The sequence below is a fragment of the Ahaetulla prasina genome, chromosome 13 (genome assembly GCF_028640845.1).
Source record: "Ahaetulla prasina isolate Xishuangbanna chromosome 13, ASM2864084v1, whole genome shotgun sequence".
Taxonomy (NCBI): domain Eukaryota; kingdom Metazoa; phylum Chordata; class Lepidosauria; order Squamata; family Colubridae; genus Ahaetulla; species Ahaetulla prasina.
In genome coordinates this window covers 16308378-16428812 of record NC_080551.1, presented here as the reverse complement: position 1 = coordinate 16428812, position 120435 = coordinate 16308378, and the positions used below count along the sequence as shown (strand labels likewise).

The 120435-nt window shown below is 44.1% G+C and overlaps 4 protein-coding genes across 6 annotated transcripts; 1 reads left to right on the top strand and 3 right to left on the bottom strand.

Moving 5' to 3' along the window:
- Positions 1-13215: 13215 nt before the first annotated feature.
- C13H15orf40 (chromosome 13 C15orf40 homolog) lies at positions 13216-18628 on the bottom strand. The gene is made up of 4 exons (XM_058156243.1): positions 18471-18628; positions 15873-15999; positions 14940-15067; positions 13216-13804 (listed from the first exon to the last, which is right to left on the bottom strand). The coding sequence occupies exons 1-4, from the start codon at positions 18558-18560 to the stop codon at positions 13712-13714; spliced, it is 438 nt and encodes a 145-aa protein (XP_058012226.1). The 5' UTR covers positions 18561-18628; the 3' UTR covers positions 13216-13711.
- A 1906-nt stretch (positions 18629-20534) lies between these two features.
- On the bottom strand, positions 20535-33566 carry BTBD1 (BTB domain containing 1). Its single transcript, XM_058156241.1, has 8 exons — positions 33116-33566; positions 28639-28795; positions 28019-28124; positions 27220-27417; positions 25383-25575; positions 24678-24765; positions 21873-22019; positions 20535-21231 (listed from the first exon to the last, which is right to left on the bottom strand). The coding sequence occupies exons 1-8, from the start codon at positions 33511-33513 to the stop codon at positions 21073-21075; spliced, it is 1446 nt and encodes a 481-aa protein (XP_058012224.1). The 5' UTR covers positions 33514-33566; the 3' UTR covers positions 20535-21072.
- A 7426-nt stretch (positions 33567-40992) lies between these two features.
- Positions 40993-66820, top strand: TM6SF1 (transmembrane 6 superfamily member 1). Of its 2 annotated transcripts, XM_058156442.1 has the most exons (10): positions 40993-41511; positions 47094-47197; positions 48353-48450; positions 51910-52013; positions 53248-53330; positions 54648-54769; positions 57661-57765; positions 59475-59567; positions 60432-60551; positions 66538-66820. In XM_058156442.1, exons 1-10 carry the CDS (start codon positions 41420-41422, stop codon positions 66727-66729), a joined length of 1113 nt encoding a protein of 370 aa, XP_058012425.1. In that variant the 5' UTR covers positions 40993-41419; the 3' UTR covers positions 66730-66820. The 2 variants fall into 2 exon arrangements, with proteins under 2 accessions (XP_058012425.1, XP_058012426.1); XM_058156443.1 differs by lacking the exons at positions 47094-47197; positions 48353-48450 and having other exon boundaries at positions 40994-41511.
- A 2763-nt stretch (positions 66821-69583) lies between these two features.
- Positions 69584-109161, bottom strand: HDGFL3 (HDGF like 3). 2 transcript variants are annotated; one of them, XM_058155950.1, is made up of 6 exons: positions 108925-109161; positions 84269-84345; positions 77537-77675; positions 75714-75872; positions 74165-74311; positions 69584-72073 (listed from the first exon to the last, which is right to left on the bottom strand). In XM_058155950.1, exons 1-6 carry the CDS (start codon positions 109006-109008, stop codon positions 72017-72019), a joined length of 663 nt encoding a protein of 220 aa, XP_058011933.1. In that variant the 5' UTR covers positions 109009-109161; the 3' UTR covers positions 69584-72016. The 2 variants fall into 2 exon arrangements, with proteins under 2 accessions (XP_058011933.1, XP_058011934.1); XM_058155951.1 differs by having other exon boundaries at positions 69585-71394.
- Positions 109162-120435: the final 11274 nt, after the last annotated feature.

Sequence of the window (120435 nt, the reverse complement as noted above, 5' to 3'; positions counted from 1 at the left end):
GTGGCACGCAGAGCCATGTCGCCTAGCACGCGTGGCGTCGCCCGTTCCTCTTCCAGGTGTCTGGCACGCATGCGAACATGACAATCAACTGGACTTCGTGCGTGTGGCAGTGCCAGAAACTGGAAGAGCTGGTCTTCCGTTTTCCTGCCTGATCATCCGTGCCGGCGCGTGCATGTTCACCAGAAACCCGGAAGGCTAGCTGGCCAGTGCACATGAATGCAGCAGTAATCAGAAGTTCATTTTCAGGTGCACACATGCGCGCTGGGCAGCTCCTCTTCCGGGTTGCGGCCCATACGAGCACGCACGTGCGCGCTGTCTCTTTGGCACTCAGTGGTATACCATCACTGGTACAGGGTCTCCTGCTTGAGCAGAGGGTTGGATTAGAACCATGATGGCGAACCTATGACACGCCTCTGGAGCCTGGGGAGGGTGAAAAACAGGGCCCACCAGAAGTTGGGAAACAGGGTGTTTCCAGCCTCCAGCGGGCCTCCAGGGGGGTGGTGGCCGTTTTCACTCTCCCCAGGTTCCAAGAAAATCTCTTGAGCCTGAGGACGCTGAAAAACGGGCCTACCAGGCCCACCGGTAACCCGTTTGCCATTGCGTGCCAAAAGTGGGGGTAGCGCGAGGGGGGTAGGGCGCATGTGTGACCCACCCACCTCCGCACGACCCCCACTTTTGGCACGCGATGGCAAAAAATTTAGCCATCACTGGATTAGAAGACCTCCAAGGTCCCTTCCATTATCTGGTTAGGATAGAAAGAATATGGGCATTTTTGACGCTGGAGGAGACTTTGGAGACGACCATGGATTGCCAAGAAAACAAGCCAATGGGCCATCAAGCAAATCAGAACAGAGTTCTCACTTGAGGCCTATATTACCAGGCTCAAATTATCCCACTACGGACAAAGACTGAACTCTTTGGAGAAAGCTCTAATGCTGAGAAAGACAGGGGGAAAGAGAACAGACGACCAATAGCAAAGTTTAAATGGTGACGAATGGATCTTTGGAAGATCCAGAAGGAGCAAACTGGGACACAACCTCTTAGAGGACTTAATGACACATTATCAAATCAAATCATATTTAATCCTCTTGCCATGGTTGCAGGGGTGGGCTGCTGGGGGTTCACAGGGGTTCGGGAGAACCTCTAGCTAAGATTCTGTGCAGTTCGGAGAACTCCCAAATCCCATTCCTGGCTGGCCCCGCCCCACCCCTCTCCTCCCAGGAGTCCCCACGTGGCCCGTTTTGGGTGCAGATAAGTATAGAGTGTGCACAGAGGAGAGGGCAAAATACAGGCCTACTAGAAGAGCCTGGGGAGGTCGTTTTCACCCTCCCGGAGGTTCAAAGAAAGCCTCTGGAGCCCGGGGAGGGCATGCAGGAGGCCGATTAGGCCACGCCCACCATGGCCATGCCCACCCAGCACTCGGGCAGAGAACCGCTTGCTGAAATTTTTGAAGCCCACCCGTGCATGGTTGTGTATCCTGCACCCTCAACCATTACACAGACCAACAAACTCCCAGAAAATCACTCAAAAGCGCAAAGGACACAATCAAAGGTTTTTTCCACATTCCTCCCAGTTTGGATCCTGAATTGATGGTGTTTTGTTTTTTTTCCCTAGCTTCTGGTATTTTAGCCGTCAAAAGGAGAAAGGAAAATTCGGGAGGATTTTCTTCTGTCAGCTGAGCTGACGAGCAACCAGTGGAGAAGGACCCCCGAGAAGGATAAAGACAGGAGGCCTGGCCCATCTGGCATTTTAAATGGGCACTAGAATAAATCATTAATGCCCTGTTTTATTTTTATCCTCATCCTTTGTTTGTTTGCTTCGTTCCTTGGATAGATTGGCTACCGAAAGGCGGCTTATAAATATTTCACTAGCACAGCGTAGAGTAAGCCTCTTCTACCTTCTGAATAGGTGAGCAAGGGAAGGTCACCTTCAAAGCCACAGGCTACAAGACAAGAAAAATGACAGCAAGGGCGAGCAGAACAACATGTAGGGGAGTTGTAAAACAACGGTGGCTTTTAAATAACCCTTTTTAAAAAACGACAACCACCACTCTCAGCATTTATGTGCAGAGAATAAAGTAAACAAAGATTAGACATTTGAAACAAAGAAAAGAAAACCCTGAAATTGTCAGGATGCCAAGTTGTGTGTCGCAGTGGTGGGTTCCTAGCGGTTCACCCCGGTTTGGGCGAACCGGTAGTGGCAGCAGCAGGAAGCTCCACCCACCTACCCGGACGTCATCATGGATGCTCTGCGCGTGCGGAGAAGCACTGCGCACAAGCGAAGTGAGCGCACGTGTGGGCACGCTCACAGTTCCGAACCAGTAGCGAAGGTAAGTGGAACCCACTACCACCACGATTGAGCCCGGAATGTCGTTGTTAAGGGAGACGTTGGTTAAGTGAGCTTCGCCCCTTTTACGACCTTTCTTGCCAAAGTTGTTAAGTGAATCGCTGCAGTGGATAAGTGAGTAGCCAGGTTGTTAAATGAATCTGGCTTCCCCACGGACTTTGCTTGTCCGAAGGTCAACGGTCATAAATATGAACCAGTTGACCAGCCTCTGAATTTTGATCACGTGACCGCCGGGATGCTGCAATGGTCATAACTGTGAAAAACAGTCGTAAGTCACATTTTTCAGGACCCTTGTAACTATGAATTACTGAGGTGGCTCAGTGGCTAAGACACTGAGCTTGTCGATCGAAAGGTTGGCAGTTCAGCGGTTCGAATCCCCAGTGCCGCGTAACGGGATGAGCTCCCGTTACTTGTCCCAGCTTCTGCCAACTGAGCAGTAAAAAGCACATAAAAAAATGCAAGTAGGAAAATAGGGACCACCTTTGGTGGGAAGGGAACAGCGTTCCGTGCGCCTTTGGTGTTGAGTCATGCCAGCCACATGACCACGGAGACGTCTTCGGACAGCGCTGGCTCTTCGGCTTTGAAACGGAAATAAGCACCACCCCCTAGAGTCGGGAACGACTAGCACATATGTGCAAGGGGAACCTTTACCTTTACTTAACTTTGACTGCCCACTAAATGAACTGTTATAAGTCGAGGACTACCTGCATTTCCCAAACGTGCCTCCCTCTTCAAAAGCTTTACAGCAAGAAATTTAAAATTTCAAAGAAGCAGACTTCCTATTTATAAAGATCTAAAGGGGGGGGGAAATGGTTTTAGGAAGACGCAGGTGGCAAACTCCAAATCTGTTGATGTAATCACCTGCCAATGTTAAGTTGATTTTTTCCTAATAAAAACCTCCAGAGAGAGCAGCTAGTGAGGTAGAAAAATGGTGCGCTATGTAATAAAAGCACAATCCACCTTTGGGGCATAGCAGTACGATATCAAGTGGTCATCTATGTATAGTTGCTGCCATTTGCAGCAGGGGAGCGATTCTTAAATTAGGAGCAAAACAAGGAGAAATCAGCCTAGGGGAATAACATCAAGAATTTCAGAGGTACCACAAATGACAGGCCAAGAGAATGATTTGGAAAAGGATACTTGATTGGACGTATAAAAGAAACTAACTAAAGCTTTAAAAATGAAAAGAGAAATACAAATGACAAACCAGGAGAATGGAACTGGAAAATGTTTTCTTATTGGATCTGCAAGGGGCTTGTTAAACCTCTGGAGATAAAAAAACAAATTCAACCCTGTGACAATATTTGATGGAGTTAAAGATTAAGACCAGGGGTGAAATGCTCCCAGTTCGGACCGGATCGCGTGATCCGGTAGCGATGGCGGTGGGTGGTTCGGAGAACCGGTAGCAAAAATCCCTGCCCCCACCCCACCCCAGCTGAGCCGCGCGATCATCAGAGGGTTTTTTTAAAAAACTTTTAAAAGCATTTTTCCTTTGCCCGAAAGGCTTGGATTGTATTTGTTTTTATATATATATGAGACTTCGTCGAAACGTCACCAAGACACTTCCAATTTTACGTGGGAGAAAACCCGAATAACCAAAGACCTACATACAAACACCCGCGAAAACCTCAGAAAACATATATATATATATATAAAGGGCCTAGTGGCCACCATGGCCTAGTGGCTAAGACGCTGAGCTTATTGATCGAAAGGTCGGCAGTTCAGTGGTTCGAATCCCTAGCGCCGCGTAACAGGGTGAGCTCCCGTTACTTGTCCCAGCTTCTGCCAACCTAGCAGTTCAAAAGCATGTAAAAAATTCAAGTAGGAAAATACGGACTACCTTTGCTGGGAAGGTAACAGCGTTCCGTGCGCCTTTGGCATTGAGTCATGCCAGCCACATAACCACATGAGACATCTTCGGACAGCGCTGGTTCTTCGGCTTTGAAATGGAGATGAGCACCGCCCCCTAGAGTCGGGAACGACTAGCACATATGTATATATATTCCACATATATATATATGGAATTTGGGAAGTGTTTTTTTTTTTAATGAAAATCTTTTGCTCAGAACGACAAGCAGGGTATTTTTAATGAGCTTCTCCTTCCACCAAGGAAGTAGCTGGTGGCTCAGACTGCTAAGACAGTCTGTTATTAACAGCAGCTGCTTGCAATTACTGCAGGTTCAAGTCCCACCAGGCCCAAGGTTGACTCAGCCTTCCATCTTTTATAAGGTAGGTAAAATGAGGACCCAGATTGTTGGGGGCAATAAAAGTTGACTTTGTATATAATATACAAATGGATGAAGACTATTTCTTGACATAGTGTAAGCCGTCCTGAGTCTTCGGAGAAGGGCGGGATATAAATGCAAATAAAAAAAAACAATAAGGGAAATAAAAGGGAGGGTGGGAATCGAATGAAATCCCATTTCAAAGCCAAAACAGTGGACGAGAGCTTCAAATAAGAGGCTTGGAGTCAATTTTCCCTTGGCAAGGGAAACCCCAGCACAGATTGCCTGCATTTGTCACGAGAATCTGCTTCTACTTGTTACCCTTCGAAGTATATTCCCACTATCAGAGATCATCATCATCATCATTATCTTGTGTTTTGTTTTGCTTTCACTGGGCAGCCTTTTTTTTTGACCTGCACCCCCCACCCCCACCCTAATTCTCCAAAACATCTCAGCCAGTAAATTTGTGCATAACCCCCAAATGATTTTCTGGCTTTTAAGTCTGAGAAGGCTAAGACAATTTCTAACGTTAAAACAGATCTGGAGCTTGGCTGTGTAAATCCACTGGGGGAAAAAAAAGAAGAAATCTGTTTGAATTTCTCCTGGAAATAGAGACAGCCGGGAGCATCTTCTGAAGCAGCCATGCGTGTTTGGAAAAAGAATAACCAGATTTGGAAGGGACCTTGGAGGTCTTCTAGTCCAACCCCCTGCTCAGGCAGGAAACCCTGCACTATTTCAGACCGATGGTTGTCCAATCTCTTCTTAAAAACTTCCAGTGAAGCACCCACAACTTCTGGAGGCAAGTCGTTTCACTGATTAATTGTTCCATCAGGAAATTTCTCTTTAGTTGTAGGTTGCTTCTCCCCTTGATTAGTTTCCATCCGAGGTGTTTCCAAGATGTGGCTGGTTCCATGATTGAGAAAGAGGTCTTTGTATGCGTCCTTGTGGATTCTTCTTTCAAGAGCTTTGCACAGTCTAAGGTCAGGGGTGGGACTGCTGGGGGTTCATGGGGGTTCGGGAGAACCTCTAGCTAAGATTCTGTGCAGTTTGGATAACCCCCCACAAAATCCCACTCCTGATCAAGGAGAGATTCAACCTAGAAATAAGGAAAAATTTTCTGACAGTGAGAGCAATCAACCCATGGAACAGAAGTTGTGGGAGCTTCATCGCTGGAAGCTTTCAAGAAGAGACTAGATTGCCATTTGTCAGAAATGATGTGGGCTCTCCTGCTTGGGCTGGAGGTTGGACAAGGTCCCTTCCAGCTCTGTTAATCTGTTAAAGCACAATTACCGGGCACAAAACTGTTCTTCAACTATTCTTCTTGCATTATGAAGTTCCTAAAAGGTAAAGGTTCCCCGTTCCCGACTCTAGGGAACTCTTGTCAGACAGTCTTCGCTTGTCAGACGGTCGCAAAAAGGGATCTTATGACCCCGGGGACACTGCAACCATCATAAATATGAACCTGTTGCCAAGCGTGTGAATTTCGATCACGTGACCATGGTGATGCTGCAACAGTCGTACATGTGAAAAAACGGCCATAAGTCCCTTTTTTCACTTGTGTTCTAACTTAAGAGTGGCCACTAAACGGAATGCTGTAAGTCGCAGACTATCCATATCATCCAAATCTCTTCTTGAGAAAGGGCCTACAGATGCAACCCTGACCCTTAGAAGCTCTAGTATAGTGTTGGTGAACCTTGTGGCACCGAGTGCCGGAAACCAGAAGAGCAGCCGCCCGGTGTGCATACGCGAGCCGGGAAGACGATCTTCCGGTTTCCAGCACGTGCATGTGCACTGGCCACCTCTCTTCTGGTTTCTGGTGCTCGCGTGCACATGAAAACCAGCTGGCCGGTGTGCCGAAACCCGGAAGAGCAATGGGTGACAGGTTGCATGCCTGGAGAGATGGCTCTGCGTGCCACTTCCGGCACGTGTGCCATAGGTTCGCCATCACGGCTCTAATAAAATTCGACCACCTCGGCCCGGCTCGGCCGAGGCGGTAGGGACGATTTGAATCAGTTCGCCGAACCGATTCAAATCTCCCTCCTTGCAAGCTGGAAGGCTTCGCGGCTGGGTTTCACCAGCACGTTGGCTTGAGGGACTTCGGCAGCAAAGTGAGTAACCGGCCGCACTCGCCCTCTTGACGCCCAAAGAAAGAGCCAAAGCCACCGGAGCAACTGCGCTACAGCAAAGGCTGCTCACGGCTCAACCCGCTTGAAGAGAGGATGTGCCAATGCTTCCCTGGCGCTGCCGCTGTCCTGCTCAGCTCCCCACCCAGACGTCATCACATCCTGTCTGCTGACTCTCTGCGCATGTGCAAAAGAGGCGCACACAAACGTAGCGCATGCATGCACGCGCAAGCGCCCATCTCCGAGCCGGTAGCGAAGGTAAGTGCATTTTACCCCTGATTCCACTACACGGCAGTGCCTAGAAACCAACCTCAGATGAGGTTCAGGTATCCATGGCTGAACGTGTTCCCAGAGCGAAAGGCTTCGTGCACTCTCCGAACGGAGTTAGCAATTTAGCACCATGGGAATCGTGGGAAGTTTCACAATCCTTGGCATCCGCCTTTGCGAAGAGCCTTTCCTCTCCCCTCCCCTTTGCGCTCTCCTCAGCTTGCTTGGCTGGAAGAGCAGAGGGACTCCACCAGCTTCTCGCAGTAATTACAGGGTGTTAGTTTTGCCTCGCTGCAGAAGATAACAACTCCCCCACACATCGGGGAACATGATTAGGGTTTGCAAATACCAAAAGCATCGGATGAATCAAGTAGGTGGTACTAGATTTGGGGCCACGGGGGTGGAAATGACAGAAGAAGGGTGGAATTCTGGAGAAAGGGCCACCTTTAACTGAGTAAGCTACACCCTTTACTTCTGGGTCTAGATATGGAATCTAGAGTAGATGATAATAAAATACAAGTATTTAACATCATTTGGGTAGAAGAAGAAGAGGAAGAGGAAGAGGAAGAGTTGGAAGGGACCTTGGAGGTCTTCTAGTCCAACCCTCTGCTTAGACAGGAAACCCTATACAACGTCAGAAAAATGGCTATCCAAACTCTTCTTAAAAATTTCCAGTGTTGGAGCATTCACAACTTCTAAAGGCAAGTTGTTCCACTGATTAATTGTTCTCACTGTCAGGAAATTTCTCCTTAGTTCTAAGTTGCTTCTCTTCTTGATTAGTTTCCACCCATTGCTTCTTGTCCTGCCTTCAGGTTCTTTGGAGAATAGTTTGACTCTCTCTTCTTTGTGGCAGCCTCTGAGATATTGGAAGACTTTTTATCCTGTCTCCCTTAGTCCTTCTTTTCATTAAACTAGACATACCCAATTCCAGCAACTCTTCTTCATATGTTTTAGCCTCCAGTCCCCTAATCATCTTTGTTGCTCTTCTCCGCATTCTTTCGAGAGTCCACATCTTTTCTATATCATGGCGACCAAAACTGGATGCAGTATGCCATGTGTGGCCTTACCAAGGCATTATAAAGTGGTATTATAAAATAGGGAAGCCATGGAAAATGTTTTGGTGACAGTCCACGGACCAGGGGTTTGTGAAACTCTGAACTAGACAAGAGTGAGATGCCGTAAAGTCTGTGAAATTTCTCCCAAAGAGCTAACCGTAATTGTAAAAGGCTCAATGCACTGAGAGCTGTAGAAGGTTCTGTGCAGTCTAATTTAAGCTCAGCAGGGTTTCTATCTCTTTACTTCTAAGGGTGCAGATAAATCTACTTATTTGCTGCTCCAGATCTTTCTTTCACAACAGGGGATGCGAAGCAGTGACATCAACTTCACAGCCTCTCATCAAGCTTAAGAACTTTTAACCAAGAAAGAGATACGTTTCATCACTATTTAATAACTTAGGTGATACAAGTAGGAGTTCTTGACTCAACAACCATTCATTTAGAGAGCAAAGCTAAAACAGCCTGGAAAAAAAAGAGAGACTTATGCCTGTTTTTCACAATTAAAAGAACGGTGGTGGTGCAGTGGTTAGCATTGCAGCATTGCAGGCAAATTCTGCCCACTGCCAGCAGTTCGATTCTGACCAGCTCAAGGCTGACTCAGCCTTCCATCCTTCCGAGGTCTCCAAGTCAAGCTAAATGCTTAATACAGAGTATTAAGTATCTGGAAAGTGGAGTTACTGCCTCTTCAACCTGTCAGTTCCTGTTGAAAGAGTAATTTAGTATTTATTGCTACATCTACCCACAGATTCACGAGCAACTTTTATTGAATCAGATAATCTCCTTCTGTCTTCATTCATGAGGATGCCCAAGCATTTACCCTCCCTGCCTGTCAAGAGGCCTCTAAGGAGGGTCTAGGTAGGACTTTTCACCTCGAACTCTTGGTGCTGCCTGTTTCTCCACCAGGGTTTTGCCTCCGTGTTATTCTGCCTCAGCACTTTGGGCCACGGCCTCTCTGTCCCAGTCTCTTCACCATGGCCCATTCGTCACAGTACAGTTTGCGTCAGGCTTTTGGGCGCACAGGACAGTTCGAAGCCAGTGCCCAAAATGCTGAGGCATAATAACATGGAGGCGAAACCCTGGTGGAGAAACAGGCAGTGCCAAGTGTTCAAGGTGAAAAGTCCCATTCCGCTCTAAGGAGACTGGTGATCTGCAAAGATTAGCGCAGAAAGGTGTTATTCGCGAGGCAAGTCCAAGCAGGCTGGGGAACAGAAAGGTCCCATGTGATTCTGACTTTGCTGTGCCACCCATTCGAGCATGCCCTAACATCTTCAGATGGCTGTGACATCAGGGTGGGAGATGTTCTCAAAGGAAATAGCTAGCAGGAATCCTTTGCCCTGGGAAAAGAGATTCAACCGTCAGTCCTGCCAGATGACACCATCCGTGGGTATTCTGTAAACTCTTGCTAGATTCTTTGCTCAATCTGTATCGGGCGTGAAGAATCAAGACTGCACGTTAAGCTTTTGGGGCTTAATTGTGGCTATAGGTTGAGGATTACCTGTATTTCTGACCAACTCTAATATGGATCGATTTGGTTCTAGAAAATTGATTGGTTCCAAAGCACCAGAAAGCAAGAAAAAGGAACAATGGATGGGAGGAGACAAGCAATCTGGAATTAAGGAGAAACTTCTTAAGAGTGAGAACAATTAAAAAATGGGACAGCTTGCCTTCAGAAGTTGTGGGTGCTTCATCACTGGAAGTTTTTAAGAAAAGACTGGACAGTCATTTATCTGAAACGGTATAGGGTCTCCTGCTTGGGCAGGGGGCTGGACTAGAAGACCTCCAAAATCCCTTCCAGCTCTATTTTAATTGATATCCCAAACTGGAATTAAGAAGAAACTTAATTAAACGATGAGTGTATTTGAAGCTGCATCTCCTCCCTTCCAATCCCACATATTCACTGCTCTACCCACATCGAGAGCTGTCACTTACCAAAAAGCAGCAGCCCCTCTGAACTGTGATAGCCTTCTGCAGTCTTGGTGGCTCCAGGAGGCTTCCTCACCATAATGTCCTCCAAGACTGCAGCTTATCTGGGTTTCAAACCTAATTTGGATGTCCCCTTGCTCTTAAGTAAGAGCATACGGTTAGATCAGAGGTGCCAAACTCAAGGCCCGGGGGCCGGATCTGGCCCGCAGGGTGTTTATATCTGGCCCATAGGGCCGCCCTGGAAACAGCTAAGGACCGGCCCGCAGTGCCTCTGCCAATGAAAACGTAGCTCAGGAGGGCCGCATGCAGCCGCTGCCAGAAGGCTGCAGGAAGCCGTCGTTGTCAGGGTTTCAACGGATGCCGTAATTAAATCACGAGCCTCAAGCCAAGCTTCAAAAGAAATCCCGTTATTTATTAGGAGCTTCATGTCTGCAGGTTCCCAAATGAAGCCAACTCTGACCCCACGGCCCCAATCATGACCCTGTTTCCCCCCTCCCCCCAGGGTGTGTCATCAATCACATTCGCCAACAGAGCAATTTCCCAGGTTGTAGAGATCATTCCCCTCCAGGGTGCTGTGGGTAACCCTAGGAGACAGCCTTGAGAAAGATATGTCTGGAATGTGCTCCTGTCTTTGGCTGCCATACTGCTTGGTTGGTTTCCTGTCCCCCTTGCCTATGGCAACTCGAGAACAAGCCAGGGATGCTTTGCGAGTTGACAGTCGTAGCCGAAAACAGAGTTCAGGAACCCGTTTTCACTGGCAGAGCGCTCGGGCCACCACAGGCGCCCCAGACACGAGTGATGTTGAGCCGGCCACACCCATTGTGGCCCTCCAAGGTCAAACACAACCCTGATGCAGCCCTCAATGAAATTGAGTTTGACAACCCTGGGTTAGATCAACAGCCTGTTGATTGAGCAATGCATCATCTTACGTACGGAAGGGGGGAAAAAACCCGTTAACCTATGAGAACAAGAAGCCGGAACAAGGCAAGAGCTCATGGACACAAAGTGAGAATAATGAGGTGGAAGGAAGAACCATAGGCAAAGCTTTTTGTTATTGTTTTGTGCTGATGTTGTTGCTGGCGCCCCGGGAAATTATGGCTGCGTTCTTGAAAAGGCTTTTATCTCTTGGAGTGATTTGAATTTATGGCGCTGAGCATGGAGGGCTCATGGGTATGTTCTGGAGAAGCAAGACCGAGAGGAAGAGGGACAAAATGAACGATTTCTTTTAATTTGCCAACAACTGAAATGCAAATCTAGGGCCCTTAAGATAAATGGGGGGGGGGGGGGAAGAAGAAGCACAATGAGGAGGAATGAACAGAGTTTACCGTATTTTTCAGAGTATAAGACGCATCTCAGTTTTGGGAGAGGAAAATAAGAAAAAAGCTGATTGGCAGGTGGATGGGCCTCCCGGAATACCCCCGATCAGCTGTTCGCAGAGGTGAATTTTAGCAACAGGTTCCTTGGTTGTGAGCTCTGTGCCTTCCTTGCTTTTTTTTTTTTTTTTGCTTTTCTTTCTGCCTCTGAAACCTCTGAAACTTGGTTTCAGAAAAAACTTTTTTTTCTGCCTCTGAAAGCCTCCGAAACAGAAGCTCTGTTTGGGGGCTTTTTTTCTGAAGCTCTGTTTGAGGCTTTTTTTCTGAAGCTCTGTTTGGGGGCTTTTTTTCTGAAGCTCTGTTTGGGGGCTTCTTTTTTGAAGCTCTGTTTGGAGGCTTCTTTTCTGAAACTCTGTTTGGAGGCTTCTTTTCTGAAGCTCTGTTTGGGGGCTTCTTTTCTGAGAAGCTTCATTTCTGATGCTTTTTTCAGCCTCTGAAACTTCCATTTGAGAAGCTGGGCAGGGCTACATTTGGAGTATAAAACGTACTCAGATTTTCATTCTCTTTTTTGGGGGAAAAAGGTGTGTCTTATACTCTGAAAACTACGGTAAGTCAAAACAACATCGAAGGTTCCCTGGGTTAAAACAGAACAATTTTTCTCCCTTCCACTAATACCATAACTGGCAATGAAACCAATGGGCTTCCAGTGATACAAATGGGAGTCTTGCAACCACAAGTCATTCATCGCTTTGCCAGACCGGCAGCTATATCAATGGAATAAAATAAACGCAATAAAATCCAACTGACAAAATATCGGTCAGTTTTAATTTAAAAGGAGCGAGGCATTTTGTCTAGCATCAGGATAAAACAACAACAACAACATGGTGAGGAGGAGAGATTTAAGGGACTCCAAATGTCTCCATTTTGAGACCCGAGCTCCAAGTTTAGGGGTAAGCTCTCCTTCTCACTCCAGCTCCTGTCAACCTAGCAGTTCGAAAGCATGCAAATGCGAGTAGATAAATAGGTACCACTTCAGTGCTCCATGACATCATGTTGGTCACATGACTGCGGAAATGTCTTTGGATAGTGCTGGTTCAATGGCCTTGAAACAGAGATAAGACTGCCTCTACAGTGGCAACCATTAGCAGAGTAAAATCTGCAAGGACTCCTCTATCTCTAAACGTTTAAGTCAACATTCCTCCTGTGGAACAAAGGGGAGATGCTGGGGCAGGATGTTGCAAAACCAGAATTCAGACTGCCTTAAAAAGCCCTTTTCTAATTCAAGGGGGAAGCACATTATTGTTTCTTCCATGTGATGGAAACCAATTAAGGGGCCGATAGCTTAACACATGCAAATATAAAGCTGAAGACACATTTTCTGCATCAAATAATACAAAACTCAGATCTTGGTATAGGAGCAATGTTGTGGGGGGGGGGGAACCCACTGTACCTAACAAAGTCAAAACAGAATTTTCAAGTATTGTCCAAGCATTGTGACTGATAAAAATATCTGAACATGAAAAATGGTGCCCTGAATTTTTTTTATTAATTCATAATGATCTCTGGTTAAAGAGGTGGGCAATAACCCACCAATCCTGTTTACCAAAGGTTCAAATATAGTAGTGGCCAAAATTGTGGAAACCTTTTGGGAAAAGTGTATTTTTGAGGTTTGATGGCTAATAACACCTTTTTTTTTTTTTGGAGTTTCAAGATGATCATATTCCACTGCTGGAATGGCCTGGGAATAGCCCAGACCTTAACCCAATGGAAAATCTATGAAGCCGATTAAAGAAACTTGTTAGTCAGAAGTGACCCAGCAATAAAACCTAGTTAATAGAAGCCATCATTCAATCTTGGTTTCACATTAGAACAGCTGCAGAACTAAAGACTTGGTTCACTCCATGGGAAGACATTGTAAGGCCCTAATTCATGCTAAAGGTTACCCAACTAAGTATTAACGGAAATGGTGATAATTTTTGTATATCTCATTTTTTCTATGGTGATAATTTTTGCATACCTCATTTTTTCTACGTGTTTCACTTTTCTTCTTTATACTGTAACTGCTATTCTAATAGCAAATCCTTCATAAAAGTTATTGCATTACATTCTTGATTAAATTATCTTTCCATGGATATGTATCACCTTTGATGCAATGAAAATGACTATTTGCCTTCCCGACCAGCTAAACAAAACTAAGCTACTTGGAAAAAAATGTCGAGATGGACTGAGAAAGGTTATCTTCAGGGCCCAGTGAGGTTCTTTCAAATAACTCTGCACCTTGTTATTATGACACTAAAATAACCGGACCCTTTTTTATATCTTAAATTAAGCTTTACAGCTGTCTACAGATCTCTTGCTGGGTTCTCCACCACTTGTATCTGTGAGCTCTCATACACCAAAACGAAGTCATTCTTTGCGTCTGGAGAAACAACTGATGAAGGCTTTGGTTAGGCATCGCTTCAGCTGGAACTCTCTTTCCTCAGCTTCTCCAAAACATCCTCTGGAGTCAGCGGGGCCAAAATTTTCACAATTTTTTCTCGAGATTTACTCCCCTGTTTTAAAAACACAAGCAAGAGACGTTTTTTAGGGATTCCGAAATGGATTCTTTTCCCCATTTGACGTGCAGAGGAAGGCTCAAGAACCCAAGCTGATGGGGGAGAAATTTTGGTCATGGGATAGATTTAGAGACCTGGCAGTAATTGTGGATGCATAATTATAAAATGACGATGTCAAAGAGAATTTGTATAAGATGTTTTACAGGTGGCATTTACCCCTGACAAGAATTGCCAGAATGTTTAAGGACAAATCTGAAAAATGCTGGAAATGTCATCAGACACCTGGATCATACTACCACATGTGGTGGATATGCGTCGAAGCGAAAAGATATTGGATTAAAATACACACGTGGTTGGAAAAAATGATCAAAAAGCATATTGACTTTTAAGCCAGAAGTCTTTCTGTTGGGAATTATACTTGAGATATATACTAGAGATATTAAAGATTTGATTGTGAATATTATTACAGCAGCCAGGATTGTATTTGCAAAAAATTGGAAAAATGAAAAGTTACCTTCGCAAGATGAAATAATTAGAAAAATGTTGGAATGTGCAGAGATGAGTAAGTTAACATTTGAAATTAGAGAGCAAGAAGATAAGCAGTATAATAAAATGTGGGACTTATTCTATAATTGGTTAGATGGAAAGATATGTTAGAAAAGATAAGTAGGGGCCTCTGATGGCTCAGACTGCTAAGACAGTCTGTTATTAACACAGCTGCTTGCAATTACTGCAGGTTCAAGTCCCACCAGGCCCAAGGTTGACTCAGCCTTCCATCCTTTATAAGGTAGGTAAAATGAGGACCCAGATTGTTGGGGGCAATAAGTTGACTTTGTATAATATACAAATGGATGAAGACTATTGCTAACATAGTGTAAGCTGCCCTGAGTCTTCGGAGAAGGGCGGGATATAAATGCAAATAAAAATAAAATAAAATTTAAAAAAGTATAAAATATACGTATGAAAGAGATGTTTATTTTGTGAATGCACAGGAAGATATGTTAGCACCCATGCAGCATGTTGTAATGAAATTGATTTGATGTTTTCTTTTTTTATGTTTAAAAATAAATTAAAAAAAATTCAAAAAAAAGAAAAGAAAGAAAAGAACCCAAGCTCACAAAGGCAAGTGTACCTTCTCCAACACCACATCGTTCTTCTTGACTTCAAGGATTTTAGAGAGGTAGCGACAGAGCTCTGCGTTGGCTTCCCCTTCGGAGGGAGGGGCTGCGATGGCCACGCTTACCGCATCGGTGGTCAGATCTGCAACAAGTATTTTAGATGGTAGCCATCACTGCTATTAAAACTCGTGCCCTATAATGCACCTTTAGACTCTCTCACCTGTATCTAATGTCAACATTAGCTTAGAGATTTATAGACATAGCTGTGGAGTAGCCTAGCTGAGGGGGACGTGGTGGCTCAGTGGCTAAGATGCTGAGTTTGTCGATCGAAAGGTCGGCAGTTCAGCGGTTCGAATCCTGAGTGCCGCATAATGGGGTGAGCTCCCATGACTTGTCCCAGCTTCTGCCAACCTAGCAGTTCGAAAGCACGTAAAAAATGCAAGTGGAAAAATAGGGACCACCAAAGGTGGGAAGGTAACAGCGTTCCGTGCGCCTTTGGCGTTTAGTCTTGCCTTCCACATGACCACGGAGATGTCTTCGGACAGCGCTGGCTCTTCGGCTTTGAAAGGGAGATGAGCACCGCCCCCTAGAGTAGCACGTATGCACATATGTGCGAGGGGAACCTTTACCTTTTTTAGCCGAAGAAAATATGCTTTTAAAAGTAAAAAAAAAAAACCTCTGATGATTGCGGTGGCTCAGCTGGGCATGTGGGGGCAGGCAGGGACTTTTGCTCCAAATCACCCGCCGCCATCGCTATCAGATCGGGCGATCCGGTCTGAACCGCGAGCATTTCACCCCTGGCCTTGACACTTTTCCAAACAGTTCGGATTCATTCAGACAACCCCCATCCTCAAATCACTTCTCTGAGGAAATCTTGCTGGGGGGCAAGGCAAGACCTCTACTCAAAACCCTGTCAATGTTGCATATGTACAAATGCTTTAACTTACCTGTTACAGCATTTTGTTTAGATCCTGGTTTGGCATGAATAGAAATGACAACAGAACCATTTTTATCAGTTGTCACTGGAACGGGAGGAACAGAAGGCTTTACGAAGTCCTTAGTCTGTGCTTTCCCCTTACATTAAAAAAAAGAAAATACAAAATGAGTCCTTGACAGTGAGACGGGCAGCATATAATTTATTTTTTTTTGAGTTGGAGTTTACTTTATTGATTAGTCCTTGGGCCATATCAAAGTGCAGAGTTCCAGACACAAATTATTACTAAAATCTAATAAAACAATTTAAAATGGAATTGGAATAAACTAAGATTTAAAATGAAATTGGAATAAAACACAGTTTAAAAGGATAGCTTAGATTAGCCTATAGGACATATCAAAGCACAAGGTGCAAACACATATCGCTGAGAAAATCTTATACAATTTAAAATAAGAGTAGGGTAAAATAGAGAAGCTAAGATATAATTTAATACATAAATATTAAAATAGAATAAAATGACATAAAATTATATTTCAGTTGTCACCCTTATAATCTACCCCAATCAGTCCCACGTATGCAGATCTCAACCAAACCATTTTGTTCAAGTACTGTCAGTAGTGGGTTTCAAATTTTTTTACTATTGGTTCTGTGGACGTGGCTTGATGGGCGTAGAATGGCTTGGTGGGCGTGGCAGGGGAAGGATACTGCAAAATCCCCATTTCCTCCTGATCAGCTGGGACTCAGAAGGCAGAAAATAGATGGGGGCACGGCCAGTCAGAATTTTTACTACCAGTTCTCCGAACTACTCAAAATTTCCGCTACCGGTTTTCCAGAACTGGTCAGAACCGGCTGAAACCCACCCCTGAGTATTGTGCTGTGTTAAATGTTATTTTCAGGTTCTGGCCGCACATAAAGTAAATTGTTCTGATATGGGGATCCCAATGGGTCATCCGTTTGGTATAAGGACCAAGGTACTTGTCTCTCACCCTCTTCTACAAGTGACAGTCAAATAGGATGTGAGCCAGGTCTTCTACCTCTGCTGCTTTGCAAATGCAGAGACGCTCATTGTAGGGTATAGAATGGAATCTTCCCATATCTGACCATTATGTTAAGCTGCTCGAATCTAGCTTGCGTAAAAGCTGAGAGCATATGCACCAAGACAAATTCCTTGTGTGTCCAATCACACTTGGCCAATAAAATTCTATTCTATTCTATTCTATTCTAAAATGAATAAACAACCATCTTCTCCACCCAACATCCCTCCCTCTCTCTCATTCATTTGCTGCCTTGACTGTTCGATCATGGAGAAAATCAACATATGGGGTGACTTGAGAGTTTAAAATGATGTGATGAGGGCCCTTAACTACGGTGACCATATTTTCTTGGAAAAAGGTATTTGGACAAACCTGAAAGGGAAAACCTCAAAGAGGAGCAAATCTCAAAGATTAAAAAAAAACAAAAACAAAACCTGCTTTCCTTTACAAAGGAAAATTCAAGAGCAAAACCAAGAAAGTTATTAAATTAAATAAATCTAAAGGACAATAAAGGGCTTTCCTTTATAAGGGTGTATGGCCATTGTACATATAATAATCCTTGTTGTTTGAGTTGACTCAGCCTTCCCTCCTTCCGAGGTGGGTAAAATGAGGACCCAGATTGTTGGGGGTTAATATGCTGACTCTGTAAACCGCTTAGAGGGGGCTGTAAAAGCACTGTGAAGCGGTATATAAGTCTAAGTGCTATTGCTCTCATTCTTAATTCACTGTCAAGACTCTCGTCTACATAGGGTCCACCTTTTTTAAAATATTCTCATGTAAAGTTTGGAATGTTACTTTTTTGGAGTGAACCTTTACTTAAACTAGTAAACCACCAAAAGAAAGGAAGGGAGGCAACTAACGGTTGGGTGACAGATATGGAGAAGAGTTGTATATTATTAGGATTTGCTTTGAATACTCGACTCTTTTTAATGCTAAGAAAACAAATATAAACAACTTTTTGAGCCCCAGACCAGCGTAAATTAATTTTAGATTTTACTCTAATGAGTCACGGTGGGGCAGTGGTTTAGAGTGCAGGCTCCTTCTGCTGACTGCCGGCTGCCTGCAGTTTGCCAGTTCGAATCTCACCAGGCCCAAGGTTGACTCAGCCTTCCAAGATGGGTAAAATGAGGACCTAGATTATTGAGGCTGACTCTGTAAACCGCTTAGAGAGGGTTGTAAAACTCTATAAAGCGGTATATAAGTCTAACTGCTATTGCGCAGAGAAGCATCAAGTCCCTTTTTCAGTTCCCATGGAAAACGGGGCGCCTCTGCAGACCCCCCCCAACCCTGGGCAGAAGCAAAGGCTGCCTCCCCCCCACATTGCACCGGGGCCCTCAATTATCTCAAGGGACCCCCACCCCTCCCCTCCCCAAAGGGAAATTCTGCCCCTTTGCGCTTCATCCTGCCTATGGGTCTCTCTCCCAACCCGGAAGAGCAGCGTCTCCAGGAGTGCCAGACTACAACTCCCATCATCCCTCCAAAGGGGAAGCAAAGTAGGAGAGGAAGGGGCTTGTAGTTCAAACGGGGGCACGGGGCCTGCAAGCCTTTTCAGCGGCCGTCCGCTTCCCGGGCCTGACCTTCCGGGGCATGGCATGTCTCCGTCCCGCGGCAGCCCAAACCGGAGACCCCGAACGGAGACAGAAAGCCGGAAAAGCCCAATTCAGCATCAGGTGGGGTGGTCTGCGTCACTTCCGCCTGCTCCTTCCGGTCGGTCCTGCTCCTAGAGATAGAAAAAATGTCTAGAGGCGCGCATCCCGAACGCTTTCAACTGCGGGATGGCTTTTAGCAAAAGCTAAAGAGAAGCTAAGAGCATCACTAAAGACCAAGCTGTGATGGGTAACCAAGTTTGACCATAAAAGAGAGATTCCTACGACTAGGGGAATTAAATTAATTAATTTGTAAATTAATTAAGTTTAAATCTTTTGAGCACTGAATGCAATGAATTTTCATTTTTTTATGTATCCCGATTAGTGTATATTTGAAGTGATAATAACGTGCTTATTCTATTCTATAATAATGATCTATCACTATTGTATGTACACTGAGAGCTTATGCACTGGAGACAAATTCCTCGTGTGTCTAATCACACTTGGCTGATAAAGAATTCTAATTCTATTATAAAGCAGGTCCAGATTTTCAGTGTTTGGGCATCTTCATACCACACCTCTTAATAGGGTCATTTGAAAATCTAGCAGAAAATTCACACAGCTATTTCAGCAGTGCGAACTTAGAGAGTGGAGGTGGGATTGGTTTAGGATGGTGTAGTGGCAGTGCCCATTGGCTTAACCTTAGTTCAATGTTTCTCAAACTTGAAAACCTTTTTAAGGAGGCGTAAATTTCAGCTCCCAGAATTCCCCAGCCAACCTGCCTGGGGAATTCTGCCAGTTGAAGCAGTGTTGGTATGCAGCCGGTTCTATCTGGTTTGGCGGCTTTGGGAGGCTCCGCCCACCTTCCCGGACATCGTGTCCCATTTTTGGTGCTCTGTGCATGCGCAGATGCTCTGCACGTGCACACTCACATTTGCGAACCAGTAGCGAAGGTACGTGAAAACCACCCAAGTTGAAGTTCACACATCTTAAAAGTTATCAAGTATGACAAAACACTGGATTAGTTGATGGCTCAATGTGTACAAACTGAAAAAAGTTTTGGTCTCACGTGTGTTGGGTGAGGGTATCCTAGCCATTCACTCTCAAATACAGAGGGAATCCTTCATTAATAGCTGACTGGTTCCACTGAAGATTTGCCCATTCCACTATCCAGAGTGTTTAAGTAGCCTTCCGCAAGAATGCCCTTTGTGTTAAGACCACAATGTCCATCATTCCTAGCCAATGGAAGATTTAATTCAATGCACATTGTGTTTTCTTGCCTTACATGCTTTATTCAGGGAAGTCTGCAGCTGGAATTTCAATACATCCCTAGGTATCCTGGGGCCTGTATATATTGGTTGTAACTTATTTTGTTTCTTCAGTCATGTATTTTTGTGCTTCTGAACCTAGTTACATTTTGAATACTTGTGACCTGCCACGTAAACGGATCTAGAATCAGAAACCAAGGTTATATTACTGCAGGCGGGATTAAGATCATTGTAATCATAGCCAAAAGCTTCTACAGGATGGTTAAAATCCAAACTGATAAATTAGCATTAGGGATGAGGGTTCGCAACTGAATAATTTGACTCCAAGCATCATCTATAATGGCAAATGTGCTTTTTGGTTTTACCTCTTCAAATATTTTTCAAGATTTTCAAGTAACTTTACATGCCAGTTAGCAGAAAACCCTCAGCAAAATTAACTTTATCGGCAGAAACTGAGACTTATTTTTAAGGGTTTAAGACTGCATGAACTGGTAAGAGATTTTAAAGCAAAATCGGAGCCATAATTATCCCAATCATCAGGAAATAATCCTCTAGTACCCCAAAAGCTCTTATTTAGATTTCCTTCTGAGCAACCATGCATAATTGCATTATCATCCATCTCCTCCAACTATTTGCCATTTGAGAAAACCAGGGCTTCAGTACCCATTAATAGTTCTCTGAAATTTGCCCAATTTCCTTAAAACCTGCGTATTTTCTGGACTAAGAACTGCTTCCTTACAAACCAAAAATATTCAAGATCTCTGCAAGTATTCAAAAAGATGCTTCATTTCATCCACACTTCACTTTATAGTTAAAGAATAGCTTCATACAACTGACTTCTGAATAACGGCTTTTTCCAATACACAACAAAACCAGTTAAGTTTATATACAGGTATTGAGTACTATTACGGATGAATTTGTATCATCCTTAATTCTAATTCATGGTTAGTTTTAAGAATGACAATTCAGTTTAACGTGTTGCACTGTATAGGAGCACAATCACAATATCCAGAGATATGTAATCTGCCGCAAGTATATTTCAGGAGAAAAAGTGCTCTTTCCTGCTTCCAGAGTATGGTTAGCACATTTTAAATGACCATGTTAAGTATTTATGTACAGAGAAGTATATTTTAGATCAAGAAAGTTTGCCTGTGTATCATCATTGTAGGTGAAGAATACTAGTGCTTGGTACCCTCTGTGTACAATACTTCAGTTTTATAACACATCTGAGATTATGTATTTACAAAAATTCACAGTATTTCATGTTTCCCTTCTGTTCGTGTTCAAAGCAAATATTTCTTTTGCTCCATCTCTGTTTTCTGAAGTTACGTATAAAATATAATTTCCGGTATTTGTCCGTCTTCTATTGATGTTCCGTTGTTGTTACCCGGTGAGCTAAAAAAGAAAAAGCAAGTTTTGCTTGAAGTTGGAGATTCGTGGATCACTTTCTTCAAACCCTTGGTGCCGTAATGAGAATCAGGGCCCTGAACAAAAACAGAAATTCATTATCGTGGCACTCTTCACAGTTGGGATAAGTAAACTTGGAATGCACATGAGGTTATGAGAAATTCTAAGCGGAGCATGATGATTTTACAGGAGACATGCTACAGTAAACAGAACTTAAAGAAGCATTTCCTGGATTATTATTATTATTATTAGAAGTATATAGGTAATTCTTGACTTACGACCACATTTCGGCCCAAATTTTCTGTTGCTAAGGGAGACAGTTGTTAAGTGAGCTTTGCCCCATTTGATGATCTTTCTAGCCACAGTTGTTAAGTGAATCACTGCAGTTATGTTAGGAACATGGTCGTTAAGTGAATCTGGCTCCCTCATTGTCAGAAGTTGGCAAAAGATGATCACATGACCTCCGGACACTGCAACCGTCATAAATATGAGTCAGTTGCCAAGCCTCTGAATTTTGATCATGTGAGCATGGGGATGCTGCAACGGTCATAGGTGTGAAAAATGGTCAAATGACCCCAATGCCAATTCAGTGCCACTATAACTTTGAACGGTCACTAAATGAACTGTTGTAAGTCAAAGACTACCGTACCTATATCTTCACATTATTTGTTCATTGCTTTATAGTTACTGTTTCCACAATTTCAGAAAAGTGTCTTACTTTCAAAGTTGCGCAAGCCGTGTAACATACGGTTGGCAAAATCTCTATTGGTTCTTTGAACATAACTCGGAAGGTGCTGGCCGTCCCATCGCAGCTAAATCCAGTGTCATTTTGTCCCAGAGTCTGGTTTTTCTCATATTCAATTATCTGTAGGAAGAAAGTGATGAAAGATTTTTTTTTCTTGTAAGAACGTCTTATCCAGTTCCTGACCCAAATGAGGCTCTAACAAACAAAACTTTCAGAAATCAACGTGGTAAAATTGGACCTTCAACTGGAATTTGCAAATAATGTCCTTGTTTACAAAGCAGGCACCCCTAATTCTTGAGAACCAATGGGCACATCTGAACTGCCTCTGGGGCCTGGTGGATTCACATTAACATTCTAGGTCAGAGGTCTCCAACCTTGGCAACTTTAAGACTTGTGGACTTCAAGTTCCAGCAAAGCTGGCTGATTAATTCTGGGACTTGAAGTCCACAAGTCTTAAAGTTGTCAAAGTTGGAGACCTCTTTTCTAGGAAGTAAATATTATCAGTTGAAGCTAATGATTTGTAACATATAAGTTTCACTTTTACCAATAATATTTAATAAAGGCAGGGCGCTAAGCAAGCATCAAGGAATGAATTGGTGGGGACATCTGCTCCTAACCAATATTGGAAGAATGATTATCAGCTCTTGCTATGGCAACGCCTTGGCCTGATCTCAAGTAATACCACACCAGTTTTGTACTGTTGTCAAAAAAAGAAAAGAAAAGAAAAATGCAGATATACAGCTCATAAAGAAGGAATATTAACCTCCCACTCCTGCCTTTATGCCAGCTATTTACTATTTCTGGGCACAGCTCATAATGTTTACTAATCACTTTAGAAAATTCTCTAGCTATCTCCATCCCCAAATGGCAACCAAGGAGATACGATATACATAACAGAACACACCACTTCTCTTTATTCTGATCACTGACATGCTGTTTGACTGCTTCTAATGGCAGCTGCTGATTCAGTTCTTTGCATGTTATCTCATACATGGTGATAGATTAAAACAACTCAAGTGTGTATCATGTTATTTGCATCATCCTGAGTGACATGTTCTCAAGTGAATGTGAGGTGTGATTTAATTAAAACAGAATGGCATATTGCTTCTAAGAAGAGGTTTAAAAACCTGTTAACTTCCTTGTAATCAGGATAGATAAAAATAGATGATAAAAAAAAAATCCTAATTGGATTTTTAAAAATTTTGTCAAATTTATTTTAATAACATGCTTTTGGAGTAAAAATCTATCTAAAGATAGTTTTCTATTTAAGATACATTAATAATTTAGTTTATTCAGCATGAAATGGAGCTTAGTTATGTAGCATGAGGCTGTATATTCTGCAATATTGGGACTGTTGGTGAGTCAACAGCAGCCGCTGCGGGATAGAGAGGACAGTTGCTCTTTAAAAATCATGATTTAAATCGACTTGATTTAAATCAAATCCACCCTGCCTGTAATTATGGGCATAATGCATTTCTAATTAATTCAAGCAAACCACCCACTTTATTTCCATAGTAGACCAAAACGACTGTTGTAATCCAGACCCAAGTAGGTAGTATTACACGCAATCAGTTCAAAAACAGATTTTATTAGAATAGCTGAGAATAACTCATTCTCAGTGTACTCCAAACTAAATCAAAACAAATTATTCATAACACAAGCCTTTAGTCTTATCACCAACCTTGGTCTAATTAGGCAAACCACCAAAGGCTTTTTCTTGGCAAAAGTTCAAAAGCAGAAGACGCTGACAAGAAACAAATGCAGCAAAACAAGGAGCAAGTCTATCAATGTTGTTTTCCGACAAAGAGCCCAAGAGCCGTTGCTGGTCTTTTAAGCCTTATGGGAAGGGCCAATCATCTCTTGGCTCTACTCCCGAGTCGTCCTCTTTGCTTGAGCTGCTTGCCTTCCAGCAGCTCTTCTCATGCATGCATTAGGAACAGGCTCCTCCTGTTCCTCTGCCTCACTACTGTCAGCCTCTGGAGGCTCCAGAGTCTGCACATCACTCCGATGGCCCTGGCCCCATCTCTGCCTCCAACACAGAGCCCTCATCCGGGCCTTCCCCAGCCTCCAGGACTGGCCCATGTTCTCCCTCAGCCTCATCACTGTCCGACTCCACAGGCTGCTGGCGGATCACAACGAAAACAACCAAAATATTCAACCCTTATTCCTCGGCTGAAAAGCACCTATAAGCTGATCAATTTATATTTAAAGAAGCTATGGTTTTGAAAGAAGTTCCTCTCCAAATGCACAGTTGTATTTTAAATCATCTATGAATTTAAATGTACTCAGTTAGGTTGTAAAGCATTGTATATGAATTCGATTAAAGCATGGTAAACGTCAAAATGAATTTGTTTCAAAGTCAGATTCTTCCAATACTGAATACTGAATGGCTCATTCAGGGATAGAAAATTGACGATGAAGCATTTGTATACCTCCATGCTTACAAAACACATCTTTCTCTTTAGAACACCCATCTACTTGTTAATAGTAATATTAGTATTGTCATTACTTAAATATTTATCTCCTGTTAAAATAATTGTGTAACAACAGTTGAAACTGAGATATTTTCCCAGTTTCCTCTTAACCTAACATGAGCCATCCTAAGTGATACAACATTAATAGAATATTAATGCACTGATCATGCTACATAGTTAGGTAATGAAATGCCTGCAAACAAACAACCAAGCTTGGAGAGCACCCAGGATTTCGCAATAGTAGAATATCCCTGATTTCAGTTCAACAAAAGTCACTCATTATAAACTTGAAAAACAATTGTACCTGTATATTAACTTGATAATCTGTGGGGCCATGAATAGAACCATATAGTCCAAATCCCACAATTGAAATTCTTCTATTAACTGTGAACCTTAAAAAAAAGAAGAGAAAAACATCTGAATCTGCTATTTCACCAACTAGAAGCTTTTTTTTTTAATTGCCAATAGCTCATTTCAATTGCAAATGTATGGACCCATTTATCAACTTAACTATTTTTCAGGGAAAGTTTTGCCAATCTTACTACAAGTCATAAGAACATCCCTCTATTTCACAGCCCAACATATGGCAGCTAAAAACTAATCCAATGCCGGTTCTTTAGATAAACCCGCCTACCCTTCATTCTCAAGACTTCTGATCTCTGCAAAAAAAGCTTTCTGACATGCTTCTTCCTTTGGTGCATCATGGTTGAAGGGTAATAACTTTTCTGCTAAATTCAAAGCTTCATCAGTTTGCATACTCACCTTATATTCATGGTCCTCTGCTGTTTGATACCTATGTAGCCTTTTAAGTGCTACTCTGAGTGATATTTTATTGCTTTTATTATAGGGTATTTATAATGGGCCATCACGGGATCCATCAGTTGTAAGAGGGAAAATTAATATATTTGCTTTCCGAGTAGTCACTACATTTCTTGCTGTGTGGTACTTTGGAAACCTCTCCATTCAAGTCACTATGATTGTTGTATTACTGAAAAAACAGGACCCATACCTGATCCGGTCGCTTGTTCCACTGTAACCCCAGCGACTTTCCACTTGTTGGAATCTGTTTATGCTGCACTCCTTCCCTCTAAGACAGCATCTTGGTCGGTCAATATAGTCAACTCTAGGTTTAGGGTTGACAGTAAAATGTAAGAAAAGATTGACTACTTCCCGATCGGACAAAATTCCAGACTGAGCAGGACCTGGGAGAAAAATGGAAAAAGTGCAACTGAGCGGAACATATTTTGTACTAGGACAACTGAATTTTTTTTTATAGAGATAAGTCTATTTATACATTTATTCCACTCCTAGATTATAGCTGTTAACAGCAATATCTGGCCCTGTAAGAGGGGAAAATTTGAATACAATCTTTCTAAGAAATCTGACAAGAAAAAAAAATAAATTGGCATTCAGACAGACTTTGTGGTTTATACTGGCTGTCAACATAAGCTCTGAAGTTTTCTAAAACTGTAAGGATATGTACATATTAATTGTATTTATTTATTGAATTTATATTGCCGTCTATTTGCCCATGGCGACTCAAGGAGGCTTACAGAATATAAGACCACATTTAAAACAATAAAAACTAAAAAAAAGAATCAAATAAATTAATATAGTACAATATAACAAAATCACCCCCCACCTCAGCAACAGCCGATCACATGAGCCATTTAATGGGCTCCACCCCGCTCTGGGTTCCCCAGGCCCGCTGGCCGAACCAGGTCTTCAGCGCCTTCTGGAAGAGTATTAGAATGGGGGCCATTCTAATCTCTGGGGGACAATGATGTTCCAGAGAGAGGGAGCCACCACAGAAAAGGCCCTTCTTCTGGGTCCCACCAGGTGTCTCTCCCTTGGGGATGGGACCTGCAACATTCCCTGCCTCCCCACTCTGATGAGTCAGGTAGATGTGACTGGCAAGAGATGGTCCCTCCGATATACATAGTTGTGCCTTTCCTAAGTAATAGGATGATTATCCTCAAAAAGCTAACCTAACAAAAATCATACACAAGGGTAAAAGCAATTAATCAAGAATTAATTCTTCTCCATTGTCCATTAATTAAATGTACATGTTGCCAAGCTTTCCAACCAGCAACCGAATTAAAAGTTTTTTTTAAAAAAACCGCTTAGCTGTTTTGTATGGTGCAGTCTTTTTCAACATGTACAACAAGCACCATTCTGTGGGCTATCAAGGAAATTAAATGGGCTCAAATATAGAAATTCAGATGTATATGATTTAAAACAAAGTATATCACATTAGAGTGTAAAACACAAAGCAGAATCTTATGTGGCCACAAAGTTCAACAGAGGCACAATTAAATGTTGATTTTATAAAACCTCACGTGATCAAATAAGCATACATGCTCATACCCAAATCCCTGTTCTTAGCGGTGCAAATGTTTCAAACGAACATTTTAGGTGAAATCATTTGGTTTATTTTCAGCAGGTGGCCAACATTTCCCATGCAGCATCACTAAATGCTCCAAGTGAAATCCTACTGAAAGGATGCTGAATCTGTGAATATAGGTCCCATGCTTGTTTTGAAGCAAGACTATCTGGGATTTTACTGCAGGGTTATCACAAAATTGCTAGACCCGCTGAACAGTTTGAGGAGGAGTCAAAACATGATGCACTTTCGCCTTGCTTTTTAAACACATCAGTGAATACAGTGCCCGAGAAAAAGCGATAAAGTAGGTCCTTTCTAGTAAGAATGCGTAAGATAGAAGCGTTAACAGGTTTTTCTATTAAACGTGCTCGCTTCGGCACGGCTAAAATTGGAAATGATACAGGTTTTTCTATTTAACTTTGGTGTAACTTTCACTACGACAAAAGCCAGTCAGAAAAGTTACCTGCTGCAAACTCTTCAATTGTCATGAGTGGAAAACGGATCAAAGAGAGAGCTTTGCCAAGTACTTTCTGCTTATTTGCAGAGGTGACTGGTAGCTGCTGCCTCTGACATTCCGCTTCGGCCCAACGCACAACGGCCCCAAAGAGCCGGCTCTCTCGAATACTGAGCGTGTCTCTTTCCAGGACAGCACACAATGTGTCTGAAGGAGAAGATTGGGGTTTATTGCACACTTTTGCATAGATCAAATAAGATCGCAGTACATGCAAGTCTGACTTCAGGCCGATTTCCAGCTAAACTGGTTTCGGACAGCTGTCCCTTCTGTGATGAAAACAAGACATGAATCATCTTCTAATGGTAAACCACTTCTGCATACTGAAGAATGAATCAGAACTGCCGTTGTTGCATAAAACGACTTCTAGCTAATAAAAGTAATCGCCCTGCACAAAAATAGTTTGATACTGCCGTAATCCTATTCACACCTTAATGAAAAATTCATCCAGTAGCAATTCAGCCAGAATCTTGAAGCATAAAAGTCAAATAATTATACTGTAAAATCGGCATAGGATAATGCTGCAAAAACCTGCTAACCAAAAAGACAACATCTTAGCAAATCTCTTATTAATGGAAGGTATATATGAAAACTGTTTTTTTAAAGGAAGAGGGAATCTAGTGCTCTTTGGATGCTGTGGGATTCCGATTCCAATCAGTGATCAGGACTGATGGGAACTGAACACCAACATCATCTGGATTGTCAGATTGCCAATGTAATGCAAACACATTCATGTTTAGGAGCTACTTACCTATATCGATATCTGTAAAGCCTTCTGCACTTATTGCATCCATAGTACTTTTGTCTATTGTGTCAAGGCAGAGACTGGCCAATTGAGGTTCATCAAATAAACGAGCCTGTCCAAAAATATTTGTCCAAAATTATGCTATTTTAGCTTACAGCTAACAGAAATGGTTTTTTTAATGTTTACTTTTTTATTTATCAAATTGAGAAACTGCCCATCTCACTCCCACAGCAAGTGATAATATTTCAACATTCAATAATAAAAGTCATGGTTATTTTAATTGAAGAAACTCAAGGAAGTTTTGCTGCTTTTAAGGAATTTTTAATTCAACACTCCTTTCCCAAACCTTCCCAGATTTAGTTCTTACTACAAGAAAGAAGAATTGCATAGTAAGAAATAAAAGACCAACAATGTAACTTATTTTACAGTATTTACAGTAACTACATTTAAAGACAACTCTGCAATGTATAAGTCTAATGGATACAAGTTGCAATCTTTTTCAATTTTGTTTCAGAAAGTATTTGATAATCAGTCTCTGAGCCTGGTTGAAAGTCTAGCTTTGGAGCCTTGAATTCAGTAAAAAAGTTATAAAACACACAACTTCAACAAAACAGTTGGATGATTACCTGAGTAAGCAGCATAAAAGCATTATCTGCCCGAAGGTGCTTAGTGAGAAATTCTACACAATGAGCTTCCAGGGCAGGGACAGCATACTTCTTAGCTGTATAGAGAGTGGTCATAACAGTTTCAGGACCAATCTGAACTTCATCTGAATATAAAAATCTAAAAAAAAAAAAAGAAGAAAAATTTAAGAAAACTACTCAATACGTGCTTATTCATGCCACTTTGTCTTAGTAGCTCTTCATTTGACGACACAAAGCTACAAATAGAATGAGACTATTGCCTTACACAATGTAAGCTGCCCTGAATCTTCGGAGAAGGGCGGGATATAAATTCAAATTTTTAAAAAAGCTGATTTTGCAATATGTATATAAACCAAACCTTCCACTAATATCTGCAAAAAGGCAATCAATCACTTTCCAAACTCGAAAAGCAGGAGATTGCCTCTGGGCCTAACACAACAAGAGATGCTGCATTCCTAGAAGTCCAGTTCAAAATCCCCTCATCTACCTTATCAACTTCAAATATTTTGACTTGCATCTCTCACTCCCAAGTCTCTAGTTCAAAATCTCCAATAATCCACATTATTCAGCAATGAATGAGCAGCCAAACCTACTTTCTGGGGGGCCACAATTTCACCAAGGGACACAACCTCTTTCTTCTACAATACGCAATGTGATAGCATTTTGCACAACAAATGGAAATGTTGTTTTGTATACCTTTAAGAGGACCTTTTAAACACATCTTGACAACAGGCATAATCCACATTATCATCATGGCAAATACCTTTTAAAAAATAAGCAAAGATGATTTTTTGGTTTTGTTTTTTTGGAGAAAGGTGATGGCCAAATTCACTGTACCATCCTGGCTTAACCAGGATTCATATCTTTGTGCCAATGCAGCCATCCTGATTTAACCACCACTATGAATGGCTTAGTGGTTTTTAATTATTTCATCCAATTACCCCTTTTGTGTTCTTGGTGCTGTGTTTGATTGTTTGCTTCATACGTTTCATTACCCAAATAGGTAATCAGCACTGATGATGTTACCTAGCTAGGTAATAAAACAGTTGCAACAGACATCCAATCACAGAGAACCCCAAGAACATCATAATTCAATTCTGAGCTACATATATTCTCTTCTATTGAAATTGCCCCTTTTCCTGGCCACAGATTATTTTTTATACATAACTCAAAGCAGCAAACACTTAATTCACTTTCCTCCTGTTTTCTCCACCACGAAAATCCTGTGAGTTGGGTTGGGCTGAGAGAGACTAACTAGCCCGAAGTCATCCAGAAAGTTTCCACGCTTAAGGCAGGATTAAAACTCCCTGTCCTTGGTCTTTAGGCCAGCATCTTCACCAGTTTTCATGCCTCCATCTCTCTTATTACAGTCATGGACCAGCATATATCTCTGTATAAATCATGTCATTACTTCCACCTCCCCCCAGACAAAAGAGCCAAGTACAATATTTATTACTAATAAAAGAGAATATCTGTAGCTGAGGGGTTTTTTTTGTTTACATTTATATCCCGCCCTTCTCCGAAGACTCAGGGCGGCTTACAGTGTATAAGGCAATAGTCTCATTCTATTTGTATATTTTTACAAAGTCAACTTATTGCCCCCCCAACAATCTGGGTCCTCATGAGGGTTGACATGAGGGATGCTTGGTGCTTTCTGGGCTTGCTTGTTATGGTAATGAAACATCTGCAAGAAAACAAGCAAGTTCAGAGAGCACCAAGGACCTTTCAAATATTTATCATGGTCATAAACTAGCACATTTCTCTATATAAACCATGGTCATAACCCCTCCCCTAGATAAAACAATCAAATCAAAACTTTATTAGTCATAATCAATTTAAATATTAATTCCAACACTACCATAAAAGCAAAAGCAAATATTTATTACAACCACAGACAAGCATATCTATTTAAATCATGTCATTCATTCTCCCACCCAAAAAAGCCAAATCAAATTTTACTAGCTCTAGACCAGCATATATCTTTATATAAAAACTATGCCATTATTCCCCTCCCAAACAAATCCAATCTTTAAGAGCCTCTGGTGGCTCAACAGACTAATGCAGTCTGTTATTAACACAGCTGCTTGCAATTACTGCAAGTTCAAGTCCCACCAGGCCCAAGGTTGACTCAGCCTTCCATCCTTTATAAGGTAGGTAAAATGAGGACCCAGATTGTTGGGGGCAATGTTGACTTTGTATATAATATACAAATGGATGAGACTATTGCCTTACACAATGTAAGCCACCCTGAGTCTTCGGAGAAGGGCGGGGTATAAATTCAAATTTAAAAAAAAAAGGTCATAGACCAACACACAGGTAGACCTCGGACTTACAACAGTTCGCTTAGTGACTGTTTGAAGTTACAACAGTACTGAAAAAAAATGACTTATGACCGTTGCAACATCCCTGTGGTCACATGATTTACATTCAGATGCTTGACAACTGGCTCATATTTATGACAATTGCACTGTCCTGGGGTCATGTGATCCCTTTTTTCGAACTTCTGACCAGCAAAGTCAATGGGGAAGCCAGATTCACTTAACTACCATGTTACTAATTTAACAACTGCCATGATTCACTTAACAAATATGGCGAGAAAAGTCTCGTAAAATGGGAAAAAACAAATTTCTCACTTAGCAACATTAATTTTGGGCTCAATTGTGGTCGCTAAGTCAAGGACTACCTGTATTACTTTATATAACCCATGTCATTATCCCACCCACCAAACAAAGCCCAATCAAGTCTTTACTAAGGCCACAGACTAGCATGTATCTTTATATAAACCATGCCATTATTCTCCCCCAAAGGAAGCCAAATCAAGTCTTTAAGATCATAGACCAGCGTGTATCTTTATATAAAAACCATGCCATTATCGCCCCACAAACAAAGCCCAAATCAAAAATGTACTAGTCCTAGACCAGCATATATATATTTAATATAAAGCAGTGGTCACCAACCGGTGGTCTGTGAGAAAATTTTGGTGGTCCGCAGAAAAATTATTTGCATTTTTTATATTGCACTAAATACTATTTACCTTTTTTTTTGAAAAAAAAAATCATATTAGTGGTCTGGGGGATTTAAAATTATGGATTTTGTGGTCCCTTGAGGTCCGAAAGGTTGGTGACCCTTGATATAAAAGCATGTCATTATCCCCATCACCACCCACCAAAACAAAAGCCAAATCAAAATCTTATATTACCTCCCACCGACCCAAATCTCCCTCCCTTCCTGCCATTGCCTTCCCCCACCCCACACACACCTTTCAAAAGCAGAGCTGGGGGGTTTTATCCTCACCAGCCACACCAAAGTGGATCCTGGACTCTCCCAAAACTCAGGAATCACCCCTCTACCCCCACCCCCACCTCCAAGTGATGCCCTAAAGCAGGGGTCTCCAACCTTGGTGACTTTAAGACTTTATCTAATATACTTTAGTCCAGGGGTCACCAACCTTTTGGACTTCAGGGACCACTAAATTCCCAATTTTAAATCCCATGGACCACTAACATGAATTTTTTAAAAAAAAGATAAATAGTATTTAGTGCGATATAAAAAATGCAAATAATTTTTCTGCGGACCACCAAAATTTTCTCACGGACCACTGGTTGGTTGAGTCACTGCCTCCTTTGATTCAGTAAGTGCTTTTGAGGCCAATTGAGGTCTGCTGCCACCGACTGCCTCCCACCGACCCGTGCGCTCTCACAGGGACTCCTTAGGGTGCCGTCCGCCAGGCAGTGCCACTGGCGACACCCAGGGGAAGGCCCTTCTCTGTGGGGGCTCCCACCTCTGGAATTAACTTCCCCCAGGACTCCGTCAACTTCCTGACCTTCGAACCTTCTGCCGCGAGCTTAAAACACATCTATTTATTTGTGCAGGACTGGACTAGAATTTTAATTTTAAATTTAATTTTAATGGGGTTTTATCATTTTAATTGTAATTTTAAATTTTGGCCTATTTAAATAAGTTTTTTAATTAGTGTTTTATCTTGTATTATATTTGTATTTTTATCGGGCTGTAAACCGCCCTGAGTCCTTCAGGAGATAGGGCGGTATAAACATTTGATTATATAAATAAATAAATAAATAAATTCTCAATTGGCATCCTAAACATTATTTTTTTAAAAAAAAATAACCCCTGCAAAAATTGAAAGGCTGAGGGAAGTTCACCTTAACTCCTTTCGAAAAGTCCAAAGCAGCTTTAAAAGCAGGGGGTCCCCAACCTTGGCAATTTTAAGCCTGGCGGACTTCAACTCCCAGAATTCCCTAGCCATCTTTCCCCCAGCTTTGCTGGCTGGGGAATTCTGGGAGTTGAAGTCCGCCAGGCTTAAAGTCGTCAAGGATGGAGACCCCTGTCCTAAAGACCCCTCCCTTCCCTCGCTGGTTTAACCCCGCCCACCACCACCCCCGACGTGTGGACGACAGACGCCCCCCACCCCCCCCTCAGGCCTCCATCCCCCTCAGACCTGAGCAGGGCCAGGAAGGCGGCGGGCTCCACGTCGGGCAGCTCGATCTCGGCCGAGGTGGTGGCCATGCCGCCGTTGAACATGGCGTCGAAGACGGCGCTGCCCGCCGCCAGGACGAAGCGGTGAGCGGGGATGCGCTGCTGACCAGGCCCGGGCGCCCCTCCGCCGGCCCGTGAGCCGCCTTTGCCAACCACGAAGCGCACGTCGCTCAGCAGCTCGTTGGCGAAGAGGAAGGCGAAGCGCTCCCTCAGCGACCGCTTCGTGGCCTGCCAGTTGTAAGCCGGCTCGCGCTGCACCATCACCGGGGGCGCGGGCGCCGGCACCCCCGCCACGCCGGCCGGGCCTTCGTTGCCCGCGGCGGTTGCCAAAGCCGCCTCAAGGCCGCCCGCGGCCGCCATTGCCAGCCCTCCTCCTCCTCCGGCCCGCGCAGGCGCTCTCTCGTCCTCGCCTCGCTTTCTTTCGCCTCACAATCCGCCCGGCGACTCCCGGGAGGGCGTCTGCGCAGGCGCGACGTCGCGCGGACGCACGCCAACGTGCGGCCCCAGAGAGTTGCTTTGCGTCTTCTCCGCCCACGCCGGCGGCTAGCCGATCGTGGCTTGCGCGCGCATATCTGCGCCGGGCTCGCAGAGATACTAATGAAAGAGGAGACTCGAACAAGTCTTCTGAGCTCGCATTATATGTCATTGTCAACCAAAAATGCTCCCCCCATCCCCCCCCTTTTTTTCTTCCATCGGTGGAGAAAATCGCGAGAGGGGGGCGCGGGAGAGGCCCCAAGACCCCAAGTCAAAATTGCAGGGGGAAAAAAAATGGGGCTTATTGCTTCTTCTGGTTTAAATGCAGAATATGTGTAGGTTTTTTGGGGGGGACGACGACAATTCAATTTATTTTATTTATTTATTTATTTTTGTCACAACAGTATACACAAACATCGTCATAAATAAAAACAAGATATCATGAAAGAAATATATGTATATATAAGTAAAAACGTGCAACAACTATGTTAATTTGTTATAATGAAGGGATTCAAATTCAAATTCAAATCTTTATTGGCAGTGCACAACGCATCTACAATGAGATTGGTTGAGCTCCTTCAGTGCACACATCCCCACAACACAACACAATACAACTCACAGTGAAGACAGAAAATCCCTAACCCAATAAATCATATTAACAAAACACCCAGTCCTATTGCACCAGTGTGAACATGTTACACGTTGCGCTGGCCCTGCAGTCCATCATACTACATAGTTATGATGTTATTTCTCATTCAGGAATCTGACAGCCCACAAATACATAAGATAAATAAGTAAATAAAAGGATATAAAAGGGAGCAAAAATCTTGAAAAATTCTTTTCGGAAAAATCTCCAAAGGGAGCAAATTCTGAAAGAGGCTCTTAAACAGGTTTGTTTGGTTTTTTTTAAAAAAAACAACCTCTTATGCTTATGACTTTGCTTTACAAAGGAACATTCAAGAGTTAAAGCAAGAAAATAAATAAATGGAAAGGGCTGCTTTCTGAAATCAAGGATTGTGCTTTATATAGCAAAGGGTGTGTGGTCGCTGTAGATTTGTGATGTCCTCTGAACGAAATCACGATTCATTTTAATACTGTGTACAGTATGATTTGAAAGAAATGTAAATGTGGGAACTTAAAACGAATGTTGATTTCCAACTCTAAGGTCTTTAACTGAACAGCTTTTGCTCATCAATACGAGGAGCAAAGTTGCCATGTGAAGAATGTTTGTGAATTCCAAGGGGATGATACAATGATGCTAGACAGTGATTCAATATAATATTTCCAAGTCTATTAAGTCTTTCATTAACAAATGAAACAAGGAAACAATGTTTATCTTCCTTCTTTGGAGGGAGTTCACTGCAGCAGTTAAAATATGGCAGCTGCTGAAATGAGGGCACAAGAGGTCCTAGCAGGTCCTTTGAAAGATGCATTGCGCTGTAATCGAAAATATAAATGAAAATGTGTATTGCTAGAGCAGGCAAAAAATTTCCCGTCATAACTCCCACGAATAAGCAAATAAAAAGACTTTTATTTCTTATTTCAGATGCACTTTTCCTCTCTTCAGGGTTTCATTCAGTGTAATGAAAGAAAATGATGTTAATTCAGTTCTTTGTGTGTGTATTGAGTCATAGCCAAGGATGTGTGGATGAATGTCTAATCTTTCCTTACATAAATGTCCTTCAAAAGGTCTGCAGCTTTAAAGCAGGGAAAATCCCTCTGGAAGGGGAAATAATTAGAAAAAAATTAGATTGTGCAGAGATGAACCGATTAACTTTGATGATTAAAGAGAGAGAGCATACGGAATATTTTAAGATACGGGGAAATTTTTATGATTGGTTAGAAAAGAGATATAGATAAAGATTTTGATAATCAAACAGGAGAATGTTATATGAAATGTATTGTATTTTGGGAGGAATACTGTAAATAGAGAAATGGGAACTACCAAGAAAGAAATGAAGATGGGAGGAGCAATAAAAAGAAGAAGTCACGGAAGAAACATCGAGATGGCTCACGGAAGGATTGATGCATTATGTGTTTGTTTGTTTAAAAATTTAAAAAAAACTTTTTACAAAAAAAAAAAGTCTGCAGCTTTGCTGGCTTCCCATGTGTTGTGACCCAGGCCCCAGTAGGTAGTAGGAAACTCAGTCAGTGTAAAACAAACAAACTTTATTCGAACAGCTGAGAATTAACTTCATTCTCAGCGTAGTTCAACTCAAATTAAAGCAAATTCCTCACAACACAAATTCCTCAGTCTTATCACCAACCTTGGTCCAATTAGGCAAACTGCCAAAGGCCTTTCTTGGCAAAAGTTCAGAAGACACTGATACAAAATAAATGCAACAAGACGAAGCTATCAACGTTATTTTCCGGCAAAGCCCAAACACTGTTGCTGGTCTTTTAAGCCTTATGGGAGGGGCCAATCATCTCTTGGCACTACTCCAGAGTCGTCTTCTTTGCTTGAGCTGCTCTTGCCTTCTGGCAGCTCTTCTCATGCGTGCATTAGGAACAGGCTCCTCCTGTTCCTCTGCCTCACTACTGTCAGCCTCTGGAGGCTCTGGAGTCCGCACCTCACTCCCCGATGGCCCTGGCCCCATCTCTGCCTCCGACGCAGAGCCCTCATCTGGGCCTTCCCCAGCCTCCAGGACTGGCCCATGCTCTTCCTCAGCCTTATCACTGTCTGACTCCATTGCCAGCTCCACAGGCTGCTGGTGGACCACAACACCATGCTTCAAATAAATCCCAAGGGAGGTGTGGGGGAAGGGTTGTCCTTTGAGGACAGTCAAGGGTCTGTAATTAGAATAATGTGCAGGTATCTTTGGGGAGGTAGTTTCAAAAGTCAAAATGACAGTCGTGGCTGTGTAATAGAAACCCTGCCTCTTCTATTGCATTCCCCACCATCCAGTCAGAGCTGAAGAAGCTTCTTGGATGAGAAAGGAAACAACTTCAAAGAAAAACCAGAAAGTCCAGTTGCCTCCTGTAAAAGCACCTTTGGGACAACCATGACCTGGATGACTGAGAATCTCCATAAACATCCTGCCTCTTCTAAACCTGTGTTATGCTTGCTGGGGAATTCTGAGCAATTGATAACTTGCTGAAACAGACTGCAATGTACAAACGTATTTAGTGTCACAGAGGAGTCTACGAGAGAGACCTGCAAGGATGCCTAACAACATACATGAATTCTTTGTTGAGCAATTCATGCTGGAGAACCTCATATGCAAACACATGTGTCATAGCAGCAGGTGACTCTATGCAAACACATCAGGGAATCTTAGTCTGTTGCATTTGCATGTATAAAACCATGCTATAAAAACAGCTATATCTGGATTGGTTTAGCTCTTCGATCCCAGCATGATTTTATCTATATAAAAATACCTCCCACACAAATTTTTAGCTAAGTTTGACCTCAGCCTGACCCAAACAGTGCAAATTCCACGCCTTACATATCCACTATTGCAGACAACTCAAGAGAGAGCTTTCTAGCACCATGAAAATACCGCAGAATTGCTGCATGCCCATGTTTACTGAGAAAGAAATCGCAGGATGTTAAATCCAGCTTCAAATCTTTGCCTGCTGTCTCTGGGGCAGAAGGCTGTAAAAGAAACAAATAGAATAGAATTTAGACAAATAGAATAGAATGGAAGGGACCTTGGAGGTCTTCTAGTCCAACCCCCTGTTTAGGCAGGAAACCCTACACCACTTCAAACAAATGGTTATCCAACATCTTCTTAAAAATTTCCAGTGTTGGAGCATTCACAACTTCGGCAGGAAAGTTGTTCCACTGATTAATTGTTCTGTCAGGAAGTTTCTCCTTAGTTCTAAGTTGCTTCTCTCCTTGATTAGTTTCCACCCATTGCTTCTTGTCCTACCCTCAGGGGCTTTGGAGAATAGTTTGACTCCCAAAGCTTGACTCCCCCCTCCCATAAAAACAGGTCTGGCAGGTTCTGGAATCAAGATTTCAGGCCCACCTACCGGGCAGATTGCCCATTGGTCTGGAGAAAGAAGGAGGAAGTCCTCATGAGATGTATGGCAAAACCTACAATGATGTTGGGCATCTCATGATGCAATCATTAAAAGACACAGAGTCTATAATTGGTACAATGATGTCATATGAGCCATACAGGAGAGTTTAATACGGTAGATGAAGGTTTTCCCTTGGGGACACGGTGGCTCAGTGGGCTAAGACACTGAGCTTGTCGATCGAAAGGTCGGCAGCTCAGCGGCTCGAATCCATAGTGCTGCGTAACGGGGTGCACTCCCGTTACTTGTCCCAGCTTCTGCCAACATAGCAGTTCAAAAGCACGAAAAAATGCAAGTAGAAAAATAGGGAGCACCTTTGGTGAGAAGGGAACAGCGTTCCGTGTGCCTTTGGTGTTGAGTCATGCTAGCTACATGACCATGGAGACGTCTTTGGACAGCACTGGCTCTTTGGCTTTGAAACGGAGATAAGCACCACCCCCTAGAGTCGGGAATGACTAGCACATATGTGCAAGGGAAATCTTTACCTTTACCTTATGAAGGTTTTCCAAGGTGAAATTACAATAAAATAGAAACAAACAAACTTTTAAGTGACCTCGGTGATGTGTAAGGCTCCGATCTTGATCTTGCAGAGTTTATGCCTAAATTGGTTTTTGAAAAAAGAGAAAATTGGAAGAACATGTAAATGGAATCGCCATTGCTGATCCCTGTCCTGCCTCTATTGCCACTGTTCTCAACTACCAGTTCCCTACAAAATGAACAAAAGCTCCATTTGGAGGCTAACCTTGGATGGCATCAAATGGTTTTTGAGACACAGCCTGGATAAGGATCACTTATGAGACCTATCACGGGCAGGGAAGAGAAACTGACAACCAGATTGGGGAGAGGATAGAAATAATAGGTCACCAGGAAGTGTTTATGACATTGTTAAGTGCAAATAGACTGGGGTGGGATAAGATTTATTCATTTATTTGCAAATCAGATCATCCTTTATTGTACTCATTAAACAGCAGATTGTATTTATATTCCATCTCCCTCCCAAAACTCCAGTTTATTTGCAATAGAAGCAGCCTATAAACCCAAGTAAGGAAGTAAAGAAAAACAAATAGTGGCTGCTTAAGTGAGGTGTCCAGAAAGCTTCACAGAAAATCAAACCTTTAGGAACCGTGCTAGTCTTTTTTTCCCCTGAAGATGACATCTATAGAAAACCTATTACAAGTAAGATTTCCTTAACTTATGACCGCAATTGAGCCCAAAATTTCTGTTCCTAAGTGAGACAGTTGTTAAGTGAGTCACCCCCCCATTTTCCAACCTTATGATTAGGTTTATTATGATTAGGTTATTTATTAGAGGATAATTAGAACTGCAGAAAAAATAATTGCTACCAACCTGCCTTCCATTGAGGACCTGTATACTGCACTCAAGAAGAGGGCCGTGAAAATATTTGCAGACCCCTCGCATCCTGGACATAAACTGTTTCAACTCCTACCCTCAAAACGACGCTATAGAGCACTGCACACCAGAACAACTAGACACAAGAACAGTTTTTTCCCCAAAGGCCATCACTCTGCTAAACAAATAATTCCCTCAACACTGTCAGACTATTTACTGAATCTGCACTACTATTAATCGTCTCATAGTTCCCATCACCAATCTCTTTCCACTTATGACTGTATGACTATAACTTGTTGCTGGCAATCCTTATGATTTATATTGATATATTGACCATCAATTGTGTTGTAAATGTTGTACCTTGATGAACGTATCTTTTCTTTAATGTACACTGAGAGCATATGCACCAAGACAAATTCCTTGTGTGTCCAATCACACTTGGCCAATAAAAAAAATTCTATTTATCTAGGAAAAAATAATGGAACATCTCCATTGGCTTGAACATCTCCTGGTGACTTGATGGACATTGTTTCTGAAGCAGCCATTCTGAAGTGATTTGCCACTGCTATCTTCTCGGATGGTTTTGGATCTTCCACTCTAGGCTAGAGTCTCTGGGGTTTCTAAGTGGCCCACCACGAGCTAACCAGCATAGCTTCTGAGATCAACCTGGGTTGTCCCAGGGCTCCTAAAGGAGAGTATGAGTGAACCCAACATAGATTGGTTTTCATCCCCTGCTCCACCTTGCTATTGTCTTTCTCCTGGACAAGGAACACTGGTAGCTTCCATCTCTGGGCAACAGAATAGAATAGAATTTTTTTATTGGCCAAGTGTGATTGGACACACAAGGAATTTGTCTTGATGCATACGCTCTCAGTATACATAAAAGAAAAGATACCTTCATCAAGGTACAACACTTACAACACTTAATGATAGTCATAGGGTACAAATTTAACACTTAATGATACAAGACAATGATAGTCATAGGCTACAAATAAACAATCAGGAAACAATATCAGTATAAATCGTAAGGATACAAGCAACAAAGTTACAGTCATCAGTGGAAGGAGATGGATGATGGGAACGATGGGAAGATTAATAGTAGTGCAGGTTTAGTAAATAGTTTGACAGTGTTGAGGGAATTATTTGTTTAGCAGAGTGATGGCGTTCAGGAAGAAACTGTTCTTGTGTCTAGTTGTTCTGATGTGCAGTGCTCTATAGTGTCGTTTTGAGGGTAGGATTGGACTTGATTGGACCTGAGCTCGATTGGACCTGAGCAACAAACCAGTGGCCAGTGATGAGAGGGGCAGGTAAGGGCTTTGCTCAAGATCCAATCCAATCAGAGTTGGAAGGGACCTTGGAGGTCTTTTAGTCCATCCCCCTGCTCAAGCAGGAGACCCTGTACCATTTCAGACCGGTGGCTGTCCAATCTCTTCTTAAAAGCCTCCAGCGGAGCACCCACAACTTCTGGGTGGAGCACCCACAACTTCTGGGTGGCAAGCTGTTCCATTGGTTAATTGTTTCTCACTGTTAGGAAATTTCTCTTCAGTTTCAGGTTGTTTCTCTCTTTGATTAGTTTCCATCCGTTGCTTCTTGTCCTGCCTTCAGGTGCTTTGGAGAATAGGTGGGCCCCCTCTTCTTTGGGGCAGCCCCTCAAACATTGGAAGCCTGCTATCATGTCCTCCCCTAGTCCTTCCTTTCTCTAATCCCAAGGAGGCAGCAAAAGCGACTTTTGTGGGGTTCGGATCCTGGGGTTTGCTGCAGGTACAAAGGAGCCACCCCCAGCCCTTACTTACTGGGTCTGGAGCCCAGCATTTGGGGGCTCTTGTCTGAATCCTGGGCAGCCCCGTGCAAAGCTGGCTGCGCAATGGCCAGGCTCAGCACTCCGATGGCTTAGATTGCCCCTCCGGGGTTGCCTATAGGTGGGTATTCCTGCCCAGAGACGCGCTGGGGGAGGAGGAGGAGGTGGGACCCCAAGAAACCCGCCCGCTTTTGCCTGATCTGATCGGGGCGGCGGCGTCTCTCTGGCCATGGGAGCCTTTGGGCGCCCGCTCCGCTCCAGCAGCGGCACCAGGAGCGCACAAGGGCGCACTAGCTTGGCGAGAGGGCTGGAGAGCGAGGCGGGGGCCCTCCCCACGCATCGGTCGGCCGGGCTGGGACGAGCCGCGACGCCCGGTAGTAGCCTGCAGTGTTGGCCAGCGCGGAACGCATGGAGCAACTGGCCAGCCAACCCAGCGTCGGAGCCGGGAGCGGAATCCGGCGGTCTAGCTCCGCCGAGCCCGTCGCCTAGCCCAGAGGAGGAGGAGGAAGAGGAAGAGGAAGAGGAGTAGGAGGAAGAAGAAGAGAAAGAAGAAGAGGAGGAGGAAGAGGAAGAAGAGGAGAAGGAGGAGGAAGAAGAAGAAGAAACGGGCCAACCGCTGGGATGAGCGCCTCGGCCGCCACCGGGGTCTTCGTGTTATCCCTCTGCGCCATCCCCGTCACCTACCTCTTCAATGCTTCGGCTGCCACCGGCAGGTGAGCCGGGGAGGGGGGCAGGTGAGGTGACGTTTCCTCACGTGCGCGCTGCCAAGCGAGGCTGGCGTCCTGTGGGAAAGGGGCGAAGGAGAGGAGAAAGGGGGCGCAGAAACGGCAAGAGGATTGGAAGAGAGGCGCGCGCAAAAAGCGGAGCTTCGTCCCGGCTGGAAAAAGCTCTCAGGGTACCTGGAGGCAGCAGCCCCGTTTTTCTGCCCGCCCTGCCCGCCCGGAGCAGGGATGCACCCCAAAGACCAGGAGGGGAACGCTGTGCAAGAGTGGGGAGAATTCAAAGGGGGGAGGAGAAGTTGGTGCATAAGCGCATAAGGCACCAACTGTCCCCATTTATCCCTGTCTATTTCCTGTTTTCATAATCTTATTTATACTTATATCTGTTATTTTATACATGCTTGACAATATAAATAAATAAATAAATTTAAAAAAAAAAAGATTTGCAGGAAGCTGCATTGGCACCCCACTGGGCATTGCTTGTGAGTCAACACGGACCCAGCTGTGTGGCTGCTGTCGTCTGCATGATGCCTTAAGAATAAACTCCCTTGGATTCGACTAGCTCTGCATAGGGATGAGTGGTTGTTGCTGAAGTATGTATTGGGTTGGGGGAGGAGGGAAAGGGGCTTGAATAAATTGAGCAGCACCAGGGGCCATGGCTTCTCTTCCCTAACTTCAGCCTGGTTAGGGGGCTAAGATGCTGAGCCTGTCGATCAGAAAGGTCAGCGGTTTGAATCCCTAGTATAGGTCTCCTGCCTGAGCAGGGGGTTGGACTAGATGACCTCCGAGGTCCCTTGCAGCTCTGTTACGGTTACTGCTTGCCTTCCGGCAACTTTCCCCAAGGGAGAATATTAAATCCTATGGGTTTTTCAAATTGCATAGAAGGCATTATTTTGTTCATTCATCGTGTTTGGTTAGCCACAGCATGCTGAATTCAAATCCAACCACCCACTTTAGCTAGAAATGGATAGAAATGGCAGTCTAATTTGGGAACAAGATCAATTTATACATTCTCACCAGGAACGCTTAAATAAGCCCAAAATAGCCATCTTCGCACATAACTGTCACAGATCAGGTGTGCAAAGCAGAGTTGCGGCGTTGCTTGCATTCCATGCCGCCTCGCCCAGTCAAATTGCCTGGGAACAGCAGGTTTGCTCAGGGCTAACTAATCCTTAATTAAAAGAATCAGATCTCTGCATTTGCAAAAAAAAAAAAAAAAGCATCACTTAAGTCATAAATAAACTGCCCTAACAAGATTGACAGGACCATAGACCCAGCATGAGGGGGTCAGAGGAAGGCATGGAGGTCATTCTGTAGAATCCCTGCTAAAGAGGGAAGCATTCACCCGGCCCACCAGGACTAAAAGACAGGGTCTATTGCAGGAATATACATGTGATGGGACCACAAAAAGGACTTTTCAGTGGTGGCCCCTTTCTTTATGGAACATCCTCCTCCTCAGTGTATGATTAGCCCCCAGCTTGTTGCTTTTCCAAAAGGCCCTAAAAATGTGGTTTTATCAGTAGGTCTGGGATCCCCCAAATGGAGCCAATTATCAAGGGGTTAATTTGATTGTTTTGCTTGCTGCCGTTGGGTGGAGTGCATGTTATTATCAGATCAAACTGATTTTGATATCCTTGACCACAGCCAAGTGCTGTTCTATAATTGGCAAAGTAGTATTAACTCTTAACCTCTTTTAGATATTTTAGGAATAGCAGTAGCACTTAGACTTATCTGCCGCTTCACAGTGCTTTTACAGCCCTCTCTAAGCGGTTTACAGAGTCAGCCTATGGCCCCACAACAATCTGGGGTCCTCATTTTACCGACCTCAGAAGGATGGAAGGCTGAGTCAACCGTGAGCCGGTTGGGATCGAACTCCAGACTGTGGGCAGTATCAGCTTGCAATATTGCATTCTTAACCACTGCGCCACCACGGCTCCAGGAGTGGGTTCTACTTACCTTTACTACCTGTTCACAGTGGGATCACTTGTGCTTGTTGCACTCACACGTGTGCCCTTGCTTCTGTGCATGCACAGAAGCTTCCTGATGACATTGGGGTCAGTGGGCAGAGCCTCCCCCCGGTTTTACTACCGGTTGACAAGAACTGGTCCAAATCAGGGGCAATCTACCACTGCATGGCTCATATATATATATATATATATATATATAAAACCGGTGGTGGGTTGCCCCCGGTTCGGTCCGGTTCTTGCGAACCAGTAGTAAAACCGGGGGGAGGCTCCATCCACCCACCTGGATGTCACTATAGATGATCTGCGCATGTACACGCGCAGTCCTGTTGCAAACCGGTAGTAAAGATAAGTAGAACCCACCCCTATATATAACTACATTTTTTCCCCTTTTGTCTTAAAGCGAATTGTGATTCCTGTTGTTTATTTGATGGTCTGTAACCAAATAAAATTTTGATTTGATAATGTCGCTGCTGTTGCTGCCGCCACGGGGTGAGGTTTTTACGTTGTGGGTTTTTAATGTTGTAAGCCACCCCGAATCACCTGTGTGTGTGTGAGTTGGGCAACCGTGTAAGTTTGTTCCATAATAATAAAACTTGCACAGAAAACACTCTCCCCCTCCCTCTTCCAGTCGTGGCCTTCCCCAGTTTGGCAGTCAGAAAGGCACTGACATGGGGGAGGCATCTCGGCCACCCTCCCTGTTCATTTTGTGTGCCCCGGGTTGGCTGTCTTGCGGCTGGATGTCCTTTGCCCCTGGAACAATACCTGGAGTTTGCACAGATTGTGTTTCAGGTTATATAAAAGGGGACATACTGAACAGGCTGTTGTTGATATATTGGCTTAGAAGGTACCCTAGGGAGGGCCAGGCCGGGCCAGGAACAAGAGTAGGAAAGCCGGGGCCCTTTGGTCACTTGCATAAGCTGGGCTGGTATTTTTAGAAGCTGCCCTGCCCTCGGCTGCCTGCGCTGACATGTTCTGGAAAGGGGCACAACAATAGCCAGCAGCTGCTTTCTCCAGAAGAAATGCCAGAGGTTCATTTGTCAAGAGAGAAGCGGCAGGCAAACGCTTTTCTTCCTGTAGTAGCCCATGTCCCCCTAGTTCAGCAAAGAGAGAGCGCGACTCGCAATCCGAATTAGCATCCCTGGACATCTGCTCATAGTTCCTTGGCGTACTTCTTTGCTTGATGTAAATGCCACGTTTATTGATTTTTATTTATTCAGTTTGTCAAACATGTATAAGATGACAGATATAAGTATAAACATGGTTATGAACACAGGAAATGGATACAAATAAATGGGGACAGTAGGACAGGGAGGGTAGGCACGTTGGTGTGCTTATGCATGCCCCTTACAGACCTCTTAAGAATGGGGTGAGGTCAACAGTAGACAATCTAAGGTTAGTTATGGTGGTTTGGGGATGCAACCACAGAGTCAGGTAGTGCATTCCAGGCATTGACCACTCTGTTGCTGAAGTCGTATTTTCTGCAATTGAGTTTGCAGCGGTTTACCTGAAGTAGTCATTGGCAGGTAGGATGTTGTAGCAGATAATTTTGTGTACTACGCTTAGGTCAGGCCAAAGGTGGCATAGTTCTAAGTTGTCTAAGCCCAAAATTTCAAGTCTGGTGGCATAAGGTATTTTGTTGTGAGCAGAGGAGTGGAGGACTCTTCTTGTGAAGTATCTCTGGACTCGCTCGATTGTATTAATGTCCCGATATGCAGTGCGGGTTCCAGACAGATGAGCTGTATTCGAGAATTGGTCTAGCAAAGGTTTTGTGTGCCTAGTTAAGCAGTGCAATATTACCAAAAGAAGAAGCTTCGCAAGATTAGGTTAACAACTCTTAGTGCCTTTTTGGCAATGCTGTTACAGTGAGCTCTGGCGCGTAGATCGTTTGAGATGACAGCAGTGGCCTCCAACCTTTTAGGCAGGTTGAGAAAGGTTTTTCCGCTGACCGGAGGAGGCGTGGTTTCGCGTGCTGCCTGCCTCCCACAGATGGGGCTTTGCTTGTTTACAGGGCCCGGTTTCTCGCATGCTGTGGCCCGGTGCTGGTCCACAGACCGTGGGTTGTGGACCCCTGATTTAAAGTAATGGTGTTGTGTCTCGCCCGCTTTCACCGCAGCCAGGGCCTTCTTATCTGCTTCCGAACGCTGAGGAATGTCCTAGTATGCCTCCTGGCCCCAGCCCTGGCTCCATGCCCAGACAGGCTGAGGAGGAAGAAGTGCCTCCAGCCCCCAGCCCTGGCTCCATGCCCAGGCAAACGGAGCAACTAGACTCCTCCCCCTCCCCCACAGCATGTGAGCCTGAGGAAGGTCAATTACCAACAGCTGCAGACTGGAGTGACCCTCGCTTCAGGAGAATTGATAAGCAGCGGCGTCAGAAGGAAGGGAGGGGCAGGCCTGGATAAGTGCTGAGTCATGGAGCCACACCCCATGGCCTATATAAAGGATCTGTTTTCTGGCATTCTCTGAGTCAGGCAAAGTCTAACATACCTTGCTGAAGTCACTTTCTGGTCTCCTGCCTGCCTTGAGAACTTTGCTAGGACTTTGGCAGAGCTGCAGAGGCACGCCTGATTCGGATTTCCCTGACCCGGTCGTCAGCGGAGGAGTGGGACACGACAAATGGAGAGAAAGAGACTATTTTCACCTTGCATGAATAGCAGAGTCTAAAATCTGGATCTCCGTTCTCTCTCCCTCCCTCTCTCCCTCCCTCTCTCTCTCTCTCTCTGTGTGTGTGTGTGTATTCATATTAATTTTTGACTCTTGGTGACTCCCTGGATAAGACCCTGCAGTTCTCTTGGCAAGATTTCAGAAGTGGTTTCCATTAATTCCTTCCTAGGGCTGAAGAGAGTGACTGGCCCAAGGTCACCCACCTGGCTTTGCGCCTAAGGCAGGACTAGAACTCACAGTCTCCTGGTTTCTAGACTAAATAGGTTAAATAGGGTTTATGGCAAACTCAGCGTTCTTAGCTTGGAGTATCCTGCAAGCCAGGTCTTTGGCTGAGTTGGAGCACATCAGAAACCCAACTGGGGTTGTCAGAAGAAGGACAGCTTATCTGTTGAGCATTTCACAAAACTGCAGCTGTCTTCTCAAACCTGCCTCCCCTCCCCCCCCCACTTCACGAAGCCAGTGAAATATGACAACAAATCCAACAGTGCCGTGTTTTGTGGCTTGTGAGGAGGGAAAAGGAAGTGATTTGCAAGTGTTTTCCCCACCGAAGTTTCACAGTTCCTTTAACCATTGACTCGCAGAAGACTAAGCTGCCTTGGCCAAAGAAAAAGACCCTTCTCCTTTTTTGTTGTGGGTCCCGTTATAAATATCTGAGGCGGCTTACGGTCCGATTCTGCGCTGCTAAAAATCAGCAAAAATTTCTCCCGCGGGGAAAATTATCCACCGTTCCAGATTTTTTCCGCCACGGAGCTATCAGTAATGATTTGCCATGTGTGTTGGGATGCTCTGAACGACATAATTGGAAGGGAAGAAAAGCACTGGGTGAAATCAGCATTTCTCTTTTTCTTCGGTTTTATTTGAGGAACTGAAGGGAAAAAATATGTTAAAGTTGATTCCCCTCCCCCCTCCCCAGTTTGGTTTCTCACTTTTTTGTTTTTATTTCCTGCAGCGCTTGGGTCATTGTAGTAGCTGGGTTGTTGATTCTGGTCTTGGTGGGCTTGGCAGCTCGATGTCTGGTGAAAAGGAGACCACCAAGCGACCCACTTTTCTATGGTATGTACAATTCATTGTAGTAGCTGCAGCTGGCTGAATTTGCATGAATGCTAGCTAATAATGTTAAGTCAAAATCCAACACTATGCTTTAGTGGCTTGTTAGTATTAATTCTATAATACATATGGCTGAATTCATTCCTTTTCTGAATTTGCATAATATAATGAATGAATTTTTTTTTTAATATCTCCCCCAGATCTGGTTTAGTATATTGTGCAAAGACAATTGTTGTGTATTATTAATTATTGATTTGAGAAATTAAGGTTTCCTGATAAAAGAAAAAGTTTTGGTGACAGTGGCCGCATTCAAATGCTGCACTAAACCATAATAAGATAAAAGGTAAAGGTTCCCCTCGCACATACGTGCTAGTCGTTGCCGACTCTAGGGGGCGGTGCTCATCTCCGTTTCAAAGCCGAAGAGCCAGCGCTGTCCGAAGACGTCTCCATGGTCATGTAGCTGGCATGACTCAACGCCAAAGGCGCACGGAACGCTGTTACCTTCCCACCAAAGGCGGTCCCTATTTTTTCTACTTGCATTTTTACGTGCTTTCGAAACTGCTAGGTTGGCAGAAGCTGGGACAAGTAACGGGAGCTCACCCCGTTACACGGCAGCACTAGGGATTCGAACCGCTGAGCTGCCGACCTTTCGATCGGCAAGCTCAATGTCCTAGCCCCTGAGCCACCACGTCCATAATACATAATACATCCATAATACAGCATTTTATTTTTGACTTGGTGCAGCTTGCCATCCCACCCATGATTTAGCATGAAGCACCAGCTAAGCCCTTGTAGCTAATTCAAAACAATTATAGTAAAAATAATTCTGGCTTAATGTAATAGGTAAAAGCAGCCAGTGGGTTGCTCTTCACAGCTCAGTCAGTTGGTAGCAAAAGCTTTATTCCGTATTTCCATTTGTAATTCCACTCCCAATCCCCTCCAGCAAGGAAAGGATAGGTGAAAATAAGAGGGCTGCAGATAGAGAACGGCGTTGATGACATCTGAACATCAGTGAAAGACAAAAGTCTGTGAACGAGGCCAGACAGTTGCAGAAAAACAACTTGTGCAATAATAAATTTGAAAGCCTTGAAAAGACGAGGGGTTTCACTTGTAATTAGAAAATGCCTTTTTTTCTCCCCCCCCTTCCCTCATTTGCTGTAGTTTACGCTGTGTTCGCTTTCACCAGCATCGTGAATCTAATCATTGGGCTGGAACATGATGGGATAATTGATGGATTCATGACTTATTACTTGAAAGAGGTAAATAATTATGGATCATTAGGACTGGAGAAAGTGGGTAGACAGCTGAGAGCCATGGTGACGCAGTGGTTAGAATGCAGTATTTGCAGGCTGACTCTGCCCACTGCCAGGAGTTCGATACGGATGGAGCTCAAGGTTGACTCAGCCTTCCATCCTTCCGAGGTGGGTAAAATGAGGACTCAGATTGTTGGGGGCAAGATGCTGACTCTGTCCAACCGCTTAGAGAAGGCTGTTGAAGCACTGTGAAGTGGTACATAAATCTAAGTGCTATTGCTATGAGATTCATGAGTCAGGAGATCTGGTGGCGCAGTGGTTAGAATGCAGTATTACAGTCTGACTCTGCCTACTGCCAGGAGTTCGATCTGGATGGAGCTCAAGGTTGACTCAGCCTATCATCCTTCTGTGGCCGGTCAAATGAGGAGCCAGATTGTTGGGGGCAAGATGCTGACTCTGTCAACCGCTTAGAGGGGGCTGTAAAACACCATGAAGCGGTATATAAGTCTAAATGCTATGGCTATTGCTATTTTCTCCTGAAATACTCGAATGGAAAGCAGTGAGGTCCGGTACAGATCTTGCAAAAGATTGTTCACGTCTGCATCCTTCATGCTGGTGTGTTGGAGGCTCGCCAACTGATGCTGAGAATTTTATGATCGGGATGCAAACCGCAATCTTCGCTAGCTGCAGATTCTCAGAACTGCAGGCTTAGGATATTGGGGTAAGATTGCTGGGAAGAACAACTGACTTCTATGATTTCATCTTTCAATTGAAGAGACCAGAACGTGCACAACTCTTTTTTTTTTTTTTTGGGTGTGTGTGTGTGTGTGTGTGGTATATGTATGTGTGCGATCCTAAATCCATTAAAGCGATGATCGGGATCACGTACAGTTTGCACGTTCCTCTGATTTTACGATCTCCTTCCTGCTTGCAACTTTGAGGCTTTCAAGCTGGACGTGTGTAATGCTGCAGGCAAGCTATGACTCACGGAAGGTCAAAAATACATCAGCAGCAGAGATATTTCCTCCCTTTGCGCAGACTTTATCCAAAGGTGCCAGTCCATGAATTGAACAACAACCTTCTTCTGTCTCATTCGGAGCAATGCACAGCCTCCAGATACAGTTCGTTGAGGGCTAGCAGCATGCTTCATTTCATTTGCAGTCATTTCTATTCTTAACCTCTTTTCCACCAAGTTGATCCCAAACACAGAAGATCTTTTTTCCTTACCATCAGCGGGAAATTAGATTCAACAATGAGAAAGTACAGTAGCTGGATTCTTACGAGGATAAAAAGGGAGCTAGTTTGAGACATAAGCTATGTCAGGGGTCAGCAACCTTAAACACTCAAAGAGCCATTTGAGTGAAAAAAAACACCGGGAGCCACAAAACCCTTCCGGTGCCTGACTATTTCTTGAGCGGCCACAAAATTAGCAGATGTAGTTGAATTAAACCTTCTGTTTTCTTCTGAAACTTTTCTTATCCATGGTTGGCCTACCGGGGTTTGAAAAGCTCAATAAATTGTGTGCCGGCAGGTGTCGCACATCGGCAGTTGTGACGCATATTTTGAGTGACAGGGAGCCGCGGCAGAGGGGCGAAAGAGCCACATGCGGCTCCAGAGCCCCAGGTTGCAGACCCCTGAACTAGAGCATTATGTGAGTCCAATGTTTACCATGGAGCCTTTTAGCAACCCTGATTTATTGGGTTGTTAACCACAGTTGAGCACGTGGATAGCATATTTATCAGGCCCTGGTGGCTTTGAACAAGCTTTACATGGAGATTTAAAATTGAGCGGTGTGGCTCAGGCTGTAAGAAGCCTGTTATTAAAACACAGCTGCCTACAATTACTGCAGGTTCTAGTCCCACCAGGTCCAAGGTTGACTCAGCCTTCCATCCTTTATAAGGTAGGTAAAATGAGGACCCAGATTGTTGGGGGCAATAAGTTGACTTTGTATATAAATATACAAATAGGATGAAGACTATTGCTAACATAGTGTAAGCCGCCCTGAGTCTTCAGAGAAGGGCGGGATATAAATGTAAACAAAAACAAAACAAAACAAAAAAAATGGAATTAGTGGGGTTTTTAAAAAAAATCTGTATCACAGGTGATGCATTGAATGCTAATCTTGCCAAACCACTTTTTAGTCTACCAGATTAAACCAAGCTGGATTTGCATATTACTCCAGGTGTTGTACAGATTCAGGGAAGCTACACTTCATGAGAATTGAAGAAAGGTGATAAATGGAGAATGACTTGAGAGTAGAAGTGCTAGAAGGGAATGAGGTTGACTCTCTGTTTGTATATTAATGCATTGAGTCTCAGCCTGGCTCTGCAGATTTCCCCCCAGGCAGGAGTGCTATTCAGCAGGTTCTGACAGGTTCTGGAGAACCGGTAGCGGAAATTTTGAGTAGTTTGGCGAACCGGCAAATACCACCTCTGGCTGCCCCCAGAGTAGGGTAGGGATGGAGATTTTGCAATATCCTTTCCCCAGGAGTGGGGAGGGAATGGGGATTTTACAGTATCCTTCCCCCAGGAGTGGGGTGGGAATGGGGATTTTGCAGTATCCTTCCCCCAGGCGTGGGGAGGGAATAGGGATTTTGCAGTATCCTTCTCCCAGGTGTGGGGAGGGAATGGGGATTTTGCAGTATCCTTCCCCCAGGCATGGGGAGGGAATAGGGATTTTGCAGTATCCTTCTCCCAGGTGTGGGGAGGGAATGGGGATTTTGCAGTATCCTTCCCCCAGGCGTGGGGAGGGAATAGGGATTTTGCAGTATCCTTCTCCCAGGTGTGGGGAGAGAATGGGGATTTTGCAGTATCCTTCCCCCAGGAGTGGGGAGGGAATAGGGATTTTGCAGTATCCTTCTCATAGGTGTGGGGAGGGAATGGGGATTTTGCAGTATCCTTCCCCTGCCACCCCCACCAAGCCACCCCCACAGAACCGGTAGTAAAAAAATTTGAATTCTGCCACTCGCCCCCAGCGGTCCATGTACCACAGGTTGACAAACACTGCACTAATATATAGTATATACTAGTACAGGTAGTCCTTGACTCTCAGAGCTGAAGAAGCTTCTTGGATGAGAAGCGAAACCTCTTCAAAGAAAAAGTCCAGTTGCCTCCTGAAAAAAGCACCTTTGGGACAACCACGACTTGGGTTACTGAGAATCTCCATAGGTATTTGAATTTCTGTGAGCAAACCACCAAGCTCTGAGGTCACCAAGCCCCCTACGGTTCAACCCCAAGCTGCAAATATTCCCTTCGGTTGGGGAAAGATCCGTCAACCTCTGCAGGATAATTAAATGCATTGAATTTAAAGACAACCAATAAATTATCATTATGCCACATTTTATCCCCGGGGGGGGGGGGGTTAAACTCAGACAGGGTTTTTTGTTTGTTTGTTTGTTTGAGCTGAAACTGTTATGTGGCCTTATTTTCTTTGTTGTTCAGTTACTCTTAACGCTTATTTCCGTAGGGCGAGCCTTATCTGAACACGGCTTACGGGCACATGATTTGCTACTGGGATGGTTCCATTCATTATCTGATGTATCTTTTGATGGTGGCAGCCATTGCCTGGGAGTACGTAAGCATGATCTTTGGGGAGCTAAGTGTACCATTTGGGCGGGGGTGGTTAATGCTGGGAAAGATTGAGGGCAAAAGAAGAAGGGGACGGCAGAGAACGAGGTGGCTGGATGGAGTCACTGAAGCAGTCGGCATGAGCTTAAATGGACTCCAGAGGATGGTAGAGGACAGGAGGACCAGGAAGAATGTTGTCCATGGGGTCGCGATGGGTCGGACACGACTTCGTGACTAACAACAAAGCATGATAAGAGCCCTGGTGGCGCAGTGGTTAGAATACAGTACTGCAGGCTACTTCTGCTGACTGCTGGCTGCCAGCAGTTTGGCAGTTCGATTCTCACCAGCTCAAGGTTGATTTAGCCTTCCATCCAGGGGTGAAATCCAGCAGGTTCTGACAGGTTCAGTAGAACCGGTAGCGGAAATTTTGAGTAGTTCGGAGAACTGGCAAATACCACCTCTGGCTGGCCCCACCCCTGTCTCTTCTCTGCCTCCCGAGTCCCAGCTGATTGGGAGGAAATGGGGATTTTGCACTAACGTTCCTCTAGAGTGGGGTGGGAATGGAGATTTTGCAGTATCCTTCCCCTGGAGTGGGATGGGAATGGAGATTTTGCAGTATCCTTCCCCTGGAGTGGAGAGGGAATGGAGATTTTGCAGTATCCTTCCCCTGCCACGCCCACCAAGCCACACCACACCCACCAAGCCACGCCAACAGAACTGGGAGTAAAAAAATTTGGATTTCATCAATGCTTCCATCCTTCCGAGGTCAGTAAAATGAGGACCCAGATTGGATCCTTAATATATACAGCCTTTTTTTCTTCCAATGTGATCTGCACAAAAACATCCCTGCGATGTATTGGGGGCATAGAGGTCTTCCAACGATGTGGCTGAAGATAAATATGAACCCAAGTCTTCTTGGTCATGCTCCACTACCTTAACCCAACAAACTACATTGATGTTGTGTGATTTCAGCCGCAGTGATGCTATTCCCATTTAAAGGGGATATTTTCTTTTCTTCACCTTGTAAATACTTCTTACTTTTTTGCTGCCTCCACCCTATAGGTCTGAATATTTTAAAAACGGTCCATTTATGTTTTAAACCAAAGTAATGATTTAATGCAAGTAATACATTCAGTGACTATAAATATATAGGCACCTATAGTTTGACTGTACCTCCAGTAAGAGGACATGCATCACAATAGTATCTGAAAGCAAGGTTTTCTATTTTCTCTGGCAGGGAAAATTATCGGATGATTGGCTTGTACTGGCTGGGATCCATTACAATGAGCATAATTGTCTTTATCCCTGGAAATATTGTAGGTAAGGAAATATTAAGAATGCACTTTGCTCTGGGGCTTTAATAATTGACCTCTTTTCCAAAGTCTTGCATAATTGGCCTCTTTTCAGACTCTTGTGTTTTCAAGGCAATGAGATCAGTGGTTACCAATGAAATGCATATTTTATAGTATCGTACAGCGAGTTGGGAGCATCTAGCTAACTTTGGCCGATCTCAAAAGCCAAGCAGCATGGGACATGTTAAGTGTTGCACACTAGCAAGAAAGTCAAAAATGCATCCTATGACAGATCTATGACAACTTACCACGGTCAACTCGCCACAGCCAGTTCACGGCAGCCAACTCACCGTGGCCAACTTGCCATGACAATTCGCTGCGGGAGAAGAGTTACACTAATATTGAAGAAATAGTGGACTAGAATCATTAAAGAATGGATGCCCAGGGAGGGACAAAATGAAATGTGAATGACAAGAATTAAAATTATTTTTAATGATTTTAAATAATTAAATTGAATTGTTGAATTGTCTTGCAGTGAGTTGTCCCCATGGCGAGTTCTCCCAGGGTGAGTTGACCATGACAAGTTGGCTGTGGTCAATTGGCTTCCATCAGTTGTCAGTTGTCCCATTTTGTCCTGCAGTGCAAAGCAGTGATTCTTTTGTTGTGTTTCAAGAAAACCGTATGAAATCACCAGGAATTGAACCCCTACTGGAAGGAGACTCAACTCCTGCAGTTGAACTAAAAAAACAAACAACTCACAATTTAGTAAAACTGAAAGTAAATTGCATCATAGCATTTTATCTTGTATCCGAAATGTACTCAGATTTATATTTGGCACCTCCTGGAGGAAAGTACAAAGTAGAACATTTGCAATCCCTTTCCTCTCTTTGTCTCCATTTCTTGGACTAAATGTCAGGATGGGGTTAGTTATGTGGGTTGCGAATGTTGAGAGTTGTAACCTAACACATCTGGAGATCATCATCCCTAGCTCCCTCCAGATGTGCTTGAATATAACTGCTACTTGCCGGACAGAATATCTGGAGATGAAACACATTTACATGATATTGGCTGTGTCTTCACGATTAGAGAATATTATTGTAAGATAGTCTGATATGTGAGCCCAGCCAAGGAGCTTATCTCATATCTGAATGATTGTATGAAATTTGGAAGTGGGATACCTGAATAAACCAGGATTCAAATAACCCAGCTAAACTTGGCATGCGAACAAGATCAGTAAACTGCGCTGGATTCGTTGTAATTTTCATCTGAATAGGCATGCAAAAGATTGCGCTGTTCAACCTGCCATTAACAATCCTTAATTCATGTTTTCCCTGTTGCCAAACAGGAAAATACGGAACAAGAGTGTGTCCTGTATCTTTGTTAAGTGTGCCGTATATTTGTCTCCCAATATGGGCTGGTTTCAAAATCTATAATCAACCTCCAGCAGCTGCCAATTTTCCAACAAAGGTATTCTTCTTGTTACTACTGTCATTATGAAAAGGAGAAGGGGAAAAAAAGGCTTGAATTTCAAAAGAATGGAGTAGACTAGAATCCCGTTTCCTGATTTTACTGAACGTGTCGTGCCTGCCCAGGATCCTTCTTAAACTGTGGCAGCCAGTTTGCAAGACACTGTGGTTGGGTTCACCTCACGCTCAGCCCGAAACGAATTAATCACATTGCTACTCCGAAGGCCTGAAACATGTCATCTTACCCAGGGCGGAGGTGGGTTTCAGCAGGTTCTGACCAGTTCTGGAGAACCGGTAGCGGATATTTTGAGTAGTTCGGAGAACCTTTGGCCCTGCCCCCACCTATTCTCTGCCTCCCAAGTCTCAGCTCTTCCTTCCTCATCGGGAGGAAATGGGGATTTTGCAGTATCCTTCCCCTGCTACGCCCATCAAGCCATGCCAGACCCACCAAGCCACACCCACAGAACTGGTAGTAAAATTTTTAAAAACCCACCACTGATCCAGAGTTAGCAAGGGGTTCTCTGCCCGGTTGCTGGATGGGTATGGCTGTCGTGTCCCACTCCTCCGCTGACGGCTGGGTCAGGGAAATCCGAATCAGGCTTGCCTCTGCAGCTCTGCCCAAAGTCCTAGCAAAGTCCTCAGAGCAGGCAGGAGACCAGTAAGTGACTTCAGCAAGATAAGTTCGACTTTGCCTGACTCAGAGACTGCCAGAAAGCAGATCCTTTATATAGGCCATGGGGTGTGGCTCCATGACTCAGCACTCATTAAGGCCTGCCCCTCCCTTCCTTCTGTTGCCTCCGCCTATCCAATCTTCTGATGCGAGGGTCACTCCAATCAGCTGTTGGAAGTAAACTTTCCTCAGGCTCACATGCTGTGGAGGAGGGGGAGGGGTCTAGCTGCTCCGTTTGCCTGGGCATGGAGCCAGGGCTGGGGCCAGGGGATGCTCCCTCCTCTGCAGCCTGCTTGGGCATGGAGCCAGGGCTGGGACCGGGAGGTGCCCCCTCCTCTGCAGCTTGTCTGGGCATGGAGCCAGGACTGGGGCCGGGAGGCATACATTCCTCCGTGTTCGAGAGCAGATAAGCAGACCCCGGCTGCGGTGAGAGCGGACAAGACACAACAATGGCCATGGTGAGCGTGGCCTAGTCTGGCTCCTGTGCTACAGCAGAGGGGGAATTTTTGCCCTCTCTGGGCTCTAGAGGCTTTCCTCGAGCCTCCAAGAGGGCAAAAACAGCCTCCCCAGGCTTCGGAGATGCTCTGGAGGCCCAAAATGAGCCCTTTTTGCAGCCTTCCCAACTTTCCGGTATGCCCATTTTTTGCTCTCCCTGAGGCTCCGCGTGCACCTGCATCCAAAACGGACTGTTTGGGGACTCCTGAGAGGGATGGGCGGGACCAGCCAGGGGTAGGATTTGGGGGTTCTCCGAACTGCACAGAATCTTAGCTAGAGGTTCTCCCGAACCCCGGCGAACCCCCAGCACCCGTCCCTCATTTTATCCTAGGTGAAGACATTTTTCTGCTTACTCTCCCTAGGATCAGTGTGAATAGAATCACAGTCTTCCCATATACAGGTAGCCCTTAGACCAGACTGTCGAACTCGATTTCATTGAGGGCCGCATCAGGCTCGTGATTGACCTGGAGGGGGGGGAAAGGATGGGGGTGGCCAGCTTGACATCACTCATTTCAGGGGCGCCTGTGATGGCCCGAGTGCTCTGCCAGAGAAAACGGGCTCCCAATCTCCATGTTTGGTTGGGACGGCATCCTGCAACCCTCTGCCAGCTAAAACGGAGCTCGGGAGGGCCGTGTGCGTAAGAGCTACAGTAAATGGCAATGCAATTACTTAAGTTGGCTCGACTCCAAACACTTTGTACTCCAGACGCAGTCAGGAAACGGTTTTCTGTTTCTTGAGAAACATTTTCTTCTAGGGTTTTAGAATAAGAATAAGAATCGAATCGAATCAAATCGAATCGAATAGAATAGAGACTATGGAATAGAATAGAATATGGAATAGAATAGAATAGAGTAGAGTAGAGTAGAATAGAATAGAATAGAATAGAGACTATGGAATAGAATAGAATATGGAATGGAATGGAATGGAATGGAATAGAATAGAATAGAATAGAATAGAATAGAATAGAATAGAATAGAATAGAAAATAGAATACAATAAAGAATACAAAATAGAATAGAACAGAACAGAATAGAATAAAAAATAGAATACAATAAGAATACAAAATAGAACAGAACAGAACAGAACAGAACAGAACAGAACAGAATAGAATAGAATAGAATAGAATAGAATAGAATAGAATAGAATAGAATAGAGTTGGAAGGGACCTTGAACATCTTCCAGTTCAACCCCCTGCTCAGGCAGGAAACCCTACACCACTTCAGACAAATGGCTGTCCAGTCTCTTCTTAAAAACTTCCAGTGTTGGAGCAGTGTTCATTTTATTTTGTTTTGGTGGGAAGAGGAGAAAAAGACTTTTGGGTGTCACGCTCTGTAACATGCTAAGCCGCGGTTTGTTTCACTTTGAATTAGGTACAATTGGATAAGTTTGCACCATTGTTAAATTATAACAGTAACATTTGGCTGGGTGGATAAGCCGTAAATCATGGATTGGAAGGCAAAGGGCTGAGGCCTCCTAGGACTCTCGGCCCAAACTCAACCGACCACATGATTTTGGCAGGCGGCATGAAGGAAGTCTGTGCATCGTTTTTTCCAAACGGTTTTGACACTTTGGGCCTGCTCGAAAAGTTCCTGCTAAAGTGCAGAAGCAAGGCGCCTCCTAAAAAAGCATCTGGCACATGGTACAAAGTATATTGTTTTGCAGAGATGCTGCAAAGTTCTTTGCTGCTTTTGGCGCAAACTTCTAACAGGGCCTCGATCCCCGTTGCAGGTCATTAAAGAAGTTCAGAAGCAGAATCTTCTGAGAAGACCAACTGACTTTCTCTTGGCTTCATATTTCATTTTTGCCACAGGATTTTGTCTCTTCAGGGGCCTGGTAAGTTGCCTTTTTGAAGGATAGAGACAGGAGTCTTACAACACGAGGTGTGTGCCGTACGCGCGTTGTGGAAAAGTGCTACATTTGAACTGTAATGCATTTAAGTTTGCTGCTATGTTTATACTTCAACACGGGGCAGGAAAGGGGAAGGTCTAGGCATAGAAATCGCGTGTGTGTGTGTGTGAATTGGTGTGCAATGCGGCATTGCAAAACCAGAAGGGCGGAGTCTATCATATAATGTCATAATGCACGTTTTGTAACTTTGCACACTGTAGGTGATGACCAGGCTAAGCCTGACGGGGGGGAGGGGGGCAAATGCATCGTAAGTCTCGAATCCTTGTGCACCTCCAAGAGATCTAAGTCCAGCCCATTGTGAATGCGGTCTTATTCCCTCTCATTTCCCTTGACCGTTAGTAGCTCAGATTTTTGTAGAGAGATTAAGCTTTTTATACTCATTTGAACTGCCTGAATCTCCTGATTTTCCTGGCGCTTGACATTTATCCATCCATCCATCATCCATCCATCCATCTATCTAGATGTTTGCGAAGGTAGCACAACATTGGTTAAGAGTCTGGGAAAAGGGTATTGCAGGTAATCCTTGACAAACAACCCCAGTTGAGCCCAATGTTTCTGTTGATAAGCAGGACTGTTGTTAGGTGAGTTTTGCCCCATTTTATAACCTTTCTTGACACCGTTGTTAAGTGAGTCACTGTAGCTGCTAAGTTAGTAACACGGTTGTTGAGTGAATCTGGCTTCCCCCTTGACTTTGCTTGCAACCGTCACTGCAACCGTCATAAATACAAGCCAGTTGCCAAGCATCCAAATTTTAATCATGTGACCATGGGGATGCTACAAGAGATGTAAGTGTGAAAAATGGTCTGTCTGTCTGTCTGTCTATCTTTCTTTCTTTCTTTTTCTTTCTTTCTTTCTTTCTTTCTTTCTTTCTTTCTTTCTTTCTTTCTTTCTTTCTTTCTTTCTTTCTTTCTTTCTTTCTTTCTATCTATCTTCTGTCCATTGTCTGTCTGTCTGTCTGTCTGTCTGTCTGTCTGTCTGTCTGTCTATCTATCTATCTATCTATCTATCTATCTATCTATCTATCTACCTACCTACCTACCTATCATCTATCTTCTGTCCATTGTCTGTCTGTTTAGGTCTATCTTCTGTCTATGTCTGTCTGTCTGTCTGTCTGTCTGTCTGTCTGTCTGTCTGTCTGTCTGTCTGTCTATCTATCTATCTATCTATCTATCTATCTATCTATCTATCTATCTATCTATCTATCTATCATCCACCCATCCACTGTAAGAGATGACCTGGCTGAACCTAAGGAAGGAGGAGGTCAAACACATCCTAAGCTGTGAGTCTCTAAGCACCCACAAACGATCTAAGGCCAGCCCACCTTGAATGTCTCTCTTATCTCCCGCTCACTTCCCTTGACTGCTAGTTGGCCAGATTCTTGTAGAGAGCTTAAGCTGGCAATAAATCTTTATACTCATTTGAACTGCCCGAATCTCCCGATGTCCCCGTGCTTTGTCATCACATCAATGTGGTTAAGAACAGACACTTACAGCTCCAAATTGTTTTTCTCTTCCTCCTTTACATACCTATTGAGATGGTAGTTGGAACAAAATCTACACCAGGGATTTCCTAACCTGTAGTTTATTGCACTGAAATTATGCTCCAAAGATTATGATCCATTTTTTTTCCTTTAGATTGTTTTGGACTGTCCAGGTGAACTATGTCGACTTTACAGCCAACTTCATGAGCCATACCTCAAGGATCCTGCTGCCTATTCAAAGCTTCAGGTGCCCCAACTGAGACACTTGCCTTGTGATTCACACATAACATTTGGTAGCTATGCGTACCCGTTTCAAGAAGCCAGAATGATTACTTTAATTCATGAGGCTAAGCAGAAATTGAACAGATATGGTTATGGTTTAGTTCCCCAACGTTTCCGGCTTTGTGGATCAGCGGGGTGGGGGTGGAGAAATGGTTCTGCATGAGTGGCTGGCAAGTGCATGCATGTGCAACTCCATTTGCACGAGCACTGTGCATCCATGCATGCCTTTTGCTCACTTAAATGGAGCCCATGCGCATGCACACCCCAGCCATTTCCATGGCCCAATTGCAAGCCTCTCAGGTTGGGGACTCTCTGTGAATCTAAATATTGGGATTGGAAACTGGCGATTACTGGCATATGAATCCAGCAGAGTTTCTGCAGCAATCATGGTTTAGTCTGAGGTGTGATGCCTGACTGGGGACAAATCATGCTAATTATCAACATTTTTTAGACTAAGACCTCATTGGTTGGTTTTGTAGAACAACCAGGTCACAATTTTCAAGCCTTAACAGAGTAGCAGGGGTTCATATTTTGCATGAATTTTTTAAAAAAAATCAACTATGGCTTGATAAGATGTGTACCAAACTATTATGGTTCACAAACCACGATTTATGGCTTAGATTACAGTAGTCTATCCCCCCCCCGCCTCATGTTACAAAACCGTACAGGGAGACTTCCCACATAAACCATGATTTATGGCTTAGATTACAGTAGTCTATCCCCCCCCCGCCTCATTTTACAAAATCGTACAGGGAGACTTCCCACATAAACTAATGGCTCCTGTTTTGAAGGTGCGAGGTACCAATTCTCTTCCTTTCTAACATTGCAGATGTTGGTCTACATGTTCTACTCAGTGCCATACTACATAATTTCACTCTATGGTCTGCTTGTACCTGGGTGCACCTGGATGCCCGATTTAACTCTTATTCATGCTGGAGGACTAGCTCAGGTAAGACCAGAACATTTTTAATGATCTCATATGGAAGGCAGAGTCTTCCTCTGTCCCATTTCCACATTCAAAAGGGGACAAAGCAGCTACAGGATGAACGAAAACATAAATGGTCTGCAGACTACAGAATAACAGAATTGGAAGGGACCTTGGTTGGACCTCTAGTCCAACCCCCTGCTCAAGCAGGAGACCTTATGCCATTTCAGACAAGTGTCCAGTTTTTTTCTTAAAAGCTTCCAGTGATGGGGCACCTGCTACTTCTAGAGGCAAGCTGGTTCTCATCGCCAGGAAATTTCTCCTTAGTTCCAGGTTGCTTCTCTCCTTGGTTAGTTTCCATCCATTGCTTCCTGTCCTGCCTTCTGGTACTTTGCAGAATAGGTTAAACTTGACCCCCTTTTCTTCATGGCAGCCCCTCAAATATTGGAACAGTGCTATCGTGTCCCCACCCCTTCAGGTCCTTCTTTTCACTAGACTAGCCATACCCAATTCCTGCAACCGTTCTTCATAACCGTTCATCCTAAACCAGCGGTCACCAACTGGTGGTCCATGGACCACTGGTGGTCTGCAAGGAAATTTTGGTGGTCCCCAGAAAAATTATCTGCATTTTTTTATATTGCACTAAATCAGGGGTCCTCAAACTACAGCCCCTGGGCCAGATATGTGCAATGAACATTTGTGTTGCTGCAGAGAATCTACCCCTTTGGGGTCTTTTTTTGTGGGTCAGAAATTCTGACTTGGGGTCTGCTTCGGCTTCCTGGTGCCGGGGTTGGGCGAAGGCTGGAGGGAAGTGCTGCTGGTGGTGAAGAGTTAGAGGGCCTTGTTCCAGTGGGACTGCCTCATGGCCTGGAACTGGCTGACCATCTCAGCCCGCTGAGCCTTCAGGCGCCGGTACCTGGCCTTGCACTCCTGCAGGTCTTCCCTCTGCTTGGAAAGCCTATGCTTGTAGTCCTCAGTGAGATGCTTCTGCTGAGCCTCCTTCTCAGTCAGATCCAATTTGAACTGAGCCAGCTGCTTTGCCAACTTTTTCTTGTGGTGGCTGCTTAGCTACAACAACTGCTTCCTGTTGGGGCCCTAAGGAGCCCGGGTGGGCAGGCGAAGAGTGGCTGGGTGGGGAGGGATGAGTAGAGGCCGGCGAGGCACCCCTCGATGTGAGTGACATTGAGTTGGCCATGCCCACCCGGTCACATGACCACCTAGCCACGCCCACGCAGCCGGGCATTAGGCAGATCATATTAGTGGTCCGCGGGATTTAAAATTATGAATTTAGTGGTCCCTGAGGTCCGAAAGGTTAGGAACCCCTGTCCTAAACTATAGTTTACTGAATAAAGCAGAATTTGGTGTCATGGAGAAGGTGCTGGCCTAGAAACCGGAGAGGATGAGTTCTCGGTCCCCTTAGCCATAAAAGCCAAGTGGATGACTTTGGACTTCCTCTCTTTCAGCCAACCCACTCCAAAGCTTTTGTGGGGAAAAGAGGAGGAAAAGAAAGGAACATTAGGCACATTTGCTGTTTTGCGTTGGCCAAAATATATAAGCAATGGAATAAAGTCATCAACGCCATCTGAGTTCACACACCACCCAAGCCATTCAAAATGGTTTGCCACCTCCCAAAAGCTAGCTTCACGCACTTAAGCCAAAACTAAGTTAACCACACAGGCTGGATTTGATCAACCTACGATCCTAAAATGAGCAGTTAGCTAATTTGTGGCTTGCAGACATGTTCAGACTCAGCCAATGTTCTTTATTTCTGGTTAAATATGTTGGATAAACTCAGGCAACTGTATTAATCAAATGAAGATGCTTCAGTTAGCATGCTGTATGAACTCAACAGGCCTCACAGCTTAGCATAACAAACTCAACAGTTCAATCGCTGCTCAGAAGGGAAAAAGCTACCTATTCCATTTCTTTTGCTGTTGTTTGCGCATGGGGAAATCTGGATGTCATTACTACCCGGGCAGAGCTACTGTTGCCACTGGAGATATTATCCTGCTTAGAGCCCCACCCAGTAGGTATTCAGCACGGATGAAGCGCTTGCAAAGAGACTAAAGACAGCAAGATTAAAGAAAGCAGACAGACGGGTCAGTAATGGAACTAGCTGGCTGGTAGGTTTTTTTTTTGGGGGGGGGGGGGTTTGCATCCTTGAGATCAAGGTTCTGAATTCAGCAGAGGTGACGTCTCCAAAAACTCATCCCAGAAACAGCTGGAAGAACACACCCAAAACAATTTCAGGATATTCATCCACCAGCCGCACCCTTCAGCTGAGATACAATTAATCCAGATTACTAAGTGTGCTACTCACACTGCAGGAGTAGCAGGAGAGCTGCTATTGCTAAATAAATAAGCATACCATACCAGGTTAGTTTTCTGGGCTTGTATACTTTAATATCTAGAACTCTGGCCCGCTATGTTTATCAGAGTGGAAGGATTCTCATATCTGATTCTACCTCAAAAGAAGAGTTATTTGATTATTTCCTTCTTTAGCTCATCAAATACTAAAAAAAAAAAAATGCCCAAGGTGATCAATGGCAGGGAAAAAAGCTCATATTTCAAACCCAACAATATCAACAACAATATTATTTTAAAAAAAACAACTGGACACAAGGAATTTTTCCCCGAATGCCATCACTCTGCTAAACAACTAATTCCTACAACACTGTCAAATAATTTACTAAGACTGTATTACTATTCTTCTTCTCTTCCTTCCTAGTATCTATCGCTTCCCACTTATTACTATAACCATGTTGCTTGTATCTTTCAATTATATTGTTTTTATTTGTTTCCTAGTATGATTTGATAGCTTATTAGTAACCTTGACTATCACTAAGTGTTGTATCTTTTTATTCTTGATGAATGTATTTTATCCTCCTTATGCACACTGAGAGCATACGCACCAGACAAATTCCTTGTGTATCCAATCACACTTGGCCAATAAAGAATCCTATTCTATTCTATTCTATTCTATTCTATTCTATTCTATTCTATTCTATTCTATTCTATTCTATTCTATTCTATTCTATTCTATTCTATTCTACTCTTTCTCTACTCTACTCTACTCTACTCTACTCTACTCTATTCTATTCTATTCTATCCCTATCCGTATCCCATCCTTTTCTATTCTAAAAAACACCGGAGCCTTCTTTATTTGATTAATACAGTTTTAAAAAGAACGAACCAACCTGTCTAGTTTTCAGTGTCTGCTTAAATTGGAGAAACAGGAAAGCTGACAGATTTTCTTCCACAATTGTGGAGCCACTACTAAGAAGTTCCTGAGCTACTTTTTCCCAATAGCAGGAAATCCCCACGGCCATTCAGCGTAAACATGGAAATATACCTTTCTTGCCATAGAGATCTCAAGAGGCCGTTATTCCATAGACAGAACTATTGTTGCCCCTGGAGATACTTCCTCATCCTGCCATCCTCCTCTGTCCTCTTGTCACAGGATGCAGACTAAGAGTTGGACCTCCCCAAGGATCAGCCCTATTCCCATAAAAGCTCGAGCCATCTAGAGCAGGGGTCTCCAACCTTGGCAAGTTTAAGACTGGAGGACTTCAACTCATTATCTCATGAATTCATTATCCCTGACTCTGGTCTGCAGAGGCCAGCAAAGCTGGCTGGGGAATTCTGGGAGTTGAAGTCCTCCAGACTTAAAGATACCAAGGTTGCAGACCCCTGCTCTAGAGCATGACCTGATCAGCCCTTCCGCTGCAGACCAGAGTCAGGGATAATGAATTCAGGTCAGTCATCAACATTGCTGATACACAAATGAAACATTGCTTGAAACAGAGGATAAGAGATGAAAGACAAAGGACAAAACACAATCCTAAACTGTCTTAGCTGCCGCTTCTATCTTTACGAGTTTGTTTATGCTAAAAATATTCTTTCGCTTGGCATGACTTCTGCTCTTGCACATAACCTTAGATGTTAAGTTTACAGTATGTTCCAGAAACTCCCAATCAGCAACACCTTCTCTATAAAGACAACGTGAATTGAAACTAAAAGAAAAGACTGGCTCTTAACAAAGGAAACAGCAAATTGCTCTATTTTTTTCGCAACCTTGACTTTTTATTGAGCAGCAGATCAGGTCCCCGAGTGCTTGGGAAAGGCTACATACCGTTGTGTCAAAGTTCAAAGCAGGAAAACTCTTGTGTCCCGATTCTGTGCCAAGAGCTGACAGAGAGACATGGATCCTCTCCAGAACATTCCAATTTCTCAAAACAGAATAACAGGATACTCTATTATGTGCCAACTTTGATTGATGCCGTGCTTAAAATAACAAGCAAGTTAATGGAAAGGGGATGCATGTTGAATTAGCCATAATAACGGGTGGCTTCCCTCTGGTTTAGTGTGGTGGTTTAGCCCAATCAGCTTTGGTTCAAAATTAAACGGTTTGCTTAATTGGGTTAGCTCAGCGGTTCTCAACCTGTGGGGCGGGACCCCATTGGGGGTCGAATGACGATTTGCCAGGGGTCGCCTAAGACCATCAGAAATATGGGAAGTATACTTGCGAGTCGAAGAATTGCACTCCAATGGTTGACTCCACAAGCCAGCTGCAGGCTCTTCAAATCGCTAGCCGAATTCGGCTTCAGGCGCGATGAATTAAAAAAGAGAGAAATCTTTGCTCTGATGTCTCCCTCTCAAGCCAGCTGCAATCACTCCCAATCGCTAGCCTAATCTGGCTTCAGGCGCGATAAACTTAATAGGGGAGGAGTCTCGGCTTTAATGCCTCCGTCCTCAAGGCAATCGCAAGCAGTTCAGATTGCTAGCCAATATGGCTTCAGGCGCGATCAATTCAAAATGAAAATAATTTTACAGTTGGGGGTCGCCACATCGTGGGGAATTGTATTAAAGAGGTCGCAGCACTATAAAGGTTGAGAACCACTGGGTTAGCTGGTTGACTAAGCCAGGGGTCTCCAACTTTGGCAACTTTAAGAGTTATGGACTTCAACCAGTGGTGAAATCCTCCATGGATTGCCACCGGTTCACTGCCTGCGCATGTGTCATGTGCGCCAAACGTGTGCTGTGAACGCACATGCGCAGTGCGTGCCAAAAGTATGCTGCGTGTGCATGCAGAGTACATTCCAAATGCACACTGTGTGCAGAAAATGGAGGCTTAACAAGGTAAGTAGAACAGTGAGGGGGGGGAATAGCTGTGGATTTCCTGCTTTCTAGCGAATATAAATCACACGGCACAGCTGATTGTCAGAAATAGAAGTTCCGACGAACTGGTAGCTTGTTTTTTACTACCGCTTTGCCAGAACCGGTAGCTTTTATCACTACCGGTTTGCCCGAACCAGTGTGAACCAGTAGCATTTCACCCCTGACTTCAACTCCCAGAAGTTTCGCTGGCTGAGGAATTCTGGGAGTTGAATTCCACAAGTCTTAAAGTTGCCAAGGTTGGAGACCCCTGGAGTAAGCCACTGCTGGTCAATCTTTCCACGAAATCAACTCATTGTTTTTCGAATGAAGATTTTGCTGATTTCCCGGTGGGGACAAATGAAGCCAAAAATTATATCTGTAATCTAAACATACGTTTATATTTTTATTTTATATTTCATATTTTTATCTCATTTTTTTAATTGAAATGTGGTGTGGATGTGCCATATGATAAATAAATGTTTTACGAGCTGGGTTTGCTCAAGATGCAAAGCTACAAACCAACGAAGGGGATTGTATCTTGGAGATGGCAGACATAATGATTTTGAGATAAGAGGATGCATTTGAATTTGGGACGGTTTGTTGGAGGGTTGACATAGACCCCAGTTCCACCCAAATACGTGAGTCCAGAACAAAGAAGTGGGTGGTGGAATCTCATGTAAAAAAAACCAAACCATTAAAAACCCATAGCACAGGGTCTCTGGGACCTTCAGGAGCAATGGTTAATGGTTCTCTGGTTGAAGGAAACGTCTCAATGCATCCAGTGATTATGGGGATTGTTAATAGAGATTCCTACACAAATGACAACTCGAAATCCATTCCTTCTGCTTTCCAGGCTCAGTTCTCACACATTGGTGCTTCCATACACGCCAGAACTCCCTACATCTACAGAGTCCCCGATGAAGGGAAGGTCTGGTTTCTTGTTCTCAACGTGATCCATGGAGTCCTCCCACAGTTGTTCATGTTTCGCTGTGTCCGTAACCCTGAGTTTTTCATGAAAGCCCAGCTGGAAGAGAAGGTGGACTAGAGAAGACGGCTTCAAAACTGTGGGGTGTTGCAAAGAAGGGGTTCCGCCAGTTGGAACAAAATTACTGAAAATAAAAGACTTCTGTCTTTCATAGTATTTCTCAAGAGCTTACTTCCAGATTCTATGGGAATCTCTTTCTCCGAATGGAATTGGTTTTGTTGGGGACTCACCCCAAGAGTGTTCGTGGGGTAGTGATGGGAGTGAGGTCTAAACCAGCGGTCACCAATTGGTGGTCCATGGACCACTGGTGGTCTGCAAGGAAATTTTGGTGGTCCCCAGAAAAATTATCTGCATTTTTTTATATTGCACTAAATCAGGGGTCCTCAAACTACAGCCCCTGGGCCAGATATGTGCAATGAACATTTGTGTTGCTGCGGAGAGTCTACTCCTTTGGGGTCTTTTTTTGTGGGTCAGAAATTCTGACTTGGGGTCTGCTTCGGCTTCCTGGTGCCGGGGTTGGGTGAAGGCTGGAGGGAAGCGCCACTGGTGGCGAAGAGCCAGAGGGCCTTGTTCCAGTGGGACTGCCTCATGGCCTGGAACTGGCTGACCATCTCAGCCCGCTGAGCCTTCAGGCACCGGTACCTGGCCTTGCACTCCTGCAGGTCTTCCCTCTGCTTGAAAAGCCTATGCTTGTAGTCCTCAGTGAGATGCTTCTGCTGAGCCTCCTTCTCAGTTAGATCCAATTTGAACTGAGCCAGCTGTTTTGCCAACTTTTTCTTGTGGTGGCTGCTTAGCTCCAACAACTGCTTCCTGTTGGGGTCCTAAGGAGCCCGGGCGGGCAGGCGAAGAGTGGCTGGGTGGGGAGGGATGAGTAGAGGCCGGTGAGGCACCCCTCGATGTGAGTGACATTGAGTTGGCCATGACCACCTAGCCATGCCCACGCAACCGGGCATTAGGCAGATCATATTAGTGTTCCGCGGGATTTAAAATTATGAATTTAGTGGTTCTTGAGGTCCGAAAGGTTGATGACCTCTGGTTTAAACCATTCAAGAAGGCAGATCCTTCACTCACCCAGGCAACTAATGCTTCTCATGTTGTCCAAACTCTTGTTAATAAACTCCCTCATCCACTGTCTCTCTCTAATTATTCTCCCACCATACCAATTTCATTTTAACCACACAGGTGAATTAACTGGTTTCAGGAATGAGTGGTGGATTGGATATTTTTCCTCAGGTGGGGTCAGTCTTGACCAAACCACTGGATTTTTCTTTTTAACAACTCTGAGGGGACGAATTAAAGACAAAACATGAGAAAAGTAGGGGCTTTCAATCTTGGCTGCCAAATGGTGATCAAAGACCAATACAACCATCCTAGAAATTCTTGCCACATCTTGCTGACAATGAATATGCTGTTTTGTTATTATTGAGAACCACCGGGAAACTACGCCTGCATGGGATGCTAACTGTGGTTTCTTAACCTACGTTTATTGACTGAATCCAATCATCTTGGCTTGTACGATACTGAGTCACAAGTAAGCCTACCGAGTTTCCCACTCTTAACGAATGCAGCAGCAACATTGTTCTTAAGGGTTGTCTTCTTCAGCTCTGCACACCTTTCTCAGTGCTTCCTACGAGCCAAATCAATGGGGGAAGCTGCATTTGCTTTGACAAACAATTGTGGTGATTGGCTTTAACAACCGTGTCCCCCAAGATCATAAAATTGGGCACAGCTTACTTAACAAGCCCCCTGCTTTAGATCAATGGAAATTCCAGTCCCTCATTGTAAATTGAGGCAATGTTGGCTGCAATTATATACTAGTAGTAAAGACCGTTTAGTTTTGGGGCCCAAATAAGTCGTGATTTGCTATTGCTTTTGTTTCTCCAGGATTTTGTTTTTAACTTCTTTAACCCACTCTTCTTATTTCCTAGAAGTCTCCCATCTAAATATCAACCATGCCTGACCCTGCTTAGCCAAAGTTGGCTGGGCGCCACCTAGTGGACAGTGGTTAAGGACCCCTATCGACGCTCATGTGATGTGAAAGCAATAGTACTTATATACCGCTTCATCATGGTGCTTTACAGCCCCTCCAGGGGCTGTAAAGGTTCAGACCGGATCGCCTGATCCGGTAGCGATGGCGATGGCGGCAGGTGGTTTGGAGAACCGGTAGCAAAAATCCCTGCCCCACCCCCCATGCCCAGCTGAGCCACGTGATCATCAGAGTGGGTTTTTTTTACTTTTAAAAGCATTTTTTTCTTCAGCCAAAAAATGCTTTTAAAAGTAAAAAAAAAGTCTCTGATGATTGCGCGGCTCAGCTGGGATCGCCAGAACTCTTTAAAAGCATTTTTTCTACAGCCTCTTTGTCTGAAGAGGTTGTAAAAAAATGCTTTTAAAGGGTTCTGGCAATCAGGCAACTCAGCTGGGATCGCCGGAGAAGCCCTTTAAAAGCATTTTTTACAACCTCTTTGGCCGAAGAGGTGGTAGAAAAAATGCTTTTAAAAGTGTAAAAAAAAAAAAAAGTTGCCCACGCCCACCCAGTCACATTACCACCACCACCAAACTACACCCACAGAACCAGTAATAACAAATTTTACATTTCACCCCTGAGCCCCTCGCTAAATGGTTTACACAGTCAGTGTATTATTCCCCAACAACCTGGGTCCTCGTTTTACCGACCTCGGAAGGATGGAAGGCCGAGTCAACCTTGATCCCTGTCAGCATTGAGGGAATAGAACTCCTGGCAACGTCAGCCTGCAGTACCGTATTTTAACCACTGCGCCATCACACGGCTTGTGCGCCATTTGTAGGCAGCCATGGATTGGTCTGGTCCTTGATATTTCAGATTCAGCAAAACCGCCACAGATCAAAGCCGTGGGAGAGGCACAAGGGAGCTTCCCCCTGCATTGGTGTTCTATTATAACCAACTCAAGTGTTAACAGAATGCGTTGCTTTAATACTCGAGTTACATGAATACCTCACATTACACGTTATGAAGCCAAATATGACGCTAACTCAGCTGCTTACAACCTCAAACCCTTACTCCCGGATACACATTCCAATAAATTTATTCTGTAAAAACAATAGTTTTTTTGTTTTTTTGATTTTTTTTCCTTTTTTTTTTTTTGTACAGTAAACTTTTCAACTACAAACCTCGAGTACGCAGAAAGATGGTTCAAGGACAAGCATAACAAGGGTTGATAAAACCGGACTAAACCCATATGATCTTCACAATAAAAGCTGGCCTTAAAAAATAAATAAAATTCTCTATTCTCACAATAGCAACAATAATGTACACAGAATAATGGAATCTGGAATGCTTACCTACTAGTCTAGATCTAGTTTTGAGAGTAGAAAACAAAAAGAAAAAAAAAAACTGAAAAATGACAGGGTTTATTTTCCCCCTTTTTGTGTGTGTGTGTGTTTTTTTTAAGCTTTTCAGTATAACTATTATTCTTATATTTTAATCGGATGTTTTGGCTTTGTTTCCCATTGGCCTTTCAGTATCACAATTAAGCTTAAAAATGGAAGGTGTCCCCAAAACACAGTAAGCTCCGATTTGTATTGGGGCTCGAAAAAAAGTTCCTTGTTATTCATCTAGAGAAACACAAAAGACTTTTTACTAACTCCACATATAGGAACTAAGTTAGAGAAATTTACGTTACGTCATGATCTTGAAAAGGATTAAGGGTATAGCTAAGCTAGAGCGTTCTAATAAGGAAAGGTACTTTCTTACAATTATTGACTTTTTCTTTTTATATAATGATAATAAATCAAGTACATTTTGTGAGGTTTTAAAAACAGAGATGGCCAACTTCTGTACTCAGGGTGGGATGGGAAATGATTGAATTTCCAGACAGAAGTTAAAAAGTAGGACCGCAGGAATATTATTATTATTTTTTTGCCACGGTGAATTCAATGATCTAGAAATGTGATGGAATCTTGATTCGGGGGTTCAGAATTTGAAGTTTCACATTGCTTTACATACAAAATATGTACATTTACATAATGCATACAAAATCCAAGGAGAGATGGCGGATCTTTTCTTCTTACAAGCTGAAAATACGGGGGTGTTTTTTTTCCCTCCCCTTTCCCCTAAAAAATGAAAATGCAAGCAAATCTGCTAAAAAACACAGCCGGATGTCAGCCAGGAGAAAATTACTCAAGACAAACCAGTGATCCTAAGTTGCTAGTTGGCCATGTTTGTTTTTAAACCCCCTTTTTTTAAAAAAAAAATGCAGAACAAAAAATGGATAAAGGGTTAATTTAAAACTTCATGATTTGTTAAGCAGAATAGAGATCCTTATGACTTGTTAGGAAGAGGGCATTTATTTCTAAGCGTTTAATTTGTACTCTCTAAAAGGCCGTTTTTAAAAGATTTCGGTTTAAAATTTAGAGATGTTGCCCTTCTTTTTCTGTAAATAAAAAAAGAAGTAGTAGTTATCTAAAAATGGCCGTTGTCAGTTGTGGGTCTTGTTTGAAAAAGAGCCTTTTTGTGCAGTTAAATCAAAGGACATTTAGAAAAGGACCTGGTTGGGGCAGGGGGATGATGTTGAAAGTTGCTGCTGAGAACAGAATGGGTAGGAATGTGGCTAAATGTGCATACAAACATATATGCTGCTGATGGAGAGATGTGCTGACTTCAATCAAATCCAAGAATATTAAACAACCAAACATGTCACTTTCTTGTGTCTTCCCCTTAATATGCAGCAGTCAATATGTTGGTTAAGTCTAAGGAGAGAGAAGAAGACAAACAGGGATCACCTTTTCAGACTGAAATGAGTCCATCAATGCTGGAAGGCATTTCATACAAAAGAAAACTGAACTCGTCCCAAAGGTGTTTCTCCCCCCCCCCCCAAGGGATAACTGGACTTTCTTTGTTCTTCCTTGAAGAATGTTTTGCTTCTCATCCAAGAAGCTTTCTTCAGTTCTGACTGAACAGAAGGGGAATGGAAGGATTTGTATTCATTACAGTCATCTGGTCGTTAGTACTCTCTCTGAGAATCCGTGTGAGGCCACTTGGAGGTTTATTTGTGCCCTCAGGGTCACCTGAAGAGTGCAAATGGGTGTGGAAACCGTCCTGGAACTGTTGAAAGGATTGCGTTGTGTAAACAGGAGAGGGTGGAGTCATATCCCTCCCCCCCCCTCTGTTGAGAGAGGGCCATTCAATTTTTATAACATTAGAACTGAAGAAGCTTCTTGGAGGATCAACGAAATGTCTTCGAGGAAAAACAAAGGAAGTCCAGTTGCCTCTTGAAAAAGCCCCTTCGGGAGAACCATGATCTGGATGACTTGAGAATCTCGACAGACATTTAGGAACAAGCCAGAACCCATATCGTGGACAGCAAACGAACTATGGCTTGTCTGACTGAAATCCAGGCTTGTTTTTCCCCTTTCCTTCTGACGGCACCTAGCAGAGATGGGGAGAATACAAAACAATCCAGTCTAAGACCGTTCAAATATAAAGAGCCACAATACAAGCCATGATTTGTAAAAACAACAACAACAACAACAACCACTAGCCAGGTTTAAGTAGATTAATTAAAGTGAGCAACTAAGAAAAACACCAAGCGTTACCAGGGAAATATCTAGAATTTAGTTTTTAAGAAGTAGGGAGAAGCTACCGAGAGAAGGACTCTCAACTGTCCATGCACAGAGTTTCAAGAACAGCCAATGCAACTGTGTGCAATGGCATGCTCAGAAACTACTCTGGACCCCTGGACACTCCTCTTAATGGGTTAAAACAATGGACCTCTTGACCAGTTCACCCAGAGATCATGTTCGAGAGGTTGAAAACATTCTTCAGCTTGGGAAATGGCTTCTGAAACAGCAGTCATCAACGGGTGGTCCATGGACCACTGGTGATCCGCGAGAAAAATTTGGTGGTCTGCAGAAAAATTATTTGCATTTTTTATATTGCACTAAATCAGGGTTCTTCAAACTATGGCCCATGAACGGGATACGGGCCATGAATGTTTGTGTTGTTACAAAGAGTCTCACCCTTTGGGGCCTTTTTGTGTGGGTTGGAGGGGGGCAGAAATTCCAACTCGGGGTCTGCTTCAGCCTCCTGGTGCAGGGCTTTGAGCGAAGGCTGGAGGGAAGCGCTGCTGGTGGCGAAGAGCCAGAGGGCCTCATTCCAGTGGGACTGCATCATGGCCTGGAACTGGCTGACCATCACAGCCCACTGAGCCTCGAGGCACTGGCACCTGGCCTTGCACTCCCACAGGTCTTCCCTCTGCTTGGAAAGCCTATGCTCATAGTCCTCAGTGAGGTGTTTCTGCTGAGCCTCCTTCTTGGCCAGATCCAATTTGAACTGGACCAGCTGTTTTGCCAACTCTTTCTCGTGGTGGCTGCTTAGCTCCAACAACTGCTTCCTGTTGGGGTCCTAAGGAGTCTGGGCAGGCAGGCAAGGAGTGGTGAATACAGGCTGGCAAGGCACCCCTCGACGTGAGTGACATCGAGTTGGCCACGCCCACCCAGTCACATGACCACCTTGCCACGCCCACCCAGCCGGTCATTACGCAGATCATATTAGTGGTCCACGGGGATTTAAAATTATGAATTGAGTGATCCCTGAGGTCCGAAAGGTTGGGGACTCCTGTTGTGAAAGATAAAAAACTATCTGATAAAGTGAAGTTTCTGAAACGTAATCCATTTTAATCAATCTAGTTAAAGAAAACTACGGGGAAAACCTTGCTTTTGGACATATCACTGTCAAACTAGATGCCGCCCTGCTCTGCCACTGAGGACAGAACCTTGCCTACCCTTCTATCTACCCTGTCTCAGGGTTTTTAAGATGCATTGAGGTTGCCCTAAACCAGAGGGCAGATGGACCAAGTGATATGTCCAACAGGACAAATAGGCTGAAAAAAACAGCTTCTAACCCAGAGCAGTAACTATATTGAATTCTACTGATTAGTGCAATATTAATGCAATACCAGGGGTTTTCAATTCAATTGTATAGAACCGTGATGGCGAACCTATGGCATGTGTGCCCAAAATGGCACGCAAAGCCAGGTCGCCAGGCATGCACAGCCTTGCCTGCTTCTCTTCCGAGTTTTTGGTGCACATGCATGCGCGATGATCAGCTGTCCTTCGCGTGCGCGGCAGTGCCGAAACCCGGTGTGCGCATGTGTGTCAGCCAGCTGATCATCGGGCGCGCATGTGCGGTAGAAACCGGAAGTTTGGCTTATCGGGAGCGTGGCTCCGACAAGTGTGCACACGCGTGCGTGACATTTCCACACTGATTCACCATCACTGGTATAGAATGTGAAGGACGTGTGTTTGTGTTTTATTTTTTATGCGCAACGCAGACTGAGGATGGCCTTTAATTTTGTTGTACGAGGAGCAATGACAATAAAGTAAACTTAAACAGGCTGCCTGTGAAATTTGGGGCTTGCTGTCAATTGCAGTGGGTTGAAAGACAGATTGACCCCACCCTCTGCCCTCCATGTCTCTATTTAAAAATCACACAGCTTCGGAAGGAATGCTAAGGCCTTACCCCTTCACTAGTTTTCTGCAAGTCTGAAGAAGTGTTTCGTGTGTCGTTGCCTGCTTCACCGGCATCAGAGCTACTCTTATTTTCTTCCTCTTTGCAATCCTTATCATCTTCGTCTTCGGGAGATTTCCTTGATTGCTTGGAAGATTTCTAGGGGGCGTCCATCAAGAAAAAAACAAAACGAAACAAAAAGTGAAACCAAAGCTATTTTCCCAAACAATATAGGTTAGTATTAGTAAATTGTTAAGTTCTGGTTAAGGTATCAAGACGACTATTCTTGGGTTTAATTACAAATGCATTGGTTTGTTTCCTGGGGTAGGAAAGGGGTTTTATTCTTAATCATTCTATCCTTTCCCTTCCCAAATAGCAATAAAACTTATATATCACTTCACAGTACTTTACAGTCCTCTCATAAGTGATTTATAGAGTCAGCATACTGCCTCGAACAATCTGGGTCCTCATTTTACTGACCTCAGAAGGACGGAAGGCTGAATCAACCTTGAACAGATCAGGATCGAACTCCTATCAGTGGGCAAAATTAGCTGTGATACTGCATTCTAACCACTGCGCCACCACAGGTTCCTTCTTAGTTCCCTCCCTCCCTCCCTCCCTTCCTTATAGCACTTAGACTTATATACCACTTCACAGTGCTTTTCAGCCCTCTTTAACAATGGTGGGTTTCAAAAAAATTTTTACTACCGGTTCTGTGGGTGTGGCATAGCTTGATGGACGTGGCTTGATGGGTGTGGCAGGGGAAGGATACTATAAAATCTCCATTCCCTCCCCATTTCAGGCAAAGGTTACTGCAAAATCCCCCTTTCCTCCTGATCAGAAGGGACTTGGGAGGCAGAGAATAGATGGGGGCGGGGCCAGTCAGAATTTGTACTACCGGTTCTCCAGAACTGGTCAGAACCTGCTGAAACCCACCTCTGCAAGTCTCTAAGCAGTTTACAGACTCATCCTATTTCTCCTAACAATCTGACATTTTTACCCACCTTGGAAGGATGGAAAGCTAAGTCAACCTTGAGCCTGGTGAGATTTGAAGTGCTAAATTGCAGGCAGCCGGCAGGCAGCAAAAGTAGCCTGCAGTACTGCATTCTAACCACTGCGCCACCATGCAAATGCCTTCCCTCCGCTTAGATTTACAGATCTAAAAGGTGTCCCTTTTCAAACACCATGGCATATTTATATATCATTGCCCTTACTCTTTCCTAAAGTTAACAATCTGTGAATAATTGTGTATGCTACAGTGGGAGGGAGGTGAGGATTAGGATGAATTAGGATTGTGAAGTAGCCAACCTTAACTTTCATCGTGTTTTCTTTATTTTTATTTTTTATAGCGTCACAGACAAAAATTACACACTTCAGGAAGTTGAAGAACAATTCCGGAAAGCAAATTTTAAAAACTCATCCTTGACTTAAAGGTAGCTGGGAAACATTCTCTAGATCAGGGGTCTCAAACCTTAGCAATTTTAGAAACTCCTGCTATAAATCAAAACAACCCCAACTTGTAAGTGGAGCTGTTTTGTGTTGTTTCAGGTTCATGAATTACCTTTGAAGTGTAAGATTTTTTCCGTTTTGAGCCCGCTTTTTCGTTCTTCCTTTTGCCTTTTCCATCTTCTTCTACCCGATCCCCTTCTTCCTCGCTGCTAGCATCTGCCGTGTTCCCTCCTTCGCCTTCGGTTTCTGAGGAGCTCTGTTGCTGAATAGCCTTGGGAATAAAACCAATAATTAGACCTCAACTAGGTTTGTTTGGTAACAGTCCATGCCAAAGTTGATGTCAGCCCTAAAGCTGGCCTGACTGACGCCATTTTGAGACTTCAGCGCTGACATGCTGGAGCAGAGGGATAGGGACGGGGGAAAAGAGATAGTTGGGGTTTGTAGTCAAAACAAAATACTTTCTCTTGGGAACCAAGGACCTTCCTGCAAGTGATCGGAAGGAGGGGACTGGAGTCACCTAGCAACTGGACAGTATCCTGATTGGACCATGTGACTGATTGTTTTGAGAAAGTGAAAAACTTTTATTTTTAAGTAAGTGAAAACCACGGGAATACTCAGAGATGGTTTTCACCAGCCTGTGCTAATATGACATCTCCAATAAACTTATTCTTTGAGGAATTTACCTGCCTCGGAGTTTTGTTTGCTACGGGTATGTTACTTGGAACCCTGACAGTTGATCACATGACCCTGGGACACTGCAACCGTCCCAAAGTTAAGCCAGTCGCCAAGCGGCTGAAACTGACCACAGGGAGGTTGCAATAGTTTTAAGTGTGAAAAATAGTCATAAATCACCTTTTTTCCCACCGCCGTAGGAATTTCAAACGGTCATTAAGTAAATAAAAGTAAAGTAAAAGTAAAGCAACAAAGATGATTAGGGGACTGGAGGCTAAAACATATGAAGAACGGTTGCAGGAACTGGGTATGTCTAGTTTAATAAAAAGAAGGACTAAGGGAGACATGATAGCTGTGTTCCAATATCTCAGGTGTTGCCACAAAGAAGAGGGAGTCGGGCTGTTCTCCAAAGCACCTGAGGGTAGAACAAGAAGCAATGGGTGGAAACTGATCAAAGAAAGAAGCAACTTAGAACTAAGGGGAAATTTCCTGACAGTTAGAACAATTAATAGGTGGAACGACTTGCCTGCAGAAGTTGTGAATGCTCCAACACTGGAAATTTTTAAGAAAATGTTGGATAACCATCTGACTGAGATGGTGTAGGGTTTCCTGCCTGGGCAGGGGGTTGGACTAGAAGGCCTCCAAGGTCCCTTCCAACTCTGTTGTTATGTTATGTTATGTTAAATGGTTGTCAGTTGAGGACTACCTGTATACCAGTGATGCAACCTGAAGCAGGTGCAAGCGTTCCCTTTGATCACAACTCAGTAAAGTTCCTTACACACTGGGTGGTAGACAGCATCATGCCTGGTAAGATCCTTTCTCCAGTTGTATAAAATGACTACTCAGTCATCTTTGTGACTTTGCTTAGGCAAAAAAGGCAAGAGAAGGGCTCAAAAAACCAAAGGTTCTGGCTACACAAGTTTTGCCTTCAGTCCTCGCTATCACATATTGGCAAAAGGAAGAGGTGGGGGCAGGGGTGATACCTACTTACCTTCCTTACCGGTCTGGAAATGCACGCACCGCCCGCAGACCTTCCACGCATTCGCAGAAGGTAAAAAACACATTACTTCCTGGTTAAAACCAGGAAGTAATGACACCTGGGCGGGTGGGCGGAGCTTTGTTCCACCATCGCTACCGGATCGCCAAACTACCAGCCACGATTGCTACCAGATCACGTGATCCGGTCCAATCCGGGAACATTTCACCCCTGGGTGGGGAATTGGGCGGTAAAAGGTAGAAAAGAAACTCCTTTTTTTTTTTTACCTGGTATCCACTAAACTTGACACCCGGGTTGTTTTCGATTTCCCACAGGCCTTCATTAAACCCTTTTCGCTTGTTTGATTTTCCAAACTTGTCTTTGTATTCTTTGTAAGGGAAGAGGTCTTTAGGCCCCAGAAACGCCCTGCAGTTGAAAGAAAGGATAGGATCGAATGATAGATCAAATTATAATCCATATTCTATACAGACATGTGTTATTCATTAACTAGAGGAAAATGGACGCAGATCCTTTTTGTTGGCTAGGCCAAGGGTGGCTCAGTTCAGATACCACATCAAACCCATGGTGTGTGAACGCCACCTCATCACTTAATCCGCGGTTAGACCTTTGAAAGATGAGCCACTTGGTGGCCTTTGGAGGAAAAATAGAACATCTGCCACCAATTTTTTTTTCCCCATTCAGAAACCAGAGTTAACCAGCTTTTTCCCCCGCTTTGCACTCCGGATGTATTCTTTGACACACATACACCTATCTAACATGGCCATGTTGACTGGGGAATTCTGGGAGGTTTATAATATCACTGTGTGCAAGGATACTCCAAGTGGAGAAAACCAAAGGATACCTATCCATATTTAGAATGCTAGTGGGGATGGCAAAGACAACCTAAGCTTGATTCTTGATGGTTACAGGAATACATTCTTGTAGGTTACGGGGAAATTACATTAAAGCAGTGGTGGGATTCAGCCAGTCCACACCTATTCGGGAGAACCGGTTGTTAACTTTCTAAGCAGTTCAGAGAACCGGTTGTTGGAAGTAATCTTATTTTGTTTTTTCCCCACTTTCCAGGGCTAATCCTGTAAGGAAGGCAGGAAGGAAACATTCTGGTGGTGTTTCTAGCCTAATCTTTATTGCTCTGCTTACAGAAACTGCCTCTCTGGTTAACCCTTATTACATTGTAACAGCTAAGGCGAAGCTCCCATTGATGTGACGTTGAGTTGGGCATGCCCACACAGTCACATGATCACCAAGCCACGCCTACCCAGCTAGTCATTAGGGCAGAGAACCGGTTGTTAAATTATTTGAATCCCACCACTGCATTAACGTGATTTGTCACTGTTTTTCTTCCACAATTGCAGACTTGAGATTCAGGCGCCAGCCAGCCATAACTTTGCGATTAGCCAACAATCCGCGATCCCAGTTTTCTAAGTGGCTGCAATCTTCATTGAGGGTAAAGCTTATCTCCATAACCATCGTAGCTCTCCAAACTGTGCCAGGTCTACAAAGAGAGCCAAGTTCTATACAGCAGCATTTCAAAGCCCTGGGGCTCCCTGCTTACAAGTTTTTTTTAAAAAAATCATTTACATAATTGCTAACTGCTGGTTTAACACAATTTAATATGGCCCTGACACCGAGTTACTCGTGTCAGCCCGTTAACACAGGATGGCAAATGACTCGTTTAGCCCTTACTACTGTAAATGCTGTTGATGTAGGACAGGGGTGTCAAACACAAGGCCCGCGGGCTGGATCTGGCCCATGATGTAGTCAGATCCGGCCTGTGGGGCCATCCTGGAAAATTTAAGGGGTGGGCCAGCGTCACTTCGGCCCGGTCTACCCAATGCCAACAGGAAACATCAGGCCAGTGTAGCTTCGGCCTGGTCTTACCCAATGCAAAGAGGAAACCTGCCAGCAATTTCAGGAGTGGCGTCCAGCTGGCCATGCCCACTCAGTTGGCCACACCCACCCAGTTGCCCATACCCGCCTGGCCCCCTGAGGTGGCCCTCAATGAAATTGAGTTTGACACCCATGATGTAGGACATGACCAAGCTGAGGGACGGGTCACGCACGTCATCAGTTTGAAGTCCCTTCACGCCCACAAGAGATATTAACTCTGGGCCACTTTGAATTCATTGACTCCTCTCTTGTGCCTTGACCTTGGGTAGTTCAGATTCTTGTAGAGAGCTAGCATGAAATAAACTTGCACTCATTTGAAGAGCCTTCATTCCCGATTTCTTGAAGCTGAGAGTTGAGTTGCAGAGACATTTTCGGTAGGACAGTCGTTTATCGCACCGAATTTTGCACATCGTGTCTTGGGGACACGCATTGATCTTGGGTTACTGCATTATTTGCTACATTAGCTCCCACAGCATCATTCGGCCGCGCTCTTCTCTGTGGTTAGTTCATTTCTCTGCTGCCGCCAGGCAATGTTTCTGAACGGCTAACATCTTAGCTATTGGTCAGGAGTGTTCCAAAGGCAGAACAAATGCTCTAATTGTCAAATTGTGCTCTCATCAACTTAACGGAGAGAAATGTGTTTCCTAAATAGAAAGGAGTTATGTGTTTCTTTTCCTGTAAACAACAGGAAAGAGAAGCAGTTCTCTTACGGTTAAAAGTTTAGGAAGATCTGCCCTCCTGTGGTGAAGAGACATAAAAAGCACTTGCCAACTCATTGCAACACAAGTACTTGGTCCATCACATAGCATTGCGCTCATGTCACCACTTTGGCTAGGAAGGCACTGATGACTGCCTTCATCTCCCCTGCCCTTCCTTCTCCTGCGGTTATTCACCAGTGAAGAGAAAACCATCTGTATATATTCAGAAACCACTCTTCTTTATACATTTTTAGAAGACAGAAAAAGGGGAAGTGACCCCCCACCTCTTCAATCAAGAGTGATTGTCTAATTATGGCTTGGTTGCACATATAGATCTTCCTCTAACTAACTCTGGTTAATTCCAGCTTCCGGCATGCAACCCAGCTGGTTTCTTGTCATCCAAAGAAAACCAGGATCTGACATATTGATTTATGATGGCTGTTTAGTTTCACAGGAAGTTAAAAAGAGCAGAAGCAGTAGAGAAGTAACATCCGGAGAGATCCAAGTTCTGCACGCTTGTTTACTGTTGTTGTTGCTGCTTTCTCCTCCGACTTAGGATCATTCACTAAAATTTATTCTTGGCTTCTTATGAATTGTTTGGGATAATTTTTTCTCTCTTGCTATTGTGGCCCGCCAGCGGAGCTGGTGGCAGACTCAGACAGTGAGTCTGTTGGGGAGGAACATGGGCCAGTCCTGGAGTCTGGGGAAGGCTCTGATGAATGCTCTGCGTCAGAGGCAGAGATAGGGCCAGGGCCGTCTGACAGATATCAGCTGCCTTCAAGGTCGGACATCAGAGGAGCAGAAGAACAGCTGGAGCATGTTCCCAGTGTGCACACACGCAGAGCTGGCAGGAGAAGGGAATAGCTAAGGAACAAGGGTCAGCTCAGGAGTAAAGCCACAGGTGGACGATGAATGGCCTTCCCATAGGGAATAAAGAGGAGCAAAAGGAGAGTGGAGTTTGCAGAAGACAATTAGTTCGCTTAATTGGTTCGTGACTCTCCGAGACTCCTTGCCAAATTTTGAAGATATCTGCCTGGCAGCTCCCCAAGCCAGATAAGGTCTGTGACTGTAAATTCACCCTTGAAAGATTTCGCTGAAGGTGAATGAGATAAATTCACAGTAACTTAATAAAAAGAGGTTTTTGTCGGGACAGGGAGTCTGCTTCGTGGTTTGGGGAAGCCTAGGTCAGAACACTTGTATATAATCGTGTCCAATTCTCAGGGACTCGTTGGAGAAGTCCCTGAACTTTTCTTGGCAAGGTTTTTCAGAAGTGGTTTGCCATTGCCTCCTCCTTCAAAGGGTTGAGAGAAACTTACTGGCCCAAGGTAACTCAACTGGCTTCATGCCTAAGGCAGGATTAGAGTCTCCCAGTTTCTAGCCTGATGCCTTCATAACAGTGATGAAATCCAATTTTTTTTACTACCGGTTCTGTGGGTGTGGCTTGGTGGGTGTGGTAGGCGTGGCTTGGTGGGCATGGCAGGGGAAGGATACTGCAAAATCTCCATTCCCATCCCACTCCTGAGGGAAGGATACTGCAAAATCACCATTCCCTCCCCAGTCTGGGGCCAGCCAGAGGTGGTATTTGCCGGTTCTCCGAACTACTCAAAATTTCCGCAACCGGAAATTTCTCCCGAACCTGCTGGATTTCACCCCTGCTTCACAACTACACCACACTGGATCTCTTGGCTTCTTGCAGCTTGTTTGAAATCATACATTCTGCTAAATCTGTTCAGCTGCAGATCAAAGACGGGCCGCAAAAAGCACAAAGCACATCCCAATTTCAGAACTCTATGGAATCCTTGTTTTACTCCGCCTGGCCTGTGAACCTTTCTTGGTGGTCCCGTGAGAAATTAGAGCGGCGCTTCTTCAGAGGAGCCGCCGAGAAAGATCTCACTTTTGAGATCAAGCCAGGCAACGTCCAGTTGTGAAGACTTCAACAGTCAGAATCCTCCAGCTTTTTGCAACCGTTGCTGAGAATTTTTGGCAGAGCTCTGAAGTCTGCTCAGGCTAAGGAAACCGATGGCAGCTCAATCAAATTTACAATATTTAATCTGGAGGGTATCGTGATTTGTGAGCAGTGTTTATCCGGTGACTCATGAGACACAGTCTACTCTTGCCAATCAAGTCCTCCATAACAGTCTCCTAAACCACTGCCAAGGAAACAAGTCGTGACTCCACAGGCAAGAGAACCGCAGCACAGCCATCGATGCTGCAGAGACCAGCAGAGCCTGTGGTTGATGCAGTGCTCAGAGACTATCCCGTCTCTGATCTTTTCCTTTAGCTGCGAGGTATTTTTATGACAGGCTACTGGGAGGACTGCTTTCACACTTTCACTTCTGAACTGCCGTACTTTTAGGAAGAAGAGAGCCTTCTGTGGTGGCAAAAATAAAAGAGTCGGATAGCATCTCTTCTGACTAACCTCTCTTATGAAAAGGCGTGTAATGACTGTCAACTCACTTCATCAGATGCAATCAAAGCTGCTGGGGGTTCGGGAGAACCTCTAGCTAAGATTATGTGCAGTTCGGAAAATCTCCAAATCCCACTCTTGGCTGGCTTTGCCCCTCCCCTCCCAGGAGTCCCCACATGGCCTGTTTTGGATGCAGGTAAGTGCAGTGCACGTTGAGGCTCGGGGAGGGTGAAAAATGGGCCTACCAGAAGTTCAGGAAGGCTGGAAACAGGCCCATTTCCTGCCTCCAGAGCCTGGGGAGGCCGTCTTTGCCCTCCCGGAGGCTCGAGAAAAGCCTCCGGAGCCCAGGGAGGTCAAAAACACCCCACCCCCACCATGGTGCAGGAGGCTGACTGGGCCACGCCCACCATGGCCACACCCACTCAGCAACCGGGCAGAGAACTCCTTGCTAACATTTGTAAAGCCCACCCCTGAATCAAAGGGTTGCCAAGGCATGCTTTTTCCTTAAGTGACGGGGATGACCAGTATCTTTCTACACTGGTTTTTTTTTTAAGTCTCATTCGACTCTCCACCCCACCCCCCAATGAATTAAATTTCCTGGATCTGAAGGTCTGACCCGCTGAATGAATGCATACCCTCTTAATTGCTCTCTGTCTGTTCTGATGGAGAAGGCAGAACCGAAGGGTGGGTAATTACGAGTTTCCTTACATTTTATTTTTATTTTTTGCTTTTTCATACGTTGCCGTAAAAAATGCAAAGCGAAAAACACTGCAGTTGCAGGAAACAGGTCATTAAAAACTCCCCCTTTTGGGAAGAGAAGTACCCCGATCACAATTAAGAAAAGATTATTCAAGGGGGCAATTAGGCAGCTAATAATCATAACCCTTCCTCCCAACACTTAGAAAACGCCAAAAAAGCAGGAAACTCTTGATGCAGCTGCGATCCAGTCTGAGATCACAGCAGAAAAAAAGAAACTTTCGTCAGCGTGCAGATCTGCAAATTATTTCTGAACGTGAAGTCTTCCAAGCTGATTCGTGTTCAGAGCGACTCTTGACGGTTTTTCAACAAGACTGGAAGAATTGTGAGCTCTGTTAGATCCTTGGATGGCTTCTGAGACAGATGACCAGAGAACATTTCCAATAATATCAGAAGAAAAGCCCCTTCTAGGATGTGCAAAATGCACAAGTACTTCTTGGCTTATAACTGTAAAGGAGCCCATCCATTATGGTCATAAATCCTGACAGTTGTAAAGCAGGTTATCCATGTGACCCGATTTTATAACCATTGCTGCAGTGTTTGTTAAGCAAATGCCCCAATAGTTAAGCAAAACTAATTATCAAATTGTTTGCCATGGGCTGGTTTTGCTGAAAACCAGAAACAAACAAACAAACAAACAAACAAACAAACAAACAAACAAACAAATAGCAATAGCACTTAGACTTATATACCGCTTCACAGTGCTTTACAGCCCTCTCTAAGCGGTTTACAGAGTCGGCCTATGACCCCCAACAATCTGGGTCCTCATTTACCCACCTTGGAAGGAGGGAAGGCTGAGTCAACCTTGAGCCTGGTGAGATTCGAACTGCCAAATTGCAGGCCGCCGGCAATCAGCAGAAGTAGCCTGCAGTACTGCACTCTAACCACTGCGCCACCATGGCTTATAAATGCCGGTTTTCAGCAAAACATCAATTAAGCAGTAATGTAATTGTAGGATGCAGCAAATGGTCATAACTACAAGACAGAGCTGTCGTAACTTTGGAACTTGGTGGCAAGTATCACTGAGAAGGTTCTTTGTAACATCAACCAGTTATTATAACTTATTTTAAATTATAACTTAAATTAAATTAAATTATAACTTAAATTATAACTTGTATTCAAAATGCTTCGCACCTCCTACTATGCTTCGAAATGAGACGGGCGGCAAATAAATCTAATAAATAAATTAGGAGATGCTTAAACACCAGAGCCTCTTAAAAGGTCTGCGACAGAATCTTCTCACTTACGTTTCATGAGTCCCAAAAAAGAAGATGGGATATTTATTTGCTGGAGGCTTCACAGCTCCCTCGGGGAGTTCATCAATCTGTCAGTCAAAGAGAAAGAACGATCCATCAATATATGTCCAATAAAAGGAATCGCATGACTCAAAGATGGACAATGGGAAGGGCTATTCAAACGCAGGTTCAGTGCAGTAGATCCTAAGACTAAAAGCTGGTTGTGTGTAGCAGCAAAGGCGCTAGGCTAAAACTGGGAGATTGTAAGTTCTAGCAGCTGTCCTTGGGGACAAAAGCCAGCAGGATGACTTTGGATCAGTCCTTCTCTCTCAGTCCAACCTACACCACAAGGTCGTTGTGAGCAAACAGGAAGCAGGCACATCAGATTATGAATAGCAATAGCACTTAGACTTATATACGGCTTCATAGTGCTGTACAGACCTCTCTAAGCGGTTTAGAGTCAGCCTCTTGCCCCCAACAATCTGGGTTCCTCCTTTTACCAACTTGGAAGGATGGAAGGCTGAGTCAACCTTGAGCCAGTCAGGATCAAATTGCTGGCAGTAGGCAGAGTTAGCCGCCATAGCAATAGCATTTAGCACTTAGACTTATATACTGCTTCATAGTGCTTTCCAGCCCTCTCTAAGCGGTTTACAGAGTCAGTCTCTTGTCCCCAACAATCTGGGTTCCTCCTTTTACCAACTTTGGAAGGATGGAAGGCTGAGTCAACCTGGAATCGAACTGCCAAACTGCTGGCAGTCAGCAGAGTTAGCCTGCAATATTGCATGCGAACCACCACACCACGTTGCAAAGTAGACCGAGTCACAAAACAGCCGCGGCAGGGATTCCAAGCACCGTTTTAGGGTAGAATAATAGACTCTTACTTATTTATTCAGTTTTTAATCCAGCCTTTCTTTCTTGGTCAACTCAAAGTGGCAAAGATGAAAAAACTGAATAAATAAGTAAGAGTCTATTATTCTACCCTAAAACAGTGCTTGGAATCCCTGCCACGGCTGTTTTGTGACTTGGTCTACTTCGCAACGTCTTGTCTTCTCTGCCGTCTCTTGATGTCTTACCAAGATGAACAGATTCTGCTTGGATACAAGGTTCCTCAAGGCACCCTCCTCTACACTGTACAGTCAAGGGCTTTTCAAACTTGCAACTTGGAAGATAGGTAGACTTCAACTCCCATAATTTTCTAGCTAGCACTGGGAGTTGAAGGCCACACGTCTTAAAGTTGCCAAGTCTGAAAAAAACTTAACAAACTTTTATAGGTAGTAACCAGAAGTATGAATTGTGCCTAGAAGCCTTCAAGAGAAAAAAAATTTCCCAAATCTTCTACAAATAAAAGACTTCCTGTAGGATAAGTTAAAAGAAAAAGGGTCTATTGTATTTTTCGGACTATAAGACACACCGGAGTATAAGACGCACCTTAGTTTTTGGAGGAAAATAAGAAAAAAGCTGATTGGCAGGTGGATCGGCCTCCTGGAATACCCCCAATCAGCTGTTCCCAGTGGTGAATTTTAGCAACAGGTTCCTTGGTTGTGAGCTCTGTGCCTTGGTTTTGTTTTTTGTTTTTTGCTTTTTTCCCCTGCCTCTGAAACTCCCTTACAGAAAAAACTTTTTTCTGCCTCTGAAAGCCTCTGAAACAGCTTCAGAAAAAAAGCCTCTGAAGCTCTGTTTGGGGGCTTTTTTTTCTGAAGCTTCATTTCTGATGCTTTTTTCAGCCTCTGAAACCTCCATTCGAGAAGCTGGGCGGGGCTACATTCGGAGTATAAGACGCACCCAGATTTTCACCCTCTTTTTTGGGGGAAAAATACGGTATTTTTATTTATAAGCCTCCATTCCGTTTCATTCTTTCCTTCTAAAAAATAATCCCAAAACAAGGTATCCCTATTCATACCTGTCCATTTCTCCAGCCTGACCACTCTGGACAGCTCCTATGGTTTTATCCCCACAATTCTGAGAATATGTGATGCAAGAGCTACAGTAATGTAAGAGTTACAGGAGTCATTGATGACTCACAGCTGAGCCATCACACAACCTGTCACCAGACCCTCACTTGACACCGGTGGTGAAATTCAATTTTTTTTACTACTGGTTCTGTGGGCGTGGCGTGGTGTGGCTTGGTGGGCATAGCAGGGGAAGGATACTGCAAAATCTCCATTTCCACCCCACTCCAGGGGGAAGGATACTGCAAAATCCCCCTTCCCTCCCCACTCCAGGGGAAGGATACTGCAAAATCCCCCTTCCCTCCCCACTCTAGGGGAAGGATACTGCAAAATCCCCCTTCCCTCCCCACTCCAGGGGAAGGATACTGCAAAATCCCCATTCCCTCCCCACTCTGGGGCCACCCAGAGGTGGTATTTGCCAGTTCTCCGAACTACTCAAAATTTCCGCTACCGGTTCTCCAGAACCTGCTGGATTTTACCCCTGCTTGACATACCCACACCTGAAGCCCTTATAAAACAGAACACTGACCCTGACATCCCCTAAACCAGGTGTGTCAAACTTGCAGCATCACGTTGTCATCACATGACGTATCGGGACTTTTTCCTCCTTCGCTAAACTGGGGGTGAGGGTAGCCAGTGCATGACGCATCTGGCCCGCGGGCCACAAGTTTGACACCCCTGCCCTGAACTCTGCTGAAGATGTTAACTAGCCTTCCTGGTAACAAAACATTTGGAAACCAACCCACAAGCTCGGAGAACAAACCTCTACCTTCAAGAGCTACAGTTTCAAACGAGACAAGGAAGACCCTGTTCACACACATCCCATCACACATGAAACTTTGAACAAACTTACTACCTTTTGAAGTCATACACGCTATTAGGTTGAAGCTCAGGGGACAGGGATCGGCAGACCTTTCTAAACTTTTGTGGAAAAAAGCTAAAATAAATATAAAATTGCTAGGAAATTGATTAAGGACTAGCAACATGTTCGCGGCATGTTGTTGACTCACCAAAGATGAAAAGAATTGCTTCAGCATCAAAGGGTTTAAAAAGGAGAGGACATTTTCCAGGGCTCTTGTGTTTTTTTTTAAAAAGGTGTTTCCTTATGAACAGCAAGCAGCCATTTGCTCGCTAGTATGGCATAACAATAATATGATATGATTGCTTGACAACACAACGGCGGCTGTTATGGCACCCACCACTGCACTCAAAAAGTAAGTGGGAAGTCTCCCAAGCAAAGGCTAGAATCTCACTCTTTAAAAAACAAACAACAACAACAACAACAACACCAGCTCAGAGCCCAAAGATGCAACTAAAATGCCTTTTGCAAAATTGGAATTTTTATTCCAGTGGCAAGCTCCTCTTTTTTTTCCACTTGGCAGATTCAACTTAAGAAGGTTTCCTTCAAAAATAATGTTTTTAATAAGCAGGTCCACGCTTACTAAATTGGCTCACTGTTTATTTATTTAAAAGGTTTGTGTAGGCCAGAGTGGCTCATAAGCACAAAACAATAAAGACCGTAAAAAGCATAAAAACCACCACAACCCCTCCCCCCTTCCACAAATGAGCTAAAAACAAACAAGCAAATAAACCCTTCCTGGTTCCCAAACACAACACATCTTCACATACTCAACAAATCGTACAGCATCAAGAAGAAATGAATATTTGTAGCTCAGGGTTGAACAGTGAAGTCCTCGGAGCCCTTTGAGTTGTGGCTGTTTCCTTGCAAACATTTCATTACCCAACTAGGTAGCATCATCAGTGCCAAAAGGTGGTAGGTTTTGGTCTTTGTTTATAAAGACAAAGGTTGTTATACCTAGTTGGATAATGAAGAATTTGCAAGAAAACAACCAAGCTGAGAGAGCACCAAGAACTCTGCAAACCGCAGAGCTTCCAGCCTTATACTAACGCATGATTTGTAGGAAAAACTAGGCGTTTAAAACTTTTTGGAAGCAGGAGAACAGGGGCCAGCCAGATCTGGGGTGGTGGGGGAGGGAAAGAAGTTGCAAAGGGCAGAGTTTGGGGGAGGGGACGACTACACCAATCTCATTGGGATTAACATTTAAGTAAACCTCCAACAGGAGCCCCGTTTGCTCTGGTTCATTTGTGGGCTACCAATTTTAACAACCCTGAAGGATGAAGCATCTGCTTCCTTTGAATTATGTTTGTTCCTGACGTTAGAAAGGACCACGGCCCCGCCATATTGTGCAATACAGAAGACAAGACGGTATCATGTACGTGTGTCGATGTCATTAGGCAAAAGACACAGAAGTTGTGTCTTCCAAACCTCTTTCTGAAGGTCTAGAATTTCCAGGTTCAGGATTCCCAGTTCAATATTGTTCGGGAGTTTCCAGTCTCACTCTATTCGGGGCCAGGCTGGAGAATACGTTTCTCTGTCTTTCTCCACCCTTCCCGTTGTGGTTAAATGGTGTGTGCAGGAAAAGGCAAAGGCAGCTGATGTCCCTTTGTATCAGCGACAGTAGAAGCTGGAGGAAGGGAGGGGAGTGTGCGATGGAGGGCGGTGGAACTGCCAATCCACGCAGGGCAATGCAAGACGACTCCTCTTTTGGAATATAAATTTGGAGGAGGGACCTCTTGCATTGTCACCATGGGATTGACATTTCCCCCACCCAATCATGGCAGAAAAGCAACCTGGCCAACTCGGCCCCGACACAAGCATTGATTCCTTGTAAAATGGAAAACAAAATGTGGGCCTTTTATTCAAGCACCGACATCTCTCTCTCTCTCTCTCTCTGCCCTCTGCGGCTCGTTGTATCCTTTCAACACAAAAGAAGAATTCCACTCTGGTATGAATTCCACTTGGAATCAGCTAGCAGGTGGGGTGGGGGAAATAAAAATAATTAGGGCACACGCAGCCTTGGCCAGACAGATTCGGTGACAATTCTTGGCATCCCCCCTCTACACAACGCCAAGTTATGCTCCCCGGGGCCGTTTGTGTTTTCCTGAGACTGCGTTGGCAATTCTTCTCCCCGGCTGCAGGAACCAAAGGGGAAAGAAACAGGGAGAGGGGGGAGTTGCCCACTCAGAACCGCCCGTCCCCCGTCACTGAGATGCGGGAACAAAGGAGGGGCAGGCGAGCATCTGTGTTCACCCCTGCCGCACGACAACCCCCACACTGCTGGCTGCTTTGGGAAAGAAAACAAAACTCCTGCCGAAGTGCCGGCTGTAACACAACCCCACCAGCAGGATAGAGTTGGCACCAAGTAGCAAAATTCTCTTTGTTGCTTCTCCTCCCCTTGTACATCAACCCTCCCAATGTTTGGGAAGATAATAGCCTTTATCTAACCAGACGCTGAAGACCATGGAGAAATAGATCTCATGCCGCTTATGAAGGGAATTGGTGTTAGAATTAGGAGAATTGGGAAGGGAGGGGAGTTCATGAAACCCTTAGCATGATCAGGACTCAGTTCTAGCCTGGTTGAAAATTTTGGGCTTGGACAATCTGGAACTGCACCACCTGCGGTCCAATCTAAGCAGAGTGCACAAAATTGTCTGCTACAGCGTCTTACCTGTCAACGACTTCTTCAGCTTCAACCTCAATAATACACGGGCACACAATAGATACAAACTCAAGATAAACCGCTCCAAACTTGATTGCAGAAAACATGACTTCAGCAACCAAAGTGGTCAACGGCTGGAATGCTCTCCCTGACTCCGTTGTTACAGCCTCAAACCCATACAGCTTCAACCTTAAACTGTCTACCGTAGACCTCACCCCATTCCTAAGAGGTCCGTAAAAGGGGCGTGCGTAAGTGCACCAGTGTGCCTACCATCCCTGTCCTATCATCCCTATCCTACTGTATAATTGTATTAATTTCCTTTGTTCATGTCCTTGTTCATATTTATACCTGCTATCTTGTACATGTTTGACAAACTAATAAATAAATAAATAAGACAGTGGCCCCCCAATTTTGGGGCACTAAGGACTGGTTCCCGAGACAGAGAATTTTCCGTGAACCAGAGGAGGTGTGGTTTTGCGCGGTGCCTGCATCTTGCAGATGGGGCTTTGCTTGTTTGCGCAGCCTGGTTGCTGGCATGCCGCAAATCGGTGCTTGTCCATGGACTGGGGGTTGGGGACCCCTGCCAGTTAAGAGACAGTGTGGGCAGCAATATGCAAGAGACACCTCTGCCCTACCTGGTTGATGACTTTCCAGATGACCACTAGATGGCAGGAGAGAGTTAAGGTGTCTACCCTTTGCTGCCATCTCTTGGTCAACTGCATTTCAGGGGTGGGCATCACTTGGTAATAAATCAAGATACTAGAACATAGAACACAGGAATGGCATGAAATGGGAATTGGTCTTCAGGGTTATCTTGGCTTTTTTACACGTATGATAGAAGTGGCATATACAGACTGTATGGTAACCCATTTGGTATAGGGGTGAAGACATCCGGCTAGAGACTGAGAGACTGGGAGACTGGGAGTTCTAGTCCCATGTTAGACACAAAGCCAGCTGGGTGACCTTGAACCAGTCATTTTTTCCACCTCAGTCCTAGAAAGAAGATTATGGCGAAAGTCTTCCAGAAATCTTGCCAAGGAAACTGCAGGGACCAGTCTAGGCAATTGCCAGGAGTCAACAGCTGATGTCAAGGCACACAACCACATGATAGCCAGATGTAGAGGAAATGGGGATGACCTTAGAGAAACTCAGCAGCAACTGCTAGGAAAGCATGAACAGGAAAGTGTGAGAAAGTAACTTAAGATTTCCCTGCCTTGACTCTCTTTTGTATAGGGAAGCAAGAAGAAATGGTTAGGTTTTCAAGGTTTTTGTACTATAGATTGTACAGTTAGATTCTGTATTCTAACCTCCAATTCTCAGCTTCAAAACTCATTCAAATCTGCGTAATCTTGGCCTCTGGAGGGTGCTTCATGCTGGAATTCATGCTTTCCAACCACCAATGTAACATCCTGAGCCCAATCTGGAAAATGTCCAAATCCTTTGCACACACTAGGAAAAGTGATTTTTTTCTGATGAGAAGGTGATTAGGGAAAATATTAGAATGTGCAGAAATGAACTTGACTAACACTTGCAATTAAGGAGAGAGAACAAATGGAATATTATACGATACGGGGAATTATTTTATCAATGGTTAGAGAATAAAAATGGAAGTTGGAAATAAAAGGAGGAGATTAAAGAAGAGTACAAAGTATCATAAAAATAGAAGTGTAAACAATAGGACGATTGTTATTATTAGGATTATTATGCTTAATATTATTATTACATTCTTATTAGAAGATACGTTAAGAGGAAAAAATGAATGGGTTTACTATGTTCAATATTACAAATGCAAAATCAGAGAATTAATATCAATTTAGTGAATGCTGTTGTAAATTTTGATGGTTATTGCACAAAGAGATTTGTACCCAGATGGCACACTGTTTAAGGGAAGATGAAATGTTTATATTAAAAAAAATTATATATATAAAAGCAAAAACCACTCACGTTGCAATCTCCAGAACCGTAAAGCCAACAAACTTGAAATTTGCCACATATATTCTTCTTGGCTTCTAGGTGCTCACTAAGAATGGCCATCAGAGCATTAGTATTTCCTATACTATTATTAACATGCTCTGATGCTAATTAGTAAGACTTTCTATTCCCCCTCCCAACCTGAAAATAACTCTGGAGAGAAAGGGATAGGATAGGAGAGGCTTTTGTGGGGCAAGGCTGAGGGAGAGAAGGGGATAGGATAGGGGAGGCTTCTGTGGGGCAAGGCTGAGGGAGAGAAGGGGATAGGATAGGGGAGGCTTCTGTGGGGCAAGGCTGAGGGAGAGAAGGGGAGAGGAGAGGCTGATCGTAACTACTCATTAATTTTCAAACTGTAAGTGTCGATTTATCAAGCCCAATCACATAGTTTGGAGCATGGGTATTCAGCTAGTATATATATAAAAAAGAAAATGTCCAAATCCTCTAAAATAAATACATAGTCTACAATTTAAGAACCCATGGGCCAGAGTTCTGACAGTGATATCTGTTTCTCTGAAAGAGAACTCAATTGTTCAGTGGTTTTTTCTCCCCAAAAACTGTTCGACATTTGAGGGTGAGCAGTTGGTAAACACTGTGGCAAGAATCTTTGCTTTGGGGCAAAAACATAACTTCCAGCTCTTTGGCACAATTATATCCTGCTTGGCTTTTCTGACTATTTCATACAGATGATCTCTTTTAATGTGATGTTGTTTACAAAGACACAAAAGATTCCAGTTTATAACTGAAGGACAGAAGTGGAATTATAGCTGCAATTGCCCTTAGGACATAAGTTTTGGGATTTCCAATTCTACTAGTTTGGCCACTTACTATTTATTATTGCTACAATTATTCATAGTGATGGTTAAGTAATAGTTATTATTATTGCAGGACTTGGGTGGCCAATAAATTTAACTAATGATTATTAATAATACAAGTTTCTGTGTAGCAGATGTTCCTCTCCTAAAATTCTACTGTTTTGGTGTTTCTTGCTTTTGATTCACTGCCCTTAATTTTGAAACAAACAAAAAAAAAGTACTTAAAAAAAACCCCCAATAACTACATATATATAAGATTGCTAATTCCCAGCAACCCTTACTCTCACTTATTTCTTAAATGGCCTCAGATTTATTGATGTAACTTTCTTTATCATTTACGCACACAATTTCCTGTTCTATTTCTCTATGAAAGGAAACATTAGGCCCGCTAGATTAATCAGCTAAAGTACTGTGATTCGTTCAAACCAATTAATCAGGTAGAGAATAAGCATTCTGTTGTGTTACTGCAACTTCAGAGTGAACAGACACAATCTTTTCTTCTAACAACAAATCATCTCTCTGGTTGACTACAGCAAAAGTTGCATTTCCTCAGTGTAGCTGGGGAGCGGTACAGCTATTTATATGTATCTAACACAGTGATGGCTAACCTTTTTGCCGTCGCGTGCCAAAAGCAGAGGGAGTGCGGGGAGTGGTTTGCGCACATACATGCTCACACCGAAAATTCAATGTGCCCTGCCCCCATGCATGCATATACGAACCCACCCCCTCGCACTCCCCCGCACTTCTTCAAGAAAGTGGCAGCGTGTGGAAGCCTTTGGCCTAGTATGGCTTCCAAAACTGACACAATGGCCCAGTGGGTCGGGTAGGCCCATTTTTCACCCTCCCCAGGCTCCAGAGGCTTTCCTGGAGCCTGGGGAGGGCAAAAACGGCATTCCCCACCCCTCAGAGACCCTCTCTAGGCCAGAAACAGCCCGTTTTCCGACTTCCAGTGGGCCCAGGAGGCCCGAAAATTAGGTGGACGGCATGCGCATGCGCGCTGGAGCTGAGCTAGGGTAACGCATGCGTGCCCACAGATATGGCTCTGCGTGCCATAGGTTCGCCATCACGGATCTAACAGAACAATTAATTAGCTGATTTAAAAGAGCGATGAGTAGCTAACCACAGTATATATTCTGTTTCAGGTGTGGGTTTGAAAGCCTCAGACTAATCCTGAGAGGACAGCAGTAAAGGCCAATGGTACATTAGAGTTGACTCAAGTAAACTTATATTATGACCTCTTCCTGAGTGAGGTGGTTCACTTAACTCTACGGAAGGAGCTGTGGTGGCACAGTGGTTAGAATGCAGTATTGCAGGTTGACTTGCCCACGGTGTGGAGTTCGATCCTAATGGGGCTCAAGGTTGGCTCAGCCCTTCATCCTTCCGAGGTCGGTAAAATGAGGACCCAGATTGTTGGGAGGCAATATGCTGACTGTGGAGCGGTATATAAGTCTAAGTGCTACTGCTATTTCCTCTTTAGTTTCTTCTTTGATGTGCATAGCCAAGATCCACCTTGAAAAACAACTGTGAATGTTCAGTCAACAGGGAGATGGATATACACACAGGATGTAGTCGAAGGACAGGCAAAGCCGAGGTGAGGAGGAGACATCAAGGGAGGAATTAGCCGGGAATCATTACATTCCCACAAAATCCAACCTCTCTTGAATTCTGTCTCTAGAGTCAATTTAGGACTGACCATTAGTTGATTTAGATTCTTGCATCTAGGCATGAGCAATCAATCAGCTTAACTAGAACATATTGTGTGGTCCCGATTCTTACAGAAGCATCAAATAATCTCCATTATTAGAACTAGCTACCTTTGTCGCTACTTAACTTTGCCACTTTAGAACCTCAGATGGGGACACTGGATACTTATTCTCTGAGTAAGTTTTAAAAAGAGCTTTAAAAAGAACAAATACAAAACCAGCGTTCGGAGCACTGGAATTCTAATTTCTGGAAGCCTACCATAGCTTTCTCCCCAATCTGTTAAATTCGGTCTTTCAAGGCAGCAATGGTGTGCTATCTATGTGCGGATATTCACAATTTTATTCCCTGCAAATGTAGAGTCACCAAATTGGAGAAGCTTTGACACAGATTCTGTACGTTGTTCTAGACAACTCACAACAATGAAAGTGAACTTTGAAAGTTCGTCTTTCCAATATCTCAAGGTGATGGGTTTTTTTTATTTGCCTTAAATCTGACTCATTCAAAACTTTTACAAAATCCAGCAATATAGGCACACAAAGCTTAAAAACCAAATAAAATTCTATCTCACTTCCCTTCTATGTTTTACAGAACTCTCTTTTTGTTGTCTCTGAATGCTTTACAGTCTAATGTTTATCCTTGAAACACCTCAGCTGTACTGTACTAGTTTCTGGAGACCTTTAAGTGTATTCCAATCTGCACTGCTAAGTGGCTTACTATTAGGTGCCTTGCCAACATTTTTTTTTTATTTCAAGGCATGCCTTGTTGCTCTTGACTTGCACAAGACCAAGAGAAAAGGCCATTAGATCAAGAAGTGTTTGTTTGTTTTTTTGTATCAGGAGCCAAATTCACTAGAAAAGGTTACAAACAAGTGAGGTTCCATTCACAGTGTGCAGTCGGCATACAAAACCACACCCTCTCCAGTCTGGAGAAAAACCTTTCTCCATGGAACCAGTCCCTGCTTGGGGGGCACTTTTCTAGTTCAACACCACCACCACCCGTTTAAGCAGGAAACCCCTATACCAGTGACGGCTAACCTTTTTGCCATCGCGTGCCAGGAGCGGGAGGGGGGAGGTTGCGCGCATGCGTACCCACGCCCATAATTCTATGCGCCCCACCCCCGTGTATGACACCCCCCACACACCTCCCACGCTCCTGGCACACGATGGCCCAGTAGGCCTGTTTTTCTCTGTCCCCAGGCTCCAGAGCCTTTCTAGGCTCTCCATCCCCATCCCCCTGGAGGCTGGAAACAGCCCATTTGCCAGGTTCTGGTGGGACCAAAAGGCCCATTTTTTGCTGTCCTCAAGTTCCAAGAAAGGCTCTGGAGCCTGGAAAGAGAGAAAAATGGGCCTTCCCCACCACCCACGAGGCCCTCCGGAGGCAGGATGTCAGGGTTCCAGAAAAACCTCCTCTGCATAAATTTTATTATTATTATTATTATTATTATTATTATTATTATTATTATTATTATTATTATTATTATTATTATTATTATTATTATTATTTATTGAATTTCTAGACCGCCCTTCTCCCGAAGGACTCAGGGCGGTGTACAGCCAGGCTAAAAACATACACAATATACAATATTAAAAACTAAATTAAGACACTTATTACACAATTGGCCGAAAAATTAAAATAATTAAAATCTAAAAAACCCCAATTTAAAATATAAATAGAATTTAAAATTTAAAAGCTAAACAGTTTAAAAATGTTTTCAATTCGCGGCGAAAGGTCCGAAGGTCAGATATATGATGTAATCCAGAGGGAAGTTCATTCCAAAGAGTAGGAGCCCCCACAGAGAAGGATCTTCCCCTGGGGGCCGCCAGCCGACATTGTTTGGCTGACAGCACCCTGAGAAGTCCCTCTCTGTGAGAGCGTACGGGACGGTGGGAGGCATGAGGTAACAGCAGGCGGTCCCGTAGGTTTTCCCAGTTATACAAACCCCAAGACAGGAAACAGCCTGTTTCCCTACATCTGGTGAACCCAGAAGGCCCCAAAATCAGCTGGCCGGTACATGCATGCGCAACCGAGCTGAGCTTGCATGCCCACCGATATGGCTATGCGCGCCACCTGTGGCACGCATGCCATAGATTCACCATCATGGCCCTATACTATTCCAGAGAAATGGTTGTCCAATCTCTTCTTGGAAACCTCAAGAGATGGAGCACCCACAACTCCTGCAGGCAAGTCATTCCACTGATTTAATTGTTCTAACTGTCAGGAAATTTCTTCTTAGTTCTAGGTTGCTTAGTTTAGATTAGTTCTTCTGTCTTTGGGGGGGAAAGTGGATGCATTTTGGGCAACCTTGATGGTTTGGAACACAAATTCCCATCAGCTCCCAAAATAGCCTTTGCCTTTAGCAAGAGACCGATGTCCAAAATATGTGGAAGCCATCAGGGTCCTTTAGAAGTACTTCTATAAGGTCAGGAGACAACAATTTCCAAGATTTCCAACTAGTCGTTTTCTGGGCTTTGGTCCAGAAAAGGCTTTTCAAGATTGCTCTTCCGTTTGTGTGTTTAAGCAGTTGCTCTGAACTTCTGCCCTACAAATTGGAGCAAACTTAAGTAACCGCTTTACTTCAGAAAAGAAACGAAGGCATATTCCTGCTGTTAAAATTCCAAAAAAAACCCCAACAACAACCCATTAAACAGCACAGACCAAAATGGGACAGAAACCATACCTAAGCTGCCACAGCTGTGCCGTAATAAAGCACTCAACTCTTTGGTTTACCCTTTGGTTAATGCACGACTTACTGAATCAACTGCAGTTTACGGACAATCGTGGCTGACGTCTTGCAAATATTGCTAAGGCAAAGAAACAAAAGTTTTGGCTTAGGGAGAAACATAAACTCAAGACAGCGGGAAGTTTTGCCACGATATGAAACGCAGGTGAATCCTACCCCTAGGTAGAAACATTGATCAAAAGCTCAAAGACAGGAATTGGTTCACCATCCCTGGTTGGAGGCCATGCTTTCAATGCAGAAAATCCCAGGTTTTATCATTGCCTGTCGTGTCCCACTCCTCTGACGGCCGGGTCTGGGAAGTCTGTATCAAGCGTGGCCACGAAGCCTCTGCAGCTTTGCCAAATTCCTGTCAGAGTTCTCAGGGCAGGCAGGAATCCAAGGTGTGACTTCAGCGACCAGATGAGACTTTGCCTGACTCAAGGAATGCCAGAAAGCAGATCCTTTATATAGGCCATGGGGTGTGGCTCCATGACTCAGCACTTATCCAGGCCTGCCCCTCCCTTCCTTTTGCTGACGTCGCCTCTCCATTCTCCGGAAGCGGGGATCTGTCCACTTTTCATCTTCCTGCTCAGCTGCCGGCAATTCTAGCTCGTGGCTGGCTTCATGCTCACATGCTATAGGAGGGAGGTTTGTTTGCTCAGTCTGTCCGGGCATGGTGCCAGGGCTGGGGGCTGGAGGCATGCCAGGCCATTCTTCTTCACTATCAGTCTGGCTGAGATAGCAGGAGATGGGAGGGGCCCGGCTGCGGAGAGGAGGGAGGGCGAGGCCCAACACTGCCATTTTCAGAGACAAAAGACTCAAGAAGCGGTACTGGGACAACATTTTATGCTCTTGAAGAAGACAAGACCCGGCCACCTATAACGGGGATGTCTCACCATTGAAGGCGGCTTCAGAAGGCGTTATAGTCAGTGGTGGGACTCAAACAATTTAACAACTGGTTCTTTGCCCTAATGACCGGCTGGGTGGGCGTGGCCATGGTGGGCGTGGCTAGGAGGTGTGATAGACAGCACTAGGAGCAGTGGTGGGTTTCAAAATTTTTTACTACCGGTTCTGTGGGTGTGGCTTGGTAGGCGTGGCAGGGAAAAGTTACTGCAAAATCCCCATTTCCTCCCAATCAGGTGGGACTTTAGAGGAAGAGAATAGATGGGGGCGGGGGCGGTCAGAATTTTTACTACCAGTTCTCCGAATTACTCAAAATTTCCCCTACCGGTTCTCCAGAACTGGTCAGAACCTGCTGAAACCCACCTCTGACTAGGAGGCCTCCTGCAGTTACCTCGGAGCCAAAATGGGGCACATGGGGACTCCTGGAAGGGGCGGGGCAGGAAAGGGTGGGACCAGCCAGCAATTTAACTACCAGTTCTCCCGAATCAGCCTGAACCGGCTAAATCCCACCACTGGTTATAGTCCATTTAATGTGCTTTCAATGACCATCGACACACCCTTCTGTAAAATACATGGGTGCTGTGGATTCATGATGACATACCAAGACAAGGAAGGGTGAAACCAACGGCTTGTTCTTTGCCAAAAAAAAAATCCCGATGGTAGCCAAAACAGCTTACATTTTCCATAAGGTCAAAGTTACTAGTTGAGTTCTGGAGGGAAAGGGTAGAAAAATAACCAGAAACACACACCTTATCCTGGCTACCTGAGTCTTTCCTCCAATCTGTCACTCAGGCAGCCCAGCGAAGACGCTCCAGTTGTGCCCCTTACAACTGCCTCTCTTGGAAGATACCATTAACCCTGAAGATTTCTAAGTTACATTACGTAACATTCCAAACGTAACATTCTCCTTTCCTTTCCTACTCATCCTACTGAGTTAAGAGTTCAGAAAGCACCACAGGACTGAAAATTAACTAGGAGTGATCAAACAAAATCAATATGTTTAACCTTGAGAAAATATGACTCTTATGATCTAGTCAAATATCTTAAAGATGTGAGATGAAAGAAGATATAACTTGTTCTCTATCCCTGGTGATGGTAGGACACCAGACTATGGTCCTATGCTTCAGAAAGGCAGTCTAAAATCTCCCCGTCTCACCCACTGACAATAAATATCTTAGGAAAAAAGGCCTAACACTTCTATCTGTACAACCATGTTTTTAATATTGCTTCTACTGGTGGCCTTGTATAAACAAAGAACTGATGTTCCAATTTGCTATACATGAAGATTAAGAGGAATATGTTTGCATAAAATCACAATTCGTTACAGCTGATAAAACTAAACCCTCTTCTGCTGGATGATGGCTGTGCTGTGCTGTCTGTATATTGCTTATTTGTACCATATGATTATCATTAAATGTTGTACCTTATGATTCTTGATGAACATATCTTTTCTTTTATGTACGCTGAGAGCATATGCACCAAAGACAAATTTCTTGTGTGCCCAATCACACTTGGCCAATAAAGAATTTCTATTCTATTCTATTCTATTCTATTCTATTCTATTCTATTCTATTCTATTCTATTCTATTCTATTCTATTCTATTCCTTATTGTTTCCTGATTATTTGTACCCTATGACTATCATTAAGTGTTCTATTCTATTCTATTCTATTCTATTCTATTCTATTCTATTCTATTCTATTCTATTCTATATGATGAATGGATTTTTATTTGCTTGCCAATCTATCAGAGAGTCTTTTCAAAATTAGGGTGAGTTCACACCAGTTTTCACAATCCTATCCAATACGCTGATTCTTAAAAACACACGGGAACATCTCTGTTTGTTTTTAAGAGTCAATGTACTGGATAGGATCTGGAATCTTTATTGTTCTGAAATCTAAGCTCACGATTGTCCCAGATGTTCTGGACTTCAATTTCCATCTCATCCAACTCAAGACGGTTTGTTTGTGGTCACGATTTGTGGAAGCTCTTATCCCATACGACTGAAGGGCACCAGATTGCCACACAGCAATTATTGCCACGGGGTGGGGTGGGGGGAAGCAATTTTCATACTTGAAACTCAGTGAAGGGAGAACATTTTAGTTGCTGTAGGTTTGTTTAAAAGGTTTGAACAGGAAAGGCACAGGCAAAAACCCAAAACAAAAGCTGTTATTACAGACGATCATTTGGCTTGACAGATAAGTTGGTCCGGAATATCAAAGTAGCTTTGCCCATTCAGCTGCAATTTAAAAAAAAAATAACTATGAAAACTCTTCCATCTGTGAAGACATATTAGTTTTGTTCCATCACTGCCAGTAGAATTATGATCAAGCTTATAGATCAAAGTCCACTCAATTGCAGAATTAGACTGAGTTAATAGTCAATAGTTCAAAGGGATATAATTATACCTAACAGCCATTAACGGGACAAAAATGAACTTTCTACTCTCGATCCGTCAACTATGGACTGTTGACACTGGAAGCTAATTTTCAGGCTTTCATTGTCCCGCTACTACCTGGAGAAGCTGGGATTGAATTTAAGAGCCTTCTGGTAGAAAATGTATACCAGAAGAAAATATATATATATATATTTCCACCATAATGTAATGGTCCCTCTTTCAACACATACAGGTAGTCCTTGACTTAGAACCACAACTGATCCCAAAATTTATATTGCAAAGGGAGGCAGTTATTAAGTGAGCTTTGCTCCATTTTACGACCCTTCATGCCACAGTTAAGTGAATCGCTGCAGTTGTTAAGTTAGTAACATGGTTGCTAAGTGAATCTGGCTTCCATGTTGACTTTGCTTGTGAGAAGGTCCAAAAATATTTTACTAGAAAATATTAGAAAAAAATATTAGAAAAACATCCAAAAATATTTTACTAGAAGAGTTCTTCGCTCCTCCGAAATCAACAAAATACCTTATACCACCAGGCTTGAAATCCTGGGTTTAGAAAACTTAGAACTCCGCCGACTCCGACATGACCTGTGTTTAACACACAGAATCATCTATGGTAATATCCTTCCTGTAAAAGACTACTTCAGCTTCAATCGCAACAATACCAGAGCAAACAATAGATTCAAACTTAATGTCAACTGCTTCAGACTTGATTGCAGAAAATATGACTTTTGTAAACAGAGTTGTTAACGCTTGGAACTCACTACCTGACTCTGTGGTCTCTTCTCAAACTCCCAAAATCTTTAACCAAAAACTGTCTACTATTGACCTCACCCCATTCCTAAGAGGACTATAAGGGGCGTGCATAAGAGCACAAAAGCGCCTACCGTTCCTGTCCTATTGTTCTCTTCATTATAATATTATATGCATACTTTTACTTATACTTTTACTTATGTATACTTTTCTCTCATGATGAGTTATTTTTATGTTGATGATTGTATATACTGTTGTGACAAAATAAAATAATAAAAAAAGGTCGCAAAAGTGGATCATAAGCTGAGAGCTTATACACCAAGACAAATTCCTTGTGTGTCCAATCACACTTGGCCAACAAAAAATTCTATTCTATTCTATTTCCCTATGACTATCATTAAGTATGGTACCCTATGATTCTTGAATGTATCTTTTATGTACACTGAGAGCATATGCACCAAGATGAATTCCTTGTGTGTCCAATCACACTTGGCCAATAAAAAATTCTATTCTATTCTATTCTATTCTATTCTATTCTATTCTATTCTATTCTATTCTATTCTATTCTATTCTATTCTATCCTATTCTATTCATGTGACCCCGGGACACTGCCACCGTCATAAATATGCTAAACCTCTGACTTTTGATCACCTGATCATGGTGAGAGTCATTAGTGTGAAAAATAATGACAAGTCACCTTTTTCACTTCAGTAACTTTGAACCGTCACTAAATGAATGGGGTGAATTTTAAAGGAGGCTTTGGCAACTTTTGCCCTCCAGATGGGCAAAGAAACATTCTCAGCCACAATGCAGCAGTTTCAAAAGAAATTCTCATAGAATTTTTCAAAGAACCAGCTCCGATATCTTTGCAATAACCTTCTCTGGTTGAACACAATGAATAGCATCGGTCAAGGTTCTTCTCTCGTATATGACAGCCGAAGGAGGGAGTATATCGCATCTTTTCTCCAGGGGCACAAAGTAGCTTATAAAAGGATCTCCTTTCAATTTATTCCAGCTACCATCTTTGGACCAGGGTAGGGCTGAGGCTATAAGGTCAAACTGGATCTCTCTACTGTGGTTTGATTCCTGGCAACCTTGGTTTGGCTTATAGTCCACCTCGGTCATGTTTTTTCACTTCTGAATTGTTTCTTCCAGATTCATCATTATAAGAAGGTTGGGACTCTTTGAACGGTTGCCAAATGGCTGGTTTTTCTTCTTTCTCCCCCCCCCCCCCACTTACAGTTGTCTCTTTTAGACCAAAGACATTTTTTTTTAAACAGAATCTTAACTCAGGCTCTTTGGCAGCCACAAAAATAAATGAACGAAATCCGCGTCTAAATTGGGAAGCCAATACTTGAAGAGAGGAGCTGATCTAAAGTAAAAGAACAAATTCCCAGCTGAGCTGAGCTAAGGCTTGAAATTTAACTTCATGGACTTTATCACGCTGAGAACTTTAAAGAGAAGCCCAAAAAGGCTTCTCTCTTTCTAAGAGAGGTTACAAACAGGGATATACAAATGCAACAACCCTCTTTAGCAATTAGGATACAGAGGCAAGAGGTATCTTTAAAGCATGTCAAATCATTTACTCTGAGAGGAGCACAGGATGACGAGATGTGAGATAGAGATACACACACACACACACACTGAAGATGTATTTATTATTAAATTTGTAGGTTCGCCCAACTTCCAACAACTCTGGGTAGCTCACAAGTAAACAATGTTTTAAAAAGGTACAATCAGATCTTAAATAAGGAATAAAGATAGCAAGATGATAAAAACTAGAGCAGGGGTCTCCAACCTTGGTTCCTTTAAGACTTGTGGACTTCAACTCCCAGAGTTCCTCAGCCAGCTTTGCTTGAAGTCCACGAGTCTTAAAGGGACCAAGGTTGGAAACCCCTGAACTAGAGTGGAATGGGGAAAATAAAAAGAATCCCAGGGTGCTTTACTCATGCTTATAAAAAGCCCAGGAGTAGAACCAGGTCTTCCAGCACCTTTGAAACACTTAGTAGGATGGGGGGGGGGTCTCAGGGGGCACCTCATTCTACAGGGCAGGCATTACTACAGGAAAAGTATCATTCCAGGGTCTCAATAAATATTGTTTCATTGAAGGAACTTCAAGTAGACCAACCCTACTGGACCAAATCCAAACCAGATACTATGGGAGACACATGATCCCTCAAATAACCAGACTCCATACGAGGGTCTCCACACTTGGCAACTTTTATGACTTGTGGACTTCAACTCCCAAAAATTCCCTAGTCAGCATGGCTGGCTGGGCAATTCTGGGAGTTGGAAGTCCACAAGTCTTAAAACTGCCAAGTTTAGAGACACTTGCTCTATGCCACAAAGGTCTTTAGATGATAGCTACGCCCACAAAATTGAAGTATACATATACTGCATGATATTCTGATATCCCCTCTCCATTTCCTGATAGGTTCAACCAGTGGTGAAATTTGATTTTTTTTACTACCAGTTCTGTGGACGTGGCTTGGTGGGCGTGCCAGGGGAAGGACACTGCAAAATCCCCATTCCCCAAAATCTCTGAGGCCAGCCAGAGATGGTATTTGCCAGTTCTCTGAACAACTCAAAATTTCTGCTACCGGTTCTCCAGAACCTGTCAGAATCTGCTGGATTTCGCCCCGGGTTCAACACAGGAATAGGATAAAAACAGAAAGGTTTAAAACACATGCAAACCAAACCTCTGAAAGGAACCAAATTAGGAAAAATTGGACCAAATACTTTTCTAAGGACACCTGATGGATGGCAATTGCTTGTATATTAAGGACAGTCCTGAAACTGTCATTTTTTGGAGGAAGGAACCTTTTAACCAATTTCATTGTGTACATGATGTACAATGACAATAAAGGCTTTGCATTTAATTTAAAGTCAAACCTGCGGTAGCTCCAACTGAGTCCAAAACCTCACCATACTAGGAGCTCAGAAGCCTTCCAGAACTATGAAGTACAGGCTTGTGAAGTCAACTTTCCGACCTGTTGTTTTTTTTGTTTTTTTGTTTTTTAGAGGTGTGGAGATACAACAGTCAACCCTGGAGGTAATTTTAGTTGCTATGTAAACATCCTTGGAAGCATCAGGTTGGAGAAAGCAAGAAATAAATAATTGCATTTGGAATTCTGTTCAACCAACAATAACCCGCATGTTCTACCACAGGTTGATGGTCCTTCCTGAAAGCAACCATGTGTTTTAGTAAGCATCTGTTGTTGGGCTTCACCTTCCCATTTTTCACTGTTCAGTACAAAAGTTGGAGACCTTCACTATCGATCTAGGTATCTTCTGGATGTGCCATATATTCTCCTATAAAGTCAAAAAAATTGTCCGGAGGTCAATTGCCTGACCTTTCGCCGCGAGCTGAAGATGTATTTGTTTATTCGCGCGGGACTGGCTTAAATTTTAAATTTTAATATTTTAACAGGGATTGAATTTTAATTTATATTTAATATAAATTTTAGGGGTTTTTAGGTCTAAATGTTTTAAATTTTGCCAATTACATAAGTTTTTAAATCTCTGTTTTAGTTGTAAATTGTCATTGTTTTATATTGGCTGTGAACTGCCCTGAGTCCTTCGGGAGAAGGGCGGTATAAAAATATTATTATTATTATTATTATTATTATTATTATTATTATTATTATTATTATTATTATTATTATTATTAATAATAATAATAATAATATCTCCAACACACAGAAACATTAGCACATCAATAAAGCCATGTTAAGTGGACGCATACGCTATTCACATCTTCCCCTCCCCTCCAAGAGATGGAGGGGAAGGGAAGACCTGTTATTGTTATTAACATTTATTACTTATATTATGGGATCCAGCACAACAGCAATTATTAGGTGTCGCAGAACTTTGGGAAAAACAAAACTGATCTCCAACTTATGCAGAGATTACTCTAGATTTTTATATAGTAACCAAAGACAAATCTGCAAATCTTGTAGGTTGTGGGTCTATGAAGATCAACTATATAAATCTAAATGTGCAATGACCCATTGTTTTCTTCTAAAGGCGGGATAAGTACTTTTGCTGTTCTTTAGTTGCCTGTTTGAATTGGCTACACTTTTAAGAGATAAGGGGCCATCTCTTGTGCCTACAACCATCAGGGATTCTCTACCACAAAGCCACAGTCTTAGAGAAGAGGGACCTTCTCTTGTACTTACAACCACCAAGGATTTTCTACCACAAAGCCACACTCTTAGAGAAGAGGGACCTTCTCTTGTGCCTACAACCACCAAGGATTTTCTACCACAAAGCCACACTCTTAGAGAAGAGGGGACTTCTCCTGTACCTACAACCACCAAGGATTCTACCACAAAACCACAGTCTTAGAGAAGAGGGACCTTCTCTTGTGCCTACAACCACCCACGATTCTCTACCACAAAGCCACAGAAGAGGGACCTTCTCTTGTGCCTACAACCACCAAGGATTCTACCACAAAGCCACAGTCTAAGAGAAGAGGGAACTTCTCCTGTACCTACAACCACCAAGGAATCTCTACTACAAAGCCACACTCTTAGAGAAGACAGAACATCTCCTGTACCTACAACCACCAAGGAATCTCTACCACAAAGCCACAGTCTTAGAGAAGAGGGAACTCCCCTTGTGCCTACAATCACCAAAGATTCTCTACCACAAAGCCACACTCTTAGAGAAGAGGGAACCTCTCCTGTACCTACAACCACCAAGGAATGTCTACCACAAAACCACAGTCTTAGAGAAGAGGGACCTTCTCTTATGTCTACAACCATCAAGGATTCTCAACCACAAAGCCACACTCTTAGAGAAGAGGGACTTTCTCTCGTACCTACAACCACCAAGGATTCTCTACCACAAAGCAACACCCTTAGAAAACAGGGAGGGTCTCCTGTCCCTACAACCACCAAGGATTCTCTACCACAAAGCCACACTCTTAGAGAACAGGGAGGATCTCCTGTCCCTACAACCACCAAGGATTCTCTACCACAAAGCCACACTCTTAGAGAACAGGGAGGTTCTCCTATACCTACAACCACCAAGGATTCTCTACAAGAAAGCCTTCCAAACATGACCAGCTCAGGAGGCCTCTGAAGCAGAAGGACGTTTCGTAAGTTTCACCTGGTTTCAGTTGCAAGCAAAAGAAATGCAGGTAGTCCTTTCTTGACCTATGACGAACCACAACTGGGGCGCGAATTTCCATTGCTAAGCAGGGGGCGTTATTATGTGAGTTATACATTCCATCCCGTGACCTTTTTTTTTTAAAAAAACATGGTTGTTAAGTGAATCACCGCAGTTTAATGAATCATGCAATCATTAAACAAATCTGGCTTTCCTTATTGACTTTGCTCGTCGGAACCTCGCTGGGAAGACTGTAAATGGTCATCAGGTGACCCAGAGAGGTAGCCACTGTTTTAAATAAATGCTGGTTGCCAAGCACCCACATTTTAAACATTTGCCTGGGGAGTGGAGGGGGGGAGGGAAAATACTGTGACAGTTGTATGTGCGAGGAAGGTGGCACGCGTGTCATAGGTTCGCCATCACGGTCCTAGAATGATGGAGTAGAAACATTAATGGGGAAATTAAAGAACTTCGGTATGCCACCAGGTTTTAAGATTAACAATCCAAAGTCCATTTTTCCGGTGCTATTGTAACGGACACTAAATGAATGGTTGGAAGTCAAGACTGTCGGCGTTGCAGATACAGAAGCCCGGATGCACAGATTCTAAGCTCAGGGTCTCGGGTTCAAATTATCTTCAAAAGTTCATGCATGTCAGAAGCAAGGAGAGGGGACTTGAAGGCACTCTTCTCAACACCTGGTTGGCTTCCATCAAATGCGTTTTATCACCCTACTTTCTCAGATCCTCTACATCCAGTACAGGCAATCCTCGACTTACAACAGCTCACTTAGTGACCCGAAGTTACAACAGCACTGGAAAAAAAAGCGACCTGGCTCGTTTTTTCACACTTACGACCGTCGCGGCACCCTCTATGGCCGCATGATCAACATTCAGACATTCTGACTCTCTTATTCAGGAAGGTTGCAGTGTCCAGAGATCATGTGATCCCCTTTTGTGACCTTCTGACGAACAACATCCATAGAGAAGCCAGATTCACACCAGAACAACTAGACACCAGAACAGTTTTTTCCCGAAGGCCATCACTCTGCTAAACAAATAATTCCCTCAACACTGTCAGACTATTTACTGAATCTGCACTACTATTAATCTTCTCATAGTTCCCATCACCAATCTCTTTCCACTTATGACTGTATGACTATAACTTGCTGCTGGCAATCCTTATGATTTATATTGATATATTGATCATCAATTGTGTTGTAAATGTTGTACCTTGATGAACGTATCTTTTCTTTTATGTACACTGAGAGCATATGCACCAAGACAAATTCCTTGTGTGTCCGATCACACTTGGCCAATAAAAATTCTATTCTATTCTATTCTATTCACTTGACAACCAAGTTACCGACTTGACGATGGCAGCGATTCGCCGAACACCAGTGGCATGCAAGGTTGTAAAAACGGGGCAAAACTCACTTAACAAATGTCTCCCTCGGCAACACAAATTCTGGGCTCCATGGTGGGTCGTAAATCAAGGACTATCTCTCCTGCTCTTTGTGACCCCCTACTTCTGAAGAACAGTAATGCTTCCAGGTTGTTTTAAGTTTCCCAAGACAAATACGAACAACCTCCTCTTCCTCGTTAAGACTTGAACCCCGGGCCCTATCTAACAATGTGGAATTCACCAACGCCTCACTTAGCAACGCCAATCTCCAGCTCCAGGGTGGTCGTAACCTGAGGATTACCTGTGTAAGGGCAACCACCATTCAATCTAAGGCATCAACTAGGCCTCAAAGCCTTGCCAAGGCCCATCCACCACTGTACATCTCTTCTGTCCCTTTTTGCAGGCAGGGCATCCATTTCTAATCTCAAAGCATCCAAAATTCAGGCCAAGGAGCTAAAGGACAGGCCCAGGAAAGCTTCTGCCCTCCACCCCCCACCCCCAGAGATCTATCTGGCTCCCTATCGTCACAAGACCTAGAATGGATCTCTAGGGCAGCCTCTCTCCAACCAGACAGGCCTTCCAGAAGAGGTTTTCTTCCCCTCCTCCATCTCTCCATCTCTCTCACAACCAGGAAGGGGGCGAGGCGGAGGGTGGCTTTCGGCAGGGAATTTAAGTGCGTGTGTGTGTGTGTGTGTGTGTGTGTGTGTGTGTGTTTTTGTGTGCCGGGGTGATGATGGAAGGACAATAAACCCGGGCATCAGGCTGGCCAGCCACCGGCTTTCTCTCTTCTGCAGCCTTTTTTTAACGGACAATCCCTTCCGCGCCCACCGACCATTTTCTCCTCTCCAGCCCCCCTTTCCCCCCCTCCCCACTAATTCCAAGGACCCAGGGGCCGTTGTGGCTGCTTTGAAAGACCCTGGGAACACAACCATCCAGAGGAAGAAAGGGGTGTGTGTGTGTGTGCGCGCGCGTGGGTGGCTGGGGGAGGGGGATGCCATCGGAGAAAAAGCCGGGAAACCCACCTACCCACCCACCGCCCCCCTCCCTCCCTCCCTCCCTCCCTCCGTTGCCGAACGATCCCATTTTAACGGGTGTGTGTGTGTTAAATTCGGGGAGAAGAATGGAAGGATGGAGGCGGGCTTCTCTCTTTTTGTGTGTTTCTCGCCCTCCATCCCCGCGTTGCCAACACAAAGGCTCCATCATCAAGAGGCGAGCGGAAAGGCGAAGCGGCAGCCAACCCTTTGCGCCAACAGGGGAGGGGGTGGGGGTGGGGAAGGGATGGGCCTGGCTCGGGGGGGTGGGGGGAGAGGAAGGGGCCGCGTTCAGTTCTTCCCCAGGCCCTCGACATCGCCCCCCATTTTTCCCCTTCCCGGTGCAAGGCGCCCCCTCCTCCCCCCACCCCCCATCCTTTCCTGCTTGGTACTCACCCGGGCCGGCCAGTGCGGGTAGCCTTTCATTTTGGCGAAGACCAGATCCCCGGCTTTGTATTCACGGGGCCTGGGACGAGCCATCGGGTCCGAGTCCAGCTTTGCCCGCCCCGTCTCTGCGTCCGAGGCCACCCCCAGCACCGCTCCCAGGCCTTGCCCCCGATCCGCCGAGCTAAGGGGGGCTGGGGAGGGAGAGATGGGGGTGGGGGGGATGAAGGAAGGGAAAGAGACAGGCCGGAGGAGGGAGGGGGGAGGGTGGAAGATGCGAGCGAGCGTTGCCTGCCCCTCCCTCCCCTCCCGCCACCGGGGGAGGAAGGCGAATCGGTTCCGGAGGGAAGGAAAGGCCTCGGGCGGAGCGGTGGCGGCGGCGGCGGCGGCAGGAGGAGGAGGAGGAGGAGGAAGAGGCGGCGGTGATGATGGAAGAAGAGGAGGAGGAGGAGGAGCAGAAGCAGCAGGGGAAGAAGAGGGGAGCTGAGAAAGAAAGAGAGAGGGATGGAAAGAAAGAGAGAGAGAGAAAGAAAGAGATGGAAAGGAGAGCGAGAGAGCGCCTACGTCCGTGTGTGAGTGAGAGCGAGCGAGCGAGGGTGCCTGCGTCCGCGCGTGTGTGTGTGTGTGTGTGTGTATACGTGTGTGTGCGCGCGTGCAAAAGGGGGGGCACTAGCAATCTGCCCCCCCAAACGATGAAGCCGCTTTGCGGGGGGTCCCGGGCAAGGCGAGGGCTGCGGAGTGGGAGGGGGCGGATGCAAAAGGAGCGGAGGGGAGGGGAGGGAAAGGTTTCCAGCCGGGGGATCCCCTCCCCCAGCGCTGGCTTGAGAACAAGGTTGCCCGAAGAAATGTCTCCGCCTGCGCTGCGTTTCTCCCTCCTACGAGGCTTCGCCCATCCTGGATCTCGCCGCCGCTGCAGCAAAGATGGGGGGCGGGGGGGCGGGAACCCCCTTCTCTTCCTTGACGCTTTCTCGGCCAACCTTGGATGCTTCCCACTCCTCCGGCTCCTTCCTTTCTTCCTTTTTCCTCCTTTTTTTTTCCTTTTCTTTTTTGGAGAGGATGTGGGGGTGGGGGGGAGAGCAATGGCTCCTCCTTTCCCTTCCCGCTCTTTCCCGGGGCTGGGTGGGTGGGTTTTCCACGCACACGGAAAGGCGCACCCGCAACCCCCGCCGGCCAGAAGGTCGTCCTTTTCCTCTCCACTGCGCGGCGCGCGGGGACGGACAGCCCGGCGCGCCCCCGCCGAGCGCGGAAGGCGAGCGGGGGCGGGAGGAAAAGGCCCCTTTCTTCACCCGTGGCGATGGGTGGGTGGAGAAGGACCGGCCGAGCGGGAAGAGAAAGGGGGAAAAAAAAATCCGTGTTCCGAAACACCGTTTTGTATTCCGTATTGTATTCGGTGCCTTTTCTCTGCGGCCCAAAACGCCGCTGAGTTCCTGGCTGCGCAAAGCAGAAGGGCCCGAAAAGAGCGCGCTGGACGGCCGGGGGTCCCTTCCGAGGAGCTATAGAAATTTGGTGGGGGGGGCGTTCCGCTTGTGAGCTGAGTGTGCAAAAATCCAGGGGGGGGGAAACTACCAAAAAAACACCAACAACTGGCCAGCCGGTTAGATTTTGTTGGGTTGATGAAGCTGAATTGATCCAAAGCTAAAGCTAGATTTTTTTTAGCTGCTTGATCAAGAAAGGGGGGGGGATGAAGAGAGATGGGGGGCGGTTTGAAGAAGGTGAGGAAGAAAAAGAATACAAAAGCCGTGTTTGTTAATTGCATGGTTGTTGTTGTTTTTTATTGTGGGTATCTTTCAGTATTTCCTTGATGGTTGGTAACTGTCTTTAGCGGCCCCGTCTTGTATCAACAAAAAAGTGAAGTCTGACATCGGCAATAAATAAAAAATGGCAACTTTTGTCTTTGCAACTCTGCTTCCTGTTTGAAATGTGTTACATGCAATGAAATGTATGAATACAGGTTTTCAAAAGCCCCAAATTGTGCCTTCTGACAACCTTCATCTCCCCAGAGATTTTGTTCCCTTTTTGCTTGCCCACTAGCATGAAAATCTCAAGTTCAAAATGTTTTGGGCCGCCGCTGTGAAACGTAATCAATTGGTGAGATTTCCTTGTGACTGGTTTGGGTAACTAAATTTGCAGAGGTGATTGTTAACCATTGATCGGGTAATCGTCACCCTAAAAATCATTGGGCAGGAAAGAAAGCACAAAACAGCTAAAGTAAGCAGATGTAACCTACTTGTGTGTAAAACTCATCAGGTAAAAGTAATGGTTCCCCTAGCACATAGGTGCTAGTTGTTCCCGACTCTAGGGGGCGGTGCTCATTTCCGTTTCAAAGCCAAACAGCCAGCGCTGTCCGAAGACGTCTCCGTGGTCATGTGGCCGGTATAACTCAACGCCAGAGGCACACAGAACGCTGTTACCTTCCCACCAAAGGTGGTCCCTATTTTTCTACTTGCATTTTTTATGCGCTTTCGAACTGCTAGGTTGGCAGAAGCTGGGATAAGTAACGGGAGCTCACCCCATTACACAGCGCTAGGGATTCGAACCAGTGAACCACCGACCTTTCGATCGACAAGCTCAGCATCTTAGCCAGTGAGCCACCGCATCCCTGTAAAACTCATCATCAGCCAGTGGGCAAAAAGCCAACGCAGTTCTCGGCTGCATTAACGGAGGGATAGAATCAAGGTCAGTGTGAAGTGTTAGTACCACTTTATATTAACTTGGTAAGACCACACTTGGAATACTCCATCCAGTTTTGTCGCCATAATATAAAAAAGATGCTGAGACTCTAAGGGTCCCCAACCTGTGGGCTACGGTCCACTACTGAGCCCTGAGGGGTTTGCAACCGGGCCACAGAAAAGCTGGCAAACATGTGCACGCACATCTTCACTTGGCGAGCAGTGGGCACACACGCTCCATTTAAGTAAGTGGCAGGTGTGCCTGTTACTGGTGTAAACTGTGCACGCTTGCCGGCTGCTTGTGTGGAACCATCCCCTCTCCCTCTATACCACGGGTCCACGTTGTAGAACTCTGCTCTAGAAAGAAGGCAGAGAAGAGCAATAAAGATGATTCTGCTGGAATTGGGTATCTAGTAAAAAGAAGGACTAGGTGGCTCAGTGGCTAAGACACTGACTTGTCAATCAGAAAGGTCGGCAGTTCGGGCGGTTCGAATCCCTAGTACAGGTCTCCTGCGTGAGCAGGGGGTTGGACTAGATAGAATAGAATAGAATAGAATTTTTATTGGCCAAGTGTGATTGGACACACAAGGAATTTGTCTTGGTGCATATGCTCTCAGTGTACATAAAAGAAAAGATACCTTCATCAAGGTACAACATTTACAACACAATTGATGGTCAATATATCAATATAAATCATAAGGATTGCCAGCAACAAGTTATAGTCATACAGTCATAAGTGGAAAGAGATTGGTGATGGGAACTGTGAGACGATTAATAGTAGTGCAGATTCAGTAAATAGTCTGACAGTGTTGAGGGAATTATTTGTTTAGCAGAGTGATGGCCTTCGGGAAAAAACTGTTCTTATGTCTAGTTGTTCTGTGTGCAGTGCTCTATAGCGTTAACGTTTTGAGGGTAGGAGTTGAAACAGTTTATGTCAGGATGCGAGGGATCTGCAAATATTTTCACGGCCCCCTTCTTGATTCGTGCAGTATACAGGTCCTCAATGAAAGGCAGATGACCTCCAAGGTCGCTTCCAACTCTGTTACTGTTACACGTGAAAGGAATGATCCAATATTTCAGGGATCTACCACAAGGAAGAGTGGGCCAACATACTTTCCACCCAACCTGAAGATGGAAACTAATCAAAGAGAGAAGAAACCTAGAACTAAGGAGAAATTTCCTAACAGTTAGAACAATTTATCAGTGGTACAACTTGCCTTCAGAAGTTGTGGGTGTTCCAAACCTGGATGTTTTTAAGAAGAGATTGGAAAACCATTGGTCTGAAATGGTATAATCTGGGAGTTGAATGGTATCCCATGGACCACAGCACACCAATTTTCAAAGGTGCTGGCAATCAAAAGAATGAATGTTTTCTAAAAACACTTTTAGAAAGCTGTTTTAAAATGACTATTTTCTAAAATTATTTTTCGCTCTACAGGTTTAAATTTTTCCTGAATCACAAGAAATCTTGTTAAGTTTTTGCTTTTAAATTAAAATCATTTAAGTTAATGTTCTCCATTCTTAATTCCAAAAATAAGGCAACTCATTGTGCGTCTTTGCCTTTTCCAGCCAATCAAAATATCTCAAATTGTAAAATAATTATATCCAAAGGTGTCAGTTGTGCAGTTCAGCTTTAAAAAGAAACATTTAAGTTAAAGATATTTGCATATGTCCTGGTGTTAATATTGGAAGAGTTCTCCGCTCCTCTGAAAACAACAAAATACCTTATACCACCAGACTTGAAATCCTGGATTTAGAAAACTTAGAACTCCGCCGACTCCGATAAGACCTGTGCTTAACTCATAGAATCATCTATTGCAATGTCCTTCCTGTTGAACACTACTTCAGCTTCAATCTCAATAATACAAGAGCAAATAATAGATTTAAACTTAATGTTAACTGCTTCAATCTTGATTGCAGAAAATATGACTTCTGCAACAGAGTTATTAACACTTGGAACACACTACCTGACTCTGTGGTCTCTTCTCAAAACCCCAAAAGCTTTAACCAAAAACTGTCTACTATTGACCTCACCCCATTCCTAAGAGGTCTTTAAGGGGCGTGCATAAGAGCACAAAAGTGCCTACCGTTCCTGTCCTATTGTTTCCTTTCATTATTATTATTATTATTATTTATTTATTCGATTTTTATACCACCCTTCTCCCGAAGGACTCAGGGCAGTATTTTTTTTTTTTTTTTAATTTTTATTTTTTTTATTAGATTTTGGTATACAGCCAAAATAAAACAAACAATACAATATACAATTAAAACCCGAATAAAAAAACTTATTACACCATTGGCCTAAGACTTTAAAACATATAAAACTAAAAAACCCATTAAAATTCATAATAAAAATTTTAAAAACCCAATAAAAACCCAATAAAATTTAAGCCAGCCCCGCGCGAATAAATAGATGTGTTTTCAATTCGCGGCGAAAGGTCCGAAGGTCAGGTATTTGGCGTAAACCAGGGGGAAGTTCGTTCCAGAGGGTAGGAGCCCCCACAGAGAAGGATCTTCCCCTGGGGGCCGCCAGCTGACATTGTTTGGCGGACGGCACCCTGAGAAGTCCCTCTCTGTGTGAGCGTACGGGTCGGTGGGAGGCATGCGGTAACAGTAGGCGGTCCCGTAAGTACCCAGGCCCTAAGCCATGGAGCACTTATTATATAATTATATCAAATTAATATAGTTATTGCATACTTTTGCTCATATATATGCTTATATGATATGCAGTTATTTTATGTTGATGCTTGTGTATATTGTTGTGACAAAATAAAATAAAATTTAAAAAAATAAAAAATAAAAACAGTGATGGCTAACCTTTTTGCCACCACGTGCCAGGAGCCGGGGGGGGGATCGCGTGCATCCCCATACCCATAATTCTATGCGTCCCACCCCCTTGCATGCATGCATGACACCCTCCCCGCTCCCCCTGTTCCTGGCACGTGATGGCATGGTAAGCCCGTTTTTTGCTCTCCCCAGCCTCCAGAGCCTTTCTAGGAGTCTGGGGAGGGCAAAAACAGTCTTCCCCACCCCCCTGAGGCTCTCTGGAGGCAGGAAACAACCTGTTTCCCTACTTCTGGTGGGCCCAGAAGTCCTGTGCGCATGCCAGAGCTGACCTCACATGCCCACCAATATGGCTACTCGTGCCATAGGTTTGCCATCATGATCCCGAATGATGGAGTAGAAACATTAATGGGAAAATTAAAGAACTTTGGTATGCTAGCCAGTTTTAAGATTAACAATCAGAAGATGAGGATAGTAACAAAAAAATAATAATACAAAATTAGAAGATTAAGTAGAACTGATGAAGAAATCTGGTTTCAGGATTGAGAAAAAAGTAAGTACTTAGGTATTACTATGACAAATATGAATTGTATGTTATTTCAAGGTAAGTAGGTGAAAACATGGAATGAAATGAAGCACGTTGGAATGGTAGGAATTTAGATTGTCACTATTGGGAAGAATTTCTGTAATAAAAATAAACATTTTGTCTAGAATGATCTTTGTGTTTCAGAAAATATTTCTGATAAGCGATACACCCATTCAGACAATGGCAAATTTGTATGGCAAGGGGAAAAAAAACCCCCCATGAGTTAAATATAAGTATTATAAGATGTAGGGATGTGGTGACTTAGTGACTAAGACGCTGAGCTTGTCGATCGAAAGATCGGCAGTTCAGCAGTTCGAATCCCTAGTGCCATGTAATGGGGTGAGCTCCCGTTACTGGTCCCAGCTTCTGCCGACCTAGCAGTTCGAAAGCATGTAAAAAATGCAAGTAGAAAAACAGGGAGCACCTTTGGTGGGAAGGAACAGCGTTCCGTGCGCCTTTGGCGTTGAGTCATGCCGGCCACATGACCACGGAGACGTCTTCGGACAGCGCTGGCTCTTCGGCTTTGTAGGAAGATCTAAGTAGAAGCACAGAGGCCAGCTAAATGACATTGGGGCAGTCACTTTCTTGTAAGGCAATTTATGTTACTAGGTTGCTATTATGGGAATAAAAATTGAGAGTCATTTTAAGCTTCATTTTCATTTATATTTTCAAAGATTTTTTCCTATCCTGCCATTATTATTTTTTTATAAATAACTCAAGGCCTAATACTTCTTACTCTTCCTATTTTCCCTATAACAACAACTGTCAGAGATGGATTGGGCTGAGAGAGAAGGGTTGGCCAAAAGTTACCCAGTCTCTTTTCATGCCTAAACTGGGACTAGAACTCACAGTTACCTGGTTTGGGTTTAATTTAAGCTTTGTCGTTCTGGAAAAAGAAAAGAAAAGAAAAGAAAAGATGAAATATAAATTTCTAAAAGAAATTAACCAACAAATGAATAAGGGCGGAAAGAAGAGGAGAAAATCCAGTACATTTGAACATATGGTAAGTTAGCAATAGCATTTAGCACTTAGACTTATATACCGCTTCACAGGGCTTTACAGCCCTCTCTAAGCGGTTTACAGAGTCAACATGTTGCCCCTAACAATCTGGGTCCTCATTTTACCCACCTCGGAAGGATGGAAGACTAAGTCAACCTTGAGCCTGGTGAGATTCGAACTGCCAAATTGCAGTCAGTCAGCAGAAGTAGCTTGCAGTACTGCACTCTAGCCACTGGGCCACCATAGCTTGAAGTTAAAAACATCAGAAGCCTTTTTCATCAGTCTTCCTCCACTAAGAGCATTTTAGATACCTGGACCACTCCAGAGATACAGGTATTCCTCAATTTATTTATTCATTTAGTGACTATTCGAAGCTATGGGAATTCTAGGTTGCTTCAGTCCTTGATTAGTTCCCATCCATTGTTTATTGTCTTGCCTTCTGGTGCTTTGGAAAATAAATTGAACCCCTCTTCTCATTCAATGCTCAAGAAGATTTTTCAAAATTCCCTTTAAGTATTAACTGAACCTAGAAGCATAGTCATAATAATTTCCTTTAAGAACCGCTCCAATCTTGATTGCAGAAAATATGACTTAAGTAACAGAGTTGTTAATGCCTGGAATGCTCTACCAGACTCTGTGGTCTCTTCCCAAAATCCCCAAAGCTTTAACCAAAAACTATCTACTATTGACCTCACCCCATTCCTAAGAGGTCTGTAAGGGCATAAGAGCACCTGAGAGCATAAGAGTTCCTGTCCTAATGTTCCCTTTGATTGTATCCAAATTTCGTATGGTTATTGCACACTTATGCTTATATATATGCTTATATATCTTACAGTTATTTCATGCTTAGGCTTATATATACTGTTATGACAAAATAAATAAATAAATAAATAAAAGAATTAATTGAACCTAGAGTTATATTCTGTTTTCATGTAGTGATGAATGGATTCCAGCAGAGGTCTCTCTTGACCATCAAGTATATTCTATTGAGCAGATGGAAAGGTACAATCTGCCTTTGATTCTTGAGCGGCATGAAGTTGGCTTAAGCGATTTTCCAGCAAGGAATGTTAACAATTTGGACATAGCTGGACATGTGTGAGACAAGAGCTTCAGAAACATGGAAGAAATGCTCAGGGATAATTAGGGTTTCCCTGGTCAGACCTGAGCTGACCAAATGGATTTTCTTTGAGCATCCATTTTTGGCACTGCCATCCAAAAGGAGGATGCAGATTAGAATAAAGGTAACAGCTCTGTTTAGTAACAAATAAAGAAGAATATTTGTAGCTCAGGTGCTCTCTTAGTTTACTTGTTTTCTTGCAGATGTTTCATTACCCAAACGAGATAACATCATCAGTGCTAGAAAGGTGTGTGATTTGCTGTCGGTTTATATCAATGGTGAAATCCCAATTTTTTTTTACTACCGGTTCTGTGGGCATGGCTTGATGGGCATGACGTGGCTTGGTGGGTGTGGCAGGGGAAGGATATTGCAAAATCTCCATTCCCACCCCACTCTGGGGCCAGCCAGAGGTGGTATTTGTCGGTTCTCCGAACTGCTCAAAATTTCCACTACCAGTTTTCCAGAACCTGTCAGAACCTGCTGGATTTCACCCCTGGTTTATATTCTGCTGTCTGTCTGTCTATCCGCCTCCACCCACATGGACAGGCAATGACATATAAGCCAAGTGCTGGTGTTCAGTCCACATTTTCTTTCCATTGCTCTTCTCGGACATTCTAAATTCCCTAGAAATTATTTTCTTCTGCTTGGCATTTAATTCAATCCTAACTTCGTAGGCGGAAGAATAAAACCCAATTTCTGTCCCAGTGCAGCTGCCAACTGTGTTGGAATGTAAAGAGTTTAAGCAACCCTTTCTTGCTTTTTTCATGCCCTCCTCCTAAATTTTCAGCTAGCAACTGTCCCAAGGAAATGCAACTGACACGGATAAGGTGGAGCTGGGAACCTGGAGAAGAAATGGCGTTCCTATTTAACCACGCAAGTTAACCTCAAGGATGAGTATGACAGCAGGCAGAGTTCTACAGGCCATTACTTGAGCGAATAAGTCACCGGGTGAATCTGGATTGCAAACATTCCCATGTAAATCCAAGCAGCCAACATATGTTGCAATGAATTAGGAGTGTCCTTTGTCATATATAAGCTAAAGAGGAATAGGACAAGAAAATCCCGCTGATGATGAAGTTACCTAGACTGGTAACGAAATGTTCGGAAACTAAACTGAAACAAGCATGGAGAATAAACCACTGCCAAAATAAAAAAGCCAGTCTACAAGTCTTTTCTATTATTTAAACAGATCACCCAATACATTCTGTCTTTCATAACCAATTACATCTTCCTTTTCAGTGAAGTACGTCAAGGTTGGGCAAGACAAGACACGACAAAAAGACACGGGGCAGGTGATGTTATATTATACCCTGGTCCCCTTGTTTCATTGCCAAAGAAAATATTACTGACCCCCTGAATTATAGGGTAGTTATCTCTTTTCGGCAGGACTTCACTGGGAGAAATTTTTCAGCAGATGGAGCAAATTCTCCAGCATAACATTTTTATCTCGATGCCTTAGGATTTTCCTTTGAACTGAAAGCAGAAAGCAGGGCACCTCTTCTCATTATGAATCAGTTATGTTTTTCCCTTGAGTTTGGGAAACATCACTGGATGGACTTTTTAATTACTAGGGAGAAAGGAGTTGTATAAAATAAATAACTTGAATAGTCCCTCCTTGGAGGAAAGTAGTCATCTCTCCATCCAAGCTGTTTTCATTTCACAAGATTAGGAGTGTTAATGCTTTTGTAACGAAAGCAGAAGGGATGCAGTGGTTCAAGGGCTAGGACACTGAGCTTGTCGATCAAAAGGTCGGCAGTTCGGCGGTTCGAATCCCTAGTGCTGCCGTGTAACGGGGTGAGCTCCTGTTACTTGTCCCAGCTTCTGCCAACCTAGCAGTTTTGAAAGCATGTAAAAATGCAAGTAGAAAAATAGGGACCACCTTTGGTGGGAAGGTAACAGCGTTCCGTGCGCCTTTGGCGTTCAGTCATGCCGGCCACATGACCACGGAGACGTCTTCGGACAGGCTGGCTCTTCAGCTTTGAAACAGAGATGAGCACCGCTCCCTTGAGTTGGGAATGAGTAACACGTATGTGCGAGGGGAACCTTTACCTTTACTGAAAGCAGGCAAGAATTGCGTTTTACTCAAGAAGGGGATGTCTACATATTCCAATTCAGTTTCTTTTTCCAGATATCTGCTAAAAAAGTTCAGTTTTGGAATTCCACTCATCGTGTGCCAGTTTCCTCATGCTAGTAAAGAACTCTGAAAGACAATGGCTTCTGAGTTTTTTATATGCAGAAGAGGTTTTTCTGGAACCCTGACATTATCCTTATTAAGATTCACACAATGGACTGAGCCATTACTCATGTATGGTATATTTTAGCATGTTTGAATCTAGCCCAGGGGTATCAAAATTCAATTTCATTGAGGGCCACATTAGGGCTGTGGTTGACCTCGGGGAGGGGGGGAGGGGGCGGGCATGGCTGACTGGGTGGGTGTGGCCAACCTGGTGGGCATGACCAGCTTGACGCAACTCCCCAAACTGCTGGCATGTTTCCTCTTCACACTGGGTAGACCGGGGCGAAGCCACGATGGCCCAATCTTTCCTGTTTGCATTGGGTAGACCAGGATGGCCCCGTGGGCTGGATCCAACCAAAACATGGGCGGGATCAGGCCCACCGCCCTTGAGTTTGATACCCCTGATCTAGCCGCTATAGTTTCTTAACTATTTTATGGCTCAGCAGTTTGTGTGAACCTAACCAGTTGTGCTTTATTCAACAAAGCTATAGTTAAGCAAATGTAGAATATAAGCTTACTCATAGGGGCTTTTTTTCCCCCTTCTCAGTGACTTGTTCGTTAACTCGGATGGGGTAGCTTGTTACGTGTGTTCCAAAAGTGTCTTCAAATAAAAATCAATCATGTTCCAAAAGTGTCTTCAAATAAAAACCAATCTAAATGCTACTTAACACACCTAAAGATCTTACTAGCTTTAAACCAAAGGATTGCCTCTTTCTATTCCATCTTACTTGGCTCTATAGATCAGGGATCTCCAAACTCGGGAACTTGTGGACTTCGAAACCCAGAATTCCTCAGTAGCAATGGTGGGATTCAGCCGGTTCGGGTGAACCGGTAGTTAAATTGCTGGCTGGCTCCGCCCCTTCCAGGAGTCCCCATGTGCCCTATTTTGGCTCCCAGGTAAGTGCAGGGAGGCCTCCTAGGCCCAAAATGGTATATGTGTGTGTGTGTCGGGCCTCCCATGCAGCTTCAGGGATGCCTCCTAGGCCCAAAATGAGGCGCAGGGGGTACATGTCCTCCCGTGGCCCATTTTTGCTCCTAGGAGGCTGCAGGAAGGCCTCCTAGGCCCAAAATGGGGTGTGTGGGGGTTGGTGTGAGTCCCCCGCAGGTGCAGGAGGCCGTGCTTCCTGTCACA

Excerpts from the sequence above, each read along its gene's own strand:
- C13H15orf40 (XM_058156243.1), bottom strand. The coding sequence starts at position 18,560 with ATGCTGAATTGGGCTTTTCCGGCTTTCTGTCTCCGTTCGGGGTCTCCG. Across the intron at positions 16,000-18,470 it reads GACATGCCATGCCCCGGAAG|GGGAAAGCACAGACTAAGGA; the intron begins GTCAGGCCCGGG and ends TTTTAATGTAAG. Across the intron at positions 13,805-14,939 it reads ACGATGTGGTGTTGGAGAAG|GGGAGTAAATCTCGAGAAAA; the intron begins GTACACTTGCCT and ends TTTTTAAAACAG.
- BTBD1 (XM_058156241.1), bottom strand. The coding sequence starts at position 33,513 with ATGGCGGCCGCGGGCGGCCTTGAGGCGGCTTTGGCAACCGCCGCGGGC. Across the intron at positions 28,796-33,115 it reads GCCTTCCTGGCCCTGCTCAG|ATTTTTATATTCAGATGAAG; the intron begins GTCTGAGGGGGA and ends TTTTTTTTTTAG. Across the intron at positions 27,418-28,018 it reads CTTTACAGATATCGATATAG|ACACATTGTGTGCTGTCCTG; the intron begins GTAAGTAGCTCC and ends CTTCTCCTTCAG.
- TM6SF1 (XM_058156442.1), top strand. The coding sequence starts at position 41,420 with ATGAGCGCCTCGGCCGCCACCGGGGTCTTCGTGTTATCCCTCTGCGCC. Across the intron at positions 52,014-53,247 it reads GTGGCAGCCATTGCCTGGGA|GGAAAATTATCGGATGATTG; the intron begins GTACGTAAGCAT and ends TTTCTCTGGCAG. Across the intron at positions 57,766-59,474 it reads TTTGTCTCTTCAGGGGCCTG|ATTGTTTTGGACTGTCCAGG; the intron begins GTAAGTTGCCTT and ends TTTTTCCTTTAG.
- HDGFL3 (XM_058155950.1), bottom strand. The coding sequence starts at position 109,008 with ATGGCTCGTCCCAGGCCCCGTGAATACAAAGCCGGGGATCTGGTCTTC. Across the intron at positions 74,312-75,713 it reads AAAAATCTTACACTTCAAAG|AAATCTTCCAAGCAATCAAG; the intron begins GTAATTCATGAA and ends GACGCCCCCTAG. Across the intron at positions 72,074-74,164 it reads TGCAGAAAACTAGTGAAGGG|GTGCCGTCAGAAGGAAAGGG; the intron begins GTAAGGCCTTAG and ends CATCTCTGCTAG.